Raw genomic sequence first — 114,222 nt, forward strand, 5'->3', positions numbered from 1 at the left:
GTGTCACCTGGGGAGGTGAGCAGGGGCAGGGTGCTGGGTGAATCCCCCTCTGGGAGCAGCCCCGTGTGTCCCTGGGGTCCCTCCAGACTCCCACTTGGAAAAGTTACCCCCTCATTTGTGGGTTGATGGCTTCACCTTCTGCTAAATTGAGCCCCAAGTCCCTCAGGTCTGTGGCTTAGCAAGGAAATAAGCAAATAGGTGATTTGGAAGGAGAAGACAGTCCTTGGGTCCATGGGACCCCCAGCCTTTTGGGGGCTTTGGACTCCAATCCCAAGGCAGCCATGGCTGTCACCTGCATTGGGAGCTCCCTGAACTCCAGACTGCTGTTCTCTACACATAGGAAGCTGGAAGGTACACAGGGTCCTTTTTCAGAATTAACCCACATATTCATAGGCAGACAGAAGTATAGGGAACAAATAAACTCCAAATCCTAATTTTTATGGCTTTGGCCCTGAAGTGGCTCAATTGGAACACCAGCAGTGGGGGTCACCAGCCCGGAGAGCATCAGCTGCCTCCAGCCAGACATTGGTGGTGTAGAAGCACCGAGTCCCAGCAATATGGAGCAGATGATGGCAGGAATCACACAGGGATGTCTGCTGTTGCAGGCGGTGATGGGCATGTGAACATGCTGTGAATGGTCACCTGGGTTTCCCCAGGTGAGAAAAGGGGTGCGTAGCTCCCATTGTGCGTTGGAGATGAGGTTTCCAACATCCTTTAGGAGGATGGGTGAGCTTGTGCCCTCCAGGTTGTGGACACCGAGGGAGGAAGGGAACAGCCCCCCGGAGACCTGGCACACACCAGGCCCTGGGCTCCCACTCAGTGCTTCTTTCTGTGTCTGACTCGGCTGGTTCTGGATCTGCTCTGAGCTGACCAGGCTGGAAATGGGATGAAACACAGCACAGCAGAGAAGGGACAACCTCAGAGTATGTCCTTTAATCCAAGGGCCTTTTCCTGCTGTGCCCAGAGGCAGCCCTGGCTGGGGTTGATATTTGGAGGGCAATGGAGCGCTATTAAGGCCACTGTTTATCTCATTTTCTCCCAATGAGTTACCATTGATCTGCTCTGTGAGGGACATGGCACTGACTGAACCCTGAGTGGTTATTGACAGGCACAGATGCAGGGTCACCCCTGCTTTGCCCCCTCCATCTCCTGGTGATGTTTCAAGTCAGGATTTGTCTCACACAAGACAGAGCTGGGCTGAGGGAAGAGTTAAAGCTCCATTCCAGGAGCCCTGACCAGAGATCAGAGCTCTCATCTCTCTTAAGTCAGGGCTCTGGACTCCAGTTCCTCTCTCTTGGATCAGGGCTCTCATTCCAGCTCATCTCTCTCGGCAAAGGCAGATCTTCTCTGAACAAGATCCTCTTGCACATAACTTGGATGTAACACAGGATAACTGCTCTGCTCATCACTTGGAAGGTTTAATTTCACATTAGGTTTAATATGTCTTCTGAAGACTTATCCATGTAATTCGCCCCAGCAGTTGGAAACATCTCTGCTGTCCTTGCACAGATTTATCACTGGCACCATTTGCCTGATGCTGGATGTTGCAGGAGCATCTATTGAGCAGAGTGCTGTGATTTGTGATTTGCCAAAAGGGATTTTGAGATGCAGAAATAAATGTGCCCTGCTCCATTAATAGCTAGCAGCCTACTGAGAGTATCCCTGGCAGTATGCATGGCTTGGGAAAGGTCTGGCTGAACTGGGTGAGGAGCTGTTCTGTAGAGCAGGACCGATCCTGTCCTGAAATTTTTAATTAAAATAAATGCCCAGGAAAGGGCCAGCCATTTGTGCTGTTGCTTCCTGAGCCTCATCCCTGCTAATTAAGCAGTGTGTTAGTGCACGTGACCCACAGCTAATGCAGGACCCAATTTGCATTTAAATTAAAAACCATATTTTTAAAATAAAGGTTTCATTAAGCCCTGTTTGTCTGTCCAGGCATAGACATTATGAAACCCTTCACTGGTTTTTATTGACTGGCAGCAGTTCTAGGAGCCTGGATAACACAGGAGGTGTCCTCTCTCCCTCAGATGCTCCAACATAGCCAGATCCAGAGAAGATTTGGCTGAGCCTCTGCTTCCAGAGCTCCGGTGTCCCTGTCCAGGCTGTAAAACCTCGGGACACGGCTTCTGACAGTGAGAGGCTCCCAGTGTCCTTCCAAGTGGGATGTCACTCTTGCATCTGGTGTTTTTCCTCCCTGTGTTGGCACTGCCCACAGCTGCAGAGGTCTGCAGCTTCTTGGTGGTGCTGGGCTGGGGCTGTGCCAGTGACTTTCTGGAGAGGTTTTTCCCTCTGCTGCTTCCCAATGCAGCACCTGCCTGGGCCAGTCAGGCTGCCCAAAGCTGCTGCAATGTTCATGAGTGGGATGTATAATGGGTGTCATGACCCTACAGTGACTTATGCTAAACCAAGTGCCTGGAGGAAGCAGGAACATCCAGCCTGGGAGAGATGAGCGTCAGGCTCTGCAGGAGTCTAGCTCCAGAGGGGACAGGGGATTTGCACAGTTGTTTGCTCCATGTGGAGGAGGGAACCTCAGACAGACAGCAGGATGTCTTGTTCCCGTGTGGCTTCGTGATGGGGATTACAGGCTTCAGGCAGGGTCTCCCCAGACCCTCACACCAAGCATCTGCCTGCAGCACCGTCCCTGCTGTCAGTCAGATCCCCATTCCAATGCTGGGGGATCCCCAAGGTCCTCAGCGACGGTCAGGGACACCCTCTCTGGAGGAGAGGGTCTGTGTGAGGGATGGAAGCATTTCTGGTTAATTGGAATCCCTCACTCAGCAGAGCCCAATAGCGCATTGAAACACTCCGGCAGCACTGCCTCTGTCCCAGGCAGGTCCTCTCAACCATGCTTTAGAGTCATGGTTCTGGTTCTTGTATTCATGTATTCATGTATTCATGCAGTTCATGACACACAGCCCATATTCAAAAGGGGATCAGATCCTCACTCACTGGGACCTCTCTCTTTCGCACCGTCATTTTTTAATTTTAGGTATTGAGGCATAACAGACTCTTAATGAGGTCCCATCTGGGCCATGCCATGCTCTACATGCTTGACACCAGCATTCCCACGGACTGGAGAGGTACCACTTGGCTCCTCTCTGGGGAGGACCTGTGAGCTTTGGCTGTGCTGGGCAGTTCTCTCCATGGCAGCTCCATTGATGGGATTTGAATTGTGGTGGGCAAAACTAAATTACTGAGCAGGGGCTCAAATTACATGTGGAGGACATGTAATAAACACCCATAAATCCAGTGCCCTTGTTACAGGAAGATCAGGCCAGCCTCATCCATGCAGGTCTCTCAGCAGCTTGAGCCCTGCCATACTGCTGTATAAGCAGTGACGTGTCTCCCTGCTCCTGCATTTGGGGGAAAGGGGGCTCTGGAGACTGCCTACCAGCCCCAGTTGCTGCACCCTGCTCGGCTCTCACGACTGTGCTGAGGTCCAAGGGCTGCCAGTGCTGCCAGCTAAAACATGTTCCCTTTTCCCTTGGTGTCACCAGAGCTGTCCCCATGGGGATGGTAGCCCCTTTTGGCAGCAGGTGCCTGAATCCTTGCTGTGAGCTCCTGGGCTGCAGACCCCTGGTTGTTGAGCTGGCACAACCTCATGGAGCCCAGCTCCTCTGGATACCTTTCATCTCTCTAATATCATCAGACATCTTCTGGCTTGTTTTCATGGAGACTGAAGTAGCAGCATCTGGCCTGGCTCCATCCCCCTCTGCAGCCAGCTCTGCAGCAGCCATGCCATGTGTGACCCTAGTGCCTGGCTTCCCCCATGCCCTGTGCCTGCTGTGGGCTTATGGCACCAGGTCCTCTCCTGACAGATGTGGAACATTACTTGCCTAATGCACAATGGTGCCTTTCCCTCCCCTTTCCCTCCTCCACGGCCATGGAGCTGCCAAGTTGCTGAGCTGGCTGAGGCGACACAAGGGTCCTCTCATCCTCCCTGTGTCCACATCCCAAAGCTGAGCCCCCAACGGTGGCTGACATGCCCCACGGGCAGTGGCACCTGGCTCCCTGCTGCAGTCCTGCTCTCCCTTTCAGCCTCTGCTTGGGTCTGACTGTTCTGATTTCTTGCTCCTGGTTAAGGAACACGAGGTTTTTGACAGCTGCCTTTGCTGTTATTCTTCCCTTAATGTTGTTGTTGTTTTGTGTTACCATCAAATTGCATCTTCTTAAAGTCCTTCCCATCCTGTCAGATGCAGATGAGGCACATGAAGGGCTGAGTAATCTCCTGGTTCCGTCTGGGGAAATTGCCTTTTATTATTGATAAGGCAGCGCTGCCTTTGGAGGACGCGACTCCGCTATGAGCTGGAGCAGGAGCTGGGGAGCAACACTCGGCCCTGCCGGTGTCAGCAGGTGCTCCCAGCCCGCCCCTGGCCTCATCAGGTGGGGAAAAGAGCCAAGCAATGCTGCAGCAAGGTGGGTCTGAGGCTGGGAAACTCTTGGCAGGCACCTCTCCTGGAGGAGAAGCCTGCTGCAGGAAAGGGGCTGACCCTGCTTGGAGCATCCCAGTTTCTCCTCCTGTGCCTCCCACGGAGCAGGGCTTGTCCCCATTGCAGGCGGGTAGTGTGGCACCTGCAAGCACATGTCCACCTTGGCTCAAAGACAAGCCCTGCGAGGATGGAACAGAGGGCAGGGAAAATGTGCCATCCTGGCTGATTTGGGCTGGGGGCTGCTGTGGACACAGGTGAGCCATGCATATCCACGTCCAAGCTCCCATTCCATTCAATCCCCTTGGGTCCTAGTGGGGCATCGGGGGAAAGAAATCTGGGTCACGGCAAAAACTCTCTCTCTGAACATTAAGTATTTATGTGTGTTTACTGTGTGTTCCTGCTCCTGGCTGCAGAGGAGGGGCTGCAGTTCTCAGAGCAGCGTCTGCACACATGGTGCGAAGTGGAGGGATAGGTGTGACGAGGTGGCCATGGGTCCCTCGGCCATGGGTGACCCAGACATGACTGGCCCTGGCCCTGGCTCTTGTGCCCATGGCTCTGCTGTTGCTCTCAGACGGTCTCGGTTTGTTCCCACCCAAAATTGGCACTGGCTAATGGCCCAATGGGGTAACTGGTCCCAGGAGCTGGAGGTGGAAGAAAAGGGTAGAGGGTGCTGGCTGGGAAGGCAGCATACAGGGGAAGGACACTGCTCCTCTGAGCACTAGTATCCCCTTTCTAGGGTGGATCTTGAGCTCCATGAACAGTCTCACCTTTGCAAAGTGACTGACGCTTCCCATGATGTGCTAAAAATTCCTTGGCACCAGAACGGTTCCTGCAGCGTGGTTCAGCTGGAGTGAGCTGGTCCTACCCTCAAAGCTCCATACAACAGACCAGGCACTGCTGGACTGCTGCAGAACAAGAGGGGCAGGGCAGACCCCGCTCCCAGGTGTGGGAAGTGGCAGCTCAGAGATCCATGAGGCACAGGGCAGGTGGTGCATTCCAGGATGCAGCTTTACAGGAAGTGCCTGGATCTTCCCATATACATTTATAACCTCCCTTGCCACATAAGAGCGTGGCCAATGCTCAGAGGTTCGTTTAGCCTTTCTCCCAGGCAGCCACATAGGGATCTGCCAGCGGTGGGCACATGGATGGCACCCCTGGTGCCGGTGCTGCATCCTGGGACCCTCCACCAGGACCTGCTGCCACCACTGGAGCATGTCACCAACTGTGTTAACCCTGCTTTGTGGGTGCTGTGGAGTAGGACAGACTGATGGTCTCTTGAGTTCAGTATCCAGCTGCCCAAACAGGATCCGGTTGTGGATCCAGGCTCTTTGCAGCACTGAGTTCACCGTGCTTCCATGAAGGTCATTCCCTTGGCATGGGACTCCTCCCCTGCTTGGCTTGCTTGTGGAAGTCCAAACTCCAAGGTGGTCCATATCCCAGTGGTGCTGTGAGCACAGCCCCCAGGCTGGGAAGGGGCTGAGGGCTTTGTGCTAGCACTCTTTGGTGATGAATTGGGCAGAAAACTGCCGAGTCAACACAAGTCCAGCAAAACACTCTTGTTGGAAGCCACCATAGTAAGCACTACTATATTTGCTGATAAATCTGATTTTTAAATGAGCTGCACGGCAGGCTGGTAAATAATGCATCTTGTAAATGAAGAGAGCTGGAACCAGGCTGGAACGAGCAGCCGGTGCTGCAGGTACAGCAAGTCCTGCACAGCAGGAAGAGCAGTGGCAGCAGTTCTTGGGAGCACATTCCCTGCACTGCTTCTCAAATTGCTTTTTAAAGTCTTCAGTTCCCACAGCACACTCCATGAGCTTTTCCCATAAGCATAAATCCAGGAGTAGCATTGATGAGAACAAAAAGGTTTTATATGTATCAACTTCAGAGAGCAGTAGGGAAAGCAGGAGGCTCTTGAGGCAACAGCCTTTGGGAGAGACGGATCTTTCTCATTTCAGGAGCATTTGCAGCCACATCAGAGCCATCCTGGTGGGCTTCTTGCTCCAGATCCTGGCAAACAGCTTTTCCTAGCCCCTTACCACCAAGACTTGAGTAGAATAGACTGTTAATTACTATTAAAAGTCCCAGGAGCTGCACAGTACTGTGTGCTTCCTACCTGCCCGGAACAGATGGGGCAGAAATTCCTTGAGGTTTCGGATGCATGTGGCTTTGCACTGGATAAAACTCCCTGTTACCTCCAGCTTTTTATGGGCAAGCCCAGTCCTGAGGGGGCTGTGCTGGGGGAAGTCTGTCCGGGGTGCAGCCCTGAGAACAGCGCTGTGATCTGAAGGGTGAGAGCTTCAAATCACCGTGGCTGATCAGCCTTGAAAATCACTTGTGCTGAGGGCTGTCACTGGCTGCTCATGGCACATCCCTGCGCACATGCTAGCCATACAGAGCCCCAAAGTTGTCCTGTTTGGGTTCCAGCTCCTTCACAGATGCTTCAGGTTTCTTTGGGCACAGCAGCCAGAGAAAAGACCAGTGCAAGGGAAGGATTTGGAGTCAGAAAGCACTTGGACTGCGTAGCAGCTGGAGCGCTGCCTGATGAAAAGGTTTCCTCAGGGCTACAGGGGAGTAAATCCGGGGCAGATCCCAGTTCGTTTTGTGAGTCCTGTCACCAACACATCTGGTGGGGACCTGGGACCTTCTGCAAAGCAGGAGCACTGGGACAGAGCAACACCACTGAAAATACCCCAGGGGTGGGGCTGGAGCTTGGTGGTTTGGTGGCAAAGCTCCCGCAACCGTGGCTTCCCAGGAAGGCTGCTGCCCATCTCTGGAACAGGCAGTTGCACAGGCTGCTCAGAGAAGTTGTGGCTGCCCCATCCCTGGAAGTGCTCAAGGCTAAGTCGGACGCGGCTTGGAGCAACCTGGTCTAACAGAAGGTGTCCCTTCTCATGGCAGGGGGTGGAATGGGATGAGCTTGGAGGTGCTTGCAACACAAACCATCCTGTGATTTCATGATCTTTGGGCAGGCTGCAAGGAGCAGAGCTGGTGGGTGATGAATTATGTGCTATCGGAAGCAATTACTGGTCAGCAAAGTGTCATGAGGCAGCCTGAGGAGCCCATGGGAGGGATGTGGAACCAGTACAATGGGCTCCTTGAACACTGCTGAATGTGTAGGGAATAGTTAATGGCTAATTAAAATTCTGGATGATTTCCAAGAGCAAACAAAAGATGATAGTCAAGGTGCTTGTGAACTGTTGCTAAAAGACAAATTCTTCATTGCCAATCCAGCTACCATCCTTGTTCAGCTCAACTCTGCAGCAGATCTTCCACAAAGATAATTTTCTGCTTCTCTGGCTTAATTCTATTTGTCTTTTAGAGGGTAATTAGCATCACTTGGTGTTCTTTTATGCCCAACTAATTGCACCTTGTTTCAGGAGTGAAAGTTAATGCCTTTCCATGTAGGTTAGCGCAGCAATTTATGACGAAGGCTGAGGCCAGGCAGAGGTGGGGACCAGGGGCACCACTGCTGCTGCTGCTGCTGCCACAAGCCTGGTGCTTGCTCCAGTGCAAAGGTTCCCCAGTTTTCATTTGAGCTGTTCATGGATGCTATGGCTGGCAGCAGTGAGCCCACAGTACCAGTGGCTGCCTCTGTTACTCAGCAATGGTCAGAAGGGTGCAGGACAGACCTGATTGCGCCAGGCATTGTGTGGCAGCAGAAGGGTGCCAAGGGCACACCGTGGTCATACGTGGCTTCAGAGTCATAGCGGATGGTGACAAGGCTGTCACCTGCCACACAGCCAGAGGGGCTCATCCAGGACCAGCTCTGGTGCCACCAGAGAGGCAGAAGGGGCTGGATGTGGCTGTGGGGCACTGGCATGACTCTACCAGGAAGCCCTCCTCTGGGATAGTCCCTTTGTGGCGATATCTGAGGGTCAAGACTCCTGCTACAGCAGCATTTATCAAATTGCTCTTTGGAGTTTGAGTTGGAAGTGACTTTAAAGCTCGTCTCATTCCCTGCCTGCAGGGAGCAGGGACACCTTCCACTAGACCAGGTTTCTTCACCCTAGCGTTGAGGACTTGCAGGGATGGAGCACTTCCAGGACGGCTGTTTGACTTCCTTCCCCTGCAATGGCAAAGGCCTTTTCTGGGGTTCCTGTGCTGAAATCACACCCTGGCCAAACCCAACACCAACGACTCTGGGGCAAAGGTCTGGACTTTTTCCGGGCTGCCATCAGCAGAGTTCAGCCAGCAAACAGTGCCCAGCAAATGGCAACCAGACATTGTGTTTGGAGGCCTCATTTAGGGAGCTGCTGATGTGGCATCAGAGATTTTGATAACGTCAAGGACTAGAAAGTAAATGCTTTCACTATAAATCTTGTCTGCTTTAAAACTAGGTTATACTTTCAAAGCGGTTTAGTTCTTAGGATTTAATATTTCGATGTCAATTGTAAGACAAGTAATTGGATGGGGAGAAGGTTGCTACTGGAACCTGAGATTAAAGGCAGGATTTTTTAATACTGTGTTTTGTGCGGGTGGCTGTTTTTGTTCACTGCAAACGTGACTCAACCACCCTCTGGGGAAGAACCTTTACCTAATATCCAGCCTAAACCTCCCTGCACCCATGGAATGGCCCTGGCAGAGGAGACCACTCTCCCAGCACCTGCCATGCCCAAGGTACTCATCCACAGAGTGGTGTGTCTGGAGGGAGCTGCTCCAGACCTGGGCTTAATCCTCCCTGTGAGTGGGTTGTTTTAATCTCACCAAGCAGTTTATATTGAGGTAGTATCAATATATTGACATATCTAAATATATAAAAGCTCTTTCTGCCCATGCTGGGAGATACTTGGGCTGCTCCTAGCAACAACTCTGCCTCTTCCTGCCCTCACTCACCTCTTCCTGCCTAGGGAAGGAGATTCCCACATCCCATGAGCAACATTTCCCTGGTCTGTCCCTTTCCAAATAGCAAGCTGCACTACTGTGAGCTGGCATCAAGTCTCTGAGGTGAGCACGAGCTGGCTGAACCCAAGCCCTCCCTGTGCCATGCTCTCACCCGAGGCATGCTAGAACCCTGCAGCCCTGTCCCAGAGCCCCATGCCCAGACTGGCTGGGCTGAGAGGAAAATGGGCTTGGTTTAATGACAAGACTTTGATATTCCAGCCCTAACCTTTCTGTAAACCAGAGGCTGCTGGACAGGTGAGCCGGGCTCCTGTGCTTAATGTAGATTGATAGCAAGCAGATCAGCTTTTCTCTCTTAATTTGGTTATGACCTAGAGAATTAGCAGAGAGGATCTGTTATCCTGCCAGTGCACTAATGACTCTGGCAAGAGAAGGGCTCCCCAGGGAAGCAGTGGTATTTGCTAACCTTTCCCCAGTTTGCTTTACATAATAGCACACTCCTCCAAATGTCCTCGGCGTGACTGGCCATTCCCCTCCACCTGCACATGACTTGATATTTCACTTTTTAAATTTCAAGACTACTGCACAGTAAAAAAAGGTGCTGAATGCTTAGTGTCATTCATCTTCCCTCTCCCTTCAGAGGCTACTCTTAGCCATGCCATCAGTTTAACAGTTCAAAGGGAGGTACTTTTTCTTTCCAAGGTCCCTAAAGACTTCCTGTAACCATACGTCCAGCTAGAAAAGAAAAACAACCTGAATCTGCCTTCCAGTCTGCCCTTCAGCTCACTGGTTTTCTCCAAAATGGGTTGCAAGGCTGGGAGCATAGCGGGGATCCTCACCAGGGGCATTTCTGAAGGCAGTGGGACAGCTGAGCACACGGTGTGCTGAGGACCAGGCAGGACAGTCCAATGACACACCATCCCAATGAGTGTCACTGCAAAATATCATGGAGCAGCCCTGGAGAAAAGGACCTGGGGGTTCTTGTGGGTGAGAGCTGGACATGCCCTGGCCACATGTGCTGGGACCCAGAAACCCCTCTAGTCCTGGGCTGATCGCACAGGGTGGGCAGCAGGGGAGGGGGGGATTCTGTCCTGTTTGGGTGAGACCCCACATGCAGAGCTGCCTCCAGCTCTGGGGACCAAAATCAGTAAGACATGGGGCTGCTGGAACAAGTCCAGAGGAGGCCACGGAGATACTCCACGGGCTGCAGCCCCTTGGCTCTGGAGACAGGCTGGGAGAGCTGAGGGTGTTCAGCTTGGAGAAAAAAAGGCTCCAGGGAGACTTTAGAGCCCCTTCCAGCACCTAAAGCAGCTCAAAGACAGGGAGGGACTTGGGACAAGGACCCAGAGTGACAGGACAAAGGGGAATGGTTTCTCACTGCCAGAGGGCAGGATTAAATGGGATATTGGGAAGGAATTCTTGGCTGTGAGGGTGCTGAGGCCCTGGCACAGGTTCCCCAGAGCAGCTGTGGCTGCCCCATCCCTGGCAGTGTCCAAGGCCAGGCTGGACAGGGCTTGGAGCAACGTGGGACAGTGGAGGGTGTCCCTGCTCATGGCAGGGGGATGGGACTGGATGAGCTTTTAGGTCCCTTCCAACCCAAACCATTCTGTAATTCCATGATAATAAAAAATGACTTGTGAAAGGAAATGTGAAAATCCTGTGATATTTCAAGACACCTTGACTTTAGTCATCTTGAGGACAAAATCAGTGGCTCCCCAGGCTATGAGTGTTAGATTTTTTTTCAACACAGTGTGTTTTGGTTGGGTTTTTTTGGTGGTTTGTTTGTTTGTTTGTTTTTGTTTGGTTGGTTGGTTTGTTTTTTTTTAATTAATAATAGCCTTAACCTTTTGCATGTGTCATTTCCTGCACTGCTGAAATACCTTGCCAGGAAAAAAAAAGTCCCTGTTCAGCTGAGCGCAAACAGGTAATGCTGAGCTCTTCTGCATTATGTTAAGTACTTTTGGTAATTCAAGAATACACCTAAACTGGGGCAGGAGAGCAGGTTACCCAGCAAATGCTGGAGAAGAAGTGGAGTCTCATAATCTGCAGTCATGAGGCCAGGAATTCAATTAGAAATTGTACCATCGCAATTGTTTGGGCACGACTTCATGTTCCCAAGCTGTGCAGGTTAATGCACAGCCAGAGAGCAAAAGCTGTCATGCCTGCACAAATCTGGAAGTACATAAAACTTGGTTCTGGTCTATTTTTAGTTTTTGCTTTACAGAAGCCATACCAGCACCATCAGAGGTTATGGCAGGAGCTGGCAGCCCCCTTGTGCTCACAGGTGCACTGGGGGATGTGGAGGTGTTCCTCCAGTCCCTCTACCTTTACTCGTGTGGCTGCTTGTTTACTACGAGAGTGAAGTCCATGTGTGTGTCTTCACTTGCTGCTTGTGCCTGGATCCCACATGGCATCCATCAGCATCTCCCAGCTGCTGAGTCCTGGCATGGGAGCCTGGAGGATGGGGCAGCCAGGCTGCTGAGGATGGTCCACAGGCATCATCCTCTGCACAGTCTTCCATTGCTGGGTTTTTACCCACTAATCAGCCAGGTATTATTCTCAGTGAGTTCCATCCCATCTCTCCAAGAGGGCTGTGGGGCATCCAGCTATGGAACAAAGTGGGTGATTCCTTTTAGTGCTCTCAGAGATAAGAGCCTGTGAGCAGCACAGAGCCTCACTTAGAAAGGATGAAACCATTCACTGAAGTTAAAAGAGTGTGAAGAAAGATAAAAAGCTAAAATGAGAATAAAATAAAAGTAGGAGACAGAGCACAGATGAGTAATCAGCATAAATTAATTAGCTTTTCAGACACAGGCAATGGGACTGGAAGCAGGAGCCCAAAAGGCAGAGTGCAATTGCTAGTGGTGAACCAGAGAAAATGGAAGGTAATTCTCCTTCTCCACCGGTCATTGCGAGTGGGAATTGCTGCCTATCTGCTGAGAAGCAGAGACCACCATTGCTCCTCTGCTTGGACATGGCCCTGCCTAATGTCCCAGTGCCCATGGATTGAGCTCAGTGCCTTGTGAGGAGACACGTGCTGCAGGAGGCAGCTGGCTGGAGCCTATGGCTGTGGGATCCTCTGCCCCAGCGCTGTCGGACTCATTGCTGGAAGGGGCGCAGCTGATGGGCCTTCCTCGGAGCTGGTCCATGGCAAACCCTCCTCCAGGAATGCAACACTCACAGCTGTGCTCCACCCAAATAGGACAAAACAATGATAAATTAATCAACTAATTAAATGAATTAACTAATTACAAATGCACCAGCCCAGGCTCCTGCTCCGCCCACTCCCAAGCAGCCATTCTCCCCCATGTTAAGTACCCAGAGGTGGGAGCTGTACAAACAGGGATGATGAATGGAGTTTGTCCAAGCTGCCACCATCACTTCATGTGACAGGTGTGTGCAGACACTGCTCTCAGCCCTACAGCCTCCTTGCACACCCACCACCCACCATGTCCTACCCAGGAATCAGTGCATTCCTCACTCTGACAGCCCGGTCCAACTGCCAGCAGATGCAGCTATTGCCGTTACATGCTGCCATTTATGAGTGCTTTTACTTCTACAGATTCTTGACATTAAAAGCCCATAATTAAGATAATTAGAACAAAGACATTTGCCTTCTAATCCATATATACTCAATAAGATGTTTTAATTTACAGGCAAAATTTCTGAACTTATTTAAATAATGTTATCTATATTGACAGCACACTATAGAAATCTGACTCATTGAGGGTATTTATGACATTCATTTCTTTTTTAATCCCTTTCAATTTGATGAACACACATCAAACCTCCAGGAAATGACAGAGTAGCTCCTCAGGGAAGCCAGGACTGAGCTGTGGCCATGGCAGAGCCGTGTTGGTGGTGGCTGGGATTGCCGTGGGGAGGCTCTTCACAGAGCTACAGCTTGGTTGAGGCACTGCAGTGATCCTGGAATCATAGAATACTGAACTGGAAAGGATCCACAAGAATCATCGAGTTCAACTCCTGGCCCTACAGAGGACAATCCCAAAATCCTACCATCTGCCTGAGAGCATCGTCCAAATGCTCCTTGAGGTCTCTCAGGCTTCAGGCTGTGACTGCTTCCCTGAGGAGCCTGTTCCGTGTCCATGATACTCTACAGCATGAGTTGCAGTGGCCTCAGATCTCTCCAAAACACTCAAGAGAGAGATTCTGCCTCTGGGAAGTGATTTCTCACTTCACTGTGTCAGAGGCTGTTCAAAATAGCTGCTGTCAGCATCCCAGAGTTCCTGTGTGCCAGCAGTGGGGTGGAGGTTGGAAGGGGCTGGCTGCTCATCCTGCCAAAGGAGCTGGAGTATCTCCCGTGTTCTCTGCATTGCTCTCTATCCCTGGCCCCTGGGGCAGCCTCACAGGCAACTATCCTTGCCCTGCTCCAGCAGGTGCAGGATACTCCTGCCTGGTTGTGCCTCCATTTCATCTGTGCCTCCATCCTGCCTGCACCTTCATCCCTCCCATGTCTCCATCCCGCCCATGTCTCTGTCCCGCCAGACATGGTCTTACAGAACAGGCAGCAGCAACAGCAGACCTTGCTCCTCCTCTAGACCCAGAGACTGCCTTCCCCCCCAACAATGTCTTTGGGAAGATTTTTTGCACTGACATTGTCCCCGGGAGTGTTGGTGTGACCCCAGTATCGGGTGCACAGTGCCACCTGCCAGGACAGTGCCTGCAGCCAGGCTCCTGCCAAGGACAGGGATAGGGAGGGTGGTGTCACCGATGTCCCTGTGTTGGCTGCCAGGTAACGAGTGTCTGCGCTGGTTCACCTGACAGTGCTCCAGAACACAATGCACCTTCCCTCAAGAGCTGGATGCAGCTGGCAGCCCTTCATTTCTCAGGCTTAAAAATAGTCACAGGCATTATAAACAACCCTGCATGGAACACAACAGAAAACTTGTTTTTCATCCTCTCTGTGTTCTTTGTGGGAACAAATGCTCTTATCTCCTTTCTGTGCTTGGTAGACTGCTCTGTGCAGGAGAGGAACATGAACAATACAGCACATCCAGCACCCGGCCTTGTGTAAAGGAAATGATCTACTTATTTATTTCTGCTTCTGCCATGCTCCAAGTTCTTCAGGGGAACCAGGATGAAGCAGCAGCTCAGCAGCCACTGGAGAATTGCTTGGAGTCTTGTACCCACCAGGCTCTGAGCTTTCAAAAAAAATCTGCTCACAGAGGACAGACTTTGGCTCTTTCTCAAGAGCTCCTTCCAAATCCAAGCGCTGTCTGGCAAACTCACGTTAATAAACACTTGCACATTAACAGTTATGAAGTTTTTATCTTTTGCTAAAAAGGTATGAATTATGCAGCAGGGAAGTACATGAGTTAGTGGTGTGTAAAGTGCTCGGAGCAGCCCATGGATCTGCTGTGCGGAGGTGCCTCAAGCCCTGGGGTTCTCCTGCCTCTGCCAGGCCCATTCAGGCTGTCAGCAAGTCTGCACACGGGCTCCTGTCCCGATTTGGTGCGTGCCGGTTCCCAGGCTGTCCTGGGAAGTCTGTGAGCATGTCTGGCTCTACTCTCCCTGGGAAAGACACACCTGCCGGCACTGGCCCTGCCCTTGCCGTGCCACCAGCTTCACCACATCGGACTTTCCCCACATAGAGGAGATAGTGAAATCCAGAGCCGCATTACTTTGCTGTAATAAGTCATTTTCTGTAATCCTTCAGAGCCTTCCCTTCACTGCCAAAGGGGAAAGCTCTTGGTGGTGGCTTTAAGCCTGGCAATAGGTTTGGTTTTTGTGGACCTGACCATACGGGGCTGGATGGTAAATCCCACCCACGTGCCGCAGCTATGGCAGCTTTGCCTTCCTGACCTTGTTCCCTAAATCAGCTGCTATTTAGGCTTTGTTTAAAGCTCTGCTTAATGAACTGAGTCTTGCATGTAAAGGTTCTTATTTATTATTTGGCAGACGAGGGTCTGTTAAATTCCAGTTGGAAATGAGTTGTGGGAAGATCTGGCTCTTTGCAGAAGCTTCCTCCTAAAACAATGGGACAGGAGCAGGGAGATGGAACTCATGCACCCCACAGCACTGCCCTGGAAATGAGGGACAGCAATTAACAAAATTAACGTCATAGAATCATGGAATGGTTTGGACTGGAAGGGCCCTTAAAGCTCATTCCCCCACCCCTGCCATGGTCAGGGACTCCTTTCCCAGGTCAGGTTGCTCAGCACCATACAGGACTCTGTGCCACAGCTCCCAGGTCCTGTTGTACCATTCACACCCATGCTACTCTCCTGCTTTATGTACCCAGTAAATCCTGAAATACTTCCTGTCTTTCTTCTCTTCCTTCTCTCCATGCGCAGCCCCTGAACAGCCACCTGTTTGCCTGCTGCTCTGTATGAAATTTTTACTGGTGTAATGTATATTTTGACAAGGATTGTGAAGGCTCAAGGGTGACAGAGATATTAATTGTCACACTGAATTTTCCACTCATTACCAGGACAAATCTTCCCAAAAAATAATTCACAAGTGGAAGAGATGCTGAGGAAACTATTTCTCCAGAGCCAGAATAGTGTCCAGGCTCCCGTGAGCTGAAGGAGAGAGTTACAAATAAGCAACAGGCAAACAGTTTGACATAGTTTTATTTTCCCTCAGCACCACTATGATCTATGAGCCATAACAGGCAGATCTTTCCAAAGAAGCTGTAAGAGCTCATTAATATTCATGCTGTTTAATCATGAGGCAGCAATGGTGCAGCAGTGATAATACCCAATGAGTTTTGATGCACTGAGCTCACATCCCTAGAGGCTCCAGCCCTGTCAGCTGGGCTGCTAGGTGATGGACAAGATGCTCAGCTCCTCTTGTCTCACTCGGGCTTGTCTCCCACCAATCCAGCCATTGCTGTTTTCCATCAGTCTGCATCTCTAAGCCAGAGGCTGTGCTCTGGGAAAAACCCCACTGCTGTGTTTAGCCATGCAAGCCAATCCTCGGAAGCTGCTTCATGGCACCAGGCTGCATTCAACATGAACCTGCAGTTAATTACATGTTCTTGCTAAAATAATTGAGTAGCCTATATTCTGATCGCTGCAATTGCATCCTAATGAATTTACATGCCAGCTTGTTACATGCAACTTTGGTGTTCTGTAAATACCAAATTAAGTTCATCATTCAATCTTGAAGCACTTGAGGCACAGGTACTCCACAACCAACCTCCCGAGTGGAGAAGGCTGGACTTATGACCTTGGAGATCTTTTCCAAATTTAATGATTCTATGATTCTATTCTATAGTTATTCCAGGAGCTCAGTGCCAGACCTTGCCAGGGATGGATTTGTGCTCTGCTGGGCAAAGAGTGGGATGTGGCTCTAGTGCCAGACCAGTGCTGGGCACCCTCTGCCACCAGCCGCAGCTGCTGGAAAACACTGCTGATGTTCTGCCAGTCCATGGAAGGGGCTCCTGGAGAGTCAGAGAAGAAACTACAAAATCATAAATTAACCTGGAGAAAAGTGAAATCCTATTGACTTCAGGGAGAGTTAAAAGCAGACAGTTCTGTTAATTATTAATTGTTATAATTGAACAAGATTAGAAGCCCAACCTGTGCTCTTAGGAAGAAAACTGAAGCTTCTACAAAAGCTACCAAAAGGATGCCACAGTCCCATAATGGCTCTTTACAGGACAGTACTTATTGTCAACGTTTCTCATGTTTGCTACCAAAATATCAACTACAGCTCCCTACAAAAGCGTGCATGTTAGTTAACCTCATTAAATCCCAAAGGATTAGTCAGCTGTTCCTCAAAGTTATGTGGCTTGGAAAGTGATTTTCTAATATGCAAACTTCAGAGGAATTTTGAAATCCTGCAGCGTAAGCGAGACAGACAAATGCTAATCCACTGGAGTGCTGCTTAATGGCCTGTTTAATTTTTGTCTTGCTTGGTCTCTGTAAGCAGCTGGACATGAAGGCTGCCTGTGATAAACAGGGGTTCAGCTTCCTCTTGTACCACCCCACTCATTGAACACAAATTCCTCTTCCACATGGATGACAGTGCATGCAGGTATCCATGGCCGTGTTCCTGTGTCCTTTCCCCAACCTATGGCTATGCACGGACACAAACCCACCTGGGGAGGGACTCCCCAGGCCCGCTGGTGGGTGATCACAGACTCCTAGAATGGTTTGGGTTGGAAGGGACTTCAAGCTTCATTGCAAACCCTCTGCCATGGGCAGGAACCTCTACCACTATCTCAGGTTGCTCCAAGCCATGTACAACCTGGCTTTGGACACTTCCAGGGATGGGGCAGCCACAGCTTCTCTGGGCCACCTGTGCGAGGGCCTCAGCACCCTCACAAGGAAAAAATTCTTCCTAATGTCTAACCTAATTGTTTCCTGTTTTAGTTAGTGTTAGGGAGCACAGGGAGTCTGTGCCTGCCCAGTGTATCATGTGGAATTGGGAACCCACCATTGCACAGACTTGGTGGGGACTACCCTGACCCAAATAAATAATGCTATTAACTGTGAAGTAATGAAGGAATTAAACACACTGCATTTTGAGGGCACAAAGAACTGAAACTCACAAATTAATTAAGGTTCACAGCCCCCCTGTGAGACCCAGAGGAAATTGCTCAGTTCACGATTCATGTGGGAAAAGCAGGAAAGGGATGTGTCATGGTGGTAGCAGCTCTGTAATGTAATAGAAGATGCACAAGTGGCACTTCAGCCCCAAGAAGCTTCTCCTGCCTCCCCTACATCTCTTGGGGCTCACAGGGGGCTGGAGGAGCTGGGCTTGTGCACTCCAGTGCTGAGTGGAGCGTGAACAGAGATCCCTGGCTCTGGTCCCATCCCCCTGCCTCTCCCCACTAAGCCCTGCAACATCAGCCACTTTCTGCCAGGACACTTAGATGAATCTTGGGATCCCCACTCATAAGTGTTGGAGGATGTTGCTATAATGGAGACAGCCAGCAGTAAAGTCAGCAATCCAGGCTGAATAATGTATTCTCCGCTGTGTTATCAGCTGGGAAACCTGTTAGTAATAAAAATACACGAGAAGAAGCAAGAGCACATGAATGTTTAAAGGGACGAGCGCATTCTTGAGGATGACACTTAGGCAGGCCCAGCGTGAGGCTCCCTGGGTGTCAGACACGTCAAAAGGCTGCTGTATGGAAGCATTTCAGTATGTCTGACATACAGGGAGCACAGCTTTGCCTCAGGGATCTTATTTAATTCACCGAAAAATGAAAAGCATCACACCATACTCTGGAGACCAGTGAAAGATCCTGACATTGGACCCAAGGATCTCAAAAGTCTTTTCCAACCTAAATGATTCTCTCTTCTCCCAAGTAAGCAGCAGGATGAGAGGAAATGGCCTCAAGTTGCACCAGGGGAGATTTACATGAGATACCAGGGAAAATTTCCTCACCAAAAGGGTTGCCCATCATTGGAACAGGCTGCCCAGGGCAGTGGTGGAGTAACCATCCTTGGAGGGATTGAAAAGATGTGTAGATGCGGCACTTGAGGACATGGATTAGTGGTGGCCTTGGCAGTCCTGGGTTAATGGTTGGACTTGATGGTCATAAAGGTTTTTTCTGACCTAAATGATTCCATGATTCTGTGATTCCTGACCCTTATGTCAATAACAGACAGTGCCCAAACCCACAGAAGCCATCTAGCCACAGGATATGCTCTTTTTTTCTTTTTTTTGCGAAACTGGTTTTGAGGGCTGACAGTGAAAGACGAAGCACTGTGTACTCCCTCCCCTCATCATGCACAGCAAGGTTGAGCCCAGTAGTGGGAGTTGAGAAGTGATACCTGTAAAACAGATGCATCAGCAAAGAAAGAAAAGTCCCTGCTTTGTGAGAGGGAAATTAACGTTGACATCTTAATTATAAGTCAGAGGAAAGGCTGGTGCTGGAATGGTGAGCTTTGAAGATTATCATATTGTCATTATTCATTAATGACTACAAAAGAAGCTACCTCTAAATGATAATGGTGGAGTATAATGGTAAACCTACGAAGCTTCTATTAGATCCCATTTACTCCCAAACAGTCCTTTGCTAATAACTTATTAACAAAGCCCAGCAATACTAATCAGGTTTTGGCTACAGTGACACGTGTTGCTGTACAAACACTGCCAAGAGAAAAAAGAATCTAGAAAAACTCTTTCCCTGTGTTTAGAGCAGTAATTTTAAAACTGAATTATAATAGAACAGGAGCTCCAGAATTATGGATGTCATAACATAGTGGGAGGATTTTTGTCTGGCTGATACGGGAGAAAAAAAAAAACCAAAAAAATAACATAGAGAAAGGTGTCTCACCAGTGCTTTTGGAGGAACAGTGACATTGGTACATAAGCTCTGGTTCTCAGACTGCCTCTGCAATGTGCTGAAAACCATGGTGAAAGGGAGGAACCTGATCCAGAACTGGACACAGTGCAGTGGTAAGATGACAATTTATTTCTCAGTGGATGCTCAGCCACGGCACCTCTCAGCAAGAGTGTTGTGGAAGCCATGGAAAATAAGGAGACTTTTACATCTCAAGCATGGGGAGCTCTGGGTGAGTTGCCACATACAGCCCCAACCCAAGGTGGCCCTGAACCCCAGGTATATATTTTTTCCAAAGTTCTGCCTCTATTGTAGCCACACCTGGGTGACCTCTGCCTTGAGGTGAACTTCTTTCTGTCAGAGTGCATTATTCCACTTCTTGTACTAAAATGTAAATTAACTTAAAGCCTTTGTAAGCAGCTTATTGAATATGAGCTGTAATTACAGCTGGGGCTATAAAAAATGCTCTCTGTAAAACTTTTATCAAAGTTGTTTTGTGTTATTATTGCTTTCTGTGATGTGTCTGGATTTTCCAAACAGCAAATAATTCTGCACTTATCTTGGTTCCTTTGATAATATTTTCTATGACAGATCTACTGAGACTTTAGCTACATTATTAACATTCAAAAAGGAAGAATGGGGACAGTCTTTTCTAAATAAGTCTGTGTAAACCCTTGCATGCTGCTGCTTAAATACTAATCATGGAAAGACAAGGAATGTATTAATCATATAGATTTGTACAAATAACGGAACCAGATCTGCATGAGCTGTTGCTCAGAATAATGAAGGCAGTTGTCCTTCAGCTGGGCAAGCCTGATTGCTCAAATGAGGCTTTCTGGAAGGTTCAAGCAGTTGGAAGACTGACAAAGTGACAAAGTCAGTGATGTCATCAATAGCAGTCAAAGAAAGGCTGGCTGTGTCAGTCTGAAATCACACCTGGAACACCAGGGAGCGATCCCAGGAGAAGGCTGATGCACACACAGGTAACCCTAGTGTGTAGCAGCGCTACATTTACACCACCACACTAGTGCTCCCTCCAAATGTAGGGGGGGAAGGAGACTTGTTTTTCACTTCCTAACACTCCACTGCTCCTCCTTCATCCTCTTTTCTAGAAGTGGAGAGAATTGTTAGTGTGTTGATGCAGCTCAGACCCCCTCTCCTCTGTCAGTAGGCCTGGTGGAACTGGAGAGGGCAGGCCAACACCTCAGCCGTCTGTCACTGGTTCCACTCCACTCAGATATTTCAAGGTGTCTATGAAAGACAAGCTCAGACCTCATGTGCAGGACTCAGGCTGGGAGGTGGTGACTGACAGGAGTGGACATCAACTCTCAAGAAAATGGATTTTCCTTTTGCATTCTCCAGGGAAGTTTGTGCACAGACACAGAGAACTAGTAGTGCTGCTCTATGAGCTCCTTGTTTCCCCAGCTGCTCAAGCAGCTGATATTCAGTGAAGAGAGAGAAAGTGACTGGTGAAAAGGAGCAGGAATCAGAGAGGAGCTGGGGATTACTTTTATCAGACAGAGACTGGGATAGGCTTTTGGACCATGCCAGCTATCCCAAATCCCTGTGAACAGGGTTATAAAACTTGACAAGGCAGCTACAGATATTTCAGATCCTATTAAAGATGTAAAAACCACTGACAGAGATGAACTGCTTACAGATGCTAACTCACTGCTGGTGAAGGAGGCTGACAGCAAGTGGAAGGTCAAGAAAAGGATTTTAGTGGGTGATAATCAGAAACACACCCAAGTGGGGAGAAATGGCTGAAATGGTAAAACATCACCAAACCAACAGCTTCTGCCATTCTTAATAAATGGATGAATAGCGTACTTTGCCAGCCAGTCCCACATGCGGAGCAGAGTTGGCCTGTGACACCCATTAGCCAGGGTTTTATCCCAGCACAGGCCATTCCAAGTCATTGAATTTAGAGCTACAAGGTTGCTCAAAAGACTGGAGCATCTCTCTTACGAGGAAAGACTGAGGGGGCTGGGCCTGTTCAGCCTCAAGAAGGGGCGACAGAGAGGGGACCTCATCCATGTCTATAAGTGTTTAAAGGAGGACTGCCAAGAATGGCCCAGGCTCTGCTTGGTAGTGCCCAACAATAGGACAAGAGGCAATGGGCAGAAACTGAAGCACAGGAGGTTCCACCTGAGTATGAGGAAGAACTACTTGAAAGTGTGAGTGATGCAGCACCGGGACAGATTGCCCAGAGAGGGTGTGGAGTCTCTCTCACTGGAGATAATGAAGAATGGTCTGTACACAGTCCTGTGCTACATGACCTGGGATGACCCTGATGAAGCAGAGGTAGGACCAGACAACCCATTGTGGTCCCTTCCAACCTAACCCATTCTGTGATCTGTGATTCTGTAATTCAGCAGCAGTGGCTCTGCCACTGCAGCTCCCTGCCAATGGTCCCCTGGTCCTGTCACGCTCGGTCCTCGCTTCCCAAACACTTCAGTCCTGCTTGCCTCTCTCAGCCATGCATTTTACTGCTTTTCTTCAGCCTTGTTTATTCTGCAAAGCATTAAGCTCTAGATCTAGACTTAAACACTCCATTACTACATTTAGGCTCTAAATCCAATATGTAGACTTCAAACTCATGCTTTAATTCTGTACAACTGCATGACTCTCCACTCACTGTTTGACTGGGCCTTTATCCCTTCTTTGCATTCATTAGAATCAGCGGGGCTTGATCACATCGTCTGCGTCCCAGAGCAAGCAGCGGAGGGGCATTTGCATAGGCTGCTTCTTTATTCACTTTGACAAGTCCTCTTAGTTCATCTTCTTAACTCTACCGCAGCATCCAACCGTACTTGGAGCAGGCACATGTGCAGCAATCTCTGTAGTTACTTTTTAAATTTATTCTGGATGTTTTGTCTCCTGTGGGTGAGGCACAGAGGAAACAGCAAAGTAGATGAAAAGTGCTTGAGAATATATGACTGTATGTCCTGTACATGCCTGCATGATACCTGTTCTCGGAAATTATTCCCCATGATGCAGAAGTGCCTTGTTTGTTGCTCTCCTCCCCCTTCTATTTTTTTTCTTTTTTTTTTTGGCCAGCTTGAGGATAACTGAACATTACTGTCATTGTGCGAAGCAGTACTACACAGGTCAGGAGCAGACTCATCCCTCGTCCAAGCTTTTAACCTGTTGGCAGTTGTTTGTGTAAAACAAACAAACAAAACATTTTCTGTCTGTTTTTTCCCATATTCTCTGTTGCAGGGTTACAGAGCTTCCTTCCATGGAGGTGTTTGTCATTTCATGAACATTAGTTTAAAAGGATTTGTGATGTTTCAGGTGCAAAATGTTGTTGAATATGCAGCTGGAAAGTTGAGGCACACAGAAGATCTGTATTTACTGTCTGATTTACTGTAAAGTCTTGGCTGAAACATCTAAAATTCGCAGCCCAACACTCTTGTTGTTTGAAAATTTTACAGGACTGCTGAGGAGACTGATCAGTTCAACACTGATCTCTGCTGTCTGGTGACTAGTGATAGAACTGAAGGAGCAACATGGAGCTGTGTCAGGGGAGGTTTAGGCTGGATATTGGGAAACAGTTCTTTCCCCAGAGGGTGGTTGGGCACTCAAAAGGCTCCCCAGGGCATAGCAGCTGTCATAGTCCCAAGGCTGCCAGAGCTCAAGGAGTGTTTGGACAACACTCTCAGGCACATGGTAGGATTTTGGGGTTGTCCTGTGCAGGGCCAGGAGTTGGACTTGATGATCATATTCTATGATTCTCTGATTCTATCATATGCAGTGATCAGTAGTTCTGCATTGCTCAAGAATGGTTATTTATTTGTGAAAGAGGAGCAAAGAAGGACATACCACTGTGTGGATGCTATTCCTGCTGGTACTGCCTCTCATTTGCCTGCTGTGCTGATGTGTTTATGAAATACACGCAGATTTATAGTTCAGATTTGCATCGGTGAAGCATGCATTGATCCCCACCTACAGCCTGCTGGGTTGATACGTTCTCCATACCCAGGTGAGGAGCGCAGACACAAGGGATTAGTCAGGCCGGGGTGACACAGACCTCTCTTAAGGCTTGGGTTTATTCTCTAAGATGTACAACATTCTCTGGTAAGATCTGATTTCATGGCAGTTTCTCCTCCTGTACAAGTTAATTTATGACATGTTAAAAAGTTTGCCTTCAGATAAATGTATCTTAGGGTCACATAATTTTGAAATAGACAGCCCTGGATATGTCTGTCAACAAAACAGCAAGTGCTTGGCTTTGAACCACTCTTATCCAACCATGATTTGTTTGTGCTTCCTCAGAGGCAAGGAGCTTCCTGAATAATTTGTTACCCCGTGTTTAAGATGAGGGCTCTGTTAGGGAAGAACACTGTGCCCACTGCTGCTTCCTGGCAACTGTTTTTGGTTTCAGTTAATGCAGTGGCGTTAACCACTGTTGGTTCTCCCAACAGCTGTAACAGCACTGTGGTCAGGTGGTGTTGGGAGACAGTCAGAGCTCCTCTGTGCCCAGACACCGGGAAGATAGAAAATAACATACTTTCTGCCTAAGCAAATGCCTGCTCTGTATTGGCGCAACTGGCTTTCACATCATCCTTGCTGAGGATGGAGATGTTCTTATTTTGTGTTTGTGTGTGTTGTGTGAGTATTTTGCCTCTGTGGGGGTCTCTTCCCTGTAAGCACAGGACTGCTGACCCACATGTCACACCAAGATTTGCATGGCAAGCATTTGGCACGAGGGAAAGGACTTCAGAGGTCAGAAGAGGACTTCAGGAGTCCAAACACAACACCAAAATTCCTTTTCTACCCTGTCTGAGAAAGTGTGTCTTCATGCTCTAATTAAACAACAGTTTGACATGTTTTTGCTGTTTTGATTGCCTTTGAACTTTGGCAGTGTGATAAACAAACTTTGCTTCCCTGCCTACCAAAAGTTGTGCTGCCTTGAAGCAGTTTATGTCCTTCATTCTGATGTGGCAGAGCTCAGCACCCTCTTCCTGTGGCATTCTACGTGTGCTGATGCCAACAGCAGAGTGGAATGGCAGCTGCCACAGTGTGATGGGTGATGAACCGGGGACACTGGAGCCCTGATGTTTCTTTGATGGCTCCTTTTAGCTCACAGACAGCTCCAAACAGCAGTGCTCAGTAAATACACGATTCCTCAGCCCTTGGCGGGTTGGCACTGGTGGGCGTGCAGGACACGTTCTCTTCTGATCGTATCCGAGGCCATGCAGACACATCATGTGTCTGGAATCTGCGATGAGTAATCTGGACCAAGGAATGAAAGCAGGACAAATGGACTAAAACTGCCAGCCAGCTCCCAAGCAGCCTGTACATGTTTCAAAGTTTGTTCATGGAGAACAGTAGAGCAGGTCCCATGGGGTGAGATGTGCTGTGACCTGGGGGAGCTACCCTGACCTCCAGCAGTGTCCAGCCCAGCAGAGGTGACAGTGGGGACCCCAGGGCAGGGCTCCAAGGAGCCCCAAAGGCTGTGGTCACTGTCTGAGAGCAGTGCCACACCTCCTGGATTAGTCTGTGGTGCCAGAGCATCCACACGCCAGGTGCTGAAGAGGAGATGGGGGATCAGCACGTGATGTAGAGAAAATAAATACATTCGGCAACACTGGTTGCTCTCTCAGAATACAATGAGACTGGCAGGTAGACGTGCAACTCCAGAATAGGATTATGGTTCATGTGATGTACAATGAACCTGCCCAGCTTACTGGCATCAAAAAATTTGAAAGGATTTGGCAGCTTGTTTTGTCTTTTAAGTTTGTATAGAACCATCAGTTAAAGACAACAGCACATTCATTGCAGAACAGCAGTTTCATGACTTGCTTTTTTTTCCCAGTGTTATTAACTGGCATATCTCAGCATTTTTGGAACTGTTCCCCATTTCAGGTGTGTAAATGCAGTGGGCATTTCACTCCAAGGTTTGAAGTCTTGGCCAGTGAAAAAACTGAGCTGCATTTTCCTAAGATGGGGTGTGGACAAACCTTCTGCTTAGGAAGATGGACAAAAACTTCCAACCCTGGAGTCAAAAGGACACTCATCTCCTCCTTGAGATGTCCACACACACCGTCTACACAGGATTCTGTGTATTCTCTGGAACATCTGGAAAAAGCTACTGTCAGTAGCTCATAAACTACAGCTCATGCCTGATGTCACAATTCCCATGTGAAAAACTGAAGGCTGGTTTTAAACAATGTGACAATGTCCCTTTTAATGTCCAGTTCTCAAGCACCACAAAGCTTTCAGCCTTCTTGCTTCCATTCTGCAAGTCTGAAAGAAAATTTCTTTCTGGCAGTTCTTTCTGTGCCTATTGGCAGGCGGCCCAATGTGCCTCAAATAGCAGCGAACACGATGAGCTGAACCTATGCTTGTTGCAACTCCATTACTGCTGGACGAACTACACCTCAGATGTATCGGAAGCATCTGGTTAATGTCCCCAGACAAGTTCAGATCACATTGTTTTACCCCAGCAAGCATGGTTTTATTATAAGATTGGTGTTCTTCTGACTTCTTTGGAAGCATTCTTGCTTTTTTTGGTAAACGCCACAGACTAACAGGCCTTAATGGTAGAGGAGTCTCTAAGAAACAGAAAATACCTGGTTGCAGAAGTTACTGGTATTTGTTATGAGCTGGTTTCTTGGTGGTTTCACTTGCTGCTATTTACCGTTGCAAAATTCAGTGTTGAAATCTGCTACTTCTAACACGCCATGTTGTCCAGACTGAGGTGAACACAGGGACACAGCAATGGGAACAAAAATCCATTGTTTTACGACTCAGCAAACATTCTTTAGGCTCTGCAGTCACCGGCTTCTTCACTTCCTCCTACAGAAAGGAAAGCAGTATTTGAGTCACACCTCTTTATTTGCAAACACTGGCAAGGCTATACCTTCTCAGGACTCAGGTTTTTTGCAGCCCTGCTGCTCCTTAAGGACTTCAGCCCGCTGGGCACAGCTGGAGCCTTCAAGACACTCCTGAAACACCGTAGACGTCAAAAGAGATTTGCAGTGGAAATTTAGCCTCTAATTAAGAGAAAAAACAATTTGAGGACTGGGCAGCAAAATTTGCAATTTGAACCAGAAAGCTTTCAAAGGATTAATTTCCAGCTTTTATGGCTGTGTGTGACATTGATTTTGAATGAGCTTTCCTGTGTTTTGTCCTTTTTAGTGTTTCATTTGTTCAGCGGCTGTGCTGTGCTCCCAAATGCTGGGATGTGCATGGTGCATACCTGGTGTGTAATCTGCACCCAGCATGAGCTAATTGCTATGCTGAGATCCGTGAATCACAGCAAAATAAACAGGCTAATGTGAAGAGAAAACCCACTGGATTTGTGTTTTCCAGTTGAAAAAGTATCTGCATGTTTATATCTAAATTGCACCCACTGTTCCGAGCTCTGCTTTGGCCTGAGGTGCTCGAGCTACTCTGAACCAACTGGTTCCAGTAGCAGTGGCCACGGGAGTGGTGGAAATACACAGGAATGGTGTCTCTGCCTGTCTGGTTGTGCAGGCACTAAGAGCAAACATGACAGTGGAGCATGGACACCCCACCTCAGCTCTCACACCCACCTCAAACCCAGCTGCCAAGGGGCGTCCTGGCTGAGGGGTGACCCTGGGTGAAGGTAAACTCTTCCTTAGGTGGGAGCTTACTGGGGGCTCTTAGCTGAGTGAAGGTCCTGGCTGGAGGGGGCTCCTGGCTGAGGAGAGATCCTCATAGCGATCCTGACTGACAGGAGACCCTGCCTGGGATGGGTACTGACTGAGGGGCTCCTGGCCGAGGAGAGATTCCACACAAAGCAAGCCCCGGCTGACAAGGGACCCTGCCGCAACGGGCGCTGGTTGGGGGCTCCTGGCTGAGAGGACACCCCGGCCTAGGCGCGGGCCTTGGCTGAGGAGCTCCTCCCGGGCGAGGGGACCACGACCGGGACGTGCCCCGGCTCTTAGGGGGAGTCCCGGCGGGGCCGGGTCCAAGTCCCCTACAAGCCCCGGCCTACCCCGGCCTGCGACCGGCAGCCCCGCGCCAGCGGCGTGTCCAGGGCGCGGCGGGGGCGTGGCAGGACAGGAGGGGCGTGGCCAGTGAGGCAGGCGGGGCGCGGGGGAGCCGGGAAGGGCGGGGCGGCAGTCGGGCGGCAGCCGCGGCCGGGGCGGGAGCGGCGGCAGCGCGGGGTGGGTAGCGTCGCCCCGTGTTGCGGCATGTCCAAGACGCTGCGGAAGAAGCGGCACTGGCTGAGCAAGGTGCAGGAGTGCGTGGTGTCCTGGGGCGGCCCAGCGGGCCCCGACCCCGATCTGCTGCGCGGCGGCGCCGAGCGCGGCGAGTTCCCGTACCTGGCGGGCCGCCTGCCCGCGGGCGGCGAGGGCGCACCGGGCCCCGCGCTGCTCTCGGGCAAGGCGCCGGCACCGGGGGACGTGCTGCTGGAGGTGAACGGTACCCCGGTGAGCGGCCTCACGCACCGCGACACGTTGGCCGTGGTGCGGCACTTCAGGGAGCCCGTGCGCCTCAAGACCGTGCGCCCAGGTGAGCGCCCTCCGCCGCCGAGCTGGACCGGGGCCCTCCCGCCGCCGCCCAGCCAGCCGCGCGTAGGCCCGGCCGCGCCGGCGCCCTGCGGGGCGGCGGGAGGGCCGCGGCGGGAAGCGGTGCCCGGAGGGAACCGGGGGGAAACCGGGGCGTGGGTGCCGCGCTGGGAAAGTTTCCGCGGGTTCGGGAAGGAGCCGCTGCCGAGGGGAGCGATGCGGAGGAGGAGGCGGTCCCGCAGTCCCGGGGCGGCCCCGGGACGGTGCTCGCTCCCCCGGCCCGTCTCGGTGGCCTCTCCCGAGGGTCCGCTCTCCGCCCGGAATGCTCGGCTTCGCGCCGCTGCGATGCGGTGTTTGTACGGGTGTGACCTTCGTGAGGCTCCGGGTGACTCAGTGGCCCCCGGAGGTTCCGGTCACCACGTCGTCCTCTTGGAGGTGCAGGTGGTGTTTTCCATGGTGTTTATATAATCCGCTGCTTGCAGAGGTCGAGGGCGAGTGGGGAATGGCCGGGATGGAACACCAGGGTGCCATCGCTCCGTCCTGTTGGTTTCCCATTTGGCAAAGACAAAAGCCCCGAGAACAAACTCCGACTGTTGTTTTTTTCATAGATTTCTATTATTTTTAAGTATACTTCAATTAACTAATGCTTGTGGTAAAATCGTATGTATCAACATGCCTGTTAAATGTCAAATTAATGCTGAATAGTGGCACCTGCAGCCACATGAGTTAATTAATGAACTACAGAGGTACCTACCGTTTTCTCGATAAGGCAATCCAGGTGTGAGCCTACTGCCTTATGAGAAAGTGTCTTGGGAAAAACCAGTTTTCTCTGAATCCTGATGGATATCAGTATTTCGGTGAGGGGGGTCTGTAATATTTCTCATAGAGTTTCTCTGCTGAACACTTGTCTTGTTCTTCTTTTGTAACTGCTGGGTGCTATTTGACTTCATGTAATACGTATTTTAAGTCAGGTTTTCTTCATTTGACCACTAATGAAAAGTCATCTTCCATATAGAGACTGTGCTGTTGGTCCTGATTCATATAACTTGCTAAATTAAAACAACAAAGCAGAAAAATTAAAACAGACACACATCTTAAAAGCACCTACAGAAGCGTGGGAGGTTTTGAAAGAGGTCTTGATTTACAAAATTGGAAATCCTTTCTGAAGGGGGAAAACAGAAGAGAACAAACAGCTGCAAGTTAGATGTGAATTAGGAGGATTGAAAAAAAGAGGAACAAATTGTTAAATGTAGAAAATAATCTCTTTTTTAAAGAGAAAGCTTGGGGAAGATGAAACTATAGTTCAAAGGGATCTCTTCTATTTACTGTGGAGGGAAATAGGCATATTCTTATGCTGGGAATTTCCATAACAGAGATGTCAAACTGGCGGAAAATATTTAGAAGAAATTGCTGCAATTAACAGTAGAAAATGGCAAGAGCCAGATGATGTTTATGAGGACTTCCAGGTGTCAAGTATTAACAGTGACGTGTTGTTACCTGTTCCTTAAATCCTGGGTGGTGTGGAAGGGGATAGGAGTGGGGAATATAGAGTACTTATTGGGAAAGGGTCCAGAAGATCAACAGAGGCTGACTGGTGATTCCAGCAAGTTGATTAAAATTTGAGTTAAGAAGGGCAGTATTGGGCACGTGAACCCAATAAGGGCAGTATTGGGCATGTGAACTAATGAGGAGAGTGGGCTGCTTTCACTGGCTGGTTTAATCAAATCTGAGTATTTTGGTGAGGTGGATTTTCTAGTAGGCTTTCAGTAAGGTATCAGTGACTTGGATGAGGCTGTTACTGAGCGAGCATGGTGCGGCAGTGCAGCTGCCAAAATACAAGAGCAGAATTCTCCTGTGGCTTAGTAACAGGTTAAATCAGAGGAATGGTTTTCTCAACAGAAGGAAACTGATGCTGGAGTCTTGTAAGGACCTGTGCTGTTTAGCATAGTCATCCAGAGCTTGTAAACCCAATTCTGGTGAGTTGTACAAAGAGAAGTGGCATTTTTTTGCTGATTTTATATAACTTTTGGAATATATCAAACTGAATCTTCAGATCCAGCAATTTTCCCCATACTGGATCACATTTACCACATCAGATGGTTTTTGTAGTAATTTTCTCTGTTAGATTTAGTGTCCTTAAGTATAGTATTTTAAAAGATACCGGTTTTTGGTTGTTTTTTTGCAAGGCTGCCACAGCTGCTCAGTGGCAGTTTTTCAGTCAGGGTATATGTAATTAGAAAGTTGTTGACAAGGCATTCTCTGTGAAGACCTGTGGCTTTGAATTTGGCTTCCCTTGTGATCCAGAGCCATCCAAACCTGCCAGGTTTTGGAAGACATCTGGGAAGGTGCGTGGGGCTGTGTGAGTGGTTGAGGTGAATGGAGTGAGGGCCAGGAACTGGTGGTCCCTGGTAGGCTCATATTATGTCTGAATTCTCAAAGACATGTAATTGTGTTACTGCATTTCAAGGTTCTGTGTTTTGTGATTTTCCCCAGTCAAAACTCAAACTATCGTTTGAAAGGCTCTGGAGTGCTCTGCCAGCAGACCTTTGTGTGCCCCACAGCTCTTCAGGCTTGCGTGCTATTGGGACAGAAGTCTGAGGGGATTCAGTGTCAAGGGTTGACAGTGAGGAATGTGTCTCCTTGAATCTGAATTGTAAGGTGTTTGTAAGGTCTTGATGCTCACAGTCTGCCTCTGCATTTTCGAAGGGAAAATTTGGTGCTCCATCTTCTAGATGAAGTCTGTGCAGGTGACCCAGTGGCCTTGAACAGCAGGATCTGGACTGCTTTAGTTCAAGTTGTAGTGTAGTCAGTCCCTCATTAAAGGCAGTAACAGCTTTAGTTGACAGCAGTAAAATCTGTCTGTGATACTTCTTGCAAGCTCACAGAAAATTTAAAATGGAAATTTCAGGATGCTGTTTAGGCTTGTTTGATAAGACACTTGAAGGATATGAATGTTAATTTGAACGCCATCTGTTAACTGCACATCACAAACAATGGACCATTTTGTTGATGAAGAAATTTGTCCTTCTTGTTCTGTCTTTATTACAGAATTACCGAATCAGCTAGGTTGGAAAAGACCTTTGAGATCATCAAGTCCAACCTATGACCTAACACCACCTTGTCAACCAATGCCATGGCACTAAGTGCCATGTCCACTCTTTTCTTAAACACCTCCAGGGACGGTGACTCCACCACCTCCTTGGGCAGCCCATTCCAATGCCCAGTCACCCGTTCCGTGAAGAACTTCTTCCTAATGTCCAACCCAATTAGCCAAGGAGGGAGAACAGGACCAGGGGTGAGTATTGTGTCCCACATGAGGATGATCTCAGGTGTGTGCAGACTAGCCAGAAAATCCACGGGTCCAGTATCAGTAGGGACTGGCTTAGTAAAGTCTGTGGAAGGCCAGTGTTGAACTCTCTGCCAGTGGCATTTGGGACTGATGCTGGGATCTGAGCTGTCTAAATAAAACTTAAATTCTAGATGAACTTTGAGATGATAACCATACCTCTGTTTGTGTATAGTTCATCATCATCATCTTGGTCAGATGCGCAAAGCAGCCATACAGAAAGCTAGGGCAGCTTGTGCAGTGGGATATCTGTATGGATGTGCACGCAAGCTGTCAGGGGCCAGCTCATCCTAATGAGTCCATTTGTATTTTAGCCACGCTTGGGAAAGGCTGGTTTTCAGCTAATTGCCTGCTTACATGCATTCAAACAACGTCTGCTGTGTGCTCAAGGACCTTCCCTGTCCAGTGTTGCTTGGATTAGGGCATTAGCCTTGTAACTGGCTGGTGCTACTGCAGGGTCTTCTATTTCCATTAGGGAAATAGAATGTTCTAGTCATATCCATGGTAGTTGAGTGCTAAGTTCATCCTCTATAGGTACTTACTTTCCTTCCCGTATGTGAAAGGAACCTACAAGAAAAAGGGGTATTTTTAGAAGCACAAGTAGTGATAGGACAAAAGGGAATGGATTCAAGCTGAAGGAGAGTAGGTTTAGATTAGATATTAGGAAAAAATTCTTTACTGTGAAGCTGGTGAGGCACTGAAACAAGTTGTCCAGAGAAGCTGTGGCTGCCCCATCCCTGGAAGTGTTCAAGGCCAGGTTGGACAGAGCTTGGAGAAATGTGGTTTAGTGGAAGGTGTCCCTGCCCATGGCAGGGCACAGAATTTTGATGGTCTTAAAGGTTCCTTCCAACCCAAACCAGTCTGTGTTTCTGTGATTGCATAAAATCAATGGTCGCATGAATATTCAGAGCCCTGAGCAACCTAACCTAGTGGTGGCATCACTGCCTGTGGTGGGGGATCGAAGCTGGATGGTCTTTAAGGTCCCTTCTGACATAAACCATTGGAGGATGATGATACTGTGATGATTCAGAATTAGGCAGAAAGCTGTTTGTATGTGCAAATGAGATTGCTAAAATACTCATCAGTGCAGCCTTGAGTGCCACCTTTCTTCGTAGCAGCATGGTTGCCAAAATACATCAAAACTAGATTGCGGACTTAAAAGTAAGAAATTCCTGATATCTACAAGTTCCTCTTTGTGCAGGCTGAGTTGCTGGATACTATGTAGGAAGGAGTGTGTTCTCCTTCCAGACTAAGGAGCATCGATGAATACAGCTACTCTGTGGCAATTATTACAGTTTCATGGCCACTAGAAGGAGGATCTGGGAGGAAATGGGCAGAGTCTTACAGCTCTTCCACTCGAGAAATGTTTCCAGAGCACATAGTTTGGTCCCTTGGTTTTGGAGCGAATGCACGTTGGCTCCATTGTGTCAAAAGTGATCTTTAGTCAAAAAAAAAAATGCAGCAAGATGTAAAAGGACTAAAAGTCTTCTTCGGACTAATTTTTTTTTCAGTGCTCCTGAAGCTGTTAAACCGTGATTTCCTATAGATTTGTTTCAGAGTTGATGTTCAGTCATGGCCGGAGCCCTTCCTCTGGCGGGGACATTTATTCCATGTCTCCAGTCAGGATTGCCTGGCCTCTGGTAAGTGTCAGTTTGTGCTTTGATTTTTTTTTTTTTTCCTGGTGGGATGCGTGGAGGACATCTCAGCTCATACTGACAGAACTGATGGGATCTTTTTCTGTTCCTTCGTGCGGTTTCCAATTGGTTCAGTACACCCCAGTCCAAAGCTGATGTCTATTGCTGCTCTGTGTGCACTCAGCCATTGTTTGCAGTTTTGTGATGTGACACCTCTAAGTGCCTCAGATCTATTGCTTTATTTGAATTACATTACGCTAGTACAGAGGATGAGAGGATTGATGGGTGGATGTACTCATACCTAACTGATTTTTTGTGAGTCTGTCACCTTACCTTCCCAAAGAGCTTTCCTGATCAAAATCTAATACCAGCTTACAAGAAGACAACTTACTGCTGGATGCATTTTTTCACATGACTGCAATGGATCCCTAATGCCTCCGCTACCAGCAGGAGTTAATGGGAATGTTATGACTTGGTTTGTGCATGGTGGGGGAGGTCCCTTCTCTGAAGCAGAGTGAATGAAAATGGTGACAGATCCAGTGACTCAGAGCAGGATTCAGCACTTGAGATACAATATTCGAAGCTGAGTATCTGAGGTTCATTTACATTTCCTCTTATGCTTGAGGTAGGTACAAAGGGGGTACCTACATGAGGGGGTAAACATTTGCATGTTCAGCAGTTAAGGCAGAGAGGAGGGTGAGCCGCCCTCCCTGGCTGTTTCCACAAAATCGGATGAATTCTAAACGTGCCATGTTGAAACTGAGATCAGAGTACATACACTAGGATAATTTTGCCTCTCAGAGGGAAGGCATTACCCTAATTCTGCGTTTCTGTGGAAGCTGGCAGCGGTCCAGCTCCATGGTGTAATAGAGGAATGTGTTAGTTGGGAAGCCTGAGGAGCTGCGCATCCATCTTGGGTCCCTCAGCCCTTGCTGGGTGTTGGGTGGAGGCTACTGGGTGCTGCTGTGGAAAACTGCCCTCCCTGCTTGGGAGTTAATGGGGAACCGACCCATTCTGTACTGCAGAGGAAAGGTTGAGTCATTTGACTGTACTACGAAAAGCCCAGAGCATACAGGTCTGCTGTAATGAATGGGGGTATCCCAATTTCATCAAACGATGCTGTCTTGAAAAAGAAAACTGAAGGGGAAATGCTTTCTGCTGCTGCAGGTTGTCTCTAAAACTGCCCTGTTTCAGTTTGGGAGCTGCCTTGCACAAAAAGCTGTGAGCTTGCATCTTAAATGTATGGATGCAAAGGACTATCAAGAGCTAATACCACTGGATATTAGGACGTTCATGTAATTTATAATCTTGCTTCTAATATTCCTCTTTATATAAATATACTCTTGGCACAGACCTTATTGCCTTTCCCTTTCACATACTTCCTTGTTTAAATTTTGCTGCGATGAGTGCTGTGGTAATGATGGCACCAGAAATGCCCACTAATGATTTTGCTCTTTCTTGGTGTGGTCATTTTAGATGATAACAAGGCCTTGTGTGGCTTTTGCGACTAATTTTTACTTTTTTGTTCCCTTCAGGAGAACCATTCTCTACCCTGTTTCGATCCCTGATGTCTCTCAGGAGAGACCCTGTAGGATAGTGCATTTATCTGGAGCTGGTGGCAGGGCAGGTGGTGCTGTCTGTGTTCTTCTCCAAACCCAGCTCTTCATGTTCCCTGTTTTAGTGGAATCATATTTTCACTGGGACTGTACAGTCAGGCACTTGTATTCCAGATATTCCTGGAAATAACTTCCTTTATGCAGGTAGACAGTTTTGATTGAAATTCTTCCATATATGTTTACGTTGGGTTTTTACTAAGCCCCTACCAACCTTAGGTGTCCATGCCAGCACAGACCTTGCTTAAAATCCCTGAAGTGCAATTTTGCTGCTGCTCTGCAATGGCAGGAAGTTTTTTTTTTTCTCTGTGAATGAAGCCAAGAATGAAATAAAGATGAACCTTTATTAGAAGTCATGATTTCAACAGCAGATTTCATCTCCATGATTTTTGTCTAGGTATGACTCTTCAGTTCTTGGCTGGCCTTAATGGAATGCTAGTCAGTTGTAGAAAATGGCTGGGTTTTATCTCAGAAGATACAATATCCTTAATTTTTTAAAGGAAGTTTCATTTTGCTTTGATAAAACAAAGACACTTTGAAACTAAACTGTCTTTTTGGAAACTTCCTAAACTAAACAAGTGGTGCTCATATAACTTCCTATGCACTGTCCTCCTTTATTATTGAAGCATCTGCTTCAAGTTATTTTTCAACTGCAAAACTTAAAAAAAAAGAATCTTAAAATGTGGCAAGGATTGTACATTCAAATTGACAGGTGAAAAAATTGCTCTAGTTTTCATTGTTGCTCTGTTTTAAGATCTTTAAAGCTGTACTTCTGGTTCTTGTTTTTAATTCACAATGCTTCCTTTTAAGAAATACCTTGTTGCATTCATGGGCTGTTAGTTAAATTGCTTCTTGTTTCCTGAATGGGAACAATTTTCTTCTTCAAAGCAACCGTATTCTTGAGAGTACTAGGTTTGGATTCAGAAAAATAGGAGCTCTTTGTATTTGCGAGTAAATTCCTTACGTAGTCCTGCTGAACAGAAGGCAAGGGGAAGCATGCAATAGGAAGGTTGTAGACTTGGATTGTTCTGCTACATTGTCACAAAAATCAGAATTCTTAGTAATTTGCCAGCTCAGTTGTTAATTGATGTTTGAATTTGTGTTAAATTGATCTTTTTTTGGGCACTTTGTGGGTCATGATGGGAATGGGATCTTCTCCCAGGTGCTATTTCAGCAGCAGTTGGATATGATGGCTTCCAATCTGATCAGCTTTAAAAGCAGGAGCAATTACTTTGGGCGGAAAGGGTAGTATCTTAGGAAGGGTGTTTGTCAAGCAGACAGTAAAGGCACTAATGGTGACAAGGGGGTTGTAAAACCTGTGTAAAGCTGTCCCCAGTTGTTTAAGGTGCAGATGCAAGTAGTTACACACAGCCATTTTCTGTCATTAGTCCAGGTGCAGCTTTCAATATGAAACACAATTGCAGCAATCTTTTGTTCAGGCTTATATCCCTGTGCTTATGCAACCTGTTAACGTAATGGTTTTATGTTGACATGTGATTCTGTTTGCAAAGCACACCCAGGTCTTTAGTTGTAACTGTGGGCTCTCTCTGACAGGAAGCTTTTAAAGTGTGTTCTCAGGGCTACGTTTAAGAAAGCTTGCTTAAAGCTACTTTTTCAATATGTATGATTCTCAAGCCTGTAATTTTTTATGAATTGGTGGTTGCTCTCAATTGAATGCAACTTCTTCAAATTGAAAATCACTAGTGTGTTTACTATCCATCCTCTATTGCTCTTCACTTGCTGAATAGTGTAGTTCATATAGCTTGATCCATTGTAAATGGTTTTCCTGAGATACAGTTAAAAAGTGAAATAATTTACGCTCTGAATTGCCATGTCTCTTCAGTTACTTGTTAAAAAAAAAAAAGTAAAGCTTGAATTGTAGCTCTGTCAGATTATGGTGCACTTGAATAGTGGTTCTTACTGTGTTCTGCTTCAGTGCTGTTTCATTATTGCCTTTGCTAATAAATACAATCAACCTGGCAGCTGGTGACTGATGAATATGGATTGGGGGTGCTATATAAACATCAGAAGTATTCTGGGTTTTAGAGTCTGGAAATGCATTTTCCATCAGCACGGTAATGATGTATTCTTTCAAAAAGGTGGTAGAGGCAATTAACAAGGTTAGTGTGAATTGTCTGTTAGTATTTCTCTTCTTACACCCACTGCATTTGGAGCTAGTGAAGATGAAATCCAGACTGGTTTGCCCTGATGTGAGAACCTAACAAAATCTGACTACAACCACAGTTGTAGTTGTACAAAACTGGGTTGGTTTGGTAATGCTGGGACTATCCAGGACTGCGCTGGTGGGAGAAGCTGGAACCACCACTGTGTCTCTGCTGTGGCACAGGTGTCTGAGTATTAGGGAGTACTTTGAGGATGACTGTTCACCTTATGTCAATGAAACAGAAGTAGAGGAGGTGTGAAGAAAGATATCACCAGCCTGGAAAAACTCCTGTGTGGTGATCCAGAGGTGGAATTACAACACAAAGGAAATAAGTGGGGGGTATGCAGGAACAGCACAAAAGACCAGGATTAGGAGTTTGTTGCTCTGCTCTCACAGGACAAATACCAGGCTATAGCCCACAGAAGGCAATTCATGATAGCAGGAAACGTCTTTAGGCATGTGATGTGCAGAGGCCATCCCTGGGGTTGGGTTCAGCAAGGTTCAGTTACTTGAACTTTCCTTGTAGCACTTAAAATTCTAGTGCCTTGTACTTGCTGATTAATAACTGTGTAGGAAGGCACAGATGTTCAGGGCTTTTCCCGTTTGGTTCCAGTATACTTTTGCACTGGAGACATGGAAATGCTTCCCTCTTGTGCTGGATGTTATTTACAGCTTTATCTTTTTGTCAGCTGAGTAGGAGCTGCTCTGGGAGGGAAGTTCAAGGGTATTTCCAGCTCAAGACCCAAACCTACACATGAGTTTACAGGTGATGTTATTTCTGCACTCCTGTTGGCACTATGGAGGGGCCCTGGAGCACAAGACAAGTTGTCACAATGCTCTCAACAGCTTTTGCGAGATATTTACTATGGTAGAAAGATTAACATGAAATATTCAAATGAATAAGGCCACTCAGCCACCCAAGCAAAGCGACAGTGAAATGTTCCCAATGTGGTACCTTATGGCTGAGCAGACATATGTAACTTTTCTCTTAAGCTCCTCTTAAATTCCATATCAACAAAGTGACAGGAGATTTAGAGATTTATGCTATAAACCCAAACCTCATTTTGAATCTGAACACTTGAAAGGCGTTAAAGGCATCCTTGGCTGTGGAGGACCTACATATTCTGAAACATTTTGCAGAACAAAAAAACACACCACAGAGTACAGCATAAATAACATTCACTCCACTGCATTTATTTGCTATTCTGATGAACATTACAAGTCCTGCCCTAATTAATTCCTTTAAGTACTAGCAGCTTCTCCTAATGAGCAATAATTAAACTTTTCCAGCATCTCTACCTTCACCAGAGAAAAGTAATTACTCACTGCTGCCCTACAGAGAGGGAAATAAAATCCACAGGATTAGGTTTTTTTAGACTGAGTAAGTAGGGCAGAGAGGAAAGCCTGCAATTTAGAGGCAAGTTGTGTAGTCGGTAATTCCACAACATGAGCAGTACTTCAGGCCTTGGATTGAGTAAAACTGTTTTCCTGCTGCCTGTAAATAAGCCACTAAATAGGGTTTAATAATAGTACCCAGGTCTGTCAAGGACATAACTATTTGCCTTTTTCAAAGTGTGTAAGAGGACACAGCACAAGCTATGACCTCAGCTGTTCTGCATGGTTTAACCCCCAGCTGCACACACCCATCCACAGTTCATACCTTATCTAGCAGGGAATACATTTAAAAAATATTTTAGTTGTATTATGGCATATTATTGCCATATAAAACAAAAAGTACATGCATAAGTGGCATCTGGCTACGTCAGATCTTAAGTCACAGGACCACAGAATCATCATAGAGTAGTCTGGGTTAGAACAATTTTTATTAAAAATATGGGTTTTTTTTTAACAGGGACCAGCTCTCACTATGGAAGAAAACCACAGCAATTTTGTAGTCAAACTTATGAGTATTTTTTTGTATATGCCAAACGCAATTCATTGAAGCTCACATTCCAGACATCGTCTTCCAAGGGAAGCACTGTCAACTAGAAGGAAAGCCAAGGCAATACATCTCTCAATATATTCCTTATTAGCACTGGAACACCACATTTGACTACTTACTGGTACTTCCCCTCGATGTACTCACAGTACCAAGCAGTTTTCACAAACAAGTCCTCCCTGCACCAGAGCATTTCCAATCTAATCTCACTGCAAAGAAGATTAGTGAATTTACTGAGAGATAAGTTGCAGCAATGGAGGTAAAAATACTTCCCTGGCACTTTTGGTCAGCTGATTTTTGAGGAATTCTTTAGACCAATAAGGAATGAAACAAGCCATTAAACGTAATTCCCTGCGATTAATACAGGGCTCTGCCTCTCTCTTATGTAACAGGATTCTGAAATTCCTCCACTGCCCCCCCCATAAGTACATGCATTAGGAGGAAATAATTTCTACAAACCTGAAACTTTAGGGCTTAGTTATTTCCTAATAGTTCAGTGGTTTTAGAGGAAATAAACTGGATGTTAATCCTCTTGCATTTAATGAGTAGTACCAGCATACTCTGCTGCTTTTTGCTGCAACACGCATGGCAAACCTGGTGTATAACCAAAGCAAAGTTGCATCTCCTGGCAATGAAACCTCAAAGAGAGGGATGACTTGAGTGGTTTGGGTGTTATTGTTGTCTATTTGGGAAAAAAATTGTGTCAAAATAATTTTTAAATCCACAGAATTAAAATCATAGAAAAATTCCATGGATTTTTCACAGAAATCACTTCGTACAGGAGCGAAGTACTTAATCAGCATATCAACTTACACCAAGTTCAAATTATTTGTCAGTGGGTTTATGCTTTGCTTTTTAATGTCAGCAAAAGAAGAAGTAAGTTACATACATGCACCTCTATACTCAGCTGCAGGACAGAGCTGGTAGGCAAAACCATCTGCACAAACACCAGAAACGTGCCAGACACAGCACATGGCCCATGCTTCTGCTTCAGTTACACTTCTGCTGTGATCTTCCAAAAAACTCTGGCAGGGAAAAAGAAATCTTATATGAAAACAGGCACTTGTGCTTTTGTGTTTCAGTTAGTTTTTAAGAGAGTGATTTTCCTGCCCAGAGTAAGTTCTATGCCGAACATCCCTCCCCTGCAACATGTTTTGTGTCCAGAATCCACAGTGTACACCCAAAACACCATGCATGCTTTTTCCTGAAGTTTGGCTAAACTACAGCAACTAAACTACTACGGAAGAGATACAATACTTTTAAAGGGGTTACTGAACTAGACAGCAAACCACCCAGTCATCTAAAGATCACATAGAATCCAAAAGGTTGGGTCAGAAGGGACCTTAAAGCTCATCCAGCTCCACCCCCTGCCATGGGAAGGGACACCTTCCACTAGACTAGACTGCTCAAATACATACTTCATTTTTTAATCTTTTAGTTAACTTTGTTAAAAACATGACACAAAGAAAAGCACAAAGTTGCCAATCAGTTGCTTCATCTATTTCTTTAAAACTTTTACTAACAGTCTTAGCCACCACAGGAATTTAATTCTCAATAACTCATGAGACTACGTTCTTTATACTTAAAACCAAATCAGGTATTTTTTTTCTTAGAATACCAAGAATTAAAACTCGTTTAATTATTTGGATTCACCCCGTTGCCTGATTTCATGAGCTATGACAGACATATTTGCAAATACTCTAAGACCTACTCAAATATCTTAAACTCCTTATTTTAAATTTCTTTCTGGGGATGTGTTTGGTCATTCAGCAGAAGCTGCAGCGCTGTCAGACACCCTGCAGCAGCGGGTCCCAGCTTGAGGCTGCGGAAGACTGAGATGCTCCAAGTGACTCCCGCGGTGTTAATGAAACGTTTAGGAGGAGCAGGCAGATTTCAAGCTCAGCTGGGCACACCTGGAGAGGCAGAGGTATCTGTAGGTGCAGGGCCTCCACCTGTCTGGCACTGGAGCTGGCAGTTGCCTCCTGAAGAAGCATTGGAAACATTCATGTTAGTCTAGCAATTCCTTATCAGAAATACTGAGAGCTGGAACTCTCTAGATACTGGAAAACTCTGTTTGCTACCATACTGCGATTTGCATAGCTTTAATAGATTTTGCCCTCGCAACAGCCAGATTTTAGCACAAATTCTGTAACAAAATACAGGTGAGACAGGTGTGTCTGGTAGGAAGCAGGAAGTTACTGACTTCCTCTGGCCTTTACAGAGGGAGGGAACCTGGAATGAGCATGAAAACCGTTGTGTGGATGAGCCACTATTTAAACTGTGGTGTTGGACACTGCTTAAAATGGAGTTATTTTCATCAGGCATTGGCAGCTGTTTGGGGGCAGTGGAGGATGGATCTTTGGGGTCTTCATTAACTTTTTCATCAGTCTATATTTGTACACAAGTGTGGGTAGTGTGTCCACAGGGAAGTTCCAAAGTACTCAGAACTGCCAATTGTTCTCTCAGTGAAAGTCTACTAAAAATAGGGTATTCTTCCATTCAGACATCAAAACCTGATCTGTAATGTGAAGTGTCATGCTGTAGGAATAGTAAAAGAGCTTTTACATGAGGAAGTTCTTTCAGTGAGCTGTTTCTTACAGTGGATGAAATGCAGCAAAAAGAAAAAGGACTTGAATCACTTTCTGCTTCACTGAATTACCTTCGGGTGGCATAAAATTTGTTCTGAAATTCTTATTCATTGCCTTTTGGCAAATACATATTATTTTTTTTCTATTTGAACTATGTTCTTAAGAGGTCTGCGTCTCTTCCTGGCGTGCGGGCTGCAGAGATGTTGGATATTAAGGAAATGGCAAAGAGAAAAACAATGTTTTCAGAAAAACACCCAGTTCTTTGACAGAACTTTCTGTGTTATCTAAAGAATTTGAAACCAGGGCATGAGAACTGGATGCTCACTTCAGACTGCAATGATCTAGAAAGATTTAGCATTCGTTCTTACCTGGCAGTCTTAAGTTTTAAATGCAAAATGCAAGGCTTTTCTCAAATTCTAAATGCAAAGCGTGAGGCTTTCCTTATTCAACGAGTAAGTGGAAATAAAAATAAAATCTGCTTTTTGAAGTAACAGTGTGCATGTGGTTCAAATGCAGGACATTTGAGCGATGCCTGCAAACTTAGCTGGACCTCAGCACTGCGGCAAATTACGTTGAGAAGCAGAGGATATTTGGAATTTTGCTGTGCAAACACTATTCTTAACCTGCATGCTGGACTTGCGCTGGTATTTTTTAGAGTAACAAATGATGCAGTTGGCCCTCTCCGGTCAGACCCTCCTGGCAACCTTCCGGGTGCCCACCATGCTGGGCAGGTGAGGATGTACTGCACACACAGCACAGCCTTGGCTTCACCTGATTACTCTGACAGTGCCTGTGGGAAAGCCTTGTTAGTCTCTTAATAAGAATTTAAACTGGCAGGTAAAGACAAGCTAATCTCTGTTTCATCCCATGGTTTATTTGAGCAGCAAGATGTCTGGTTCCTTTTCTTCGCTATTGCTGTAGAGCTGCCAGTGGGGACTGAACAATGAATTTGGGAATTTAAATGGATTTATTCAGTAACAATTAAGTGCTTGCTATGTAATTGCTGCCTGATTCTGACTCAATATGAAGAGTAAAATTAGGAAGGATCTCGACTACATTCCAATCACAGTTTTGTGAGATGATGACCATGGTTAGGACAGGTGCTTGCTGTCAGATTTACCTCATGTAATTCTTACGTTCATAGGTGCAGGGTGGGTTTTCATCACACAGCTGAATGTTTTATTATATTGGTCAATTGATATATATCATATACTGGTATTCAGACAAAAATGTAGCCTTTTAAAACTCTTACCTTCAGGTTCTTACGTGTCCTGGAAGTGAGGAGAAAAGGGAATGTTTTAATAAGAACCACCTATTATGGGTAACAAGCTCTGTGCTCTAGTGATAGAGCATTTCAGAGAGATTACTGCAGAACCTATATGGTCAGACAAGGATGACAGAAAAGGAATGATGCAATTAATACAGGAACAAACTCTGTGCTGTCAGTTTGGGTGTTCCTGTTGGGGTGCACAGCCATAGCTGTCTTCTGGTTGATTGCAAATTGTGAACGGAAATTGGATTTGGCTTTGCCTTCAAAGCTGTCTCTTCATTTGAGGTGCTTTCTTACAAAGATTCCATTTCTGTGTCAGTCTTGAATTTAGTGAGCTCTTTAAGCAAATATAAATTACTCCAGCCTTTGGAGACGGCTCCGTACAGACGGTGGCTGGCCACTTTCCCGAGTGGAATGCACCACAGTCTGAGAGCTCTGAATGCATCGAAACTTCTTTTACTGTAACTGAGGACTCTTTCCATCTCATGACCCCGACAACATTATTATTTTGCTTACTACATACAGCTTGTGCCAAACTTCGTTGGGCAAACATTAATTTATAGGATCACGGAATTGTTAAGGTTGGAAAAGACCTTTAAGGTCACCAAGTCCAGCCATCAACCAGCACCACTAAACCATGTCAAGTGCTAAATCAACATGTTTTTTAAACACCTCCAGGGATGGTGACTCTGGTAGTTCCCTGGGCAGTCTTAATTGAAACTGAAAGCAACTGGGTGCAAGTTAATCACTGAATTCAATGACTTATCAGCCAGACAGTTGTTACAGACATCTGCTGGTGAGCAGTTGTTTGCTGCCCTGTTCTCTAGACTTTGATTCTTGTTCACTGCCGGAATGTTTGTCATTTATTGTACTTGGAGAAGGGCTAGTAGGTGTCTTTGAAGCTAGTCACGAGTGATCGTGCCATTTGTACCCTGACTACAGCCACAGCCCTGCAGGGCTTTCTAAAATCAGATGGTTAGGTTTTTGAAGTGTGTTTGTACATGGCTTATGCTGGAAATCATAGAGTGAATATGACGTTACTGGGGAGTTGTTGCCCGTGTTCTTTCTCTCTGCTTCGACTAGTTCTAGTTTATTGTATAGCGTAGCGGAAGAAATTTGCTCTGAAGTTAAAAATAATTGGAAGTACAGCTATGGTGTTCCCCATGCGAAACGACCTCTCCATAGGTGAGCAAATACTAGTATGTGCCAGCTAGAACTGAATCCGCTATACAATTGACCACTGAAAGGGCAAGTTTGCTTTTAATGTTCAGTAAATTCTGATTATAAAAATCAAATTCATCCTTAAAGTGAATAGGTTATTTGCCCTTTTTTAATCTGCCAGTCTCTTGAATGCAGATGTTCTGAACACTTTATTGCTGAAGTATTTCTTGAAAGAAGATCATCCAGTTGCTGTTATTCTGGGGTGGTTGTGTGCATGGCCAGGAATTGGACTTCATGATCCTTATTGGTCCCTTCCAGCTCAGGATATTCTATGATTCTGTGAGTTGGTTATTAGCCTGAAGCTTTATGTTTGAATAGCTGTTGGTTGCCAGCTTCTTTTTCCACATACTGACATCCTCTGTTGAGACGCTTCTGTTGGTAACTACAGATAGATAAGAAAAAGAAGAAATGCTGAGAAACAGATGTTGCAAGACCAAGTACCCAACTGTGTGCTAACAAAATGAATCTCACGGTGATTAGTTAACAATTCCTTGGCAGGCAGAGGCATATGTAAAACAGTAAACACATGGGGAAATAATAATATTAATTAAAAAAAAAAAAAAAGAACATTCTGAACTTAAAACATTGGCAGCATGAGTTCAGCCATCTGTATTACTGCAGAGCTGACTGTATTGTGGTAAGTCACACCAAGGTCAGTTGGGCTGATTTTAGAACTGGTTTTAGACATGTTTTCCTGCAAACTGGTGATGAGGAGGGAGGTACATGGATTTTCAACTTAAATGCTGCGTCAGTAATGAGGAGGAGTCTGTCGTCCTCCGTTGGCTGGGTTTGTTAGAAATTCCAATCACCATGCCAAATAGTGAGGTGAGTGCCTCTGCCAGCTCTTTGAATTAGCTATGGCTGTCAGTGGGATCCTGCACAGCTCCCAGACATGCTTTGGAGCTCATCAGTCAGCACCTCTGGTGCATTTGTGCCAGGTTGGATGCTGTGACCTGGGTTCCTGCGGGGAAGGGCTGTGATGGGATGTGCCAGCACTGCCTGGGCAAGTCCAGCACACTTGTACTTCACTAGAAAGCAGCTGGATCTCAGAGGCTGAGCAGTTTGTCTCTGCTGACATCCAGCTCCTCACATGTGCACTCCTTGGAGAAAGCACTCTTTCACAGTTAATTGAAAATCCTGGGTTCCGTAACTAAAAATAAACCTTATTAAATGAATAGTGATGAAATGATAGGATATCCTGTGCAAGCAGAAAGAGAAATACCTTTCATTTTTAATATGATGTGATGATTAACTGAACATGTACGGAAAATGGTCTTCTCTTACTTGATTACTTCAACAACAGCTTGTGATAAAGATTATAAATAGAAGCTTCTCTGCAAAATTGGGTTATAATAGAATCGGAGTTCATGGGTGTGACAGATCAACGTGGATCAACATCTCCACTCTTTCTGGGATGCTGTGCTGTACACTGGTGTGCCCCTGGTCCTTGGGTGTTGCAGCAGACTGAGTAAAGCATCCCTTGGTGTAGAATTGCCGTGTGAACTGTGTGAGTCAGGCACTGATATTAGTCACGGCTGGTGCACATCTGGAGTTCCAGTGATTTGACTGCCCATGCTGTGCAGTGAGCACGGGGGGGGGGGGGCGGGGGGAAGGATGTTTTCCAATTTAACTGCAAGATGTCTGCAATCAATACCGCTGTGACACAGTACTTCTGTGGGTTTGATCAGAGGAATGCTGGCCTGGCACATAGATCTTGGTGATTCCAGGTTCCTGGGAGTCCTTCCGAGTGTGGTGAGTAACAGCAGTTCAATCTGCAGCCTGAAGCATCAGCTCTCCCTTGGGAATGCTGCAGCCCACCCTCCAGCAGTGCTGGGATTTCCCAGACTCCTTGAAAAGCCGGTTTCAGGAAACTCTAATTCCCTTCATAAAAGTTGCATAATGACTCGTGTTTGTCAGAGCAGGAATTGCTCCTTAACCCTTGTGCTCTGGGGGTCTCCGTGCTGGTGGGACCTTGGGGGGTCTCACAGGAAGGTGGAGTTGAGGAGCCACTAAAAAGCCCTTGGGTGACATTTCTGTGTGGGAATGATCTGTTACAAGAGGTGTTACACTTGCAGGCAGTTCGAAGCAGGGATGTTCGGGATGGGGCTGGCTTTTAAAAGCCCGATTTGCTGTGTAAATTAGTGTATGGATGCAGCTACAATGGTCCATGTGCTGCTGCTCACTGACACAGCTAGAGGACACCTCTGCTGGGAACACTTTCCATTTTCCATGATGGATGGTCATCCCAGAGGTTTGTCTGCTCCAGGAAAACAGGCATGCAGCATCTTTGTCTGTAGAGTATCTTTGTATCAGGCTCCTGTTCTGCCAAACTCGAGACTGAAATAGGTTAGTGGGCCTAGAAATTATGCGGAGTGTAATTGCCTATCTTGCTTCCTATGGAAGGCAGGCTAAAAATAAACCTGTCTGTGATTTGCATAAATTCTATTCTGATCTGAACATTCAAAAAAAAGAAAAAAAATGATCTTGGCATGTGAACATGTACCCTTCTGCTGGGAAAGCAGTGCCAAGTCCCAAGTAGATTAAATGGCTTGTGTAACAGAGAGCAGCTGCAAGGACATTTTTCTTTGGGGATGTCGCTGAAATGTGTCATTCTCTAGAGCTGCACGCTGCTTAAGCAATGAGATATGGTATGTTAGACATACGTCACAGCTGAAACATAATGCTCTCCCTGGACAAACAGAAGGATTGGCAGCTTCTGCCAAACACTATGACAGGTTAACCTGCACAGGTACCCTGTGTGTGGTCCCTTGTTGTGGTGTGACATGGAATAATACTAAATGTCAGTAAGTTTGAATTTGCACATAAGCTGGAGATTTCCAAAGGGAAGCATTAATATTAGAACAGTTTGGGGACTCGAGTAACATTTTGTTCAGTTGGATATGTTAATTGTGCTTTCCAGACCAAAGGGGTTTGTTTGCTGTCTCAGTAAATCATTTTCTCTAGTGTGAATAAATTAAAACCTCACATTGTAAATTATGGGAATGAATGGAAGATTGTTTATGAATTGGGAAAAACAAGCCATATTTAGCCCTAGGAAAATCATCTCCCTTGTTCAGGTTACTTGTCTTTGTTTTGGTGCTCCACTTTTCAATTAAGAGCAGACTAGATGATTTATGTATTATTGTAACCTGTGACAGCTACAGAGAACTCTTTATTTCGTGGCTGTGAGCATCTGTATTTGACTTCACAGTACAAGTGTTGCAGTGACAGATACTACTTACTCGGAATAGCCTCTGTAGTGTGTTGAGCTGCACAGTGATTAAAACTCAGCAAGGCCCTGAGTGCATAATTAAGAAGTTTTAATAAAGTGCTATTATTAAAACGACTTTGTATTTTAATTTTTTTTAACATGTTTGTGTATTACAAGTTCTGATTGTTGTTTTGATCCTTTAAATTGTTGTAACGCCCTTTTAACATGTTTGAGCCTATTGGTGTGTTGCCATACCAGCGCCATCACTTGCATGGTGCTTTGAGTAGATCATGATCAGAAAATGGCCTCAAGTTACAGCAGGGGCGGGGTTTAGATTAGGTATGAGGAAATTTTTTTTCATGGAAAGGGTTGTAAAGCTTTGGAACAGGCTGCTTTGGAACACCATCCCTGGAAGCATTCAAAAAAATGTGTGGATGTGGCACCTGAGTGGCTGCTGGTTGATGGTTGGACTTGATGACCTTAGAGGTCTTTTCCAACCTTAACAATTCCATATTCCATTCTGGTCAGTGTATTTGATTCACCTGCTGTTGTGGTGTCAAAAGCCTGTTTCCTCTTGTGCTTTATGTCCCTTTCTCACTTTCAGAGTCATAATTAGAGCTTGCAAATCACATTTGGTTTTTGTGAGGTGTTTCCCAGGCTGGGCTCAGTGATTTTTCCAGGCATCCCTGTAAATCCTTTTCTGTGTCTCAAACTTGACAGTGGCAGAGGCTCACAGCGTGCAGTTTATCTGGATTCTTGTTCTTGATCATCACTGCCGACGCATCTGACTTGAAATGGAAATCATGGGCCAGTTTACCCCATTTTTGAAAATACAACAAATCTTTATAAATAGGCAAAACATTGTTAATCTGTTCAGTGTTTCTTCTCAAGAAAATATCAAATTAAAGAGAAGCAAGGAAAGTCTCCATATGTAATAAAAAAGGTCAAACTTCTCTTGTGGAACATTCTTTTGCATTTTTCTTCCCCACTGTTAAGCTGAAGGAAATGGTTATGTTTGCATTTTATTTGAAACCTATTCATTATTTTAAATTACTTGAGTTCTGCTTATATCTCCTTCAGTGTCTGATCTTATATCAGAAACAGCTGCATAGGCCTTTGAGCCTTGCTGTTCTCCTGTTTAATAATGGAGTATTAAAATACTTGGCATTATCAGAGTAAACCCTGCTCACTGGTAATTCTCCCGACTGTATTCCCATGGTTAATGGATTTTTGTGTGTGTGCAGTGTATTACTGTAATCATATCTGATACTGGTGTGCGTGAAGCTGGAGTCTGAAAGTTGGAACTACTTTACTCAAAAGGATTTTCATTTTTAAAATCCTTAAGGTTGTAGGTAATTCATTAGGCTATGCAAGTATTTTGCTGCCAGTGCAGGGCATAAAACCAACTTAAAATGCTGCCTTTCTGTGGAAGTCATGCACAGGCTGAGAATGTCTACAGATGTAACAAGATACAGAGAAGAAAAGTAGAGACCTGTGCTAGAACCATGTAACTGAGTAGTATTGCTGCCCTACATACGGGTTTCCAAATGCAGCTGGTCTCAATTTCCAAAGTGGCGCATGGCCCTGCTCTGCCATGTGCTGGCTGGGGATGCCCTGCGGAGACGTGGCCATCTCCCAGGAGCAGATGGAAGGGAAGGGGCAGGCATCTGCCCAAAGCTCTGCTGATGCTCTCCGTGCTCGGGATGTGTTCTGGCATGTGAGCTGAGTGCTTGTGCTTTTTGGTGGTTTTAAAAAACAAGCTGATTGTTGTTGGTTGTGGTAAGACTGGAGCTGCCCTTCGTGGGTGCAGGGGAGTGTCCCCCCACCCTGCCCATGGATACTCTGGAGCTGGCAGGGAAGTGAGCTTAGGGTAGGTGGCAGAAGGTTAAAAACCTCTTGGTTTCGCAGTGCTGGATCACAGAATCCCAGAATGGATCAGGTTGAAAGGGACTTAAAGGATTGTCTCATTACATGGGCAGGGACACCTTCCACTAGACCAGGTTGCTCCAAGCCCAGTCTAACCTGGCCTTGAACACTTTCAGGGACGGGGCAGTCACAGCTTCTCTGGACAACGTGTGACAGGGCCTCAGCACCCTCACAGGGAAGAATTCCTTCCCTCTGACAGTGGGAAGCCATTCCCCCTTGTTCTGTCACTCCAGGCTTATTCTTCACTTCCGAGCTTCAGTGGGTCTGGTGCGTTTGTGAACAATGTCAAGTGCTAACTGGATACCAAGTGTTATTTTCATACACTGACCAAATGGCACTGACGACTCTAGCTAGATTTCTTTTTTTCATGGCAGATCAGGAACCCAGCCATGGATATTCACACTCTAGAGCCTTCTATTACAGTTGACTTTGCTGTTTCTGTACAGCCAAAACTGAAATCCTGGAGAGTTGCATCCAAGCTCCCACTGTTTACATTTCATATGTTGTCCCTCTCAGCTCCAAGTATATTTTAGAACAAACAGTGCATGATTTGCCAGTCCTTTTTGTGTTTCTCAAAGGTATTTTGGAGATGTGCCTTCCAAAGCGTGTTTTAGTTGTCTTCAGAACTTGAAATGCTTTAATGATGGAAGTTCATGAGGCAAACACAAAGTCATATTAGTTTTGCACCGGTTTACTAACAGTGGCCTGGTTTATTGGGAGAATCTTTCCAACCCTGTAAGATTTCAAGGAAACAGTACAGCACAGGATGCTGGGATATTCAAGAATGTGGAGTGAGAAACTTTGTCTCTCTGAATCAGTCACCACCTTGACAGGATCTGAAGGCATTTTCCTGTGAATGATGCTGTTGAACACCTCTTAGTTTTTAGTAATGACTGATCTGAATCTGAAGGCTTAAAAAGTCAAAATTCATACTTATTGGTGGTTCTGGAGTCGATTTTGTGTTACTGACAAAAGTAAGAAGGCCCCTAAAGTCAATTGGGATGTACATTCTGTAATGAAGTTTGTGGTAACCTTATTTCTTAAATCCTCGTTTCTTTCACTAGTACTGTAAATACCCTGCCAATATTATGAGCACTCTGGTAAATTATTTATTAATACCGTAAGGCTTCTCTCTACCATAATTTCTGTAAATCAGACTATATTACCAAGAATTTATTGGATAGCATGTAGCAAACTATGACTAAACAAGCCTTTCAACGTAAACCTGTCTAATATTTCTCAGCTTTCAGGTAGTAAGTGCGTTTGGTTTGATGGATTGTTGTAGCTGTGAGGAGCCTTGAGATTTTTTCTGTGCAATAGACTATGTAAATTCGTCCATGAATTGTTCTGCATCTACCATGTTAATGTAATTATGTGAATCTGACATACTTACCCTTTACTTTCTGTAAAATTGCAGGATGTCTGTAACGACCCAGCTGTAGTTCAGCTACATGAACGATGCTTAATTCAATTTTCTTCAAAGCAGACTGACACTAGTAACAGTTAGCCACTTAACAGCCTTTATTTCACAGCAGGGTAATTTGCAAACGCTCTGCACGATGATTTCTCTTAAGAACAAAGAAAGAAGGTTTGCTGTTGTAGTTAAAAGTTTAGGGTTGAGTTACTTAGAGGAATTAAATTCCTTCTTTGCTTCTTGGGCGGGCTCTGCTGCTCATCAGGGGGTGCTCCTCCAGTCCTGCTTCCTTCCTTCTGTGATCATGTTCTGGGACTTCCCACCCACACCAGTTGATCTTGTGGTTACTCTGTGCCTTGGAGTATTTGGTACGGGTTTGTAAAATGTAAATTATAAGTGGAGCTTGCCTCCAAACAAGCTGCAGTTTTTCAGGGAATGAACAGAAGTTAGCCTGAGTCCATAACGGGACCAGGATCTCTTTTCCCAGCTATTTTAGGTCTTCAGTATTTATTAGATGTGCAGTTCTTGGACATACTGCATTGAAAAAAGAGTGGGCAGGACAGCTGGAGAGAACACAGAGCGTGTCAGGTTCACCTGCAAAACTTTATCCCATTCTGAACCTCTCCTGCATCTGTCTCCCTAGGACAGTGGCATCCATCAGGAGGGTAATGACTTCCATATGGCTAATGTTTCCTAAATGTCTTTATGGTGCAATTAAAATGCATGGTAAAGTAAAGCAAGTGGATAGCAATCTCGTCCAAGCTTTGGGAAAGCTGAGATGTTCTTGTCAGGGCTGTGTACAAAAGCTCATCCCAAAGGAAGAATCGTGTAAAGGCCCTTCTCTCAAATCGTTCTTTGCCTGAACGTTTGATAATTTCTCAACTACCCCTTTTTCCTTATAACGTGTTTTCTCCAGATGCTGGAATAACAAGCGTGGGTGCAGCACGGCTTAATGAAAATGTTTTTGCTGTCCCTATCTTCAGTCAAATATTCCCTGCAGACATTTAGTAGAGGCAAATTCACACAGCCTAGCAGGTTTTAGTGAGATTCTGTTAGTGAATGTTTGAAGGCTGTCATTAAAAAGGAATTTAAAATATATTTTGAAAATATTTTCTCCTTACGGCCCCGTTCTCAATCGTCGTACCTCCTTTGATACCTGTTCCCAAACAGTGCAGCTTAGTTGTATCTGAACTCATCAGCTTCTTATCTTCAGGACCTCTCCTTCCTTCACCAAACAACTTTCCCAAGTCATTCCTGGGTTTGTCTCCTGCTGATAACAGCGTTGTTAATTGTAGAAGAGTTTGGTTCTTTACGTGTGGTGGTCTGCCCTAAACCCAAGGCTTTGCAAATGATGCTGGGTTGAGGGAGGAGGTGAGAAGTCTGTCAGTATGGCCAGACCAGATTAACATATACTTTTGCTCTTCCTTCATGCTCTTTAATCATTCAAGGTTTTGGGGTTTTTTTCTTGTCTTTGTAAAATACATCATTGGCATTTTGTATTGTAAAGTGTACTGCTGATGTATTTGGCTTTTCTCCCGCATTTGTTCTAGGGAATCAAGTTTCATTCTTTACCTTTTCTGTTCTGTTCATTGTCAGGGAAGAATCTAGTATCTTGTGACAGATTGCTGATTTCAGATAAATGTTGCTACCTACCAGTGATACAGCAAATCAAGACGCACTTACCAGAACCTGCCCACTTTGGAGAATCTCCGCTAAATTACTCAGAGGCTGGCCTTTTCTGGTGTAGGGTCTGACAGTGAAAAGATGTGATTAGTTCAGACTTTGGGAGGGGAGCAGTGTAGACCTACCGCTGCTTGAGTCTCATTAAAAGGTAGTCAAGCAGAAGTGCATGTCACATTCCTGAGATGATTATCTGCTCTTCGTCTTTTCAACATCCTTGCAGCAACTTAAACCTAAAGCAGCTGGTAATCGATGGAAGCTTATTGAACCCTGTCTACTCCATCTCTTGGGAAGTAATGCTTCACCTGACAGGGAGCTTGCCTCCACTTCTAAGAAGCTGCGGTTTTCCAGGGAATGAGCAGAAGTTACCCTGAGTCCATAACGGGACCAGGATCTCTTTTCCCAGATGGGTCACTGGCCCAGGCACGGATGTCATCTCACTTCCCAGACTGGCCTGGATTTTCTTAGGGAACTCCTCTCTTCCACAGGCAGAGTCCCAGCTTGGATTCCTGCCTTCATTACCTGGAAGGGAGACAGCGAGGTGTTGAGTGTGAGCGTGTCATGGAGCCCTTGGTGGCCTGGGACATGAGCTGCCAGGCAGTGCTGCTGAGTCTCAGCCTTCCTCCTCAGAAATCCCAGGGCTGTTGGGCCCCCTTCCGTGAAGGAAAAGCAGGCTTCTGCACAGGAATCCATCTATGCCTCTACCCCACAAGCTGAGGAAGCACCCACTGACTGGGTTGGACATTCTCAAAATGTTCCAGTCTCTTTTCTGTATTAGTTGTAGTAATTTGAACTTCCCACCTTCTCCTTGTGCTGAGAGCATAGGTGTGTATTTGCCAGGTCACAGTGAAGTACCTGCAGGTGAAGTACAGCAGGTACCGGCAGCTGTGTCACCACTGGGCTTTTCCATCCTCTCCATATTTCATGAATACAGTGATTCTCTTGCATGCTCGGAAATCATTCATTGTGCTCAGTGAATGCATGTGTTCAGATCTGGAACTTGTGTGAAATTATCGTATGTTAATAGTTGCTGGGGAATATAATAAAGTTAATGTGTTACGCACTAATTCTAACTTGGATTTCCTAACACTGCATCCCTGGTTTGTGGAGCTGAACGTTTCCTTTAAACGGCTTTTGCTTAGTCATGTCAAAAATCACTTCATCTCAATGTGTGTATCGACAGCTCAGTTTCACTAAACAGTAACTGTTTTCCACTTGATGAGCCCTGAAAATTCCTGTTTTAGTTAGACTGTGAGTGAAGCCATGGAGCTGTTTTATAGCTCTTAACGTGTGTTTCACTGGAATTTTCATAGTCGGTGGCCTTTTGCAATCACAGTTTATGTAACACATCGTACAGCTGAGCGGAGCTGTTGGACACTCTGGGATTCTGTTCACATGTGTGGAATTCTGAATGTACATGATGGAACTCTGGTTACATTTCTCCTCTGCTTTGTTCTAAGTGAGAAAACAAAATTGCATGGTGTTACGTAATATCTGTAGTTTTCACCCTGTGGGGTTCAAACTCCCCTAGGGAGGGGAGTGAGGAGACTTGGGGGACCGAATTAGGGGGATCAGCAGAAAGGTGCCAGAAGGTGGCGGCAGATCACTGCGGGCTGGGCCGGGAAAGCTCCTGCCTGCCCAGCCCTCGGATTGTGGAGGCTGATTTTTGGTGGATGAGAAGCTGGGCATTCCCTGGCCACATGCACTGGGACCCAGAAATCAACCCTACCTAACCCCTCCCTCCCCCCTTGCCCCCCTTGCTGCCCCCCCGGAATCCTTGGCTGATCCCACAACGCGGGCAGCAGGGGAGGGGAGGAATTCTGCCCTGCTCAAGTGAGACCCCACGTGCAGAGCTGCCTCCAGCTCTGGGGACTAACATCAGAAAGATGTGGAGCTGCTGGAACAAATCCAGAGGGGACCACGGAGATGTTGCAAGGGCTGCAGCCCCTTGGCTCTGGATCCAGGCTGGGAGAGGTGGGGGTGTTCAGCCCAGAAAAAAGAAGGCACTGGGGAGACTTTAGAGCCCCTTCCAGCACCTAAAGGGGCTCCAAGAGAGCTGGAGAGGTACTTTTGACAAGGACTCGGAGTGACACGACAAAGGGGAATGGTTTTTCACGGCCAGAGGGCAGGATTAAATGGGATATTGGGAAGGAATTCTTGGCTATGAGGGTGGGGAGGCCCTGACACAGGTTTCCCCAGAGCAGCTGTGGCTGCCCCATCCCTGGAAGTGTTCAAGGCCAGATTGGACGGGGCTTGGAGCATCGTGGGACAGTGGAGGGTGTCCCTGCTCATGGCAGGGGGATGGGACTGGATGAGCTTTTAGGTCCCTTCCAACCCAAACCATTATAGAATTCTATGATTTTACCCTTCTGTTCACTAGTGGAGCACACCAGGACTTCAGCTGTTTAAAAAAAAAATTCCTCCAAAAGCAAGGGAATGTAATTCCATTTTCTCATCTGTTCACTTAAAATACGTTTTTGTGCAAAAGGCTGTAATGAAGGTATAAGCCCTAGAAATGAATTAACATCGTTTAATAGGAAAGCAGCTTACTTTTAGTAAACTGCTGATTTGAAAAATTGCTTTTACAGTGAACGAAAAAGTATTTTTGAAAAGTTTGAAAGAAAATCATCCTCTCCTTATTGAGTCACCTATCAGCACTGCAGCTCCTTGGTAGTGTGTAGCTGTCACTGTCTCTAGAAGGTGTTGGTATGGAAACGTAAGGCAGAGAATACCACATCTCTGGAAAGTTGTCACCTGTGTCTGTGTAAAGTATTCATCAAAACAACATGGAAAATTTCCCTCTGGTCTTCAGAGTGATTTGGTGAGGATGTGGCCGATACTCTGTATGCCAACAGCATTAGCCAGAGGTATTTTACCAGACAGCAACATAAAAACTACACAGACTGAATTCTTAGAATTTATTTATATGTTTCAGTGTTGAACTTTGCCGTTTTACCAACATTACTGATCTAGAAATGCGTTTTTTTGTCGAGTTCTAGGGACACCATGGCAATGCTCCTCTGCTTGTAACTGCAACGTGTATTTTTGAGCATTTCCTTGACAGGTTGGATATATAAATAGCTGGGTTTTGTCCCGCTTAGGTACAGCAGCAAAGGTAACTTCACCAGTGCAGTTTGTGAGAGCCACCATCCCCATTTTTGTGATACCCATCACTCCTATTTGCCTCTCTACTTCACAACTCTGTGTTTTGCTGCAGTAGCACTTGAGTCTTTTTTTCTTCTGCAGTCACTTAATTCTCCTTCCCCAGCTCCAGTGTGCATATCCTCATCTAAACAGGTCTTTCGTGGTTAATTTAAATTAAAACTGAAAACAAGAGGCTTGTGCATGTTCATCTTGCAGAACCTGAGTGGTATAAGGTACATTATTCCTCTTGACTGGTCCCTGTGTTGCCTGTGTCGTCCTTTAGAGGCGGCTCAGCAGCACAACAAACACCAACCCGACATTTATCAGGTAATTTTGGAGAGGCTGATACATGAAGTTTTCCTAAAAGTCTGCGTTAAACAGTGTAGAAGAAGCATGTTCAGCTCCTGGAGGGAAAATAATCTGGTTTTTGCCAGAGGTTGCCTAAAGCATCCTTATTATTACTTTATTTTTCTGCTTTCTAATGCACGCCATTCTCTATGTGAATTTCTGTAATCTTTCCTCTGCCCACTATTTTGACTTTCCTCTGTTTTCTCCAGGCAATCGTATCAATCTTCAATTTAGTCATCTTGGTCTCAGAGTATAGTCCAGTCTCTAAGCTTTTAGTGTTAAGATTAACCCCTCAATATTGGGTATCGTCAGTAGCAGCCTTGCTTTTATTTTGTCTTAAAACTGAGTTGATATTTATTGAAAAGGGTTTATGAGCTTTTAAAATTTTAAACACGAAGAGGGAAAGATCAGTGAGTAAATAAAGTCTGTAATTTTACATCCAGAACAGATTTTCACATATCGCCAAGTGTTTCCGACATGCAGCGCTCTGAAGGTAGCTAATGACCAGATTCATCTGCCTCGGTGAAATATGAGTATATTGATCTGCCTAAGTGAAATATGCTGGGATTGCTGAAGTGCAGATCTGGCTTTGACAAGGAGATGGATGGGCCATTTTAGCAGCAAAACATTTTTTTAATGTTGAGAAAATTTCTTGTCTACAAAGAAAAAAGTAATTTGTAGTAACAAATGGAAAATACTGCTCTTGCTGGAGATTACCCCATTTGTTTCCATTTTCTATGACATATTTTGCTCATTATGCTGCAGGAAGCAAATCCAAAGTTTTATCAGGAACAGTTCATGCTGGTAAAATAGGGAATTGAGTTGGGGGCTGCAGAGTTGCTGTGCATTCCTGGGAAGGGGTTGGGTGGAGAACCGCATTAGTGGGAATTGCTGTCGCTTGTGTAACTGCTGGATAGCCATGAGGACAATGCTGAGGTGTTGTCCCAACACTGCAGAATGCTTTTTGTGTGTTTGGGAGTAATTTTTAAATAAATGACAGTGTCAAAGCAGGTGAGAAGCTGACTTCATTTGGAGCTCAGGGCTCGTGTTTGGCACAGGATGTGCTGCCTGTTCGGAGGGTGTGCTGGGCTGCTTCTGTCCTTGCTTGAGGGCTTAAGGTGGTTTTGTGTGTGTTTTGGTTAATCTGTGGACATCACCGACCTCTCTGAAGGGCTGATAGGTTATCTTGGTTCCACTTTGAAATACTCCTCATCGTGCCATGGTTTTGTTTGGAGGGAAGTGGATGCAGGTTGAAATTCTGTTTGCTGTTGGTGAGTGGTGGTTGCTGAGGTCATGTTTGAGAGTTGAGTACAAGGTGTGAAATGTCCTCACCTTGGCTAAAAGGGAAGGGAAAGTATAAACTTGCCACAACCAAAATATGCAGCCAACTTTGCAGAAGTGACACATGGTTGGGAAAACCTGGTTAGTGGGGGGAGGGGTTTGATGCTTTGGGATTTTTTCCAAATTTGACATATATGTAAGTACAGTAATTGGTTGACAATGTAGGTGAGTGGGCCTTGTATGAAGACTGCTGTGGGTCTGTGACCTGTTTGAGGTGGTCTCCTCAGCAGCTTTGAGCTCACAGGCTTCAAAGGCTGCTGTCAGAAATGCTTCTGGGACAGGTTTATGCATTTCATAGCCTGTTGGTGATGTAATTTAACAGGAGCAGTTGTCTGTTCCAGCCTTTGTCCCCGCTGTTGTGCTACACCAGCATCTGCCTGCTGCTGCCCATCTCGTGCTCTGGGTTTGGAGACAAAGGTTGAGCTTTTTCCCTAAAGCCCTGAGTGTTCTGCTGTAGTACATAACTTAAATTTACCGAGGTCACTGAACCCTATTTAATGTGCTTTCTGGAAGGCTGACAGGGTACAAAAGATTGGTGTGTACGCTCCTGTCAGAAGGATGAGGCAGTAATACAAGAGCTCAGTTATTTGTGTGCTGAAGGGGTCGTGGTTCTCCAGTGATGTGAGAGATTCACTAATGATACCTGACAGAAGTATTGCAAAGGAGTAATTGAAAAAAAACCCAACTCTCTTCTATTATACAATGTTTTTAAGAAAGAAATATTTTCTTTTTATAATTTGAAGAATGCAGGTTCTCATGTGACAAAATGTTGAACTCAGGTGACTAGTGAGTAGGTGTAAATTGAATGGAAACTGCTTCAAAATATAGTGAAATTGTTTCCTGTCTGTAGAGACTTTGAATTTTGATAATAGGTTTTGTAGAGACTTTGAATTTTGGTAATAGGTTTTGTATTTTAATACTTCATATTGATTTTCAAACAATTCCAGAATATTGTCACTGCCTTGTTTGGGAGATGAGGGGGTATGGTTGTCAGTCAGCTCTGCTTAAAATCACTCTGCCAGAAGAAATTCTTCCCTGTGAGGGTGGGGAGGTCCTGGCACAGGTTGCCCAGAGAAGCTGTGGCTGCCCCATCCCTGGAAGCATTCAAGGCCAGTTTGAACGGCACTTAGAGCAACCTGGTCTAGTGGAAGGTGTCCCTGCCCATGGCAGGGGGTGAAACAAGATGAGCTTTAAGGTTCCTTTCCAACACAATCCATTCTGGGATTCTGTGATTTGATAGCACAAAATGTTTTTTTCCATCAAGGTTGTTGTATTTAAAACAACCCAACTCTTCTAACTGCTTGCTTCTTCTGGAACCTCTATAGCAATGAAACACAGTTCTTGTTGTGAGACCCTGCTTTACAAATTATTCTAATTTGTTCTTTTTTCTTTTTAAGGAAAAGTCATCAACAAGGACTTGCGCCACTACCTGAGCCTTCAGTTCCAGAAGGGCTCAATAGACCACAAACTCCAGCAAGTGATCAGAGACAATCTCTATTTGAGAACCATCCCTTGTAAGTATGTAAAGATCAGCCTCATTTGATCTGTTCCTGCTAACTCCCACATCATTTGTAAGCTTGAAATGCCTTCTCTCTTCATCTGATTTAGAGTTTTACCTTGCAGCAGGGACTTCTGGCTTTGCTACAATGGTTTCACATCTGAAGCTGCCATGAATTGGTACAGCCAGTATGGACTGAAAACCAGCAAAAATTTGAGAATTCAAAGCTCAGATTGTTTCAGTAATATCTGTGCATTGCCCTTCAAAAGTTTGTCAGTAGTTGTTGTTAGAATGAGTGCAGCCACCACAAGAAATAAATCTTTCTCAGCATAATTGAGCAGTGCAAAAACATCCTGATTTTTGTCAATGTGTTGGGGGTTTTTTTCTTCACAAAGAGCAAATTGAGGCCTTGAGTGTCAAGTGCATTAGGCACAGCAGGGCAGCTGGAAGGAGGGCGGCAGGAGGTGTTGGGTGCAGAAGGGGTGGCACTGGCAAAAGGTACAGGCAAACTGCTTATCCTGAGAAGACTGATTAAAAAGGCTCTTCGCTGACTGTTTAAATATTCATTGCACTAAAAACTTACTTTGTCAACTAACATTTTTGTATCTACAGGAATTCTGCTCTGTTCTCTCTGAGCACACCCAAGAGTTTGTGGCTTTCTTAAATTGCATTTCACTATTATTACCTTTTATTTACTAGCACTTGTTCATGCTGCTGCCTGAAAAAAATTTACATATGCCTTTAAAATGCTGTTAGGTAGTAGGCAGTCATGAATAGTAATGAGTCAGTGCAGTCCTTTCAGGAGAGTTTTAATTAAGCTGTTGTAACTATGGGAGGCCTGTTTTCATAGACAAAACACTTTGAGAACCTCTGCATTAACACAGCAATTTACTGATAAAGCTTACCTACAGCCAGGGGTTGGAGTGTGGCTGAATTACACTCTGAACTGTAGGTTAAAAAATAAGTTTTATGCCTAGTTATGGATTTGGTGGCCCAAAAATCAGATGTGCTTAGTCATGATGACCTCATTGCAAATTAGAGAGTTGGTGCCGGTGGAAGCAGGGAAAGATGCAGCACCATTACAGCTGGTTTAAAATAAAATACCACAGCTGTTCCTGGAATCCCAGACTGGGATTGCCTGGCCCAGGCGTCGTCAGCTGCCACAAAAGTTGCTTTTGGTTCACTGACCATAAGAAAGATTTCTCTCTTAATTACCACCTCCCCCAACTTTTTCTCTCCTCCTCCCTCAATACCAGAACTGTCATTCCTATGTGATTTGCTGGCTCAGTTTTTATACATTATTGTTCACTTGCTCACCAGGTGTTCTAACTGGAGTGACATCATCTTTGTATAAAGATTTGAAAATACGTTGTTTTTATTGAACTGTGCAGCAGGCAGCACGTAAGTACCTTACAAGAGTGTTTTCTCTGTCTTTGCAGGCACTACAAGGGCTCCCAGAGATGGGGAGGTCCCTGGGGTAGACTATAATTTCATTCCTGTTGAGCAGTTTAAAGCGCTGGAAGAAAGTGGAGCCTTACTAGAAAGTGGAACATATGATGGTATGTCGGGGATGTTTAATGGAATGGGAATAAGGACCCAGTGCTTGTGTCCAGGATCTTAGTCCAAGTGCAGCTCCTTGTGGTACCAGTTTTCCTGCTCACTTGATGGTCATGATAGTACTAGAGAGACAATAGCGAGTCTGTTTTTGGATTACTGTGAAGAGGAGGAGCGATCTTGTTTTAAAGCACTCTGATAAACCACAGATTGTCGTTTCAACCATTCTTAATCCTACCTGATTATTTTCACTGTTGCATTTTTGGGAAGCATTCTGAAAAGGTTTGTCTGTGCCTGGTACAAATTTAAGAGAATTTAGTCAATTTTTTGTAAACCTCAGAGAACGGAGCCATGTTCTCCTCCCAGGTCTGCTTTAAAAGGACAGAAGGCGAGAGAAAGTCTGACCCAGCAGGGAAAAAAAAGCATTTTTCAATGGAAGATTGAACAGCTCTAGACCAGATTGTCCAAATCTGTAGCAAAGTTGGGTTTGTTAAGTGTGGTGAAGAAAAACATTGTAATGAAGGTAGTGAAAAAAGAAAAGAAGATGTCAAAAGTAGACAGTCCTGTGAAAGGCTCTGTGCCTCTTGTTTTCTGTATCCCACGCTATGTGTTAATATCGTCCCGTCTGAGGAAATCTCCTAAGTAAATTTAGGCTAAACTAGTACTTTTTTTTTAATCCTTAGCTGCACTTTATCTGGCTGTCCCCTCTCTGAGCCTTGCCCTTCCTTGATATTTGCAGAAGGGTTTTCTTTCTTACTTTATTTACATGGTCAAAACCATATCCAGGCACCAAAAGTTACCCCAGTAGGAATTCTGGGAAGCTTCCTTGCTTTGTGCTCAATTCCCTAATAAAAATCATATGAGCAGTCAGAAGAGAGGTCAGTTGCTGAAATTCTTTTGCAGAAAGCAGCAGATGATTCCTGCGTGCTTTAGATTAAAATACTGAAGAAAAAATCTGTTCCTTTTTCTGACGTAAAAATAATTTTTGGATGAAGCCGTATTAATATCTTTGTTTTGCAAGTGTATTGTCAGTAGAAAATTGCAAATGTTAAAAATCAATTACTTGTTAACTGGCTTTACGGAAATAAATACTTTGTTACTGCACAAACTTAATTTGCTTTTTGACTTCAATATTTCTGTTGCTCTGTTAATTAGTATATAGAGTAAGAATAATTGATTTTCACTCTTTTGCTCCTCTCAGATTACTCCCTTAGTCTCTTTATGGAGTATGGGTGGATTCCAGGCAAAGTAACAAATCCATCTTTTTCTTTGGAAAACTTAAGGCAGGATAAAAGCTTTGAGTTAACCTCTTGTTTTCTGACAACTCGTGCTTCATTGACAAGAAGTCAGTGTATGAATAAATACACTTTGACTGTTGATTGGGTTTTGGTAGTGCTGATGTCTTCTTTGAGGCTTTAAATTTTCACCAAAGCATGTTTGCGTGTGCAGTAAAATGATTACAGCCACTGCCAGTGCATTCAGCAGTATCAGTGCTTCAGTGATCCTGATTTCTGTCTCATTTTCAGGTAATTTTTATGGTACTCCCAAGCCTCCAGCAGAGCCCAGCCCCTTTCAGCCTGATCCGGTGGATCAAGTTCTTTTTGACAATGATTTTGATACTGAATCGCAGAGGAAAAGAACCACATCCGTCAGCAAAATGCAAAGGATGGAAAGTTCTCTCCCTGAAGAGGAGGAAGAGGAAGAAAAGGAAGCAGTTAATGGCAGCGGAGGGATAGGTTGGTTGACAAGGGGAGAAATTGCCTGGAGTACTGTATGAATGGATAAGGACTATACAAATAACATTCGGGCTTCCTTAGCTTTGGTGAAGTTTGAAGGCAGTTTCTATTCAGGCCGCTGCTTCTACTCGATTTTTAAGTGACCTTTTAAAAAGAACCAGCTGTTCTCCCAGCCAGATGTGCAATTGCATCATAAAATGCATTGCTCGGTGAAGAACATGTGGTGCTGGATATGGGCCAGTTACACGAGTGGGAAGGAAAAATTTATCCATTCTTCAAATAACAGAACCCTTCGCAGAGTAGAATTCATGCCCTGTAAATGTTACTGTTTAATTTTGAGGCAGTTACTGAATTTGTACACAGGAGATTTTAGGGAATTGGTTGGTTTAAGGGGCAGTGTTGGCGCATACTGTACAATTTTCAGATGATTTTGCGTAGGGGAACTATCACACAACCTAAAACCACCCGAGGGGGAGCTTGTGGAGAGCAATAAAGCCAAGTGTGTTGAGGCTGGAGTGGTGTCCAGCAAGACCTTTCTGGGATTGGCAGGATGCCCTTTTCTTTTTGCTGTCATGGTTACTCATCTCGAGGGGGGAAGAACTGATGGTGCAGAGGAGCTGTCACATTGCATTTGCAGCTGATCCTGTGTGTTAGTGTTTAGCACAGAGTTACACTGACCAGACGTGACCTAATCTTGTCATCTTCAACACCACAGAGGGGCCAGTGGTCAGGCTGGTGGTTGGGTGAAGGTCATGGACATCATCATGTCAGAGAGGGTACCAAGCTTAACCTCAGTTCTGAAGGGTGGAGGCTTCCATTTAAAGTTTCCTGCAGGAGTTTTTGGGATCTTTTTCTAGTTGTGGTTTATAGGAAGGTGTTGTTTATTTTACTGGCAGCTTGGGTCATCTCTACATTTCCTTCTGATTCTTTGAGGAATATTAGTAGGATATTTTTGGGTCGTTTTATGGCATTACAAACACTGTTCTCCATGTAGAAACGGCAACAGAGCGTAGTCAACTCGGACTTCTGCCAGCGTTGATTTTTCAGAGTAGGCTCAGACATATAATACAAGGTTAATTCTGTTTGGCAGGGGAAGAGCAGAGTTCAGGGTTTTCATGTCAGCTTTTCAAAGTTCAGAGCTGAAGAAAAAAACGTGGAAAAATGCACATCACATACAGGGATGTGTTTGACATCCACTTGTAGCCAGATTAAGAGGGTGGTTCTTTGTGAGAAACAACATAAGCATCTGACAAACACTTTCCCTGAACAACTGCAGAAAACAAAGAAAAACATTCAGATTCTCCTGACTGGACGAAACCTGTTCCCAGCTACAACCAGACAAGCAGCAACATGGACTTCAGAAATTATTTGTCGAGGGATGAGACACTGGAACCACTACCCAAGAACTGGGAAATGGCCTACACGGACACTGGCATGATCTACTTTATCGAGTGAGTAACTCTGTGGAGGAGAGAAGTGCTGGTGGCTGGAGTGTGGAAAGCTGCTCTTGCACCTCTCTTCTGCTCTTGCTGCTTCTGTTTCTTTATGAAATTTAATATATTCCTACCGTTACATTCCTTACTCGTAGTCCTCAACATTGCACACTCGGTACAATTGCCATCATGCCGGAAAACCTTATGGTTCCACCTGCGAAGTCAGTTTGTTTGTTCTAAGTTTTGTATCTCACAAATACAGAGCTGGCTGGGTATTGCTAAGTGAAGTATAACATGGAAACCTTCTCTATGTCAAATTTCTCCAAAATTTGAGACCTTATTTATTTTTTCTTCTCGGCTTGTGTTCCTTGGCTCGGAATGGATGTTTCAAAATACAAATAGGCCAGATGAAAGCCCAGGATAGGAAAGTAGCTCATGTGTGCACATGTAAGAGTGCCTCATTTATGAGTTCTAAGGCAAAAATGAAACAGAAACTTTCCTGAGAGTTAAGCTTATGAGGAGGCTAAAAATATTTTTTTCCTATCAGGTAGAAACAGCTGCTGTTCCCATACGAGCTTTTGGGGGCTGGGAAGAGGGTCTGTGCCTCTAATACTTCCCACGTGTCCTGGAGGGTCTCCAGTGTGCTGGTGACTTTTCTTTTTAGTATTTTATTATGTGACTGAGGCACAAATAAAGGCTGTGTTATCTGAAGTGTACAGTTTGCCTACAACAGTAAATACTTAAAGCAAATTTTTTCACTGTGAGGGAGTTCTCTTACTGGCATGTGTTCTGCTCCACAGTCACAACACCAAGACAACCACATGGCTTGACCCCCGGCTCTGTAAGAAGGCCAAAGCTCCTGAAGATTGTGAAGATGGAGGTGAGATGTTCCGAATGCATTTATCACCTGTCACTGATAAATGTCTGAGTTTATCCCAGCTGGATACAATCCACTACTGCTGTGGTAGAAGCTTCTCCCTGGTAGATGTGACTCTGGAGCTGGCAATGTAGCGCTGAGTGTCCCTTGCTTGGCGACAATAGGAATTTACATAAGACTGGGAAAGTCCATGGTGTATTTTCCCTGGAGTGGTAGAATCTGGCTGAATGGAAGGTTTATCTGCATTCCTGAGCAGAATATGAGATGTTTTGTTCCAATAAGTGTCATTCTTAAGGAGAAAGCTGCACGTGAGTGATGATCTCACTGGAAACTGTTGTATCGGTGGAATATGGCAGAAGGAGAAAAGGTCCACAAGTAACAGAATATAGAAATAACAAAGAAGGTACGGCAAAATACATACTGCTAATGAGAACTATTGCATGTGACATAGTATTTGAATGCAGAAGCTAAGAGAACAATCTGACTGCTTTCAATTCCTTCAAGATTTCCAGGTCAGTAGCCTGCAGGCAATTCCCGCAACCATTTCCTACACAGTTGGGCAATTTAGTCTGCTAGAAAAGAGTATCAGATAGCTCTGTCTTCGGCAAATGCCTGACATGTTCCAAACGCTGAAGCAGGCTCAGAATGACCTGTCATCCTCCAAAATTGCCCAGCCTAACAGCCGTGTATCCATAATGAAGCCAGCTGGAACAGTGGCTGCGTACTGCTGCTTATTAAACATATGTGCAGCTCACCACAGGATAAAAAGAGCACTTCAAACAGAGATGCAGGATATCCAAATGAACAGCACTTAAATTATTAGACCCACTGGGTCTTCTGTCAGACCCCGTGGAGCGATGCTGGTATTAGTAATTGGTAACATGCTGTCATATGCTAGGGAAATTCCTGTTACTGTCAAACTTAGGGCAGCCTCAAACAAGATTGCAGGGCAAATTTATCCTTAAAATGTCTGGCTAACTGACTATATTCATTATTCTAATATTTCCGTGGTCAAGATAACTAGAACAATGAACTTGAATAATCTGACCTCTGTGGTAACTGCTTATCACCTTCAGTCAGTCATGAGCTGCTGGCACCCTCTTACCAGATGCCGAGTTTGCCATAAAAAGCCTTTGTATGTTACTTCCAGTACAAACAGGTCTTTTGTAATAATAAGTTTATTATATGTTTAAAGTGGTCTGATTTCATTGAATACAAGTCTCATCATTTCATTTAGTGGAAGAAAGAGTAAGAGTTACAGGGCTTCAGATTCCCTGGAACAGGCTGATACTTTTCATCAGGGAAGAAAATGGGACCTGTCTTTTCCTCATATTTTTCTAGGTGTTCTTTAATGAAAACTCTGATATTTGCAGATAGTTTTCCCCTGTAATGGAGAACTTGGTCTTTCTGATTGCAGAACTTCCTTATGGATGGGAAAAAATAGAAGACCCTCAATATGGGACATATTACGTTGAGTAAGTGCTAATTATTGATTTGGCATAGTTACAAATTGAGCAAGAAATTCTGAAGTGCCTGATACCCAGTAAGGAGACGTTGTAATGCAGTGAAAGTCCAGGCTGGACAGGGCTTGGAGCAACCTGGTCTAGTGGAAGGTATCCCTGCTCATGGCAGGGGGTGGAACTGGATGGGTTTTAAGGTTCCTTCTGGTCCAAACCATTCTGGGATTCTGTGAAAGTATTAAATATATCCAGGAAAAACAGTCCTGGGGGCAGTGAACTCATGGCACAAACTTCTGGCAGCACTGGCATGTGGGAAAAGCCCTTAAAGACTTAGTGGAGTGTTTTTCATTCGGGGAAGGAAAGCAAGTAGCAACCAAAATAATTTATAAATGGAAATGAGCTAATGTCATTTTTCTTAGCTTTAACAAAAACAGAGTCACTTGACTTCAGAGTGGCACCTGATAACTTTAAAAGAGCAAAAATAACTTGCAGATCATTGCTGTCTCCAAAGAGCCAAGTCAATAACCACTAAAGTGCTGCAAGAGCTCTTTCGAATCTCCTTCCGGCCAGAGGAAATTAAATCTCTCTTTAACCATGGAGAGGAAAATTGGTAGAGTTGAAAATGTAGCTTCGGAGAACAAGCAAACATTTTTCACTTTGCAGAGCCAAGGTATTTGAATTATGCTCAAATTTGTTCGTTTTCCCCTCCTCTGCTGTACTGCTCTAGCATCTGCTAGGAAGAAGGTGATGCCTGAGTTTGTAAACACTATAGGTAGATGGGTCAAGAGAAGAAACAGATTTGCTCAGTTCTGAACAATTACAACTCTACCCAGTGATTAAAGGGAGTAAAATTTTATCTGCTTCAAAGTAAATAAGCTGCTGAAAGAACGAACCTGCTTTAAGTATTGGTTATGAGAGTGTTTTGTTCATTCCTCCAGAGCATTCATCTGAGATAAAAAAAACCTAGTGTTTGTAGATGCATTTTTTTGGGGGTTGCCTATGTTGGGAAATAGTCAGAATGTTTTCTGTTGAAATCCTGACCTACCTTTTGTATGCCTGCAGTCATATTAACCAGAAAACTCAGTTTGAAAATCCAGTATTGGAAGCCAAAAGGAAAAAACAGCTAGGACAGACTGATGCTGGGCCTTCCAAATCAGGTATCACTGAATATTGTGTTCTTTGTCACATGTATCTTTATCTGCAGGTATGCTTTACAAAAACCCAGTTCTGGAATTCATCAAGGCATCAGCCTTGTCTTTTTGCTAGCCATTACAGTGTTACCCTCCCAGATCTTTAGGGTTTTTTGAAGGACTTCTTCATGTTAAAATTGAACCGAGGCACTGAGACTGCTTTTAAATCATTTTGATTACTCTGAAGCTGGTTGTCATAAACAGCTTTGGAATATATGGAGGGTTGGAAGAGCCATCTGGAAGATGCAGGTAAAACCACACCTGGAGATTTTATGCTTTCAGTCTACTTTGAGCTTGGTATTCAAGGATTAAAACTGGGAATTTGAGGTGGGAGGTTTGCATACAGCTCTGTTGCAATCTGTTCAAAAACACTCTTAACTTTTCTATTGGCTGAATTCAGCTGGAACGTGAGTGTAGCACTTTCCTGTCTGTTTGCTTTATTCCTTAAGAGTGCTTCAGAGGCTGACCAACAATAAACAAATCGTTAACCTTTGTGATACCTTAAAAAAACCCAAAAAACTTACCAGAACTAACCCTGGTTTCCTGCCTTCCTGTCTCTGTATTCCATAATTCCAAAGGACCAGGGAGGTCTGTCTTCACTCGAGATCCATCCCAGCTTACTGGAGCACTTATAAGGACATCCTTGAAAAAAAGTACCATGGGATTTGGCTTTACGATCATCGGAGGGGACAGGCCTGATGAGTTTCTCCAGGTGAAGAACGTGTTAAAAGATGGGCCCGCTGCACAAGATGGGAGAATTGCTCCAGGTCAAGTATTATTTCCCTAAACTTCCATTTCATGGGGTACTTTGGAGAACACAGCTCGAGGCAGAGGAGGTTGGATGACTCCATCCACATCGTCACTAAATTAAATATTTTCAGATTTGTGAAAGATCTGTGCAGAGCTGTGCCTGAAAAGGAAAAGAAGCAACATTCTAGATAAAAACTGACTTTAAAGGCACTTCTGAAGGTTTCAGTACTTCTGCTTTAGCAAAGACACTCATCTTCATGTTTATTCATGGAATGGTTTCCCTCTCTGTATGTAAAGTAAAAATAGCGTGTTTGAATCCTGGTCTGTTTTGCCGTGTTGCTGCCAAAAACCATGACACCAGTTACTAAAACTGCAAAAAACCCACAGCAGATGTGAGGAAGCAAAGTTGTGTAAGCTGGACAAGTGAGGAGAGAATAGGGATGAGAGTTCCTGCAATCCATGAAGACTTGCACATTTTTTCATGGTTATTACATATGTAATTAAGTTACCTATAACGTTACTATAACCTATGGTTTGCATATTAGAAAAGGCAAAATGCTTCTCTACGTATAACATAAACTCTTACTCTAACATAAACTCTTACTCTTCAGATGAGTAAAAGAATTAATACTTTGAATGATTTAATACTATTTACTTATGAAATGGAACAATTTCCTGTTTTGCTGCTGATGTGTTGTTTGAACTTGTTTGTATGTGGTTCATTTTCCACCTCTGCAAAAATGAAAACAATCCTGCAGAACTGTTGGAATGAAAAGATGTGCAGCTATTCTGGCTGTAGATCATGGAATAAGAGAGATCCTGTTTTACCGATGCCTGGGCATTAAAGGGATCGGACAGTTTGCAGGGCATATTGTACCGCCTGTGCAAAGTTTCACATCAAAATCATGGAAACACAAAACAAGGTTTTGGGATCTGAAGCGCATGTCACTTCATTTTGAAAATGTATTCTTAGCCACGTGGGGCAGCAGTGTAAGAGTATGGAGCATGTGTGTGTGCAATCCTAGCTTAAGTTCAGCCAGTCCTAAAATAAATACAGGGCCAGAAAAAATCCGATTTGTTCTGCATTGGGTTTAGGATGCTGTGCAATATGAATTAAAGTAGAAGACATCTGCTTGCTGTAGTGTGCGTGCTCTGCTTCATCTCCCATGGCTCTACAGTATAATTTTTGAAATCTGCTGCAGATTAAACTTTATATATTTAGCACACTGTGTCCTGAGATGAAATAGAATAAATGCAAAGAGGAAATCCTTTATGCTTTTTGGCAATATTAGCCATGAGGTAATATCCCAGACGCTAGTTATTAGTTTGAAGACAGCACTGTGATTTCCTCAAGGTAGGCTTTTATTGAAGGTTTCGCTTCTGTTTCTGACACTGTCGAACTTTCTTTTGTAACAGGTGACGTCATCGTGGACATAAATGGAAGTTGTGTTCTTGGCCATACCCATGCAGATGTTGTCCAGATGTTTCAGCTCATTCCCGTCAATCAGTATGTGAACATGACTTTGTGTCGTGGGTACCCTCTTCCTGACGACAGTGAAGACCCCGTGGTGGATATCGTGACAGCCACACCTGTCATTAATGGCCCGCCGGTGGCCAAGGGAGATACTTCCGTGTCCAGCCAAGATTTAGTAGCAGGAACAGTTGTGTTGGACCAGAATGGGAAAATGTTGGTCAACGGTCGCCTGAACGGCCCTTCCATGGATTCAGCAGAGCAGAGGGTTTCCTGTGCCTCCTCAGGAGGCTCTCAGCCGGAGCTGGTCACCATCCCTCTGGTCAAAGGGCCTAAAGGCTTTGGGTTTGCCATTGCAGACAGTCCCACAGGCCAGAAGGTGAAGATGATTTTGGACAGCCAGTGGTGCCAAGGCCTACAGAAAGGGGATGTCATCAAGGAGATTTGCCACCAGAATGTGCAGAGCTTGACCCATTTGCAGGTGGTGGAGGTGCTCAAGCAGTTTCCAGTAGGAGCAGAGGTGCCCCTGCTTATCTTAAGAGGAGGTACAGACAAATTTGCAGTTGACATGTTGGTTTTAAGCTTTTCAAAGTCACTAATTACAGCTGGGGATGGGGTCCGAGGCTGTGACCCAGGAAGAGATGACCGGTCCGGGGAGATGGTCCCGAAAAGAATTGCCTTCCTGAGGCCCCGTGTCTTCCCTCAGCTGCTGGCAGAGGGGCCCTTGCAGAGGCTGTCAGCTCTTTAGTGATTATCAGCTTGTGATTCCAGCTCAGCTCTGCAGGGCACCTCCAGGCCAAGCCAGACCAGAGAGAGAGGCAAGAGGCTCGTGTGGCTGGTTCCACACAGAAGGTAGCTTTATTGTTGGTCCCCTCCGGCGAAGGGGGGAGCCAGGGACGAGAGCTCTCTCTCTGAGGGGCCCGAGGGAGCTTGCCTTTATAGGGATACAGGGGATCAGTGGGGGACCAATGGATTACAGAGGGTCTGGGACAGACCAATGGGTTACAAAGGATCTGCATAGGGTCTCCCAAAGGATTGTGGGTCCACCTTTCCTCGCCATGACCAAGAAGTGGTTGCCTTTCCAGGGAGTCCTGCTGGGAGATTGCTCAATCTCCTTATCTCAGCCAACGTCCCTCCAGGGCAGTGGCTGGGCATACCCCACACCTTTTTAGTGTGATACCTAAATCATGTCTGGTCTTGACATCTAAGCAGCAGCTCATTATATCTCTGAGCCATTATGTACTAAGTTTATTTTATACTCCTGACTGTTTAGGGTGAGAGCGTGTTGCTGGGGTTTTGTTTGGGGTTTTAGTTAGGTTTTTCTTTGGTTTTTTTTCCTCAAAAATTATATGGTGATACGTTTATGCACTGTCTCTTCCAAGTCTCTGGGGAGTGCTAAAGCAAACACGTGGTCTCCAGCATAATGCAAAGCATATGATGGACTGAGTTTTGTGAGGTTCTCCAAATGTATTCCAGTAACCGTGTTTATAATGAACAGGGGACTGCAGAAGACAGGAAGAAGCATTAGCAAAGAGGTGGGGCTGATCAGTGGGAATAGCAGAAAAATTCTGATTTTTCATTTGCATATTCATACCTCTTCCTTGATTGTCAGTCACAGACCAAAATGCATCTTCTCCCCAAAAACTGTGGTAGATAAGGGTGTATCTGTCAGAGGAAGCTGAATGGATTATGAAGCAGCTCATGGCTGCTAAGTGTCCCTTCAGGCTTTATGGTAACCCTGACTTCAGCCACTGGCATTTGCAAAAATCTCCAGATCTTTTTCTGTATAAGTGCTACTATTCCTTAATCAGCTAAGGAAATAATTTGATTTCTTTGTGGCAAGTGAAATTCCTTCAGACAAATTCCTAAGTCTCCTTATCCCTTGAACTGCGGGATGACTTGGTTGACCAGTTTCTAGCAAGAGTAAAAGATATTTTTCATTGTTGTACAGCTTTCAATTCTAATTGAATCTTCCCTAAAGTGATGGTTTTGGTCACTTTGCCATTTAAAAGCAGAGTCAGTCAGCCCCTATTATTTTCTCCCCAGGAGCAGCTGATTATATTGCTGTAATGTTGTTGAAACTTTTTGTAACCTGCTATTAAAATTACTTTCTATTTTCTTCAGGTCCCCCCTCACCTACTAAAGCTGCCAAAGGGGTGAGTATCGGTGATATATTTAACTTGGTTTCTGACCTGCTTTGTAGTCTCATTTCCTCTGGATTTTAGTTCCTGTGATAACCTGCAAGATGGTTTAGCAAAACCACATCTACTTGGTAGGCATACATTCTTTGTCTAAGTAGCTGCTGTCAGAGTACCTATTAAAAGGGAAACAAAATACAGTATCTATTTTTTTCATTGCTAATTATTAAAGTGAAATGGGATTTCTAAAGGAAGTTTATGTTCCTTTGATTCTTCTCAGTCCTCACATAGAATTAATGGACTGGTTAGTGCTCCCTTCTGGAAATGCTTATCTTTGGATCCATATTTTCAGCTAGTCTCCATGGAGCTGTACATTCCTAGCTCAATACTCATTACCCTTGGAAGTTTGATCTCTCGGGGCATCTTTAATATACATTAGCTCGGTAAAGAATCCTTGGTCTTAATAAAACAACCTCTGATTCAATAATGCTGATATTAATGCTTACGTTTGTCATGAAGGTTTCTGTTGTAAATTAGGCTGGTTGAACACAGAAAATTCTTTAAAAATGCTTCTTCTACAGAAAAAAAATCAGGGCACTTTAGGAAAACCCCGTTACCAGAACATAGATGTAACTTCTCTTTCTGTCTTTATCCTGCTGTTTGAGTGCAACCTTAGTTGTATCCCAGCAGTGGCATGACACAAGCACACGTGTTCAGCATGCTCAAAGCAGACTGTGTTCAATAAGATCTTCAGATTCTGCTCCTTGCAAGCGTCCAGCTGCCCACACTGAATAAATCAGAGCAGAAATCCCTGCAGTTGGGGGGCACTGGCTCTGTCAGCATGGATCCCATGGCAATGTGCTAAAAATAGTTTGGACTTGGAGACTGGCATTCTGTTCCAGCATACATGCAGGAGCAGCAGCCCCCAGAGTGCTCGATACTCAGTGGCATTAAGCAGCGTGGCAAAATAATTCACTTAAATAGGGCAAGTTCTTGTGTTTATAAACATACAAGAAGTGTCAAACTGTTGAATGGCTCTGGGCAGTTTCTTCTGCTCTCGGTGAAAGGGCAGATCTATGTCTGTTCTGCTCCTGCTGTGGTTCAGCATGCACTGCCATGTGCCAGTTTTCCAGGCTGGGTTTCAGCCCAGGAGAAGTATTTAGAGTTATTTTAGTGCATAATTGATTGGGAATTTAGATGAGAGACCACAAGGATGTTTGGTGACGCTTCCTCATGAACAGGAGTGTTGAAGCTATCAGATCATGAAAAGGCAAATAGTGAGTTGTTAATGCCTCACACTATTCAGTGCGTCTTTATGTCTTGTATGTATATCACTCCAGCAAACAGCTCATGCTGGGAGCACCTCTGGTGCTTGTGGGGAGCAGCTTGGCAGAGGGCAGGAGGCAGTGCCTGTGGAGCAGCGGGTGCCCATGGTTCTGGACTGTGGTCCAGAGCCGTGGTCCAGAGCCTTGCAGGTGCCTGACAAGGATTCGGTGTTTTCTCCAAATGGGATCAGTCCTTTATGCCCCACTTCATCCCATGTGTTGGTAACCACCAGCATCTGCCCAGCTTCGCTTCTCTCCGAGTATCAGTCACTTCAAACCCTTTCCAAGCCCAGTCTCCAGTAGAAATTCACGTACCAGTGAGGAAGACTTCAGTACTCTGGTCAGACATATCCACTGGAAAAGTTGTAATTTTGTTCCCTTAGTCCTGTGTTTTTCTTCTGCATGGTGTTCATTGTCTTTGCACCCACAAGCGTAGTCATGCCTTTATTTAATACAGATTTTGTGTCCGTGGGCTGTTTCAGAGGGACAAGCAGGACAGTTCAGGGAGTTTGGAAGCTGTCAGCGATACCATTCCACAGCCGATGCCCTTCCCGCCCTCTGCTGTGCGACCAGGCTCTCCTAAACTGGACCCTTCCGAAGTCTACCTGAAGTCCAAGACAATTTATGAGGACAAACGTAAGTACATCATCTTCAACTTGAAAATACTCAATTAAGAAGGAATTTTTTATTGTACGTGCAGTAAAACTACTGAGATTTTGTTGCTCAGTTTGTTAACCTGCTGCGGATAAAACATTTCAAGTAATGCATAATTCAACCAGCAATTAGAAAAACAAAAAAATAAAATATGTTTCAACCATATTTTCAATAAAACAGTTAATTGCAGAAATAATCTCAAGGATGATTCTGAAGTAAACTGGAGCAGTCCTGCTCATTTCAGAGTTTATAAAAGTAGCTCTGAGTTGTGTCACAGACTGGCTTTTATCCTGGTCTAGAGCAAAAACGTAGTTGTGATTTCTGCTCTGAAAATTAATGATACCATTTTGGAAAGAGAATATCACTGTATTTCTGGTTACTGTGTTCTGTCACTAGAAGACTCAAGAGTGTACCACCAAAGCATAATCCTTCAATAATCGAAGATAGCTCCTTACATGTTTTGAAATACTGTTTTTTTTCTTAGCTCCAAACACAAGAGATTTAGATGTTTTCCTGAGAAAACAAGAGTCAGGCTTTGGTTTCCGGGTGCTTGGAGGGGACGGACCGGATCAGCCTGTAAGTGAAACTGCTCACAGTTATCTCATAGTATTGCTGTTGGAATGATCCTGCTCTGTCATCCTCATTTCCCATCATCCCATCCAGGCAGTTCGGTGATGGCAAAATGATCAAATCACTACCTGCCTTTCAGAGATCAGGAATTGGTCCAGATCACCTTTATTTTTTCCCCTTTGTGGACTCCAGTCTCCAAGGTTCTGCGCCCTTCCCGCTACCGAGCCCATCCTTGGGCCACAGTTTTTTGTCAGGCTGAGGACACTGGTCGTGTTTCTACAGCAGTTGCTGTGTCTCGGAGCCCTCGGAAGGGCCGTGCTGATGCCCAGCCTTTGCCCATTGCCACCTAGTCCCAGTGGTGGCCTTGGCACAGGATGTGCCCGGATTCAACAATTGGTGTGCTGTGCACAGCAGCGCATCCTGGGAAGCAGCTGAGTGGAAGGAAGCGGTTGCTCCTCCTGTCAAAATTTCATTAGGCTGCTCCTTTTCTTGCATCCCAGCAAAACCAGGTTTGAGATGGTGTCACACCCCTTTATTCCCTGCTTCTCCCACTGGATTTTTAGGCACGCATTGAGTTGGAGGCAGCTGGGCAGATGCCAGTGCAGACACCCCTGGATAGTCTGTTCTCCAAGGGCAGGTTTTAGGAGACTCCCCTCTCTTTTCAAACATGCATAAATTTCTCTCTGGGAAGAAGCACTAAGACTTGTACTGTGTATCAGGGACCTTTCTTAAGGCTGTTAAGCAGAGAGAAAAAAATTTTGGAATAGATCTGCGTAGATTGTTTTCTGATTACAGTGAAGGAATTCAGTTTTTCCATTCCCAGCTGTGATCCAGTGCTAGCCTTTTTTTTTTCTTCTCCCCTCACTAACGTGCATTTAAAGTAAAGAGAAAATCCAGAGAATGTTACTTCTGTTGCACTTTATAGCATTTGTGGTGTTTGGTTTCCGTAACAGCCATAGGTGTTAGGAAGTGTGGAGCTGATGTCTTGATTGCTGTGTACTGATGAGCTGCCCACCATTGCCTAACCTCCAACAGTACTTGCTGTAGTTATCTTTAATCTTCCATTGAATCTGAAAGTGATTCTAGCATATGAAAGAGTGTGGTGTTCTTATCTGTATTCTGTTTAGTAGCACTTTTTGAGGTGGGGGTAGGCAGAACTGATGATGTTTGAATTCATTATCTAATCACCAAAAGCTGAACACCAAAGCAACTTGAAGTGTGGAACTGTCTATAAGCAACTTTTCAGAAATAAATTTGAGTTCTTTCAAAAAATTCTATTTCTTCCCCAATCATTCTGCCTCGGTCTTGATAAAAAAAATAAAGTAGATTGAGTGACAGAGGCTTTTGTGTCATTAATGTCTGGGAAATCATATATATAATAAGTACACAGTATGTGCTCATTTCAAAAGCTGAGCTTTGTAATAACCTGACAAACATGCTCAAGAGAGCAGAACTGACAAAAATATGAATTAAAGATTTTTGAAGTATTTACTGAATGCTTTGAGATTTGCAGATTATGTCCACCAGGTCAGCTTGTGCAGAGTACAGTTGCTGGCTGCGTTTCTGCTAGAGCTGAACAGTGAGATAATCTTAAAAGAGTCTTCCCAAAAGACCTCATCTGCACAGTTATCAGAGTTACCTGGATTCCAACCACTGTGTGTTCTGATGAATCCATGTTCCCGTTCAAACCCCTGGACTCTGCTCGCAGATTTATATCGGAGCCATAATCCCATTGGGAGCAGCAGAAAAGGATGGGAGGCTGCGTGCAGCGGATGAGCTGATGTGCATTGATGGAGTCCCTGTGAAAGGGAAGTCACACAAGCAAGTTCTGGATTTAATGACCAGTGCCGCACGCAATGGGCAGGTGCTGCTCACTGTCCGGAGGAAGATCTTCTTCAGTGGTAGGTGTCTCCTTGCCCAGAAAGAACACTTAGGGCTTGTAGTCAAATCCACTGAAGCTGCTCTGGAACTTAATTACTGCACTGGGGCTGAGCAGCCCGAGATTGAGGAGGGTCAGCTATAACTCTTAAATGGAGAAAAGCAGAATTTAATAAGCTTGGGCTGTGTTCCGCGCTCACTTGCACTGCTCACACACGTAAGGCTCTGAAAATTACGATGCGGGGCTGATTTCTTTAAACCTTTTTGCACATAGTAGTTAGAACAGCCATTAGTGCTGTGGAAATTGCGTAATAACGCAGTCTGTTTTCTCTACATCCCAGAACGGTTTGGGTTGGAAGGGACCTTAAAGCTCATTTTGTTCCACGCCATGCCATCGTCAGGGGCACCTTCCATGTGCTGTATTCTCAAGTTTTTTGGCCTCAGTGTGTAGCAAGATTAACTGTATTCAAACGAGAGCTGTTTCAGGGCAGCTTTTTGAGATGCTGCAGTTTTAGATGAGTGTCCAGAGCAACAGTTTAGAGAAGATTCGTCCGTGGCTCCATGGATGACAAAGCTGGGATGGGATTTAGAGCTGACAAGGGTCCCCTGCTCTGATTAGCAACTGCTGTTGCCACCTCATGCTGGCACTGACAACCGAGCTTCACGGTTGTGCTGAAATTGCTTGGTATGATTTGTTCCTTATTTGTTGTTTGTCCATTCCCTGCAAGGGGAAAAGCAGGCGGAGGAGGAGGAGCCACAGCCCGTCCTGACACAGAACAGCTCTCCCCGGCTGAACCGTGTGGACTTTGCCAACCAACCGTGCCCGGAGGTCTACGACGTCCGTCTGCAGCGGAAGGAGAACGAAGGATTTGGCTTTGTCATCCTCACCTCGAAGAACAAACCTCCTCCTGGGGGTAAGTGCCATGTCCTGGTGGCTCTCCCCCTGCCAGGCCTCGCTGGGGCTTCTCCAGGGATATCTCTTCCTGTGCAGTGCCGGTGTTTCCCTCATAGTCACCTTTCACTCACACTGGCACAGCCCAGCCAGCTGAGTCTTGGTCTGTCTTGCTTCGTATTCATGCTCTTTTTCACCCAACTGTGACATAAGTGGGGAACAGGGAATGTGTATCCCGCACTACCCATACCCAGGAATGTGCACTTGTCACAGGGCAGCATTGGGGATGTAGATATTTGTCAAGCCGTGATAACGATGCGTTAATTCATTGGCATTTTAATGGAAGCGTAGTTTCAACTACTATAATGGCTTTGTATTACCTAATCAGGTAAAATTTCTTATTTTGGGGATCTGAGGAAGTAGAGTCTACAGTATTTGGTGGAAAGCAATGAAGTTGTTACCGTCATTAAGTGTGTTTGTCTAGAAAGATCATCAAAGTGAAAAAGTAGCCTGGTCCGGTATTGCAGTTGTGAGATACGGGCACGGCTCAGGCGTAGTTGTCTCTAGTTCTGCCTCTGCGTTCATCTCTGGGAAAGGAACTGAAATTGGTCTTTTTTCCTTCTACTTTGCATAAAATTTCTTCTTTTCTCCATTCTTTCTGTTCCGGCCCCATAGCTTTGGCTTCTGGAGGAGTCTGTGCAGGGCACGGTGTCAGTCTGGGATGAACTGAGGGAACCAAGCCAGAAGAGCTGGAAGAAATTTGTGACAACTATTAAAAGTGCATGTTCATCTCAGAGACCAGGAAAAGGGGTCAAGTCTGTACAGAGCTGATGTAGCACCTTGCTGGCCATGCACAGGGTTCCTGCTCAGGTCCTCATCTGACTGAGTCAGTCCCCGGCAGGAGGAGTTTGATATCTTTTTTGAGTGTGTTTAAGGGTTATTTTTTGTTTGCAAGTAGGAAGAGTTTGCCTGTGCATCTGAATCTCTGCCTTGCACTGGATGGCCATAACTCTCTCTGAGCCCACACTGTCCTTCAGGGTTGATGCATGAAACAGAAAACTACATTATATATGGCAAAACCAACTGCTCCGGAGCACCCCAGGGCCACACGTTCTCGCTCATTCCTTTGCAGATGTGACCCGTTTCCTTCCCATGTTTTCCTTCAGGCACAACACCCTGTATGTGACAAGGCCGTGCTGTTGGGTTGGCACCTCCATTCACTCACAGTGAAACATTCCTCATTATTTGCAGGTTTGTCCCATAGTAGCAGTGCCACCCTTTGGAGCAGGAGAGGAGGGACGAACACTGATCTCTGCTCTGTAATGACCAGTGACAGGACCCAAGAGAATGGCTGGAGCTGTGCCAGGGGAGGGTTAGGTTGAGTATTAGGAAAAGGTTCTTCCCCCAGAGGGTGGTGGGGCACTGAACAGGCTCCTCAGGAAAGCGGTCAGAGGTCCAAGGCTGCCAGAGCTCAAGGAGTGTTTGGACAATGCCCTTCAGGCACAGGGTGGGATTTGTTCGGATTTTGGGATGTCCTCTGCAGTGCCAGGAGTTGATGATCCTTGTGGGTCCCTCCAACTCAACATATTTTGTGATTCTGTGACCGGCAGTTCTGGGTCTATGTGATGCTTATCTGATGTGCACATGGTAGGATTCTTGAGGTTGCCCTGTGCAGGGCCAGGAGCTAGACTTTGATCCTTGTGGATCCCTTTCCACTCAGGATATTCCGTAATTCCGTGAATACTTACAGTGTTGCTGCACCTGTTCTTGTTTCCTAGTGATTCCTCACAAGATCGGGCGGGTTATCGAGGGAAGCCCGGCTGACCAGTGTGGGAAGCTGAAGGTGGGTGATCGAATCTCAGCGGTGAACAGCCAGTCCATCGTGGAGCTCTCCCATGACAGCATCGTGCAGCTCATCAAGGATGCAGGCAACGTGGTGACTCTCACAGTGGTCGCTGAGGAAGGTAAGGAAGGTGCCACCACGCTGTCAAAAGTCGGGTATTTATCACTGCTGAAGTTTATTGGCTTAAATGGAGTATTTGAAGATGTTTGAAAATTAAGGAGAGTGAATCTTAGAATATACTGAGTTGGGTAGGACCCACGGGGATCATCAGGTCCTGGAAGTTGAGTAAGTTGGAAGCTCATGTGTTTGCTCTGGAAGAGCTGAAGGCAGGTGGGACAGAGAGAGGGAGCTGCCAAGGTGGTTGTACCCAAAAAGAAGCTAGAAGTATTAACAACGCAATGAAGAGTGAGAGAAATTCCCATTGTGTGAGAGAGAGAAAGTGCTGCTGACATAGAAACGTCCTGTCCAGACCTTGTATTCTTCAGCCAAGGAGAAATGACCCCCCCCTCAGGGGGCTTCAGCAGCCACAGGATGATGTTTAGTGAGAAAATCTCACCCCGCTCAGGGCCCAGCTCCTGCTGCTGCAGGTGCTGCCAGAGCTCTGTTCCCAATGAAGCTGGTGCTGCCAGGATGCTCTGTCCCTGCTCTAAGGCCACAGGGACTCCTGCTTTTCAAATCTCTCAGTGTAAACCCTCAGTCTTTCCTTTCTCCCATGTTAAAACATGCAAATTCCCTAATGCTGCATCCTTGCAGCAGAAACATGTTGTGGTTCTGTCTGCCAAAGCTCCCCTTTGGAAAAGGGTCACATTCCACCACACGGGAAAAAAACCTTGACAGGGTTTTCCTGCGGATCTGGCACCTGCAAAACCTGCTGTGTCACCTGAGCAGCAAAGTGAGTCCTAGGGACTGCAAAGCCCCATCTTCAGAGACTGTGACTTAATGACAGCTCCCATATAACACTGCAAGCACTGTGGTATTGTTTCTAAGCAAAAATGTAAATACATAAAATCCAATCATTTGGAGAGAAATGCTGTTTTCCAGCCCAGCATTTTTCTTGAATGCTGCTTATGGGTTTAATTAAACTCCCTATCATTATTTTGTCAGGAAGTTGGCTTTCTTCACCTTTTAAATAAGAAATATGTAGAGCCAGGCTGCGAATAAAGCCAGGAGATGATTCTCTGATTTCACATTCATTGCACATATTTAACATGCCATCTCAGCCTGTAACACAGAATTTCAAAGACTTAACATTCCTTTTTGTTAGCGCTTAAAGTAGAGAGACCTCTATAAGTTGTTCTTTTTCTACTAAGATTTTTACTTTTATCAAATCCAATTCATTCCAGTTTGAAGGAACACACTTCAGAGCAGTTGCCATGGGTGATGTTTATAAAACAACTGACGTTTGAGTTGGTTGAATTAGATCTGTTTTCTCTGCAGGTTTTAGTCATCGAATCCCAAACTGGTTTGGGTTGGAAGGACCTGAAAGCCCATTTCATTCCACTCCCTGCCATGGGCAGGAACACCTTCCACTTGTTTTTAGAATAAGTTTTCTGAATATCCTATTTCCATCCATTATTTATGCGTGACCTTACACGGACTCTATGTAAAAACCTTTCCCACTGCCTCAATTACAGATTTGCAGCCAAAATACAGAGATAAAACCAGAACCTGGGGAGACTCAACAAAGAGAGGAAAAAACCCCTCAGCAACAGGTGGTAAAACCAGAGTGGAGATCAGTCAGAAAAAATCTGCAGCTCAGAGGAGTGGAGTTGGTGTGTTTCACATGTAAAGAATTTTGTGACAATGAAGGAGAAAGAAGCAGAACCAGTTCCACTGGAGTGGGAATATATCTCCACTTTAAAATTCCCCTTGATGTAGCTGAAGAAATAGAGTTTAGCTCACAGTGTAGAACCCTGTGTAGTGGGGGAGTCCAGCATGGATGTGGGCGAGCCCGGGCTTCAGGCACTCGGGGAGAGAGCTGAGCCTCACAGGGCTGGTTCACACCCAGGAAAATCCAGGGTACAGCTCCAAAACCACAAAATGCCCTTTTTGCTGGAAGCTGTTGAGCCTCACAAAGCACAAACCCTGATAGAGTTTGCTGTTCCCTAGCTTTGTCCTCTGAGACTGGCAGCAAAACCTCTGCCTGGTCCCCTTCCCTCCCTCCGAGCTTTCACAGACCTGTGATCTTTGCTTTTTGTGGGAATAAATGAATTCCCTTCATGCGCCAGAAGAGATTCTTTAACATTTTTCACAAAAGCAGGAGCCTGTCAGCTTTTGTCATGCATTAGCTGGGAACACACGAGAGGAGGCTGCAGAGAGGGCTGCAGGATTTGTACAAACAGATGGCGTTTTTCTTGCCTATGCTTCTAAATTAAAAATCTGAAGATAAACCAGGAGTAAAAGGTGACATTTTATCTCTAGAGAAAAACCTCTTTAAGGCATGTCATGGGAACAGCACCAAGCAGTTCTGTGGAGGGCCCGGGAGGTCTCGCGTACCTGAGAAATTCAGTGTAATGCGCTTTCAGTTTCTCTTCCCTTAACACTCTTGAGCACTTCTTGTATTTTAGTGGAATTTGTGTGTTCTTAATTAGGAAATGCAGTAGTGTGCTGCACCTAATGGGGCTGGAACATCTCTAGTTTTGGTGCTAGGAATGATGGTTTTTTAACCCTTTCGGGGAAAAGGAGTTATTAGTTTATACTTCAGCACAAAAGCCCATCTAGGGCCACTACTTCCCATTCGGGCTCTAGCTAAGAGACAGCTTTTTGCGTAGACTTGGGTTTTTATTCTTAAGTGACAGTGTCATTTTGTATCCTGAAACATGGGGTTTTTTCCAGAAATGCACTGGATTTATTGTAAAGCGCACACTAACAGTATTTTCCGTGGAGGGGAGAATAATAGGAAGTTATTTTAAATGGTTTTATTAAAATCTTATTTTCTACTTAGCTTTTGGGAGAAGGCAAAACACTTTAAAATTCCTCTTGATTGCCTGCCAGTGAACTCCTCCCCCCAGTGTGCCTGTGGGACCAGTCCCTCACCTTTCCTGGAGCTGGGCAGTGGAAAACTCTGCTGTGCCTTAAGTGAGTTGGCAATTTCCCTCTATTTGATGGGGCCATCACCTCCAAATCCCCATTGCCCCTGCAGATCCTCATTCCCTTACCTTTACAGCAGGATATTTCTCAAATGGACATTGTTCTTCATCTCTTACAAAATTTTATGATATTGGATATCTGAACCAATTTCGTGGACCTGATCAGCCCTGATCCCCTCTGGCATTTATCAAGTTGCAAACAGTCTAAAACCCTTCTGTTCATGTCAGGATCCATACAAGTGTGTTGGTTTTTCCTGAGGAAAAGCAGAGTAAAAAACAAAAATAAAATTCCTAGGAATTTATTCTATGGGACTAATGAGCTGTTGTACTTGTGTTCCTGGCTTGGAAAATCCTCTTTCTGTCGTGCCCACGTGAGCTCGGCTCAGCCCAGTCCGAGGTGTCACGGCTGCGGTTCCTTGGGAGCAGTAGCCTCAGCATTGGCGGTGACCGCTGTCCTGGCTGTGGATTTGTGAAGTCGTGACTGTTGATTTTGTTTGAATTTTAGAGCAACGCGGTCCTCCATCCGGAACAAACTCGGCCAGGCAGAGCCCGGCTCCACAGCACCGACCGCTGGCATTGGCACCGATCAACCCCGACAGGTTGGGAAAAGAGGCTGGGAATGGTGGGAAAAGCTTGGCCAGAGGGATTAATGCAAAGGTAACATCCACGTCCTTTCACCCTTCTGTAGGGGAGCTATGGAAGGTGAAGCTGGAAAAGAAGTTTCTAGTAGTTACCGGCTGTCCTGGTCCGAGCACAAGCACATGGCACAGTTGGATGCTGCTTCAGGTGTTGGCAGCCATTATTCCCAGGTACAAAAATCCATCCAGAGGGTGTGAAGACACGGGGAATACTCATCCATCAAGGCACTCTAGTGGCATTGCCACAGAGTTCTCAAAAGCAGAACGTTAAAACATTTCTCTGTTGGATACAGGTGGAAGAGTTGCGTATAAAAACGTACCTGAAGGGTCTCACAGAATGTTTTTGCTCATGTTGAACACTCATTATAGTTACGAAAGAAACAGAATATGCTTGTAATGGAGCTACTACAGACCTTTTGGCAAAGTTTCTTCAAGAATTTTGTGCCTATCTCAGACTTAGAAGGAAAGATGTTCTGAATGTTTAGGCTTAGATTAAGACCGTTACCCTGAGATACCCCAGAGCTGGGATGAATGCAGCTTAAGCGCTCAAAATACAGAAATATTGAAATGTTTTTCTAGAAAAACAGAAGGTTAAATCTGCCTACAGGTCCTCATTTCTTTTTTTTTTTTCTTTTTTTTTTTTCCCTTCTCTTCTTTTTTTTCTTTTTCTCTTCCTTTTTTTCTTTTTCCCCCTCTGACTTCCTGCACAGAATCCTGGCTGTTTCCCAGTGGAGTTAGAAAGGGGCCCTCGAGGGTTTGGATTCAGCCTCCGAGGAGGAAAGGAATACAACATGGGCTTATTCATCCTCCGTCTGGCTGAGGATGGGCCGGCAGTCAAGGATGGGAGAGTCCATGTGAGTTTGGCTTCTCTAATCAATTTGTTGATGCAGTTGATACATTAATTTACTCAGAGTGGCAACAAACTTGGATTTTCACAAGCATGGGGTCCCAGAACCCTGGGCCTCTGCCCTTCTTCCAGCTGTCCCCTGTGGCCATGGGCTTTTGGATGAGAGATCCATGAACAGCTCTGGCCATCCCAAAGGAATTGTCCGCCTTGCTGGGGTTAGAGTAGCATCTCTGGGTGTGAATGGCAGCTACTCGGGAGTATTTTAGGACCCCCAACAAGAGATTGCACAGTGGAACAAAGAGCTGGGAGGAGAACCACTGTCCAAGTTAGTTAATTTTTAAGGAACGTTTGTGTGTACATTGTGCTGCTGCTGTTCCGTGCCATCTCTGGAGGTATAAACCTGATTTTTTTCCAAATATTATGTTAATTCTTATATTTGTGTAAGGAATTCACTCTCAGATATTGTAGTAAAAGCATGGGTACAACAGAAGGAACAATGGCAGGTAAGACTCTGTGGCTACTGCCCAGAGCTGGATTTTCAGAGGCTGGAGCATGGAGCTGAGCCGGATGCCCATCAGATGCCATCCCTTGCAGTCCTTGTGCTTCCCTGCTGCTGGCACATGGCTCCACCTCTCTTTGTACTGTATTTGCAGAATGGGGCTGGCACAGATACTTGCTGTGAGGCTTAATTGGATGTGGAATTCCTAGTATTCATAACTTCTCTTATCCTGTTCTTCACGGTAATTAGCATTTTTTCCCCACATACTTGAGAGACAACACGAGTGTAGCATTCAGTGCTGCTATTTTTTCTCATAGTCCTCCTTCAAGTGGCATCACACCGAGCTCCAGGCCTTTGCTTTTTGGGCAAAGCAACCAAAAAATTGTTCAGCCCAGAGAAGAGGAGCTGGAGGTCAAACCTCACTGGAGTCCGCAGCTTCCTCCCGAGGGGCAGGACCAGTGACAGGCCCTGGGGGAACGGCTGGAGCTGTGCTGGAGGAGGTTTAGGTTGGATACTGGGAATAGGTTCTTCCCCCTGAGGGTGGTCAGGCGGTGGAACAGGCTACCCAGGGAATGGTCACAACTGCAAGGCTGCCAGAGCTCAAAGAGCATTTGGACAACACTTCCAGGCACAGGATGGCGTTGTTGGGGTGTCCTGTGCAGAGCCAGGAGTTCGACTGGATGATCCTTGAGGGTCCCTTCCCACCCTTGGCACTAAACCCCTCCCAGTGCTGGCATGCGCCAAGTCCCCAGCCCAGCCCAGAGCGCAGATGGGCTGAGCTCGCCCAGTCTGAGGTTATTCACACTTGGCATTTCTTGTCGCCCGGATGTGGTGTCACTTTCTGGCTGTACTTAACAGTGTGAGGAGGAATTTCTCATCCGGCTAGCTGAGCTGTCCCGATGCGTCCCTGTCCCAGCCTGTCCACGAGGAGCCAGCGGTGACCTCCTTTGACAGAGTGTCTTCAACAAAGCCCAGGCAGCCTCTTTAAGCTGCTGATGTTACACACCAGTGACATCTGTTGGCTGCTGTGCGCAGTGCCAGATAGGCTCCCGCTCCCTTTTTCCAACTTCCCGTCCCAATTTCCCCTAATAGAGAACTCTTTTTGGGGTATGTTATTCCAGCCCCTTCCCAGCAGCCGGGGAGGTTAGCGCGAGTTGAAATTACCTGCCTGGTACCTGTGAGAGTTGTTTACTGGCTCAGAGACCTCAGCACTGATCTCTCCAACCTGAAATAACAATTCCTTTCCCTACATCAAACCTGTTGCATGGTGTTCAGCTCTGCAGTGGGTGTAGGGAAGGTGCTGCGTCCTCCCGTGGATAAGGTGTCCTCAGACAGGTGTGATGTGGTTGATCCATGTGCTCCCTCCCCACCGTGATCCAGAATGAAAATACATGCAAGCACATCCTGTATCTGCCTTATCACTTGTAAATAAATAGAAGATGTGGTTAAGATCTCTGGAATCTTTTCCTGAGCAGACGACCTCTGTGCACCTCTGAACCCCCAGACCCTGAGGTCACATCCTGCTTGTCATCCATGGAATGGTGTCACTAATGCCCACTGGATTTTAGCACGAGAGGGAAAACAGTAGCATCTGCCTCTATTATTTTTTCTTTCTAAATTAAAAACAAGTTCACAGCGTCAGAGATTCCCAAAGACTAACCCGCTGCTCTTTTTTCCTCAGGTTGGTGACCAAATTGTGGAAATTAATGGAGAACCTACCCAAGGAATCACTCACACACGAGCCATTGAGCTGATTCAGGCTGGAGGAAATAAGGTTCTGCTGCTGCTGAGACCAGGGACTGGATTAATACCAGATCACAGTACGTCGTCTCAAGGGCTTTTTGTTGTTGAGCGTCCAAGGCAGGAAAGTGAAGTGGGATAAGGAGATTCTGCTGCTTGTTCACTGCAGTAGTTGGCAGTTAGTTGCCTTTGTGACAGCTGTGCATTTATTCTTGAATTAAATTAAAAAATAAATGAAAATATAAAAATTGAAAATTAAAATATCCATTTTCAAATACGAGGAATATTTGGGGTAAAATTAACACGTGACAAGTACGTAGGAGTATTGCACAATCTGAAATTATTCCATATTTCTTATTAGTTTCTCAGCTCTGTCCATGCTAATCAAGTTTTTCTGTAAAAACATGCGGATTAACCCTGACTGCCTTTTAATTGAAATGAAAATTCTCTGTGCTACAGTATTGTTAAAATTTGTTTCTGTACATATTTACTTCTGGTTTTGGCCTTCTGAATTATGGAATGCTTTGTTTTTCAAAGCCAAAACTTCAGGAAGCAGGAAAGGGACAACTTTGCTCTCCGAAGGGATTCAGTTTGATTCAAGGTGATTTCTGCATCTACGACAGGAAACCACAACTTCGTGGGCCAAAAAAAAAAAAAAGGAAGGACAGCAAAGCAAATGCTTGCAGGAGCCACAGAGTTCAGAACTGATGACTTTGGGTCTGACTCAGCCCCGAAACTGCAAATCAGAGACTTGTGGCAGCGACAGCATTTTACAGCAAAGAGCATTTAGTTCCCTAAATATGCATTTTAGTCTTTGTAACCCCTGATGCCAACACCAAGGTGTTGATGGTTAAACTTCCTAAATTGTAGGATCGCTTTTTCTGATAAGGAGTGTTTCAGTCACAGTGACCAACCCTGAATTTATCCTTTCAAAATCCCAAACACACAGTTCAAACTACCAAATACTTTGTGTGTTCAGTCACTTACTGGCATTCAGTCAAAGAGTAAAATCTGCTCGGAACTGTCTCAGTTTTCTTTCCTGCTGAGAACCAGAAAAGGGTCCTGAGCATCACTCCTGGCCCTGGTGGTCACAGAAATTCCCTGAGCTTGAGGGATGAACAGAATCGGACAAAAGGGAACCTCTGTCTAGCCGTCTGTCTAGAGTGGGGCCTGGGATGAGGTGAAGGAAGTGGTAGAGTGGGGAAGGGTTTATTGCCTCTTGCCGTGCTGTTAATCCCACATTTCTGATTGAAATCTTGCTTGCTGTACTCTGTGATTTTTTTTTGGTATGTACTTCTGGGCTTTTTCTCTTCCCCCTTCAGGTTTGGCTTCTTCCAGTCTGTGTCCCTACGTGAAACCCGAGCAACATTAAGGGCTTTCAGTGCTTTTCTTGGTTTTTCCTTAAAGACTTGGTAAATCTGCATGTCTTGTTTCATCTCTTCCTATTATTAAAGTGCAAAGCTATGAATAACCCCAACTTTTCACTGTTTCGGATTTCTTTAAGCATAACAGTTCCAGTTTGTTCGGTTTTATTAAACAATGTAGGTCAGTAATTTGAAATTTTGCTGCGTAGGCACAAAAATTGTTTTGATCCAAGACCGTGTCTGCCCTGCAGGGATCCAGCATTCTGAGCACTAGATTTTTTCTTCCAAAATCACATCCTCAGGGTTGTTGTAGGTTGTAGAACAACACAATACAGAAATCTGGCTAAATAAAGCTTTGAGAATATGCCACTCCGTAATGCTTCCTGAATTGAACTCAGTAGTTTGCTGATTATTACTTTTTGTATATTTAGTCAAATCTCTTGCTGTTCGCTTCCAGGTGATTGGGATAGCTACAGTCCTGCTTCATCAAATGTAATATATGAAGGACAGACACCATTATTATCTTCATCTTCCCATCCTGCTTCCCCATCTGAAATGTGTTATTTAGCAGTACCAGGAGAAGCTTTAACCAGAGTTCAGCTGTCTGAGGAACTGGAACAAGCAGAGAACATTGTGCCTGACAAGATAAGCACTTTAACTGAAAACCAGTGTGAGAGGAAGCCTCAGTCTTCTCCCTGGAGAACAAAGAAGAGATGGGAATGTCCCTCGAGTCCTGGGTTTGGAGTCACTAAAGCTAGTTTGGAAGCGGGGACCGGAAGGGACAGATCTGCCAGTGCAGCAAAGTCAGGGGCTGCTGAAGGATACTCTCACGTGGGATTCCACAGCCCCGGGAAAGGGGATCCTGAAAAAAACAATCTCTCACATAAATCTGACAGTTCCAGGAGCGAGAGTAAAACCACAGAAATGGGGATGGAGAATAACGACAAAAGAGAGCGTTCCAGTGGAAATCGAGGAAGGTCAGCTAGTCCCCAGAGGCATCTCGGCGAGCAAGGAAGCGCGGAAACGGGGGGAAGGATACGAGGTAGAACATCCAGTGGTGATAAGGCAGCTGCTGAGCAGTTGAAAGGTGAGAATGGTAAACTGGGAGTCACCAGGAAAGAGATGAAGCAGAAGACCCCAGGAAAGACAGAAAGCTGTTCTGCAGAGCAACATTACCCAGCATTTGGTGGGAATAACCTTCCCTTCAGGGACTCCAGGAGAAATGCCTCTGAGGATGATTTATTAACCAAGTCCAGCTCTGGAGACACAGGTTCCAGCAGGTTCAAAACCTCCAGCCTTTCCAATATCCCACTGCTTTCCATGGAGAAACAAAGGAGGGTGGAAACACAGGAGGCTCTTACGCTGAACAGTCACCGTGGAGAGAGACACGTGGAGCTGCCCAATGAAACCAAAGATGGAACTTCCCAACCTGAGAGGAATTCTCCAGTAAGGAAAACACCGATAACTCCCGGGCCGTGGAGGGTCCCCAGTGGCTGTAAGGGCACCCCAGCAGCAGGAGTGCCTGGAAAACGGGTGTGACTGACTGACGCTGTTTTTTTAGAATGTGTCTTGATCAATTTTCCCATAAGGGTAATGTAAAGCATTGGTTCTTCTTACACAATTGTCTTTTTTTTTTTTTTTTTTCCCTCAGAAACTGGTTAGAGGGGGGGAAGTATTTGATTTGTTCTTAAATTATCTAAGCTGCATGAAGGACCTTTCAGATTGCTTCGGTGAAACTCTTCCCTGAGCTGCTGTCCCCATGTCCCTTTGCAGGCCATGTCTGCTGCTCCCAGTGTTGCACTGCTGCAGCTTCCCCAAGTGTTGTGAACTCTGAACAAAGTTATTTAAATGCCTCTATTGCCAATGCGATCCCGACTCACTTTCTGGTTTTGTGCCAAGCTACCTACTGTATCCAGTCAACCTGATCCTTCCCGCGTGGATTCCGGTCGCAGACAAGGCAGGTTTGGGCTGAAGTGGGTGTTTTCTCTAGAGCACGTTGCACATTTACATCAGGAAACCCACGTGTTCTTGCTGGATCAGGGAGAACACGGGCAAGTTGGTTCTGTCAGTTCCAGGGCAGCAAATGAGCTGCTGATGCTGCCGGTTCATACGTTTCCTGGAATTTTTATACCTGATACAAAACCCTGTAGCTAAATATGGTATTTGACATAATGTTGTAATTGTGCTTTTTCTGACACAGCAAAATCACTTTAGTTCCTTGATTCACACGGATTCAGGTTGCAAACATCCGTGAGAGGAAAGAAAATCTGGGTTCTGTTAAATAACACAATTCCTTTGGTTTCACTCGTGGCACCGTGACATGCTCAGCCTCGGTGTGGAGCTGATACTGAAGTCCCATCTTTAATTATTTAATGCTAGTTAGGAGTTGGGGGTTTTCCCCTCTGTAGAGGTAAGAACTGACCTTAGGACAGAGTCAGCTGCCAGAGCAGCTTTTTCAGTGAAGTTCTTGCCTGTATAGTTTAGGACTCGCCCCTGTTTACTGTGAATGTGCGATCAAGGAGTGTCAATGACAAACAGGATGCAGGAGAACACACTGTCTATGGCTTGGGCTGGCAGAGATACTTTAAAGAGGGATGCTACCACCAGCACCTACTGACACATCAGTCCCACAGCCATAAGAACAACAGAAACTGAAGGGGTTTATTTTATTCACAGTTTTAGTGATTATTTCCTGACATCTGAGATTTTTAATGACTGCAGGAAAAGTGGTAAAAAGAGGGCCCTTGGTCCAGTTTGCAGAAGAAAGATGAGTAATGATTGAGCTTTACTCACTTAAAATGCAAACTAATAGGATTTACTCTTTGCAAGTCAGTATCTCATTTTGGCTTTGAAACGTTAAATGCTTTTAAATGCTAACAAAGCACGGTGAGGCACTTCTGAGTGGAATGCTTCACAAGTACAGCTGACCACTCAGACAGCTTTTAAACAAAGACTTCAGGAACTCAAAAGGCTTTAAAGCAGCTCTGAACCGTGCTGCTCTACACCGGGTGAGCCACTGAGGTTTGCTGTGTAGCATAACATGTACAAATACTCCCTGGGTGGAATATGACTGTGAAATATTTAATACTCTGAAGTAGCCTGTGTAGATATTACCCTGCGTTCTTCCCCAGAGATTGGTTTATGTTGAGCTGTGTGCACTTGGCCTGACCACTGAATACAGTGACAAATCCAGTCCTTCGATTCCAGATGAATTAGCACCACTGAAATTATTTCCCTGCCATCAACTCCCCTCTATTTTTCTATATGTTAATGTGACTGGATAATGTCTTACCTGTGTATGATTTCTTCTCCCATAGACCTTGTATCTGTACTTCTGGTATCAGACTTAGCCATGTGGCCTTGGAATGCTACGCAATGTATGGATGTACTGGGTGTAAATGTTTATATATTGTACAGCACCTTTATACAGACTTCTGAGGTTCTGACTAGAGAGAGACCTGTAAATCGCTCATTATTTTTTATATAGATATTAAAAACAAACTCCAGTTCATGGCCTGTTGGTTCTGCACTGTCTAAACCAGGTTCTCGGTGGGCTTTCAGGGGCACAATCCAGGTTTTACCCACGAACACGCTGCTCTTGGGGAAAACAAATGCAATTTATTATAGGAAGTCCTTGATCCCCCATTCAAATAACAAATGTTCAGCAAAGATGGTATAAAAATCATTAAATCCTGTAGAAATGGTACTGTGACAAAGTACTTGTCCTGTAGGTTTATTTGTACATTTTGCTATATAAAAATGTAATTTCCTTTGACATCTCACAACTTTTCCTTGTACAGAAAACAGCTGTAAACAATTCAGTACCAGCTGGAGCTCTTCTGTGGCTTTAGTGTTTGATGTCCCACACCAGCTCCTACTCGTTTTAGTGCTAGCTGCCAGGATTTGGCCCCATTAATCCAGTTTTTCTGTGCATGCCATGCAGTGACATCTCCGATGAGGCCAGTGCATTCTGGATATCATAGAACAATAAAGCAGAAGGAAGGTGTCTGATACATACACTGAGAATCTATTTTAAAATTGTAATGACAGATTTCCATCATTTTTTTTTCTTTATGCCCACACTGCTGGTTCTCTTCTCCGGTGTCTGGCAGACATGCCTAGGACTGATGTTCTGGCGGTTCACAGTTTAGTTTTCCGGAACTGTAAAGAGACCAAGCGAGTTTGGGCCTAAGCCTTTGGTCCATATGTTCTTCATCTAGAGATAAGACTCAGTGTCCCTTGGCCATCTTGCTCTGCTCCAGTTTCAGGATGAGCCACAGGAGGACTGGGATAAAAGGAAGGAACCCTGGATTCTCACAGCTTGACCTGAAGAGAACTGAAACTGAAGTGAGTCCTGTCCTTCCCCCAAAAACTGGTTCAGGGAGATGGAGACTCACCCAGCACTGGTCTCTGAATTCCCCGTGCAAACCCAGGCCTCACTGCTTGGGCAGGAGGAATTTGGCCACAGACATGTACAGACATGACTCCAGAGCTGTTCCTGTTGGTTTGTACGTTTATTCTTGATATTGAATTCTAGCAGGCCACCGATAACTCCTGAGAGAGCAGGGAGGATGACGATCTGTGTGATGTTGTAGGTTAGTGGGTTCAGGGTTAGTCCATACAGCCTGAATAGACTGTCCAATTCCTGCAGTGAACAGACAAGGAATAGTCCATTGGCGTTCAGCAATACCAAAGAATTTATCCTCTGACTTTTAGCTCCTGACACTCCAATAGACAGTGATGCCTTGGGCTGCCTCTGTGTCCGTTCCAAAATGTATGTACAGGAATACACACTCTATTCGGAAGGATGTCTCCTGCTGAATCCAAAGCCTCTTTTGCAGCAACACCAGCTGCGCAGGTGCCCGACACTCCAGGCTGCAGAATTTACCCAGGCTAACCCGTGCGACTCCCAGACTCCGCTCGCTCCTTCCCGAGTATCTCTCTGCTGCTGTCAGAGCTGCTGAAGGACAAGAGGACTGGAGCAGGCCGGAGGGACACTGTGCTCACACCAGCCTCTCTTAGCTAAACCACTAACCAAAAGTTCACAGCGCTGATTAACCATACTGCTCTTGTACTGCTCCATCTCATGTCACAGCTGTAGGAACACCAAAGAAACCTCCCTTTGTGAGAACTAACTTTAAGAGCTGAGGGAAGGGCAGGGCCACATGTCATTACCATAAGTCACTGCTTCCATAAAATTTAGCTATTCAGGCAGAGTACGATACCTTCAGCGGCTTTGTGTACCGTTTCAGAATGGTGTTTACTAGAGACAGCCCTCTTTCTGCTTTGGCTTTTCCATCTGAAGGTGCAAGTTTTCCTTTGACAGACACCACAGACCAGATAATGATATTCCAGCACCAGCCCCAAACCGATTCATAGCAAAGGGAAATTAGAGCTATTTTTGCAGTCTGCTGTCTCTCCTAAAGAAGCAAATTTAGCGACGATAACGTCATTCTCTTCCAATTGTTTTGGCTAACACACATTAACTCGGGAGACAAAAATCGTCCAGAACTTTAGAATTTGAGCCTGTCCCAACGCGACCAGCTCGTCCCTACTATGTTGTAACAGCGCTTCGTTGCCTTCTGGCCAACACAAGGTTTGATTTCTAAATTTTAAAGTTTAATTCCAGTATTTAAGCTGGTTTGAAATACAATAATTATATCCAAAGCCAAAGAGAGAACAAGCTAAATGGAGGTACCTGCTCAGTGAGCGAGACCGAAATGACCATATTTCCTGTTGGTTTCAGAGCCCAAAAATGCCAATCGCAGTGAAAAGAGAAGCAGTGCTGCCTCCCGCATGGGGAGCTCCCAGTAGTAAGTTGCACTCAGAAGGGTTTTGTGACCCTTAAGCACCTGCACTGGGGAAAAAAAAAAAGGCACCAAACGTCAATGACAAGGTGCCTGTTCTTGGGACAAGTGCACGAGCACTACTGCCCTTGCTCCTCCTCTGCCCAGCCCTCTGTGCTCTACAGCTACTGACAGTTCTTCCCAGGAAATGTAAACCATTCCTCTAACGAGGTTGCAGTAAAAGGTCTCATTTCTAATCTGGCTTCAGCTTGGAAGTGGTTTGACAAAACACCCATCTCTGTGGATCTTTAAATACCCCAAAAAAACCAACCCCCCCCCCAAAAAAACCCCCAAAAATACCCCCAAAAATCCCCCCCCAAAAAAACCCCAGAAAAACCCCAAAAATACCCCCCCAAAAAAACCCTAAAGCCCCCCAAATAAAAACAAAAAAAGCCCTAAAAAATACTCCCAAAAAAACCCCAAAAACACCCCAAAAAAAACCCCAAAAAGGCCCCCCCAAAACCCCAAAAAAACCCAAAACAATACCTCCAAAAACCCCAAATAAAAACCACAAAACCCCCAAAAAATACCCCAAAAAAACCCAAAAAATAACCCAAATAATCCCCCCAAAAATGGGCAAAACTAGCCCAAAATGGCAGATGGACACTGAAGGAGGGGCTGGGTGACAAAAAAAAACCCGAAAAATACCCTCAAAATAACCCCAAAATAACCCCCAAAAAACCGCAAAAAAAAACCCCAAAAATGGGCAAAACCTTCCCAAAATGGCGGATGGATGCTGAGGGAAGGGCCGAGGAGGGACCAGATGACAAAAAAACCCCCAAAAATACCCTAACCCCCCCCCCCCAAAAAACCCCAAAAATACCCCTAAAAGCCCCCCCCCAAAAAAAAAAAAAAAAAAAAAGCCCTAAAACCCCCAAATCCCCCAAATAACCCCCAAATCCCCGGCGGGGGGTGGGGCCTCACCTGTCTGCAGCAGCCCCGAGCTGCTGTCGCCGATGCCGAAATAACCCTCGACCTCGGGGAGTACCCCTGGGGGCAGGGCCACGGCTAAGCCACGCCCACACCTGTCCCAAGCCACACCCATGTCGCATAAGCCCCGCCCACGAGGGCCGGGTCAGCTGGGACAGCCCTTGCTGTCATGCGTTTTCCTCCCTCAGAGAAAGAGAAACCACTTGGCTTTACTCTGCAGGGTTCACTGAGGCTGCGAATTGTAATCCAGAGCATCTTCAGGCTCCCAGTGCTTGGGGCTGTGGTCTTTGGTGTGCAGAACACACCCCGATCTGTCTAACTCGGGTTTGGATGCACATTTCCAGTTACTCGGACTGGGAAGAGGCCAAGAGGGTGGTGGGAAGGGCTTTCTCCCGGGCCTGAACACCCTCAAGGCAGGGATGATTTTAAAATGTTTGTTGTCTTTTGTTTCCTAGCCCAGGACTAAGTTGGTGTTCTCTGAATTGGATGCACAGTTAGGGCATCCAAAGGATCGTGGCAAGCGCAGCACTGAAAACATCAGGATGAAACAGTTCTCAAGAAACTCAACTTTCTAAAACATTTGTCAAGATAAAACCATACAGGAATGTCCTTGATAGAAAAGCCCCTGTCAAGAAAAGCAGCAGGAGAACAGCGGTGAACAGAAACACTAAGGAATTGCTGCTGGCTCTCAGTCCCGGCATCCTGGTTTTTTCAGGCAGGTTTTGTACTGAATTGAAAGGCAGTGTTCTTGCCTCTGCGAGGCACCTGCATCCTACCTGCGGAAGGAGAAAGTGTGGAGCGGTAAGTGGGAGGAAGGACCATTTTTAGATCTACCCTTGGATTCCAGTTCCTCATGGAGGGTCTGTGCTGCCTGAAGTACAAATGAAGTAAATCCTGGAGTACCTGTTCATTCGCCTGCTGAGCTTGGAAGAGACACACTGGTCATGAAATTCCAGGGAAGCTGCACTTGCAGTAGTGTCTGGAGCAAGAAGCAGTGGAAGCTGTTTGCTGTCTGCTTGTTCCCCACATTCACCTCAGTTTCCTGGGGCCCCAGGTAATCATACATCACCTTTGCTTTTTCCAAAGTCTTTGCTGAAGTGTTTCTAAATGCGGCAGTGAGATTTTCCATAGCTGGAATTTATTTCTGTTTTGGGAAGTCCGTCTCATTGAACAGTCTGTGATTTAACAGTTCCCGTGAGAGGATAATCACTGTCAAAGAAGGCAAATGAAGCCGAGAGCCTGGACTAGGATGCCACAGGCCCCTGCCAAGCACAGGTTACAAAAATACTAAACTAAAAGCCCATGTTACAAAATACAAAAAAAAAAACAGCCCACAAAAATACCAAAAAAATAGCCTACAAAAATACAAAAAAAACCCACCAAAAAAACAGATTCCAAAATACCAGAATAACCTAGTTCCAAAATAATAGAAAACCAAGTTAAAAAAATATCAGAAAACTAGGTTTCGAAATCCCAGAAAACCAAGTTTTGAAATACCAAAGTTATCCAGTTCCAAAATACCAAGTCCAGAAATACCAAAGTAATTCGGTTCCAAAACAGTAGAATACCAAGTCCCAAATTACCAAAGTAATCCAGTTCTGCAACACCAGAAAACCAAGTTTCAGAATAGCAAAGTAACTACTTTCAAAATACCAGAATACCAAGTTCCAAAATACCAAAATAATTCCCTTTCAAAATACCAGAATATTAAGTTCCAAAATATCAAAATGTCCCCATTTCAAAATATCAAATTCCAGAATACCAATTTTCAGATGCCCTATATGGGCAGGATTCCCAAACGCAAAAGAATGCATTATTGTCAAAATGGGATCTGTGCTATCAAAATGGATATTTTCTGTTCTGAAAAGCTTTCACCCAATGACAATCAATACTTGTATTTATTTTGATCATTTAGCCAGATGTAATAAGAATTTTACTTTAAAAGCCAACACTTGTAGCAGTTTTCTGCTTCGTTCTTGTCTGTGAGAACCAGCATTTGGGCAGGAGAGCTGCGGTCAGGAGCAAAGGATGGAGTAATCTGCTCCCGGGATGGACAGGGAAAGACTGAGTAGCAGGCAAAGGGAGTATTTATAAACTATATCAATATTTCATGGAAATTCGGGGTAGACCAGCGATGGGGAGCTTGGGTTCTGTCGGGGCCTGTCAGGATTAGCCATAAAAAACCCGGCCAAACCCTTGTCCCCTCAAGGGATGTGTCAAACACTTCCACAGAAACACAATTCAGTAATGATTGCAGAGGAAAAATTACCTGTAATTGCTTATGATCTGAGGGAAATTTCCTCGGTAATTACAAAGCTAGGACATAGGGAATTTTGGAGGCACAATCCCAATTTTGGCCACAGGCACCTGGCTGAGAAGGCCGGTTCTTTTCCACAGAAAGGAAAGGCCGACACCCCAGTGTTTCAGGGACAGACAACGGCCCATGTATGGGAGGGAACAACCGGCAGGACCTTTCTCCACCTCACCCCCTGCTCCAAGGCACAGCAGGTCTAGGCATGACCAGCTGCTTTCAGAGGGTTGCCTGGGCACACCTGCACAGGGAGCTACTAGTTCAGAGGGGCTGATGAAGGCATCCCGAGTGTCCCTCCAGGAACAACAGCTGGAGCATCCTAGCAGGAGCTAGGGAGCAGCCAGATGCACCTGGGCACCTGAGCATGCCAGGCAGCATGTGGGGTGCCACGGGGAAACTTTCAACTTTCCCCTTTTATCTTGTCAGTCCCTCCCCAGAGCCCCCAGAAAAGAGAGGTATTATTAGGAGAAAAGGGGCTTAAATTGAGGGAAAAAACATCCTTTTCCATAATTGTCTCTATCAAAATTGAGGGGGAATCCCCTTCCCCTGCAATTTTAATAGTATCATTTGAAGGAAACCCCACCCCTTCTATGCTGTTAGGGGTATCAATTGACAGCAAATCCCCATTTTCCATTATTTTGTAGTTTAAATGGAAAGGGAAAACATTGACTGTGCTATTTTATGCGTTTGAATTAAGGGTAACTCCTGCATTTTCATCATCCAAATGTGTAAATGGAGGGGGAAGCCCAGTTGTCCCTCCTTTTTAAGGGTTTGAGCTGAGGGAAAAATTACTCCTTCTGCATCATTTGAGAGATTTAAAGTGAGGAAACCCCCTCATTTCCAAATATTTTAGGGGATTAAATTAAAGGGGAGAAGCCATTTATTTGCCATTATATTAGTTTAAGTGGAGGTAAACACCCCATTTCCTCATTTTAGGGGTTCAGTTAAAGGAAGTACTCCCTTTTTCAGCATTTTAAGGGTTTAAATCTGCATTTCAGGGCACTTCTACCCATGCCCCGGTACCAAATATCTCATATGGGAGCAAGCCCAGCACATACGTAACCCTAACAGCACCCAGGAGTCTATTAGTTTTGTTATTTTTATTTATAATGTATCTAGCCCTAATTAGACATCCCAATGAGAGCTTCATCATTCATATAATTACTATTCTTCTCCACCCTACTTAGTCACATGTGAAGTACTACTTACTAATCACTAAGGAACAACTGTGCAAATTAACAGCTAGTTATCCCACTTAGCTATCTATGCTGCCAAAATACAAAGTTTTATTTCTTACCTGGTCTCTGCCCTTTTACCTGATGTAGCTGTAGTAAAAAAGAAGGCATCATCAATTCCCTGAAGAGCTTTTTTTTCTCTCTCCAGCCCTTTACTCACTTTGAATTTAAATCAGAGGAGCCAAACAGCTACAGCTCCTTTGACAGCTTTTATACCTTGTGGTAATTACCTCCTCCCTTTTCTGGGGCATGATGGGAATGAGAGGCGGACCTGGCCAGGGGTATATTAACCCCAGCCTTTGCCAAAGGGTTTCATTTCCTCCCTGGGATTGACTGGGATGGGAGATCTCCTCTCATTTCAATGAAGGGGGCCTTTCTGCTTATATCAGGTTTTTTTCCCCTCAGTAGATGCTTTTGGCCTGTAAAGCACCAGAGGTTTTGAAGACATTGGGAAGAAGATAGTGTTGAACACAGGGAGTATTTAGGCTCATAATTTTTGCTTGAGTGTTCAGGGATGGTAAGGTGCTTTTCTAATTTCACTTTTTCTTCTTGTTTCTTTTTTCTTTAGGAGCATTGTAACTTCCAGGTTGTATTGAGTATGAAGCTTCAAATTTTTTTTAGGGTATTCATTGTGTCATAAAAGGGACCTTGCCCATATCAAAGATGATATCTGAAATTGTGGCTTCCGGTAGGTAAGTTATAGATTACAGCTGGGAGAGTGTGAGCAGGGTAGCTGGTTTAGGAAGTGCCAGAAGGGGTTTTGAAGGCCATAGGGTGGGAAAAGGTGTCTATTTGGGCCTACCTAAGGCTTTTTCCCAAGCACAGCAGATGCATTTATACATCTTAAAGCACACAAATGCATCCACCACACTCACAGAAATACCATATAACTTTGCCCCTCGCTGTCTCACGTGTCTATTGAAATAATGGCCACAGCTTTTGATTCTGGGTGAAGCCAGAGACCCGAGGACCTGGATGTGCTTAGGAGGTGGTGAGTAGCCAAATGGTGGATATTTAGCCTATATGCCACTAGATTTGTGCATTGATCTTGATTTTTTTTTTTTTATTGTAGCTGACTAAGAGGCTAATCCAGCTATTATGGGGCCTTCCAAGATGACTGAGGAGGACTCATTTCACATCCAATGTGGATTCATATTGCCGGTCATCCGAAAGATAAGTCAGGGGCTATGACCTGGAGATGGGCTGGCAGCAGGGTAGTGAGTTGGAAATTCCTGGGAAAAACTTAATAATTAGTGCAGGGGTAAGGGATGCTCTCTAAGGGGCCTCTTAGGATAGCTAAAGGGAGAGGCTCCACATTTGATTGCAACCGTAGGGTATGCAGTGCAGAGCAGTTCCAGTCTGTGTTGTGTTGTCTGGTGTGTTGTGTTGTCTAGTGTGTCTTCAGGATCCCTTGGATCAGATATGTCTGCCTTTTATCCTCAAGGACCTTATGGCAAGTGTCAGCCATCATCTCTAGGTTCTCAAACATTTGTACTTCTTGGCATGTCACCAATACCATTTGTTCTTTTACCGATGGGCTCAGCCATGTCTCGGAATCACATCTCAGAAGTGATGAGTCAGCTGTCTTTTGAGGCCTCATTCCTGGCTGTATTGCCATACATCCTTTCCAGCCGTGAGTTGTAATGTCCTGGGGCTTATAACATTGTAAGGATACAGGGAGCATTCTGAACATAGCATTGTTTTGCAGCTGTCTTGATCATCGTGACTGACAGTTCTTATAATAGGTCACTCTATTACAGTCTTTTCTTCTGCTCCTTAGAGCCGCTTCCGTCTACTGTCACTATGCCATCGGTCATCTCTTTTGGCGTCATCTCGGTCCTTACCGTCATTCTTCTCTCCGAGAGCTTTTTTTATCATCCTTGCGTCCCACTGTTTGTAGCATAATGTGTTGTTTGAGTTTGTGTTTAGCCTGGAACTGCTCTGCCCTGTGGAATAGACTGGGGGGTAGGTGAAATAGAAAGAAGGCTTTATGGGTAACCTTTACCTTTGCATAACCACCTGAGCCACACCTCAGATGGAGCAACCACGGCCTGTCCATGCGGGGTTCGGCGGGAGTCGTATGGCGGTGTCTCGCAGTTTTCTAGTCCTAAGTTATCATGCAGCCCTTTAACTTTTGTCATCACTTTCTTTCAGATGCAGATGGATTAAATCGGTGGTAGAGTGCCCCATACCGGGTGAGAGGGCTTGCACAGGAAGGTCAGTCACCATTTGTCTTTGCAGGGCAAGTGTAAAATGGTGACTGTGTTCCAGCATTGTTCTTTGTTTTTATTTTTAGGAGGGAAAGCTAGATCTCAGCAGTCAAGGTCAAGTGAGCAAGGTAAGCAGTGACTGGCGGAAAGAAAAAGTTGTTATTCCTTGGGTGGCAAGTTCTGGTACAGCTCTAAGCATACACTGTCGTTTGTGTGTTTTAGGGGGTCCACTTGTATTATGCTGAGCCCCCTCACCGACTGGCCAATGTACCCGGCTCGCTGCCCTCATGAGCCCTCCCAAAGCATTATGGGACTCTGCGATGAAGCCTTTGCCTTTTCCATTCAAAGATACCGTCCAGGCAGACTTTAGCAATGGCCGAGAAGTTGGAGGGAGGGGGGAGGAGCGAGGGTCTGCTCAAGTCTCAGCAATGCCGCATCGCCTTGTCTCCTCTTAACCCAGGTATACCCTACGATGATGGTGCCAGCCTTGGAGCGCGGCCAAAGTGTGTGGCCCCAGGACCCTGGGCTTCTTAGGAGATGGTAAGTAGTGGAATTGTTGGGTTTTGGCTAACCTGCCACTAAGTTGAAGCCTTGATATTTGGTTTTCTTTATTGTAGCTGACTAAGAGACAACAGGCCAGCAATGGCAGGAGCTTCCTGGATGGCAAGGCGGCCCTCTTATGCACCCAAAGAGGATTCACATCCCTGGATGTCTGAGAGATAAGTCAATGGGATGAAAGCGGGGTGTTGGGTAGGGGGTTGCTGGGAGGGATTTTTGAGTCAGCTTTGGAGACGGGGCTACCCACAAAGGGGCCCCTTAGGCCACATAAAGGGAAAGTCTCACTTTTGATCACAGTGCCGAGGTGTGCAGGGCAGAGCAGTCCCAGTGCATGTTGTATCACTTCTCTATTGTGTGTTCTGTGTCTTTTGGGCATCTTGTGTTTCATGTCTTTTGCTTTAGCCCTTTGACGTGCTTGCGGTCATTCTTCTCGCCGAGAGTTTTCTCTTCTCGTTGTGTCCCCTCCTTTGTCATCTGCTGCATGCAAATCCTGCATGGGATTTGGCCCGGAGCTGCTCTGCCCTACTGCACAGTCTGGCCTATAGGTGTCATAGGGCAAGGCTTGGGAACTTGGAATTTGTTCTGTAGGGTGTAGTTTGGCCTCTAGATGATATTCCTAGATTGACACAGGATGCCTGGAGCTGTTAAGTTCTCATGCAGCACTTTGACTTTTGTCATCACTTTCTTTCAGATGCAGATGGATTAAATCGGTGGCAGAGCGCCCCACACTGGGTGAGGGGGTTCCCGCAGGAAGGTGAGTCACCATTTGTCTTTGCAAGGCAAGTGTGAATGGTGACTGTGTTCCAGCATTGTTCTTTGTCTTTATTTTTAGGAGGGAAAGCTAGATCTCGGCAGTCAAGGTCAAGTGAGTGAGGTAAGCAGTGACTGGTAGACAGAATGACTTGTTATTGCTTGGGTATCAATTTCTGGTGCATCCATTGTTATTTGTGTGCTTTAGGGAGTCCACTTGTATTATGCCGAACCTCCTTGCCAACCGGCCGACAGACCCAGTTTGCTGTCCTCGTGAACCCTCCCGAAGCATTACAGGACTCTGCAATGAAGTCTTTACATTTTCCATTCGAAGCTACCATCCTGCTGCCTTTGGCAACGGCCGAGGAGTTGCAGCAAGTTGGGGATGGAGGGAGGCGGATTGAGGGTCCACTCAAGTTTCAGCTGTGCCACGTCACCTTGTCTCCTTAACCCCAGTATACCCTGCAACGATGGCGTCAGCCTCGGAGTGTGGCTGAAGTGTGCTGCCCGAGAACCCCAGCCTACATAGGAGACGGTGAGTGGCAGAATTGTCGGGTTCTGGCCAAGGTGCCACTAACTTTGTGCACTGTTGTTTGGTTTGGTTTATTGTAGCTGACTAAGAGAGAACAGCCTGGTGATGGCAGGAGCTTCCTGGACGGTGAGGCCGCCTTCTTTTATGCCTGAGGTAGATTGGCATCCCTGGATGTCCAAGAGATAAGTTGAGGGGGTGAAAGCAGAGTGTCAGGTCAGGGCTTGCCGGGAGGGAACATTGAGCCAGCTTCAGAGATGGGGATGTCTAAGAAGGGGCCCCTTAGGCCCCATAAAGGGAAAGTATCACTGTTGATTAAAACACTTAAGTGTGCAGAGCAGTCCCGGCGCATGTCATGTCACTTGTCTGTTGTGCGTTCTGTCTCGTTTGGGCATCTTGTGTCTCATGTCTTTAGTCTTAGCCCTTCAATGTGTTTGCAGTCATTCTTCTTGCCGAGAGTTTTCTCTCCTTGTTGTGTCCCCTTGTTTGTCATCTCCTGTGTCACGGGTGCCTGCATGGGTTTGGCCCAGAGCTGCTCTGCTCTGCTGCATAACCTGGCCTATAGGTGTAATAGGACAGGGCCCTGGGACTTGAGATTTGTTATGTAGGGTGTAGTTTGACCTCAAGATGTTATTCCTAGATTGACACAGGATGGCTGGAGCTGTTAAGTTATCATGCAGCCCTTTGACTTTTGACATCACTTTCTTTCAGATGCAGATGGGTTAAATCCATGGCAGAGCACCCCCCACCGGTTGAGGGGGTTCCCGCAGGAAGGTCAGTCACTGTTTGTGTTTTCAGGGCAAGTGTAAATAGTGGCAATGTTCCAGCATTGTTCTTTGTCTTTGTTTTTAGGAGGTAAAGCCAGATAGCAGCAGTCAAAGTGAAGTGAGCGAGGTAAGCAGTGACCGGTGGAAAAAAAAAGTTGTTAATCCTTGGGTGCCAGGTTCTGGTACACCTCTAAGCATCCACAATCATTTGTGCGTTTTAGGTGGTCCCCTTGTATTATGCTGAAGCACCTCCATGACCGGCCAACAGACCCGGTCTGCCACCCTTGTGAGCCCTTCAGAAGTGTTACGGGACTCTGTGACAGAGCCTTTACCTTTTCCATTCAAAGGTGCTGTCCAGGCACCCTTTGGCAACGGCCGGGTAGTTGTGGTGAGTCAGGGAGGGAGGAAGAGTGAGGGTCTGCTCAAGTTTCAGTAATGCCGCATCACCTTGTCTCCTCTTGACCCAGGAATACGTGGCGACGATGGCCTCGGCCTCGGAGCACGGCCAAAGCGTGCAGCCTGAGAACCCTGGCCTTCTTAGGGGATGGTGAGTGGTGGAATTGTTGGGTTCTGGCCGAGGTGCCACTAAGTTCGTGCACTGACGTTTGGTTTGGTTTTCTTTACTGTAGCTCTCTAAGAGAGAACAGCCTGGCGATGGCAGGAGCTTCCTGGATGGCAAGGTGGCCTTTTTTTGTGCCCGAGGAGGATTTGCATCCCTGCACGTCTGAGAGATAAGTCGAGGGGGTGAAAGCAGAGTGTCAGGTCGGGGCTCGCCGGGAGGGAATATTGAGTCTGCTTCAGAGATGGGGATGTCTAAGAAGGGGCCCCTTAGGCCCCATGAAAGGAAAACCTCACTTTTGATCACAAGGCCGAGGTGCGCCAGGCAGAGCAGACCCAGTGCATGTCATGTCACTTGTCTATTGTGTGCCCTGTCTCTTTTGGGCATCTCATGTCTTCTGTCTTAGCTCTTCAATGTGCTTGCAGTCATTCCTCTCACTGAGAGTTTTCTCTCCTCATCCCTTCACCTTGTTTGTGATCTGCTGTGTCACAGGTGCCTGCATGGGTTTGGTCTGGAGCTGCTCTGGCCTGCTGCACAGTCTGGCATATAGTTGTAATAGGACAGGGCCCCGGGACTTGATATTTGTTATGTAGGGTATAATTTGGCCTCTAGATGATATTCCTAGATTGACACAGGATGGCTGGAGCTGTTAAGTTATCATGCAGCGCGTTAACTTTTGTCATCACTTTCTTTCAGATGCAGTCGGGTTAAATCTGTGGCAGAGCGCCCCACACCGGGTGAGGGGGATTCCTGCAGGAAAGTGAGTCACCGTTTGTGTTTGCAGGGCAAGTGTAAATGGTGGCTATGTTCCAGCATTGTTCTTTGTCTTTATTTTTAGGAGGTAAAGCTGGATAGCAGCAGTCAATGTCAAGTGAGCGTGGTAAGCGGCGACCGGTGGAAAGAAAAAGTTGTTATTTCTTGGGTGTCAAGTTCTGGTAGAGCTCCAAGCATCCGTTGTCATTTGTGTGTTTCAGGTGGTCTGCTTGTGTTCTCCGAACCTCCATAACCGGCAGACCCGGCTCGCCACCCTCGTGAGCCCTCTGAAAGTATTATGGGACTCTTTGACCAAGCCTTCACCTTTTCCATTCGAAGGGTCTTTCTGAGCAGCCTTTAGCAATGGCTGGGGAGCTGCAGCATGTTGGGGAGGGAGGAGGAATGAGGGTCTGCTCAAGTCTCAGCAATGCCACATCACCTTGTCTCCTAATCCAGGTATACCCTGCAATGACAATGTCAGCCTTGGAGTGCGGCCAAAGTGTGCAGCCCGAGGACCCTGGCCCTATTAGGAGACGGTGAGTAGCAGAATTGTCGGGTTTTGGCTGAGGTGCCACTAAGCTAATGTACTGATGTTGGGTTTGGGGTTTTTTTTGTAGCTGACTGAGAGAGAACAGCCCAGTGACTGCAGGAGCTTCCAGGACAGCAAGTTGGCCTTCTTTTGCGCCCAAGGCAGATTCACATCCCCAGGCGTCTGAGAGAAAAGTCGAGGCTTGTGACCCACAGAGGGGGTGACATCAGGTTGTTGAGTTGGGACTTGCCGGGAGTGATTTTTGAGTCAGATTTGGAGGTGGGGATACCCAAGAAGGGGCCCCTTAGGCCAACATAAAGGGAAAAATCTTGCTTTTGATCACAGTGCCAAGGTATGCAGGGCAGACCAGTCCTGGTGCATGTCACTTGTCTAGTGTGTGTTCTGTCTTTTGGCCATCTCGTGTCACAGGTCTTTTGCCTTAGCCCTTTGAGATGCTTATTGCAAATGCTGGGCGTTATTCTTAGCATCTCTGCTCTTGGTGTTCCTCAGTGTGGTGCTGATGCCATTGATCCTTTGACTCTTGAGCTTGGAGCTGCATCAGAATCGCATCTCTTTAGCAGTGTTGAGTCAGGTGTCTTTTCAGGTCTTGTTCTGAGCTGCACTGACAGCTATGCACCACAACAATCCACTAAAGGGGATGAGGACTTGCGAAAATACGAAGATAGCCAGAGGATTCTGCCTGTACAACTCAAGAATACATTTTTGCGGTTCTTGAATAAAGCCTTTGTGTTGGCATCCTCTTCTGCCAGGGTTCTTGGAGCCCTGTTGGCTCACTGTTGGTCTCGCCTAAGTTGTCTCATTCCTCATTCTCTCGGTCCTTGTGATCATCTAGCCCAGAGTTTTCCCTCCTTGTTGGGTCCCCTCGTTTGTCATCTCCTGTGTCACGGGTGCCTGAGTGGGTTTGGCCCAGAGCTGCTCTGCCCTGATGCATACTCTGGTGTATGGGTGTAAAAGAACAAGGCCTGTGGACTTGTAATTTGTGAGGTAGGTTGTAGTTTGACCTCCAGAGGGTATTCTGAGATTGACACAAGATGGCTGGAGCTGTTAAGTTATCATGCAGCACTTCGATTTTTGTCCTCAGTTTCTTTCCGATGCAGATGGATTAAGTCCGTGGCTGAGTGCCCCTGTACCAGTTAAGGGGGTTCCCGCAGGAAGGTCAGTCACTGTTGGTCTTTGCAGAGCAAGTGTAACTGGTGGCTGTGTTACAGCATTGTTCTTCGTCTTTGTTCTTAGGAGGTAAAGCCAGATCTCAGCAGTCAAGGTCAAGTGAACAAGGTAAGAAGTCACTGGTGGAAAGAACCACTTGGTATTCCTTGGGTGCCAAGTTCTGGTACAGCTCTAAGCACCCATTGTCATTTGTGTGTTTCAGGTGGTCCCCTTGTATTACACCAAACTCCTCACTGACCGGCCGACGGACCCGGCTCGCTGCCCTCATGAGTCCTCTGCAAGTATCACGGGACTCTGCGATGAAGCCTTTACCTTTTCCATGTGAGGGTACCATCTGGGTAGCCTTCGAAAACAGCCGAGGAGTTGCAGCATGTCAGGGAGGGAGGGAGGAGGAGCGAGCGTCCACTCAAGTTTCAGCAATGCCTCATCACCTCGTCTCCACTCAACCTAAGTATATCCTGTGATGATGGTGCCAGCCTTGAGGTGCGGCCTGAGGATCCGGGCCCTCTTAGGAGACGGTGAGTAGTGGAATTGTTGCGTTTTGGCTGACGTGCCGCTAAGCTTGTGTACTGATGTTTGGTTTTCTTTATGGTAGCTGACTGAGAGACAACAGCCTGGCAATGGCAGGAGCTTTGGGGATGGCAAGAGGCTGCCTTCTTTTTTGCCCCAGGAAGATTCACATCCCCAGATGTCCAAGAGATAAGTTGAGGGATATGACCCATGGAGGAAATGACAGCAAGGTAGTGTCGAGTCGGGGCTTGCCGGGAGGGAGTTTTGAGTCAGCTTTGGAGATGGGGATGTCCAAGAACGGGCCCCATAGCCCATATAATGGGAAAGCCTCACATTTGATCTCAATGCTGAGGTGCGCAGGGCAGAGCAATCCGTGTGCATGATGTGTCACTTGTCTATTGTGCATGCCGTGTCTTTTGGGCGTCTTGTGTCACAGGTCTTTTGCCTTAGACCTTCAATGTGCTTGCAGTCATGCTTTTTGCCGAGAGTTCTCTCTCTTCATTGCATCCCCTTGTTTGTCATCTCCTCTGTCACGGGTGCCTGCATGGGTTTGCCCCAGAGCTGCTCTGCCCTGCTGCATACCCTGGCATATCGATGTAATAGAACAAGGCTTGGGGACTTGAAATTTGTAATGTAGGGTGCAGTTTGTCCTCTAGATGATATTCCTAGGTTGTCAGAAGATGGCTGGAGCTGTGAAGTTCTCATGCAGCCCTTTGACTTTTGTCATCACTTTCTTGCAGATGCAGACAGATTAAATGCGTGCCAGAGCGCCCTATACCGGGTGACGGGGTTCCCATAGGAAGGTCAGTCACTGTTTGTGTTTCCACAGCAAGTGTAACTGGTGGCTTTGTTACAGCATTGTTCTTTGTCTTTGTTCTTAGGAGGTAAAGCCAGATCTCGGCAGTCAAGGTCAAGAGAATGAGGTAAGAAGTCACTGGTGGAAAGAACCACTTGGTATGCCTTGGGTGCCAAGTTCTGGTACAGCTCTAAGCATCCATTGTCATTTGTGTGTTTCAGGCGCTCCCCTTGTATTACACTGAAACCCCTCACCGACTGGCCGAAGGACCCGTCTTGCTGCCCTCGTGAGTCCTCTGCAAGTATCACGGGACTCTGCGATGAAGCCTTTACCTTTTCCATGCAAAGGTACCGTCTGGGTAGCCTTCAGCAACGGCCGAGGAGTTGCAGCATGTCGGGGAGGGAGGAGGAGCGAGGGTCCACTCAAGTTTCAGCAATGCTGCATAACCTCGTCTCCACTCAACCCAGGTATACCCTGCGATGATGGCGTCGGCCTTGGAGCGCGGCCAGAGCATGTGGCCTGAGGACCCTGGCCTTCTTAGGAGACAGTGAGTAGTGGAATTGATGGGTTTTGGCTGACATGCCACTAAGCTCATATACTGATGTTTGGTTGTCTTTATTGTAGCTGACTGAGAGACAACAGCCTGGCAATGGCAGAAGCTTCTGGGCCGGTGAGAGGCCGCCTTCTTTCACGCCCCAGGAAGATTCACATCCCCAGATATCCGAGAGATAAGTTGACAGGCTGCGACCCACGGAGGGAATGAAAGTGGGGGGTTGGGTTGGGGCTCTTGGGGAGGGAGTTTTGAGTCAGCTTTGGAGATGGGGATACCCAAGAAGGGGTGCCTTAGCCCACATAATGGAAAAGTCTCACATTTGATTGCAATGCTGAGGTGCACAGGGCAGAGCAATCCGAGTGCATGATGTGTCACTTGTCTATAGTGCATGCTGTGTCTTTTGGGTGTCTTGTGTCACAGTTCTTTTGCCTCAGCCCTTCAATGTGCTTGCAGTCATGCTTTTTGCCAAGTGTTCTCTCTCTTCGTTGCATCCCCTTGTTTGTCATCTCCTGTGTCACGGGTGCCTGCATGGGTTTGGCCCAGAGCTGCTCTGCCCTGCTGCATACCCTGGCATATAGGTGTAATAGAACAAGGCTTGGGGCCTTTAAATCTGTAATGTATGGTGTAGTTTGGGCTCTAGATGATATTCCTAGATTGACACAGGATGACTGGAGCTGTGAAGTTCTCATGCAGCCCTTTGACTTTTGTCATCACTTTCTTGCAGATGCAGACAGATTAAATGTGTGCCAGAGCGCCTTATACCAGGTGACGGGGTTTCCTGCAGGAAGGTCAGTCACCGTTTGTTTGTGGGGCAAGTGTAACTGGTGGCTGTGTTACAGGATTGTTCTTTGTCTTTGTTTTTAGGAGGTAAAGCCAGATCTCAGCAGTCAAGGTCAAGTGAACGAGGTAAGAAGTCACTGGTGGAAAGAACCACTTGTTATGCCTTGGGTGCCAAGTTCTGGTACAGCTCTAAGCATCCATTGTCATTTGTCTGTTTTAGATGGTCTGCTTGTATTGCATCAAAACCTCTTGCTGACTGGCTTACAGACCCGGCTTGCCGCCCTGGTGACCCCTCCAGAAGTATTACGGGACTCTGCGTTGAAGCCTTTACCTTCTCCATGTGAAGGTACCATCCGGGAAGCCTTCGGCAACGGCCGAGTAGTTGCTGTGAGTTGTGGAGGGAGGGAGGAGTGAGGGCCCACTCAAGTTTCGGCAGTGTCGCATCACCTTGTCTCCTCTTAACCCCAGTATACCCTGCGATAATGGCGATGGCGTTGGCCTAGGAGCTTGGCCAAAGCGTGCAGCCTGAGGACCCTGGCCTTCTAAGGGGACGGTGAGTGGCAGAATTGACAGGTTTTGGCTGAGGTGCCTCTAAGTTCATGCACTGATGTCTGTTTCGTTTTGTTTATTGTAGTTCACCAAGAGATAACCAGCCCCATGAAGGCATGAGCTTCCTGCATGGTGAGGTGGCCTTCTTTTGCACCTGAGACAGATTGACATCCTCAGACCTCCAAGAGATAAGTTGAGACCTGTGACCCACACTAGGAGTGAAAGCTGGGCCTTGAGTTGGGACTCACCGGAGATATTTTTGAGTCAGGTTTGGAGGTGGGGATACCCAAGAAGGGGCCCCTTAGGCCCCATAAAGCTTAAGTCTTGCTTTTGATCACAGTGCCGAGGTGCGCAGGGCAGAGCAGGCCTGGTACATGTCACCTGTCTATTGTGCGTTCTCTGTCTTTTGTGCATCTCATGTCACAGGTCTTTTGCCTTAGCCCTTTGAGATGCTTATCGCAAACGCTGGGCATTATTCTTAGCATCTCTGTTCTTGGTGTTCCTCAGTGTGGTGCCGATACCATTGATCCTTTGACTCGTGAGCTTGGAGGTGCATCAGGATCACGTCTCTGTTCAGCGACGTTGAGTCGGGTGTCTTTTCAGGTCTTGTTCTGAGCTGCATTGTCAGCTGTGCACTGCAATGATCCATTATAGAGGATGAAGGCTTGTAAGAATGTGAAGATAGCTAGAGGATTCCACCCGTCCAATTCTCGGGCATCCATCTTTGCGGTTCTTGGAATAAGCCCTTCTGTTATCATCCTCTTCTGCCAGGGTTCTTGCAGCCTCGTTGGCTCACCGTCGGTCTCGCCGTGGTCATCTCATTCCTCATTTGCTCGGTCCTTGTGATCATCTAGCCTAGAGTTTTCTCTCCTTGTTGTGTCCCCTTGTTTGTCATCTTCTGTGTCACGGGTGCCTGAGTGGGTTTGGCCCAGAGCTGCTCTTCCCTGATGCATACTGTGGAGTATGGGTGTAATAGGACAAGGCCTGGGGATGTGGAATTTGTGGGGTAGGTTGTAGTTTGGCCTCAAGATGGTATTCCTAGATTGATACAGGATGGCTGGAGCTGTGAAGTTCTAATGCAGCTCTTTGACTTTTGTCATCACTTTCTTGCAGATGCAGACGGATTAAATCTGCGGCAGAGCGCCCCATACCGTGTGTGGGGTTCCCACCTGAAGGTTGGTCACTGTTTGTCTTTGCAGGGCAAACATAAATGGTGGCTGTGTTACAGGATTGTTCTTTGTCTTTGTTCTTAGGAGGTAAAGCCAGATCTTAGCAGTCAAGGTCAAGTGAACGAGGTAAGAAGTCACTGGTGGAAAGAACCACTTGTTATGCCTTGGGTGCCAAGTTCTGGTACAGCTCTAAGCATCCATTGTCATTTGTGTCTTTCAGGGGGTCCCCTTGTATTACACCAAACTCCTCCCTGACCGGCCGACGGACCCGGCTCGCTGCCCTCATGAGTCCTCCGCAAGTATCATGGGACTCTGCGATGAAGCCTTTACCTTTTCCATGCGAAGGTACCGTCCCGGTAGCCTTTGGCGACGGCCAAGGAGTTGCGGCAAGTCAGAGTGGGAGGGTGGGGGGAGCGAGGGTCCGCTCAAGTTTCAGCAGTCCCGCATCACCTCCTCTCCTCTTAACTCAGGTATACCCTGCGATGACGGTATCGGCCTCGGGGCGTGGCCAAAGCGTGGGGCCCAAGGACCCCGGCCTTCTTAGGAGACGGTGAGTAGTGGAGCTGTTGGGGGCTTGGCCAATGTGCCACGAAGTTCCTGTACTGATGTTTGGCTTTTGTTATTGTAGCCGTCTAAAAGACAAAAGCCCGGCGATGGTAGGAGCTTCCAGGAGGGTGAGGTGGTCTTCTTTTGCGTCCCAGGTGGATTCACATCTCAGGACGTCCGAGAGATAAGTCAAGGGGATGAAAGTGCAGTATCGAGTCGGGCCTTGCCGGGAGGGATTTTTGCGTCAGCTTTGGAGATGGGGATACCCAAGAAGGGGCGCCTTAGCCCGCATAAAGTGAAAGTCTCACATTTGATGACAATGCTGATGTGCGCAGGGCAGAGCAATCGCAGTGCATGTTGTGTCACTTGTCTATAGTGCATGCCATGTCTTTTGGGTGTCCTGTGTCACAGGTCTTTTGCCTTAGCCCTTTGATGTGCTTGCAGTCATGCTTTCCACCCTGAGTTCTCTCTCCTTGTTGTATCCTCTTGTTTGTCATCTCCTCTGTCATGGGTGCCTGCATGGGTTTGGCCCAGAGCTGCTCTGCCCTGCTGCAAAATCTGGCATATAGGTGTAATAGAACAAGGCTTGGGGCCTTTAAATCTGTAATGTATGGTGCGGTTTGTCCTCTAGATGATATTCCTAGGTTGTCAGAAGATGGCTGGAGCTGTGAAGTTCTCATGCAGCCCTTTGACTTTTGTCATCACTTTCTTGCAGATGCAGACAGATTAAATGCGTGCCAGAGCGCCCTATACCGGGTGCGGGGGTTCCCACAGGAAGGTCAGTCACTGTTTGTGTTTCCACAGCAAGTGTAACTGGTGGCTTTGTTACAGCATTGTTCTTTGTCTTTGTTCTTAGGAGGTAAAGCCAGATGTCGGCAGTCAAGGTCAAGAGAATGAGGTAAGAAGTCACTGGTGGAAAGAACCACTTGGTATTCCTTGGGTGCCAAGTTCTGGTACAGCTCTAAGCATCCACTGTCATTTGTGTCTTTCAGGCGGTCCCCTTGTATTACACAGAAACCCCTCACTGACTGGCTGATGGACCTGGCTCGCTGCCCTCGTGAGTCCTCTGCAACTATCATGGGACTCTGCGATGAAGCCTTTACCTTTTCCATGCGAAGGTACCGTCTGGGTAGCCTTCAGCAACGGCCGAGGAGTTGCAGCATGTCGGGGAGGGAGGAGGAACAAGGGTCCACTCAGGTTTCAGCAATGCTGCATAACCTCGTCTCCACTCAACCCAGGTATACCCTGCGATGATGGCGTCGGCCTTGGAGCGAGGCCAGGGCGTGTGGCCTGAGGACCCTGGCCTTCTTTGGAGATGGTGAGTAGTGGAATTGATGGGTTTTGGCTGTCATGCCACTAAGCTCATATACTGATGTTTGGTTGTCTTTATTGTACCTGACTGAGAGACAACAGCCTGGCAATGGCAGAAGCTTCTGGGCCGGTGAGAGGCCGCCTTCTTTCGCGCCCCAGGAAGATTCACATCCCCAGATGTCCGAGAGATAAGTTGAGGGATATGACCCACGGAGGGAATGAAAGCGGGGTGTCGGTTCGGGGCTTGCTGGGAGGGAGTTTTGAGTCAGCTTTGGAGATGGGGATGTCCAAGAAGGGGCCCCTTAGCCCTCATAATGGGAAAGCCTCACATTTGATCGCAATGCTGAGGTGCGCAGGGCAGAGCAATCGCAGTGCATGTTGCGTCACTTGTCTATTGTGCATGCTGTGTCTTTTGGGCATCTTGTGTCACAGGTCTTTTGCCTTAGCCCTTTGATGTGCTTGCAGTCATGCTTTTCGCCGAGTTCTCTCTCCTCATTGCATCCCCTCTTTTGTCGTCTCCTGTGTCACGGGTGCCTGCATGGGTTTGGCCCAGAGCTGCTCTGCCCTGCTGCATACCCTGGCATATCGGTGTAATAGAACAAGGCCCAAGGCCTTTAAATCCATAATGTATGGTGTAGTCTGGCCTCTAGATGATATTCCTAGGTTGTCACAAGATGGCTGGAGCTGTGAAGTTCTCATGCAGCCCTTTGACTTTTGTCATCACTTTCTTGCAGATGCAGACAGATTAAATCCATGGCAGAGCACCCCATACCAGGTGAGGGGGTTTCCTGCAGGAAGGTCAGTCACCGTTTGTTTGCGGGGCAAGTGTAATTGGTGGCGTTGTTACAGTATCGTTCTTTGTCTTTGTTTTTAGGAGGTAATGCCAGATCTCAGCAGTCAAAGTCGAGTTAGTGAGGTAAGTGGTGACCGGTGTACTGAACTGGTTGTTATTGTTTCGATGCCAAGTTCTGTCACCCTAAGCTTTAAGCATCCATTGTCATTTGTGTGCTTTAGGCAGTCCCCATGTATTATGGTGAAACTCCTTGCCAACTGGCTGATGGACCTGGCTCGCCGCTGTCGTTAGCCCGCCGGAAGTATTACAGGACTCTGTGATGACGCCTTTACCTTTTCCATTTGAATGTGCCGTCCAGGTTGCCTTCGGCAACGGCCGGGTAGTTGCAGTGAGTTGCGGAGGGAGGGAGGAGCGAGGGCCCACTCAAGTTTCGGCAATGCCGCATCACCTCGTCTCCTCTTAACCCAGGTATACTCTGTGACGATGACGATGGCGTTGGCCTCAGAGCGTGGCCAAAGCGTGCGGCCTGAGGAGGCCAGCCTTTTTAGGAGACGGTGAGTGGCAGAATTGACAGGTTTTGGCTGAGGTGCCACTAAGTTCATGCACTGATGTTTGTCTGGTTTTCTTTATTGTAGCTGACTAAGAGAGAACCAGCCCGGTGAAGGCATGAGCTTCCCGCATGGTTGATGCAGCCTTCTTTTGCACCCGAGGCAGATTGACATCCCCAGACATCCAAGAGATAAGTTGAGACCTGTGACCCACAGTAGGGGTAAAAGCGGGGTGTTGAGTTGGGACTCACCAGGAGGTATTTTTGAGTCAGATTTGGAGGTGGGGATACCCAAGAAGGGGCCCCTTAGGCCCCATAAAGCTTAAGTCTTGCTTTTGATCACAGTGCCGAGGTGCGCAGGGCAGAGCAGGCCTGGTACATGTCACCTGTCTATTGTGCGTTCTCTGTCTTTTGTGCATCTCATGTCACAGGTCTTTTGCCTTAGCCCTTTGAGATGCTTATCGCAAACGCTGGGCATTATTCTTAGCATCTCTGTTCTTGGTGTTCCTCAGTGTGGTGCCGATACCATTGATCCTTTGACTCGTGAGCTTGGAGGTGCATCAGGATCACGTCTCTGTTCAGCGACGTTGAGTCGGGTGTCTTTTCAGGTCTTGTTCTGAGCTGCATTGTCAGCTGTGCCCTGCAATGATCCATTATAGAGGATGAAGGCTTGTAAGAATGTGAAGATAGCTAGAGGATTCCACCCGTCCAATTCTCGGGCATCCATCTCTGCGGTTCTTGGAATAAGCCCTTCTGTTATCATCCTCCTCTGCCAGGGTTCTTGCAGCCTCGTTGGCTCACCGTCGGTCTCGCCGTGGTCATCTCATTCCTCATTTGCTCGGTCCTTGTGATCATCTAGCCCAGAGTTTTCTCTCCTTGTTGTGTCCCCTTGTTTGTCATCTTCTGTGTCACGGGTGCCTGAGTGGGTTTGGCCCAGAGCTGCTCTTCCCTGATGCATACTGTGGAGTATGGGTGTAATAGGACAAGGCCTGGGGATGTGGAATTTGTGGTGTAGATTGTAGTTTGGCCTCAAGATGGTATTCCTAGACTGATACAGGATGGCTGGAGCTGTGAAGTTCTAATGCAGCTCTTTGACTTTTGTCATCACTTTCTTGCAGATGCAGACGGATTAAATCTGCGGCAGAGTGCCCCATACCGTGTGAGGGGGTTCCCACCTGAAGGTCGGTCACTGTTTGTCTTTGCAGGGCAAACATAAATGGTGGCTGTGTTACAGGATTGTTCTTTGTCTTTGTTCTTAGGAGGTAAAGCCAGATCTTAGCAGTCAAGGTCAAGTGAACGAGGTAAGAAGTTACTGGTGGAAAGAACCACTTGTTATGCCTTGGGTGCCAAGTTCTGGTACAGCTCTAAGCATCCATTGTCATTTGTGTGTTTCAGGTAGTCCCCTTGTATTACACCGAACTCCTCGCCGACTGGCTGACGGACCTGTCTTGCCGCCCTCGTGAGTCCTCCGCAAGTATCATGGGACTCTGCGATGAAGCCTTTACCTTTTCCATGCCACGGTACCGTCCCGGTAGCCTTTGGCGACGGCCGAGGAGTTGCGGCAAGTCGGGGTGGGAGGGGGGGGAGCGAGGGTCCGCTCAAGTTTCAGCAGTCCCACATCACCTCCTCTCCTCTTAACTCAGGTATACCCTGCGATGACGGTATCGGCCTCGGGGCGTGGCCGAAGCGTGGGGCCCCAGCACCCTGGCCTTCTTAGGCGACGGTGAGTAGTGGAACTGTTTGGGGCTTGGCCAATGTGCCACGAAGTTCCTGTACTGATGTTTGGTTTTCTTTATTTTAGCCGTCTAAAAGACAAAAGCCCAGCGATGGTAGGAGCTTCCAGGATGGTGTGGTGGTCTTCTTTTGTGTCCCAGGTGGATTCACATCTCAGGACGTCTGAGAGATAAGTCAAGGGGATGAAAGTGGAGTATCGAGTCAGGCCTTGCCGGGAGGGATTTTTGCATCAGCTTTGGAGATGGGGATACCCAAGAAGGGGCGCCTTAGCCCGCATAAAGTGAAAGTCTCACATTTGATGACAATGCTGATGTGCGCAGGGCAGAGCAATCGCAGTGCATGTTGTGTCACTTGTCTATAGTGCATGCCATGTCTTTTGGGTGTCTTGTGTCACAGGTCTTTTGCCTTAGCCCTTTGATGTGCTTGCAGTCATGCTTTCCACCCTGAGTTCTCTCTCCTTGTTGT

At 46.1% G+C, this 114,222-nt stretch overlaps 1 protein-coding gene and 1 long non-coding RNA gene across 7 annotated transcripts; one reads left to right on the forward strand and one right to left on the reverse strand.

Annotated features, from left to right (window-relative positions):
• The first annotated feature begins 27,643 nt into the window (after positions 1–27,643).
• Positions 27,644–87,925, forward strand: MAGI3 (membrane associated guanylate kinase, WW and PDZ domain containing 3). Of its 4 annotated transcripts, XM_068996122.1 has the most exons (22): positions 27,644–28,023; positions 58,256–58,372; positions 59,796–59,915; positions 61,437–61,646; positions 62,923–63,097; positions 63,880–63,959; positions 65,374–65,431; positions 66,479–66,573; positions 67,185–67,373; positions 68,773–69,372; positions 70,952–70,983; positions 72,773–72,926; positions 73,429–73,520; positions 75,223–75,415; positions 76,121–76,306; positions 78,063–78,248; positions 81,722–81,815; positions 81,905–82,025; positions 82,565–82,708; positions 84,882–85,020; positions 86,263–86,352; positions 86,762–86,850. In XM_068996122.1, exons 1-21 carry the CDS (start codon positions 27,702–27,704, stop codon positions 86,310–86,312), a joined length of 3,357 nt encoding a protein of 1,118 aa, XP_068852223.1. In that variant the 5' UTR covers positions 27,644–27,701; the 3' UTR covers positions 86,313–86,352; positions 86,762–86,850. The 4 variants fall into 4 exon arrangements, with proteins under 4 accessions (XP_068852223.1, XP_068852220.1, XP_068852224.1 ...); XM_068996119.1 differs by lacking the exon at positions 86,263–86,352 and having other exon boundaries at positions 86,762–87,925; XM_068996123.1 differs by lacking the exon at positions 86,762–86,850 and having other exon boundaries at positions 86,263–86,417.
• A 1,995-nt stretch (positions 87,926–89,920) lies between these two features.
• Positions 89,921–94,906, reverse strand: LOC138099059 (uncharacterized). Of its 3 annotated transcripts, XR_011146677.1 has the most exons (4): positions 93,984–94,906; positions 93,075–93,856; positions 92,003–92,161; positions 89,921–90,949 (listed from the first exon to the last, which is right to left on the reverse strand). It is a non-coding gene; the product is annotated as an uncharacterized lncRNA (long non-coding RNA). The 3 variants fall into 3 exon arrangements; XR_011146678.1 differs by having other exon boundaries at positions 92,003–92,156; positions 93,075–94,906; XR_011146676.1 differs by having other exon boundaries at positions 93,075–94,906.
• Positions 94,907–114,222: the final 19,316 nt, after the last annotated feature.

Source organism: Aphelocoma coerulescens, chromosome 26 (assembly GCF_041296385.1).
Source record: "Aphelocoma coerulescens isolate FSJ_1873_10779 chromosome 26, UR_Acoe_1.0, whole genome shotgun sequence".
Classification (NCBI taxonomy): domain Eukaryota; kingdom Metazoa; phylum Chordata; class Aves; order Passeriformes; family Corvidae; genus Aphelocoma; species Aphelocoma coerulescens.

Coding starts and splice junctions, on each gene's coding strand:
- MAGI3 (XM_068996119.1), top strand. CDS start 27,702: ATGTCCAAGACGCTGCGGAAGAAGCGGCACTGGCTGAGCAAGGTGCAG. Junction 63,960..65,373: donor TGAAGATTGTGAAGATGGAG/GTGAGATGTTCC, acceptor TTCTGATTGCAG/AACTTCCTTATGGATGGGAA. Junction 82,026..82,564: donor TTGGCAGCCATTATTCCCAG/GTACAAAAATCC, acceptor CTTCCTGCACAG/AATCCTGGCTGTTTCCCAGT.